General features: G+C 36.5%; 1 protein-coding gene and 1 pseudogene across 4 annotated transcripts; one reads left to right on the forward strand and one right to left on the reverse strand.

Moving 5' to 3' along the window:
* Window positions 1-2591: 2591 nt before the first annotated feature.
* On the reverse strand, window positions 2592-97590 carry MTMR2 (myotubularin related protein 2). Of its 4 annotated transcripts, XM_033121243.1 has the most exons (17): window positions 97219-97584; window positions 88877-88916; window positions 87870-87940; window positions 58178-58283; window positions 40501-40576; window positions 35786-35880; window positions 35518-35628; window positions 33407-33508; window positions 32337-32420; window positions 24514-24663; window positions 23568-23756; window positions 17608-17793; window positions 14736-14942; window positions 10363-10455; window positions 6821-6934; window positions 4849-5025; window positions 3242-3941 (listed from the first exon to the last, which is right to left on the reverse strand). In XM_033121243.1, the coding sequence occupies exons 5-17, from the start codon at window positions 40544-40546 to the stop codon at window positions 3780-3782; spliced, it is 1716 nt and encodes a 571-aa protein (XP_032977134.1). In that variant the 5' UTR covers window positions 40547-40576; window positions 58178-58283; window positions 87870-87940; window positions 88877-88916; window positions 97219-97584; the 3' UTR covers window positions 3242-3779. The 4 variants fall into 4 exon arrangements, with proteins under 4 accessions (XP_032977133.1, XP_032977132.1, XP_032977134.1 ...); XM_033121242.1 differs by lacking the exon at window positions 88877-88916 and having other exon boundaries at window positions 2592-3941; XM_033121241.1 differs by lacking the exons at window positions 87870-87940; window positions 88877-88916 and having other exon boundaries at window positions 2603-3941; window positions 97219-97590.
* On the forward strand, window positions 31037-31857 carry LOC117030971 (U2 small nuclear ribonucleoprotein B''-like; annotated as a pseudogene).
* Window positions 97591-108427: the final 10837 nt, after the last annotated feature.

Raw genomic sequence — 108427 nt, forward strand, 5'->3', positions numbered from 1 at the left:
TCTGCTCTAGAGTTTTGCTTTGTGCTTACCATAAGGTTTACATAAAATATTTCATACGTAAAATAGTCCATTTTATGCTGATAGCAATCTATCTTAATTTACCTATAAAGCTTTAATCCTCTTCTTCCCTTTTTATATTTTTGATGTCACAAATTAACTTGAGTCTGTGAATTTGTTAGCAAATAGTAGTGTAGTTATGTTTAATGCTCTTTACCTTTATGCCATAATTGTTTAGCATACTATTCTAAAATAGTTATAATTTTCACATTCTGTCAGCTTAGTAAGAGTTTTGTGTACTTCTGTCTTTGCATTTCAGCTTGAAGACCTTTCAGCATTTCTTATAAGTCACGTTTAATGGTGGTGAACGCTCGCACTCTTTGGGAAGACCTTTTTTTCTCCTCCATATCTGAAGGATAATTTTGCCAGAGAATATTCTTGACGCTAGCAATTTATATCTTTTAATACTTTGAATATGTCATTCCACTCTCCGAGTCTGTAGTTTCTGCTGAGAAATCTGCTGATAGCCTAATGGAAGTCCCTTTGTAGGTTACTGTCTTTTATTCCTTGCTGCCTTTAAAATTCTTTATCATTGACTTTTGACAATTTCATTATGTCTTGGGAAAGGTCTTTATGCATTGAGATAATCAACTGTTCCATTAGCTTCTTGGACTTTATGTCCAGTTCCTTCCCCAGGTTTGGGGAGTCCTCAGTTATTCTTTACTACTCTGCTGCTTTATTTCTTTCTGGTATACCCATAATCTTATATTGGCTTTTTTAATGGAGTCTGATGATTCTTGTAGGGTTTCACTTTTTAAAATTTTCAGTTCTGTGTCCTTTTTCACCCTAATAATTTCTAAATTCTTATTCTCCAGCTCCCTTATTCTGTTCTGTTCTATTTGCAATGCTTTCTAATGCATTCATCTCATTTATTGAGCTCATCACCTCCAGGTTTTTGTTTGGTTTTCTTTAGAATTTCAGTCTTTTTGTAAAGTACTCCTGTTCTTTAATTTCATTACTGAGTTCGTTGAATTGTCTGAGTTTTCTTGTAACTTGCTGAATTTCATCGTAAGAGCTATTTTGAATTCTTTATCAGTTGGACCACAATATTCTCTTTGGGTGTAGTTGCTGGAGAATTCTTTTCTTTGTGATACCATATTGCCATGATTTTTAACGTGCTTCTGCTGCCACCTTTGAGGTAGTGAACACCTTTTCTATTTAGGGAAGGCTTTTTTTACTTTGATTCTAAATTTCAACACATTGGCAATTAAAAGTATTTTGTTTTCCAGAAGGTGGAGCTATCGCATAAGTTTTTGGTGTCTCTTACTGGAGCTGACTCGCTGCTGAAGTTGGGAATGGGTGCATTAAAAAGTGGCTTTAGGACGTGGCCAGTTAGCTCAGTTGGTTAGAGCTTAGTGTTAATAACACCAAGTTTGCTGGCTGGATCCCCACATGGGCCATTGTGAGCTGTGCCCTCCTTAAAAAAAAAAAAAAAAAGCGTCTTTAATAAAAAGGCTGGCAGGAGAGTGGGAGGGGGTGTGTGCTCACAGCCCAGTAGGGGGCTCCTCCAGTGGCCAAGTCCTAGAGGCCCAGCGGCAGACTTTTTGCTGGAATCCTGGGGCAGACAGGAGGAAACATGTTCCTTCAGTTCTCTGTCTGCCTTCTCTTGCCTGTCCTTTCCCTCCCTCTAGTCACAGAGGTCTCGGAAATCTGTTGCTGTAGAGCAGTGGGACCCTCCAGCTACAGTGCACGCAGCTCGGTGGACTTGAACCCCTCTCACTTTGCATTTCCTCTGCCAGCAAGTTTGCTAGTTTGCTACATCGTCGCCACCACTGCAACTTGCTTGTCTCTGTAGCAGCCTCCTGGGTCAAATTCACCCACTTTTGGATGCACTGATGATCTTTTGGGGGTCATGGTGCGCAATGCAGAGGCACTTTTGTTTGGTTATGGATGTCCAATTAGTTAAGTCAGGGCTGAGAGAAAAGGAATAACTCATGGCGCCCAGATGCTGACATCGCCACCAATGAATTATCTTAAATGTCTCCACTTTGGGGACTTCTGCAGAGGTGAAAAGAAGCTACTGGAAAGTTTTAAAAAGAGATGTGATAGATTTGTGCTTAGATTGCTCTGGCTTTTGAATGGAATTTAAAATAGATGTGAAGGCGTTCAGAATGGAAATTTTAAATTATTTATCTTCTCAGTCACCTACATTCTTTTGAGTGGCATCAGACCAAGATGATAAAGGCTAAATAAGAAAAATGGTAGAATGGACAGCAGAAAATGGATTTATAAAATATTGGCTTTAATATTGGTAGACTGGCTACTTAAATACCGTTCTAAATTCTTAACAACAAATTTCACACAATTACCAAATCATTTTGGTACCAAGAGAAGCAGGACTAAGGTTCAGACTTTAAGTAAATTAATGAAAAAATACTGTATTTTTGAGTATTGTTGGATTTGTGTATTCGAGGGAAAATAAGGTCAAGCTGAACATTTCATGTTGGAGTAGATGCTAGCAGACACCTATTTCCTTAATAAAATTCCAAGTAACATTTCTGCAAAAGAAACTTAAAGCAAATAGGATAAGGACAAAGTTTCAAAGTCAGTGGAAATTTTAATTAAAGGCCCAAGGGGCAAGAAACTCCTTTGTTACAGTACATAACATATGGCTCTTGTGTACAATAAAACAGACACCGGGGACTGTGTTTATACCAGCACTGAATTCTTACTGCAGCAGGCAAACGGTGAGGCAGCGTTTCCTTTACTGGCAACGAGAGTGGAATACGTTTTTACATGCAGTAAGTTCTTTGGTAAATTATTCAGTGGAATTAACAGAATTTGCAAAGGAGAGCAGTAGTAAAATATTTCATGTAAAATCGGAGCATAGTGCTTACCATAAGCAGTTTACACAGACTTCAGAAAAAAAGGCAGTCCTAGTAAACTGTTTAAAATATTGCCTCAAAACTTACCAATTAACTTGTGTTCAGACACACCAACAAATCTAAAGTAAGGTAGATGAGTTTTTAAAATGTTTCATGTTTCTAGTAATTGGGAAAATGGAAATTAATCTGAAGGAGGTGGAAGTCTCTGAAATCCTGGGCAGCTACTCCTTTCTCCTCTATCCTCCCCACAAGCACATCTATCAGGTGTGATTTTGTACAGGTATCTAATAATACATCTTAAATACGTACATAAATAACAGCAGTAAATTTCAACTACTACATCATAATATACTCAAGACTTTGCCTTACCATATATGAAGAATGTAGGTGTTGTAATAAAAGTAAATCAAAAAAAAGAAACACCCATGATGGGAAAAGGAGTATCAAATGATTCTTCATCTGTCATGACACTGAGGCCACATACGTATAATGCCACAGAATTCAGTGTTGGTTTGACAACTGACGCACCCTCTGCAATGAGCTCTCTTCCATCAAGAGGTACATTTTTGAAGTGGTTTGTATTTTGATTTTACCAGACACCAAAATTTCTGAGACAGCATTTTGCTTTTGAAACTAGAAACTTACTCCCACTATGGATCCAGGATTGCAGCATTTTAATATTCTTTGGGTGACATGTTATAGTCATGTAATTACATATGGGGTTATTTCACTTAAGCCACCTGTACTGCTAGAGTTCTGCACTCATCCTAGAGAGACTTAAAATAAATAAGCAACTGAATATCTCTCACAGATGGGTTGTAAAATCAGAAGACTTTCTGTTAAGCTGCCATTGTAATCAAGAGTTCATGGCGACGATGGCCCCATCTAACAGTCCTTTCATACAACAGTTTGGACAGGAGTGACACACTGTGCAGGAGAACTGGCTCTCTCTGAGGATGAGGTTGACCGGTTGGAAATCTCTCTCTGTAGTTCCTCTACTTTTTTCTGAAGCTCTGCTCGTTTAGCAAGAAGTTCTTTGTATCTGCTGTGAATGGGCTCCTACAACAGCAAAACACCATAAAATTATTCCAATAGGCAATCCTAAATAAACCCAAAGTCAAATCATTCTGGTATACTCCGTGTTTCCCTGAAAAAAAGACCGGGTCTATATATATATATAATTTCTGCTCCAAAAGATGGCATTAGGGCTTACGTTCAGGGGATGTCATACTGAAAAATCATGCTATGGCTCATTTTCTGGTTAGGTCTTGTTTTCAGGGAAACACAGTAGTTCTTTACCTAAATGTCGCCAAGTGTGTTTTTTATTCAGCCATGGGGCCAAACCCACCTTTGTAGCACATCAGTGAAAATTAATTTCAAGGACTCTAGTGACACCACTGGTCTTTCACTGGCTTTCCTCGTGCCCCCAAGTATTTCCACAGGACATCCTGCAACTGGTACTTTTCCAAATACAACAAATATTTAAGTAACAAGACAATGTAAAGGCCAAGATTTCCTATCATTTAGTTGTAGATTTTCAGTCAGTTAAACAGTTCTAAGTAGTAAATATTCCTTATTTCAAAATGTACTAGAATTTTGTTAGGTTTTAAACTTTCCTAAAGCTATTTTGTCCAACCTATTAACATGAGACCTCTAGAAGTTACCCAGTCCAACACCCTCATTTTACAAAGGAGGGAAGAAAAGACAAAACAAGTGATTGTGCAAAGCCATCCAAGCAAAGTCAGCATAAGAACCAAGTATACTGATTATCGCCAGGTTCCCCCCGCCCTCCCACACCCTTGCCCCATGTGTTATACTTTTTCTACTACACAATTATAACTATTAACAGGAAAAATAAAAAATAATTAAATACGCAGATAATTTTTCTAGTTGCTTTAAAGGGGGCAAAGATATTTTATACAGTGGCATGGATGAAAACTCCCACCATGTATTGTCCAGCATATACCTGTGGTTTCATCCGTGGATTCCACCTTATGTAATATCCCACCCAGAGCTCTAGGTGGCGCATGCTGGCTACTGGATAAAGGACGTGATTGCAGTAGCTCCCATAGAGAGGATTAGTGAATTCTTCCAGCTGGCTATTGATGTAAGACCACAGTGACACAGTCCTTTTAGGAAGATTCTGTAAGAAGGAAAAATAGGTTGAGTCTCCATCACATAAGCTATTTATACTTTAGAAGAAAGTTGTAAAGAGATATATTGTGATCACTAAAGTCTCTTTAGAGAGAGACAACTGACACTTCAGTGAAGCCCCACTTACATTAAAATCAGAGGATACTGGAAAACAGTACAGTTCCTCAAAAAGTTAAGCCTAGTGTTACCATACCAGCAATTCCACTCTTAGGTGTATACCCAAGAGAACTGAAAACATGCCCACAAAAATCTATACACAGATGTTCAAAGCAGATGTTCAATTGCCAAAAAGTACAAACAACCCAACAGTCCACTAACTGACTGACAGGGACGTAAAATAAGTTATCTAGACAATGGGAATATTCACCCATAAAAAGGAATGCAGTATTAATTCATGTCACAAATTGAACCTTGAAAGCATTATGCCAAGGGAAAGAAGCGGACACTAAGGCCACATCTTGAATGAGTGCATTTATATGAAACGTCCAAAAGAGGCAAATCCGTAGAGACAGAACAGTGTTTGCCAGGGGCTGGCAGGAGAGAATGGGGAGTAACTACTAACAGATACAGGATTTCTTTTCGATTTTCTGAAAATAGTGGTGATGGTTGTACAACTTGTAGATATATCAAAAATCACTAAATTGCATACTTTAAAAGAGTCAGCTTTAAGGAATGCAAATTACACATTGGTTAAAAAAAACTGTTTAAATCAAGATATAGTAAATCCCATTCCAGGCACTCAAAAAAATGAAAGTATCTTTGGAACTTAGCTACTCTTAATTATCTAATTTTCAGTTATTCTTGAGTGCCTACTATGCGTGGAAATAATGTGTGCTAGACACTGAGGATATAACGGTGAATGAAGAAATTTACTATCTGCCTTCAAGGAACTTCCAGTCTAGGAAGCACTTACTGCATGGCAGTTATTGTAGTGTTTGTATGGTTTACCAAATCCTCACAACAGTAAGTGCTATTATCCCTGTTTTACAGAAGCAGAAATTAACTTGCCCAGGGTCACACAGTAAGTGACAGATCAGATCAAAGTTTGAACCCAGGCAGCCTGGCTCCACATCAAGCACTGCCACTATGCTCTATAGGAAAGCATGGATAAACTATTGTGTAGCCACATTTTTCAGAATGAAAGCGGATGCAGAGGGAGACACCAATCAAGGTGATTAATAACTTCACACATAAGAAAGCATTTTGAGGATAACAGAAGTAAAATTTGAATGAATGCAATCCTTACACGGTTTCTTGTAAATACCAACCGCTTAATAGTGATATCTCTCCAAGTTGGGGTAACAAACTTTAACTTTCTACATAGTATTTTTTCAGTGTTTGAATGTTTTATAGTATTTTACAATTAAAAAAATGGGTCATGTAGGCAGAATATATTTTGGGATTTAAGCTGTCAATTCACTCAGATGCGTATTTTTTACTAGTTACATTTTTCTGCACCTGCTTTGAAGGCTTTCCATCCTGCAAGGCGTAACAGGTCCCCTTGCCCCTCAGACACACTTAAGTTCCCTTCAGCAGATACTACTTCCCACCCATAAGCTCACCTGACAGCTAGCTGGCATCTTCAGCCTTGTGCCAGAGGTAGTTTAAAATAAATCAGGTTCAGACATGGAAGGAAGCAATCATATTACAGCGTATCAAATAAAATATGGCCAAATAAATTATGCAAAAGAACAACTGTTGAAATCCATCACAAAATGCACTCTAGTAGGGAAAGTACGTATTGGGAGTAGACTGGGCGGAGGGGCAGGGGGGGCATATTTTACCTCTTTTCCTCTCTGCTGTTCACTGTTACAGAGGAATGTTCCGAATAAACAGCTGTATAGGTGGTCCAAAATGGTAACGAGAAAATATTCATTGAATTCAAATGCTGTAGGAAACTGCAAATCGAACAGCACAAATTCAAAATTACAAGACTTTTCAACCACACTCATCCCTGTATATAGGCGGGTCCTTTATAACACTTCTTAAAATTAGGCTAAACAATATTCAAAACTACGTATTTCTAAGCCATTATGGCATCATCCGCTTGGTTTCTGTTGAAAAATCACTTTACCACTTTTCTGAGACAATTTCTTCCAAAACCTCCCTTTCTTACGAGCAAGACTTGGAATGGTCGGACCTGATGTTTCTGTCTCCCTGTCTCTGCTAGCCCTGAACTTGCAGGCTGATGGGTTTTTTGACCTGGGCAATTTTGGCAACTCTAGCCCTTCTTGGCAAAAATGAACATAAGCAACATAGTGAGACTTTTCTTTAAATTTTTTTTTTAAACACTGTTTTTAGGAATTATATACACACAAAAACCCAGCATCAATGTCTCCAGAAAATACCATCAGTGCACAAAAATAAATACCCCGGGCAGACGTGCATATCATTTAAAAGCCCACTTGCTTATCTCTTCAAGGAACATCAGTTAATCTAGAGTATCTTGCAATCAGTACTTGGGCAGCCTCTTTCTAACAAAAAATAAAATCCACCTTCTCCTTAACCAAGAGGATGCCTTCAGGGTGTCTTCATGTTACACAAACAATCAATGCAATTTGTGGGGAACTTTTCAAGGACGAATTACAGATCCCAGGAAGGCAAAGGATTAAACATCCTGTCAATGTAATATTTTAAAATTCCAAAGCTTCTATGTAAGGTTGTACCAATTATACAGCTGTAAAAAGGAATTCCATGAATATCTGGATTGCAGATTTGGGAAAGAAATATTGCTTCCAATGATCCCTACCCAATAGTGAAGGAAAACAGCATGACCTGCAAAAGGGATGGGGCTGAAAACAACTTTACCTTGACATTTCCTAAAATTTAGGAAGCCCTAAGCAAAGTAATGCGGCAAATTTCTCAAACAATGAAGGGTAACTACCATGCCTTGAATAATTTGTGGCTGTGAAGCTGCATGAAGCAGGTGATTGAGCACCTGCCAATAAAACGCCAATCAACTGTAAGAAACTCTGTTAAATCCCATGTATTACTTTACAGAGTCAGTCCCATCTTCTATGTTGTCATGTACCCTGAACAGCCTTATTTATTAGCCAGAATGAATGCACTGACTCCTTACACAGCAACCCAAAGGACCTGAGCCTGTGATTAGTTTTTCATCTTCTTGGCAAAACAGCTCAGTTATAAGAAGAGAGTTTAATCAGCGGGCATGTCCCCACAACAAAACTATAATAGCAGAGCATTAACCGCCGGAATTGCTTTTAAAATCTTAGGCACTGGAGGAATATTCTGTTCTCCTCACATGTTTAAACTCTGAAAGACCCTTCGTCGACTGATCCAGATCCCAGGAGTGAGAGGATGGGGATGAGGGCGAAGGTAGGAGGAGAGGGGAGTCTAGCAAATAGCAACATAATTGGTCCCATTTTGACAAATGTGCTATTTAAGTCTCTGCACAAACATTCAATTATTTATAAAACTGATGATTGCCAATAAACACTGTGACTAATCTATGTTCAGGAAGAAAATATACAGAAAAACATAACTAGATGTCTAAAAGACATCACTGTAATATATTTAAAGTTCTATCTGAGAAACACAAGATTAAACTGATTTTCTATTATTCAGTAACTTAAGCTCATAACTGGAGTTAAACTGCTTTTAGATATATAGCATATAAAAAGTTAACACAATTACTAAGGGAGAAGTGTATTTGTCATATACTCTGCTATGTAAACAACTGGTAAATGTGATTCGCTTCCTAACAAACATACCAGAACTAATACAGTCACACATGTTGCCCCTTCCAGGTGTTCCCGATGGAAAGCATTGCACGTAGCCATCCGTGGGGTCATGGTTTCAAACTACTTTCTAGGTCTTTGCTGTGGCATACTGGATTTCTGCCAACAGTGAAATGTTATTTAAAAATCGAATATGGTAATGGTCAAAAGTGTGTCCTATTGGTTTGGGTCAAATACCCAAAAAAGGCCTTGGTAAGGACTGGCATAGCTGATACACTGCCTCAAAGACAATTCCAAAGGAAAAATTGAACCCTACTACAAGTAGTAACAAACATGATGAAAATGAGAATATAACGTCTCCCCTCTCACGACACACCAAGGGCCTAATGGCCAGCATAAAACTGAACTGTATACATATTTGAAGTATGCGTGTGAAAACACCAGCCACCTCATCCTGCAGCCATATCTTCTACAATACTTCATTTAACCCAGCAGGTTTCAAATTAATCCACCCAAACTGAATACTTATGGGGGAAAAACAAATTATTCATTGTACAGTATAATTGAGGTATTTCACCTGAGGATCACCATTTGTTTTCTGTTAATGAATTAAATAGTATTTTCTTGAAGCTAAAATGTGATCCCAAAGTGAAGCAGAGCCAGCAATTGCCCTACCTCATGTTCTTGTGGCAGTCTGTGTAAAAACAAACCAAGCTCTTAGTCATTTGAGGTCTCATAAACCCTTGGATAAATAATTAACTGACATACCAATGAGTTGTATCCAACTTTTGAGTTTTAAGATGATTTTTCTTGAGTTAAGTATTTTTAAGATGCCAATCCCTTGCCTAATTAATGAAGTGATCCATAATAAGCCAGGTGTTTTTCATTCTCTGGTATCTTTCCAAAAGACTAAATCCATTTACACCAGGGGTGTCAAAACTGCGGCCCACGGGCCAACTGCGGTCTGCAATCCACTGTTAATTGGCCTGCAGCAAATTCCAAAAATATATTTAGTTTACTTAAATAAACCAGGTGAGGCAATACGTACTTCACCTCGAGTAAGTGGCCCAGCTGTTTTTACCGCACATGGCCCTTGGTAAAAAACGTTGAAAAAAATTTGGACACCCCTGATTTACACTAATATTTTATACCAGTTTGTTAGAAAGTTGGTAAGAAGTAAAAAAATAACGGAACCTATCATATACCTACCTTGCCATAATTTCATCTAAACCCATTTTTCCATTAAAATTATTTAAATTGGGATTTTATTTTGCTTGAGTAACCTAGCCTATTTCTTCATTTCTTTACCTCTTTAGCAATATATAGATGAGCTTCTGGGTAAATATACAGCCATTATTTAAATACCTGGCCACAACAAAGGAGGAAACCTTTCGAGGTATTATCAGGGCCACTTGTTGAAATCTTACGGAATCAAATTGTAAAGTGTTTCACATTACCTCCAAATAATATTTCTTAATTTAATTCATAAGGTGATAATTAGGCAATAGTTCTATTACTTAGAAACCTTATAAGAATTTCCATTTTATATGAAATGTAGAATAATCAGTGACCCAACTCTGGCAGAACAGCTTAAAGGAGATTGAAGAATAGATCCACACATAAGTTACCTGTCTTGTCATTTGCCAGACACAGTCGACAAACTGAAGAAAAACAGGTGATCTGTCTGCATCTGCATGGTTCTTATCTCCATGGCCAAGTCTCTGAAGCAAAGAGAGTTAAATAATAGATGAACTTTGTCAGAGTTTTCATTTTTTAATGGAAATAATTTTATCTTCCAATAAAAGTAATAGTTGCTCAAAATGTTTAAAACTTCAGAAAATTTTTTTAAAACAGCAAAGAAAATAGCAATCACCCATAACCCTACCTATGAATTTTCTAATAACATTTTGATGCACAAACCACCAAGATTACTTTTTAACGTGAGGTGCTTGTAATAGGAACTACAACTTTGTTTAATAAATGACACCCAGATCCTAGAAGGTTGATAACGGAAGAGAGGAGCGGTGAAGCGTCGAGAGCCCCGATCTGTCTCCTGGAGAACGCACTTTCCCCTGAATATTAAGTTACTTGTGCCTCAGGAAGTATCTTTCTCCTTGAACACCTCGGCCAGTGCCTGAAGGGGACCCCCGCTGTATCTTAGCTCCAATCTGTCCTTATCAAGAACAATCATATTAGCACAAACCTTTGTAGACCTTTTTTTAAAAAAAGCTTCACTTCGGCCCTCCAAGCATGCACTCAACCACTTTCTTAGTTTTGTTCTCCTCTGAGGACCTTCACCCCAGATGACCGAACAGACCCCTACTCCATGTATCCTGAAGCAGTGATTCTAAAAAAGTGTGGTCCATACACTAGGCAGGGAGCTCCGAGGTCAAAACTATTTTCCTAATAATATAATATTTTGCCTTTTTCAATGCATTGTTGTTTGCACTAATGGTGCAAAAGTGATGAAGGATAAAATTTTTGGTACCTTGGGAGGAACCAAGCTCAAGGCATTGGACTCAAACTGCATTAGTATTTATATTCTGTCTGGCCACATACTCGCAGTTAAGTAAAAGAAAGGGGAAAAAAGCCAATCTCTTTCAAGCCAATTTCCTTGAGGAAGCAATTAAAATGACTAACTTTATTAAATCTCTCCCCTTGAGTAAATTTTTTAATATTCTGTATAACAAAATGGGAAACACACAACACGTGCGTCTGTAAACTTAAGTAGGATGGTAGGAAAAGTCACTTTCGTGGAACATCATTTTGTCTTAAAAGAATAATTGATATGTAAACTATGATTATTAAGACTGAATATCTTGCAGGCAATTTTTTTGAAAATGAACACAGTGATTGTGTCACTTCAAGGAAAACAATGGATAGTATTTGTTGCCAATGATAAAGTTCAAGCTTTGGAGTAAAAATTAGATTTTTGGAAAACTTATCTTCCATATAAGCTTGATAATATTTAAAGACTTTTTTGATAAAAATCAGTGGTGATATTAACAAATGTGGTTTTAAGATATTATATAATGAAATGCATTAATGTTGGAAGAGGTGTATAACTCAGTAAAAGCCAGTATTTTCCAAATAACCAACACATGATGTTACAAAATCATGTATAGATAAGAGATCTATTCAAAGTGCAAGAGAAACCAATGTAATTTAATGGAACAAACAAAAAACTCACTGATTTAGTTTTGAATTCCACATTACATTTAACCTCTAAGCAACTACCATTTGTCAAGTTTTGGCATAATATCAAAGTTCCCTGAAAACGCTATTAAAATATTCTTTGCTTTTCAACTATATATCTGTATGTGGTCAAATTTTCCTCATATACTTCAACCAACAGTACATACTGCAACAGATTGAATGCAGAAGTGATATGAAATTCAGCTATCTTCTATTAAGCTGGCAAAAAAGAACTTTGTCCCCAAAATGTAAAACAATGCCAGTCTTCTCATGAAACCTTTTGTTTTGTTTTGGAAAATATGGTTGTTTTTCTTAAAAATGTTACTTATGTTTATAATAGTCCTATGGTCTGAATGTTTGTGTCCCCTCAAAATTCCTATGTTGAACTCCTAACGTGATGGCATGAGAAAGATGAGTCTATGGGAGCTACCAACGTCATGGGGGTTCCACCCATGAATGGGGTTAGTGCGCTTATCAAAAGAATAACCCCGCAGAGCTCCCTGGCCCCCTTCCACTGAGGAGGACACAGTGAGAAGTTAACAGTCAACCCAGAAGAGCCTTCGCCAGAACCTGCCTATGCTAGCTCCCTGATCAGGACTTCCAACCTTCAAAACTGTAAGAAATAAATTCCTGTTGTTTATAAGCCACCCAGTCTGTGGTAGTATTATAGCAGCCCAAACAGACTAAGACATAGATTTGTTATTTTTTAATAAATAAATATTTAAAAATTTTTAAGTTTAATTTCTAATATAGTAAATATTAACAGATATACACCACATAAACAAAGTTCTTTGGGGTCATCAATAATTGTCAAGAATGTAAAGAGGTCTTGAAATCAAAAAGTTTGAGAATCGTTACCCAATATTAACCATGTGAGCATACCTTCTTTACCAGATGTCCTTTAATTGTCAAATTCTGCTTTCATATAACAACTAGGGGTTTCAAAAATGGAGTAGATAACCAGAATTAGCAATTTAGGAATCCATAGCAACTTTAAAACAGCCTGAAATGTTTATGATTTTGGTCACATTCATATGAACACGTGCAGCTTTGGCTGACTAAAACTTTCTTCTTTGAAGTAAGTTTTTTTGGGTTTTTGTAATGTCTTTTCATGATAAATGCATTTTATAGTGAATTGAAAAATGTGAGTCATCTGACTAGATATTCCAGATGCCCAATTTTATTTAACAGTTCAAGTTCAAAAGAGCAGACTACCTTTAAATGTCGGTTTCTTTCAAGTTATTTATAAATACTACTCACATACCCTGGTAACTATTGGATACTAAAGGTTAAACTAGAGGCAGCATCTGGGCAAACATCTTTCAGAAAGCCTTTTGGCTAATCTAGGAAAATGCTGCCACGAACCATGCTCTCGGCAGCTTCAAAGCCTCGTGCACTCTAACTCCCTGCTCCAGCATTCTCTAAACCTGTCCCTCTCTCAACTCTATTCTTCCCACCCAATCCCATCTAGACATTTGCTCACCCTGCCCCGCCTTCCTGGGAAAATATTCCCCCTCTTCATTCTAACTCTATGATTACAACTAACACAGATGGGCAATACATGAAAACCAAGTTTTCTGATTCCAATGTAGTTTAGCAGAAACACAGCTAAAAGCTACTTGAATGTTTCTTTAATTAAAGGCTACACGAATCCAAAGTATGATGTAACAAAAAAGCAAATGTGAAAGAGTGGTTTTCTTTAAAAGGGACATAACAACCCCATTCCTCTATTTTAAGAATTATGACTAGATTTGTGTACCCACTCAGACAAGCCATGACCAAAGTCCAGAGGACAACTGGGATGCTCTGGGAGATTCGGGTGAGAAAAGACTGAAGAAAATGGATGATTAGCCAGAAAAACTGAAGATTATGAATGACCTGGGCCAACCGCTGCTTTCAAGTATTTGAAGGGCTATCTTATACGGATAACATTTGTTCTTCCTGTCTCCAAAGGGGAAATAGGAAAATGGGAAGCAAATTTTAGTTTACTATAAGGAAGAAGTTTCTAGTAGGTAGACTTTCTGAAGTGAGATAGCTCAGGAATAAATTTGCTGTTTATTGCTGGAGGTGTTAATGAAGAAATTAAATCATCATTCTGGGGACACCATAGAAGACATTCAGCAATGAATGCCTGGACTCTGATGTCCTTCAAACCAACATCAACATACATTCTGAAACACACAGAGGGCACAACAACTTGTCATTTCCATAAAATTAACTGTAACACTTTCCACATATATGGTCATTACAGTGTTAGTACTAAAGGATAACAGAAAAGTTTTATTCCCAACTCTCGGTTAAATTTTAATTTTTTCTGTTATTTCTGCTGGCCCCAGTCTGGTTTTTTTGTTGTTTGTTTGTTTTTTAAAGATCTTGATCCTGTATGAGAAATGCTACTTTGTAGGGCTTCTTTAAATTGAGAATAATAATTAAGCCATTCTCGTCTTTTTTTAAGTCTACAGGGAAAGCTAGCAGCCTTGTAATTCCAGAATCAGTCATGCTAATCTCAACTGTCACTTGTGGGTGGAGAAACCCGTGGAAATCATGGAATGGTATCTGATGTTTCCTGGTAGAAATCTCAGAAGAGACAGGGTTAGATGCCTGACAAATAGCCCCGGCTCCAGACTGCAGAGCCGTGAAAGGATATCCTAATGCTTTGCAAAACCAACAAAAAAGTTCTTTTGAGAAGTGTACTCGTCTAGAATAAATGATCAATTTTAGGTGAACACCTAGTAAATACAAGGCATTACCTTCACACGCCTCACGTGAGATGCATGGGCTACATCAAATCAAGGTCTTTACTCACAAGCTGAAATCGATGTCCGAAGCTCAGCCATTCTTTTTCCACCAGGACTTCAAATCCTTGGATGGTCCGGTAGTACCCATCCAGCATGAGCATGGCGAGGGAAGTGAGCTGAGCGGTGCGGTCCCAGCCGTCACTGCAATGCACCACCACAGATGTCTTTCCCGACTCCACTCTGTCAGCAATCCTGAGAGCCCCTGCGAGAATAAGCTACAAACCAGATTTTGTTTTAATGAAAGTTTTAAAAAATGAAATGCTTCCTTCTTCAAAATCTACTCATAGGGTTTATTAGGGATGACCGTCTCAATAACATGTAGAGAAAAAACATCGGTCCCTTCCTAAAAATAATTTTTTAAATGGTAGAAAGGATGTAAGTTTTGCTTCTAAAACTAGAAAAACCTCATACATGCAAACTCTTATTAAGCTGCACCATGAAATATCTCAATGAAAAGTGCCTTTGGGTTCTAAACAAATGAACAATATGAGTAAGATATAAAAAGGATTAAGTTCTAAAATGATCTGATTCTAAGAATCTGTATTCCAACATCATCCATTTAAATAAAAATAATGTCCCAACTGAAGTCTTATCTGTTATTTTAAAAATGCCTGCTTAACCCAATTAGAATATGTATGAAAACAATAAAATTGATCTCCTTTAAAATATTCTATAGCCTCTGCAGCATTTATTCTATTATTTTTATATACATCACATAGCATTCAGAAAGCACAGCATAAAACGTGGAGTGAGCTACTTTTCTGTATCAATATGAATGAAAAATTCTCATCAGATCAATATACTACCATGCCAATTTAACTGGTATCTAAGATAATTTCAGGGTTTTTTGAAATATGCAGACTTTTTGCAAAAATAATTTACCTTTTCTGAAGTTGATGTTGAGTTAAAACTAGACAGAATTAGATGTAACCAAAAAAGAAAATAAAACTATGATATCCTTTAAAATGGACAATATAGCCCTCTTCTCTGCAGTGACCAGATCACACTTAAAGAACAGTATGATTCCACAAACATAGATCAGAATGAAGGAATATAGATTTACTGGCTAGATTAGAGAATCTCATGACTAACTTTTGCTCATAATTTACTACAAGCATATTCTGGAAATGCAGTGCTCTGAAACAATCTCTATCTTGATTATGCCTCAGAGTCCTCTGTGAGCATTTTTTTTTCCTAAAGTGCCTGGATCCAATTCTCCACTAATCCTAACTCACTATTTTAAATAACTTCCACCCTAGTTCAAACACATATCCAGATTTACAAATCACTGACCCAAAGGATTAGAACAGTTGGAAAGCTAAGACTGACTAGAAAGAGTTATCTGAAGTGCTCATTTTAATTCGTTCATTTATAAAATACACATTGGTGGAGTCCCTCACTATGTGGCAGGCACTGCTCTAGGTGATGGAGACAGAGCAGTGAACAGAACAAAGTGGTAGCTTAATGAAGTTTACATTCTGGCTCGCAAAGCCAGCCAGGTACAGATAAATAAGGACACCCGTACCATGTCAGAGGGCAGTAAGGGAACAAGCACCACAAGGTGTAGGGGGTGCTGGGAGAACTGTTACCTTGTATGCAGTGGTTGGGGAAGGCCCCTCTGAGAAAGTCCCATTTGAGCAGAGATCGGAAGAAAGTCAGTGGGTACTGACTTTGCAGTCTGAGGACTAGAGCAGAAGGCAGTCCAGACACAACCATATCTCCTGTACCTTTAAGTAAACTTGTTTTTGTTACCGCCAGCTTTTTGGAGCGAATGCTGTACCTGCTAGTGAAATGACCTGGAATTTACAGAAGTGAATGCTACAATTTATGTTCACTCCAAATCAAATTTTATGGTTGTCCTATTTACACATCATGTAATAAAAAGGCCACATGAACATGCTCTCTGAGGACTGTTTACACTTCACTACGTTTAAATTTGTAAGCTTCTAGAAAAGAAACAATAATAAAAACAGTATATAATTCTCATTAGGTCAATTTGGTCTTCTCTTGAATTTTAGAGATTTTAATGTGAGTACAAGTCTGCTTCTTTTAACATGAAAAATCTCATTTCCCTTTATTTCGTAATAATATATATTAGGTTATAGAAGTCTATATTTTGGTAAGCTATGTTACTGAAATTCAGACCAGGTCTGAAAATATGTGTAACTATATTAACTGAAATAACATTTGGTGCTTCAAACATGTTAGGAAAAAAAAAAAAAAAAAAAAAGTTAGGCAAATTAGTGTTCACATGGTAGTCTCCAAATCATTTAGCATTCAAATAGTATCTTTCACTCAACTTTTCCCTGACTAGAATGGTTTTTACTTCACCAGTCATGCAACAAATATTTATTGGGTGTCTATTATTCACACAGATAGTGCTGCCCTAACTCCTGAGGGGACAAAAAAGAAATATGATTTATAATTTATGCAGTCCTCATTTCCATGAATTAGCAATATACGTTGGTTGACACACAAAAGTAATCAAATGAGATGCAAGGTAGTACATAATTAAATGGAAAAAGTGAAAACTTCAGAGAAAAATGGAAATGGATGCAATCTGGTAAGAATTCATGGAATGAATGAAATATGAACTGGGACCTATAGGATGGATAGAATTCAGACAGGATGGGAAAGAGAAGGAAAGAAAGGAGTACAACAGAACCAAATGCACAATATAGGAAACTAATTCAGTCAAGCCACAAAACTTAGAAGTAGTCCTAATTATCAAAGCAGTTATCAAACAATGTTTCCCTGTTCAGAAAACTACCTTCAGCTTGATTTCCATTGTAAGAGCCAATATAGACAAAGGGGCAGAGAAAGTTCTTGTTTGATGTTCTATACAAGTAATAGTATAAGGTAATAGCAACACATACCCACCTTAATATGTTCTAGCCAGTGAGTAGATTCCAAGTTAGACAACCAGTGGGCCTCCTCAATGTTGGGGTACACAATCTCCTTAAGTTTTCGTAATGACTCTCTCATAACATGAATATTGTGGATATCTAAAAAAACTAGTTCTGCATTTTGATAGGCATCTTCACTTTCATAACCTCCACCCTTTGCCTGAAAAAAAGCACAAATCACAGGAAATCATAAATGAATGCACATCCACTGTATGTGGACATCCATGAAAAAGTGCCATAAACTATCCAATAGCATGAAAGATGATACATATTACTGACGAACAAGATAATTCATGGGAAAATGTGGATGGCTCGGGGCAACTTAAAACCACCACTCTCTACCACATGTTTCTTTATAAAACAGGAACATATACTCTCACACCAACCTGCTTACGCAGCTGTTAAAAAAGTTAGATGTATGTAGTAACATATATTCGCATGAAGGTACTTACACATTTAAAGCACTACATTTCCCTACCCTTATTCAAGTCCTATCCAAACAACTTGTTACCGAAGGCTGAAATCACCAGACTGCTAAGACCCACGTGCATAACTACATCTGTCCAGTTTACCACTAGCCCATGCTGCTTCATCTCCCTTCCTCCTCACCTCGGTTTAATGTTAATATTTACAAAATACTTTGCAATCATAATGACTTGCTTTTAACCATACAATTATTTTTAAATAAAAAGAATATAAAAGCACAAAATACTATCATATATTACTGTCAACTATCCTCAAAGACAAATTTGCATCTAATGAACAGAATGAGAATTATTTGGTATTCAAAATAAGCTGTGGCTGGAAAGGAGAACTTAATATTTCTGGATTAATCTTTATTTTATGGTGCTTGCTTCGGCAGCACATATACTAAAATCTTTATCTTATGAATAAAATATTATTATGTCTTCTACCTACCGTCGGTATAAAATCATGCTTCTCGGAGCACTACTGGGAAAATTAGAAAAATATTGAACAGTCAACTGCAGTTATATAAAAGTAAGTGATCACATGATACACATCTTTGAAAACAACGAAACTCACCAACTTACAACCAACAACAAATTACCCAAGAACAGAAATCCAAGCTTCCTTTCTGACACTGATAATCTGAGAAATAGTTTGGATTCAAGACTGGCACAGGTACAAAATTAACAGTGTTTCAGTGGGTACCTGTTAACAAAGATTACTTCTGGAGAAACAGGACAACTACTAAGAACCATTATTAAAGAAAATGTTCATGAAATTAAAAAAAAAAAAGGAAATTATAAGTTGAAATAACACATGCATACCTGGGAATACAGACCCAGAATACACAACATAAAGACATATATTCTGGCAAAATAACGACTTCAAAGAAAAAGGAAAAAAAAATCCTTTGGACATCCAAGTAAAAAGAGTTACTTTGAAGGAAAATAAATCTAGTTTATCATCGGACTTTTAAATTTTATGCCAAAAGAAAATAAGCAACATATTTAAGATACTCAAGAAAATCAAATGTAAGCCAAGGGTTTTATGTCCAGCAAAACTGATTTTCAAATATAAAGAACATAAGTTGCTACCAGCTGCAAATACTCATGAATGTTGTTCTCATGAGCCCTTACTGAAATATTTACAAGAGAACCTTAGATCCCAAAAAAGTGCCTAAAAAGACATCCATAAACAGGGTCGAACAATTAAGTTTGCGAACTTGCTGCAATGATGTTGCTATCCTTTTCTGATACCAGAGGGATTCTTCATTATGAATTTGTACCAACTGACAAACAGTTAACCAACTTTACTGTTTGAAAGTATTAAAAAGGCTGCGTGAAAAAGTTAGACAACCTGAAATTTTCGCCAACAGTTCATGGCTCTTGCATCACAACAATGCACCAGCTCACACAGCACTGTCTGTGCAGGAGTTTTTAGCCAGTAAATAAATCACTGTATTGGAACACCCACCCTACTCACCTGATCTGGCCCCCAATGACTTCTTTCTTTACCCGAAGATGAAGGAAATATTGAAAGGAAGACATTTGGATGACATTCAGGACATCAAGGGTAATACGATGACAGCTCTGATGGCCAGTCCAGAAAAAGGCATCAGTGCATAGCTTCTCAAGGGGAGTACTTGGAAGGTGACCATAGTGATATTCAGCAATGAGGTATGTATTATAGCATTTTTTCCAGGATGAATTCGCAAACTTAATTGTCCGACCTCATAAGTATGAAACATATAGCTAGTTGTAGAAGTCAGAGGTAAAAGGGAGAGTATGTGTACAAAAGAGATATGTAAAGGGTATTATATGACTATGTGCTCTAATGATAATATAATAATTTAAATATATATAATGTAAATATATAATGTAAATATAATAAATGTATTTTTAAAATGGGGAGAATGGAGGGGGAAATGCAAAAACAATTAACTTTTCAGGAACTGTACTGGTGCTGGCAGTATTGTTATTCTGAGACTGGGGTAGCACGAGTCATTATGGAACATACTAATGTTACCATCCTGTGTCCTCAGAACCAGGATTCCTGGTGTGGAAGAAAGGAGATATACGTGTAATTTAGATCAAGTTGTTAAACACTTCAGCACTGAATTTAAATTGAAAGCACCATTATGAACCACGAGGTACTGTACCTTTAAAAATATATAAATATTTCCTAGCTCTATCCCCTGAAAAGACCTAGAAGCAGGACCAACCCAGAGGCAATTAAGTATCCTTAGCACTCAGATTATGGTTTGAAATACCATTTCCTAACACAAACCAGAACTTTTTGGAGAAATGGCTATTTCAAGTCTAGGACAGGAAATGTACAAGATTTCCTGACAAGTATATCCTGTCATACCCAACAGCAAAGATTACTGTGGTTATGTCAAAAGAACTCAGGATATAACTTGCAAAGCCTCCCCAAGAAGGAAAATTATAACTCTGAAAAAATGTTTTCTGCAGTGGATTAAAAAATGATGACTAAGTTTAAATAATGTATTCATAATGACACTTAGAAAAATTAGTCACCTTCGTGGGATGATAGAAGTAAATTCACTATTGAAAAACCTGGTAAATAAGAAGAATCAAGAATTTATTCTAGCTTGTATTAATATGAACTGAACTGCTGGTTAACCGATAGATAATAGAAAGTGTTTCTTTGCAGTGTTTCAGCTAATAGCTGAAAACAAAATCATGAGATTAGAATACCACCATTTTGCACTCCCAGTGAATTCATGTATTTAGGCACTAAGTATCAACAGCTGCTAATATCCCAAAAAGGAGAATCAGCCAGAAATTATTTGCCTCCTGATACATCCCTATAGCCTTGCTAAAATACTGAACCTGAATCTCAATAAATCTCTGAATTCATGTGAAGAAAACAGAGGACAGAAGAAAGTTGAACCACAGCATAGTTTAATCAGCAAAATCTGGACTATGGGATAACCTACAGATAAAACATACATAAAAGAAAGAGCTAGGCAAGAGGAAGACTACAGATTAAGAGAGACTGAAGAGACATATCAAACACGGTATTTAAAAAGGCAAGACCAAACTACAGCATCTAAGGATGTATGCTTCAGTAATGAAAGTATAAAGCAATGCAAGATGATTACGATAAAAGTTAGGATACTGGTTACTTTCAGTAGAAAGTGGATGTGCTTGGGGTGGGGCACACACAGAAGACTTAGTGGCTGGCAAAGTGTTCATTCTTGACATGGGTCATGGTTGCAAGTGCAGCTGTCATATTCACATGAGTTAAGCTACAAAAATGTTCTCACTATGCAGGTAAAAAATATTTGTTGCAACAAGTATATATACTCTGCAAATTTAAAAAAGGGGGGTAAATGGGGGAATTGGGCAAAGATAGTGAAAAGGTACAAACTTCCAGTTATAAGATGAATAAGTTCTGGAGATCAAATGTACAGCATGGTGAATAGAGTAAATAACACTTTATTGTATATTTGAAAGTTGCTAAGACAGTGGACCTTAAAAGTTCTCATCACAAGGAAAAAAAAAAATTGGGAACTACGTGAGGTGATGGATGTTAAAGAGACTTATTGTGGTAATCATTTCTATACATACGTATATCAAATCATTATGTTGTATACCTTAAACTTATACAATATTAAATGTCAATTATATCTCAAAAAATGGGAGAAAAGACATCAGGCTGTAAAATGAATTAAGCTTTCTGAAGACTATTCGCAATATGCAATAAAATTTTTAAAATATGCATATTTAAATTTTTGATATAGTAATTGTATATCTAGGAAACTATCTTAAGGAAATAATTGAAGATGTCAAAAAATTATTTATTTCAGTCATATTTAAAGTACTAAATATTTAAATGCCCAATATCAGAAGAATGATTAAATGAATAATGATAGAGCTATACGATGAGTACTATTTTTCAAGACTAATTCAGGAAAAGAAATAATTCTTATGATGTCAAGAGGAAAAACAATGAAACAAAATAACCAATATTTAAATGCACAGAAGAAATAGTGGAGGAAAATATATCAAAATATTAATGATTATGATTGATTCTTACTTTCTTTACTTTTTCTATGCCTTCCTAGCTTTTTATATTGTCTACTACATATTTTGTAACAAAAAAATTCCCAACAAATAAAATATTTTGGACTTTTTAAAAGAAGGGATTTCCATAATGAAATATATGCGAAAATGATTTTTAAAAGATGAAGAATATAACATTTTGCCCATTTTCTGCCTTATATTCTTCTCTCATCCTAGAAAATATCATCAATCTCATTCCTGTTAATTCATGGTATAAAATTTAGGGAGGGGAACAAGTAATTACTGGAAAAATATATGCCCGTACCTGGGCTACAGGCCTCACATCCACATTATCTCATTGCCCCGTTAAGAAGGGATATTTACAGTTTAATGGAGAAGAACTGGAACTCACAATATCCTCAAAATGTTAAACAGGATGGAAATAATCAAGTACATGCTCCACAATTTAATTAAAAGGAGGATCATCCCCAGCATTTTTAATAAAAGCAAGAAACCCAGAAATACACTAAATATCCAAAAACAGTTGGTGTTATTAGTTATTACTCTACCATTAAAATAATGTTATAGATGAATTTTTATTGGCATAGAAAGACACAGTGTCCCTTTTTTTTAAAAGTTATAATTATCCCATCTGTTTCAAATACATGTGCATACATATACACATAGGTATGGGAGTATAACCAAAGTTTAATGATGTTTCTGTCTTAGTTACAAGACTAAGAGTGTTTTTATAATATTTTCTTCTTTTTGGCTTCTCTGCATTAGCTAATTCTTCTATAATATATATACATGGTTTATTGGGAGTAAAAAAAAAAAACAGTTAATTTTTAAAAGCTAAGTTGTATCTCTTCTCTCTCCTTCTTCTACGGTAGATTTTGTCAACTGGACCAAAATTTCTATTTCCACAACACAAGTATTTTTTCTATAGCAGAAATGAGGACGACTGCTCCAGCTAACTGCTAGTCTTCAGTCTGAATACCTTGTACAGCTGGCAGGCTGCCAGAAGAGGGCAGCACTGGTCACTGAGAACACGGCTTCAGGCTTCCTTCCTCCAGCAGTGCTGCGCCGACTTGTTAGTCAGAAACCCAGTCGTCAAGTTTGGAGAGGGGAGAAACTAATAACTGCTGAACACCTACTCATTATGTAATCATAGAGTTATGCATTCTTTTTATTAGATGATTTTTTCCCCTTAAAACAGCCCTGTTAGCTATTATTATTCCCGTTTTACAAGTGAGCAAATTAAGGTCTAAAAAGATTAAATAACTAACTCAAAGTCATACCAGCAAGCAGGAGAGCCAGGATGAGAATCTACATCTTTATCACTGGAAAAACTGAACTTTTTCTACTATAGAGTGTGGCTTCTGCCAAACTGCTGATTCACGAAACTGTTATCTTAGTGACGGAAAGACAACCTCACCTTATTGGCAACAGCATTCACACTTGGCCGGGCATCGAATATAAAAATTTTATGAGATTGGGCATTGGAGTCCATGATAGCTTGAAGGTATTTTTCATCTTCTTTGCTTCGCTTCCCACTCACTCCTACCATGGGCTGGCTACATCGAGTGATTGTGGCTTGACTTTCAGGATGAATCCATGATAAAACCTGAATGGGGGAAAATGGTGACACACCCTTTATCTACTTCTGTTTATAATTCTTCTCAAAAACATTACTCCATACAACTCTGCTTTCTAACTGGATCCAAAGCCTAAGCTATGAAAGAACATATGAAGCTGCTATGAAATATCATCACCATTCTTTCTGGCCCACTCTGGCATATAGAAAACCTGGTTTAATTCTTTAATCAGATACTGATTTATAAAAGTCACTGATTACAGGAAAGTGTTGTCTCTAGAAAAACTACATGAACAGAGGGCTAGGTAAGCCCCACGCTGAAAGTTTTATTAATATATCCACAAAATTGCCCAACTATAAAGTCTTCAGAACCTATGAATTTTGGACCTAAAATTATTTGAGTTGATCTTTCTAGAACACAGGAATTCATGATTTTGTAGTTTTTCTCTTTCTAGGATTTAAAGGAAAAGAGCATGTGTCACCATGACTAAAGAATGTATATAGTAAGATAAAGAAATAGTGAATAATGTACAGAGCCAGCTTTATTTTCAAGTTAAGAATCATGCAATTCTGTGCACTTCTCCAATACCCATGTGAGACTCTCCTGAAATCTCTTTAAATCTTTCCCCCCAGTTTTAAGTGTATTAAATAACTCATTCTCTAACATCCCATAAAAGACCTGAGGCTGTAGTTATTTTTATCCTGCATCCATTCTCCCATTTGTTAACCTCAGCATTATGCAGAGTATAAAAGCATTTACTAAGTCTCATCAAAGCTTCATACTTACTGGGATACGGCCCCTTGATCTGAAGGATGCCACTCTCTTTAATTCTTCATCAGGAATATTTGCTGGCACAACCAAAAGGGCAGGGTATGTATCGCAAAGCTCATATCGTTCATTTATCTTTGTTATTCTCCAGCTTTCATTTGGAATTCCCTATATGTGAAATAAAACATAACACAAATTACTACCTAACTGAAATATTACAAGACATGAGAATAGAAGCCATCTTATTCAATCTCTCTCCTCTCCGCTATCCACCTCTTAAGTTGTTGGAATAGTTATTGCCTGCCTGTGGTGACCAGGCTACTAGGATGGCATTCTAATGTAGGGATCTGTGTTCTTTTTGGCATTTGGTTTTATGTTAATGATTTATTAAATCATTAAATACTGATCAAGTGCTGGGTCTGTGCTACATATCCAATAGGAAGGAAGGAAGGAAACAGCGAGACTGCAAATGTTCCCTGTCTTCAAAATGAACAGTTTCATTCAGTTTCATTCGCTGATTGAATTTGCTGCCATCCATCTATACAAAGAAATTCAGAGGACAGGCACCAAGTGTCCACCGGAATGCTATATACATATTTATCATTTACATGCCTAAAGTGAATTTTTCATTATAATACTACATTATAATACTAATGAAATATTGCTAATATAAAACATATTAGAAAAGCAAGGAAGTGATAGAAGGCAAAGCCAAAAAGAGGCAACAGAAATACTTAATACATCTTTTTAGTAACACATCGATTATTAAGCTCTCATTGGTCCTTCAATATTTGCTATATTTATAACTAGTGTACTACTTCATATATAGAATCACCTAATAAGACACTTAAATTTTTCCATCCGTTGTTCTCTAGAAAATAAAGCCATTATATTAAATGCTTCAAATTAAAATACGTATTTTTTAAATTTTATGACCCCTGACACTCATCACAGAAAAGGACAAAATCAAAAGAAATCAAATTATAGTAAAAACACACTTATAGTAAAAACACACTATGTGCAGGGCCTCTTTACACACACAGACACACACACACACACACACACACACACTAAATTAAAAAGGCACAAATAGTATGCATCGTATGCTATCATCCACTTTAAAAAATAATGTACATACATACACAAGCTTTGTAGGCATAAAATCTCTGAAAAGATATACAAGAAACCAGTAATAATATTTCCTAAAGGGAGAGGAACTGGGATGGCTGGGAGACAAGGACGGCTTAGAAGGGATACCTACCTTTCAATTTATCCTTTGTACCTTTTCAATTTTATACAGCGTGCAAGTAATACCACCCACAATTTTTTCAATAAAAAAAAGAATACGAGATTTGGCCATAGGCACGGGGGAGGGTTCAACACAGGAAGGATGGTGCCTGTCTGCCGGCTGCACGGGAGGACTCCACACGGGAAAAATAGCAACTGTCCCTCTAGTCCTTGTCCTGCAGTGACATGGTTCAGTCTTTCCCCATGTGTCACTGATGCCCCCCTCCCCCGTTGCTATACCTCCACCAGAGCCCAGGGAAGGCAGAGACCAATAAAATAAGGCCCAAAAACATGGCTTCCAGACCTATTTGCTAAGAAGCAGAAACTATGAAAATGAAGATCAAATGCAAAAACTATAATTTACCAAGAATCCTGCCATTGATTATTAGGAGAACATCACTGAGACTGAAATGGATTACGTACAATGTCCAGTTGCTTCTTTTATACTAGCATAAACACTTTAACTACTATAACTAATTTTACCTAGAACAAAATAATAATAAAAAGGAGGGATTTCCGGTCAAGATGGCAGAGTAGGTAAATGCTGTGTCTTGCCTCCTCTCACAAACACATCAAAATTACAAATAAACTACAGAACAACCATTATCGAGAATCACGTGAAGTCTCCCTGGACAGAAGTCCTACAAGAAAGGATATACAGAACAAACCAAGTCAAGACTGTTAGGAGGGGCAGAGGCACGGAATGGGCTGGCCCCACACAGACATGTGGCTGTCAAAAATCAGGAGGGACATCTCAGCTACGGAGCTACCCCGAGAGGAACGAGGGTCCCAGCCTTACACCAGGCCCAGGGTTCAAGTGCTGGGAAGAAAAGTCCCCATAACTTCTGTCTGTGAAAACCAGCAGAGATTATGGTTGAGTGAGACAAAGGGCAACTGGAGTTCCAGCCATTCCTCTTAAAGGATCTCTATGCGGACTTACTTGGTGACGGACTCACTCGCTCTGAGTTCTGGTGCTGGGGCAGTAGCTTGGGGGGCATTGGGGGACATGTGGGGAAGAACTGAATTGTCTGGCTTCAGGGCTAGGGCTGGAGGGGCAGTGTCCTCCCAGATAGAAGTACTGGCAGGAGCCATTGTTCTTTTGCTAGTCCAGCTTATAGACTCAGGCAGGCACCATACCTGAGTCTCCATCAACCTGGCTCACACAGTTCACCCTGCCTTGGTGACTCCCTGAGACTGAGCCCCACCCTACTTGCACGCCTACCCAAGTCCTTTTTAGTGGCTTTTCCATACAAATGGCCTATCTTGGCTCATGCTATTGTCTTTCTTAAAATCTCTCAAAGGTTCACAAACCCGAAACAAGCAGCATCTGGTCTTGGCATAGCCTGTACCTCTTGCTAAGCAGCTCCAAACCTGGCACTAGCAACAGCTGGCCTCGGTTAACAGCTTAGCATCTCCCAGGTACCTCCAATCTCAGCACAAGTGACAACCATCTGCAAAACAGTTGGTAACTCATACTAAGTGGTCTCAGCAGAGCAAAGGTAATGACTGAACCTGGCCTGCACCAGAGCCCCTCCCAAGAGGCCCCAGAACCAACACACCCAGTGGCCAACTTCAGATAACACCAAAGCACCACCCAAACACCTCCACAAATGACACATCCAAAGGGCACACTGCGCAGGCACCAGGGCCCTGCTAAAGCAAATCCTACTCCATGAAGTCAGCCACTGTACAACAGCTCCTCCCCTATAGTCAAGGCCAGTCCTTGTAACCAATCAGCCTGAGGATTAATCCCTCCTATTGATGTGCAAACAGCAACTAAGACTCAACTACAACAGGATGGCACACATAACCCACACAGGGGACAGTCCTAGAGCACTCAGCTCAGGTGACAAGGGAGACTGTACCCCTGGGCTCCACAGGACACCTACTACATAAGGCCACTCTACCAAGACTGGGAGATGCAGCAGCTCTACCTAACACATAGCGACAAACACAGGGAGGCAGCCAAAATGAGGAGATAAAGAAACATGTACCAAATGAAAGAAGAGAACAAAGCTTGAAAAAAGAACTAAACAACATGGAGACAAGCAATCTACTAGATACAGAGTTCAAAATTCTGGTTATAAGGATATTCAATGATCTCAGTGAGAACTTCAACAAAGAGATAGTTAACATAAAAGTGGAGATAGAAAACAAAAAAGAACCAGTCAGAAATAAAGAATACAATAGCTAAAATAAAGACTACATTAAGGAAAATCAACAATAGATGAAGCAGGGGATCAAATCAGCAATTTAGAAGATAAGGTAGCAGAAAACACCCAATCAGAACAGCAAAAAGAAAAGAGAATGAAAAAAAAAATGAGGATAGTTTAACAGGCTTCCAGTACAACAGCAAGTATACCAACATTTGCACCTACGGGTACCAGAAGGAGGAGAGAGCGAGCAAGGAATTGAAAACCTATTTGAAAAAATAATGATGGAAAATTTCCCTAACCTGGAAAAGAAAATAGAATACAAACCCAGGAAGCACAGAGAGTCCCAAACAAGATGAACCCAAAGTGGCCAACAGCAAGACACATTATAATTAAAATGCCAAAGGTTAAAGACAAAGACAGAATCTTAAAGGCAGCAAGAGAAAAGCAGTTAGTTACCTACAAGGGAGTTGCCATAAACTGTCAGCTGAGTTCTCAACAGAAATTTTGCAGGCCAGAAGGGATTGGCACGCAATGTTCAAAGTGATGAAAAGCAAGGACCTACAACCAAGATTACTCTACCCAGCAAAGCTATCATTTAGAATCGAAGGACAAAGAGCTTCCCTGACAAGAAAAAGCTAAAGGAGTTCATCTCCACCAAACCAGTACTACAATAAATATTAAAGGGACTTCTTTAACAGGAAGATGAAAAATATGAATAATAAAATGGCAACCACTATATATCTATCAACAAATACTTTCAATGTAAATGGATTAAATGCTCCAATCAAAAGACAGGGTGCTGAATGGATAAGAAAACAAGACCCTTACATATGCTGCCTATAAGAGACTTCAGATCGAAAGACAGACACAGACTGAAAGTACAGGGATGGAAAAGATAGTTCATGAAAATGAAGACAAACAAACCAAAAAAGCTGGGGTAGCAATACTGATACCAGACAAAACAAATTTTAAAGCACAGGCTATAACAGGAGACAAAGAAGGATCCAGTAATCCCACCTCAGGGTATTTATCTGAAGAAATCCAACGCACTACTTCGAGGGGACGTGTGCATCCTATGTTCAGTGCAGCGTTATTTACAATAGCCAAGATTTGGAGGCAGCTTGGGTGTCCACCAATGGGTGAATGAATAAAGAAGAGTTGGTACATGTATATAATGGAATATTACTCAGCCATAAAAAGAATGCAATCTTAGCATGCGCCTCATGAATGGACCTAGAGAGTATTATATTGAGTGGAGTAAGTCAGACAGAGAAAGACAAATACCATACCATTTCACTTATGTGTGGAATCTAAAGAACAATATAAACAAAAAGGAACTCACAGATACAGAGAACATTTTAAAAGTTGCCAGATGGGAGGGAGGTTGAGGGGGTGGATGAAAAAAGGGAAGGAATTAAGAAGTATAAATTGGTTGTTACAAAATAGTCATGGGGATGTAAAGTATAGCATGAGGAATATAGTCAATAATATTACATTAACTATGTAGGATGTCAAATGGTTACTAGATTTATCAGGGTGATCATTTCATAATTTATATAAATGTGTAATCACTATGTTGTACCCTGAAATTAATATAATATTGTATATCCACTGTAATTTAAAAATAAAAAATTATTTAAAGAAGAAAAAAGAATATTCTAATGCTTTTTTAGTCTTAAGGTTTACATTAAGAGATGATCTTCACTTTCTTCTATAATGAACTTAAAAGGTATTTTAATAAATTGAGGCTTCTAACTACAAAAAACTGTGTCCTCTCCACTAGACTTTGCTTGGTTGACTCAAGAGTCGGAAAAAATGTCTAACTCTTCAGAAAAAAGTCAACAAATTGCTCTAATAAGTCAAAGCCCATAAGGCATCTATATCATTTAAGGTGAAATTCAATGCTCTTTTCTGACTGCCGCATTTCCTAATCTCATAATTCTCTTTCTGTATGGGTACAGCTGCTCACTTACTCTTTCAGTTTTTTTTTCTTTTAAATGATAATTTATTTCTTTTCTCAGGGCACAGGTATCTCATCTGCTTTTCAAAGTTCTATGTTAAATGCTACTAAAACACATAGCAATTTTTGCCCAGATACCCCCAAAATAGTCCTCATTGTTACAATTCTAAAGACATTTGTTAGATTTTATCATTGCTTCCCCATCTAATTTTGACATTGGATTTTGGGTTAGCAAAAATCTTGCAATGTCACTTACTTATAGACTCAGTTTTTAGTTGATCAATTTATTTTATATTCTTCTTCATATTTTGCCAACTGATGGCTTGCCAACTGAAAGAGGAATTTATAATTTTACTTCACACGTGACTGTGTAGAAATTCACTTTCAAACCATTTAGATACTATTAGTTCTCTAGTGGTATTTTTTTTTTTTTTTTACTTTTCCTGGCTTTGTGAAACAAAGCTAAGTAAATTAGAAGCTATAATTTAAATGCAGTATTTGAAATCTAAATATAAAAATCAGCTTAATGATTTCATAACTGAATTCTAGAATAATTTGTATATCAATCTAATGATTACCAAAAAACAATCAATGTGTGAGAACTTAAATTCTCATGAAAGTACAGTGAACACGTACAAACTTAAAAATAAAGACTATTTTAGGTATAGTTTAAATATTGCAGTATAGGGACTGTGGGAAGTAATGTACTGAGAAAGAATAGGGAAATGATACGCTGTAACACAGATTTCCTTTAAGCTCTACTGTGGTGAATTAAATCACATTATTAGGTTTTCTAATATTAAACCAACCCATCTTAGTCATGATATATTACCTCTTTTACATATTATCAGGTTTGATTTGTTAACATTTTATGTAGAAGTGTGTCTTCTGTGAAGACAGAAAACTTTCAAAATTTTATGTGAAAATAAGTTATAAACAGAACTATCAGAAATTTTTTTCAGAATCAAATTATAGGCTACCCAAAAGAGAAAAATCTGAGTGAATAATGTTGAATGGCATATAAGAATACTAAAACATAAATGTATTTACCATTTATTTTTATTTTAAAATTAAATATTTTTTAGCTTTATGGGATACGGTGCCGGTCTGAGGCTATTTGAACGGTTTACCCCAAACCATGGATATCAGACTAAATCATATAATTTATACCAAAGATATGAATGACAAAATATAAAAGAAGAATTGCCCTGTTTTCTCAGGCTGGCCATGTGGTAGATACTGCGTGCTTTAAAGACAGTGAATATGAGGGGCCTTTGTTATATTTAAACTACTGGACTCATCCACAAATGCTTTGAGACAGCTACAGGGATTTCCATTTCATGGTAAACCAATGCGAACCCAGTATACAAAGCCAGATCCTGACAGAATATTTAAAACGCGTGGCACTTTTGCTGACAAAGAGAAGAAACAAGAAAAATGCCAAAACTGTGGAACAAACAGCAATGATGGCAAATAAAAAGCCTGGCCAGGGAACACCAAATTCAGCTAATACCCAAGGAAATGTAGCACCAAATCCTCAGGTCCCTGATTACCCACCAAACTATATTTTATTCCTTAATAATTGACCAGAAGAGACTAAAGAGATGAAGTTATCCATGCTGTTGAATCACTTCCCTGGTTTTATGGAAGTACGTTTGGTACCTGGGAGGCATGACATTGCATTGGTTGGATCTGAAAATAATGGACAGGCGAGAACTGCCAGGGTTGCTTTACAAGGATTTTTATTTTCTTTTTTCTCTCTTTTTTTTTAAACTTAAATTTATTGGGGTGACAATGGTTAGTAAAATCACATAGGCTTCAAGTGTACACTTCTATAAGACATCATCTATATATCACACTGTGTGCTCACCACCCAAAGTCTGTTCTCCTTCCATCACTATATATTTGAAGGATTTAAGATCACCCCATGCCATGAAGATCGCCTATGCCAAGAAATAACATTTGGGATAGTTGTTTTTAAAGGACTTGGTGTTCTTTACAATGTTTGTTTTGATAACATTTGGTCAGACCATTTTAATAGTTGGGGGTGAGGGGAAGTGAAAGTGAAATTTCTGTGCAGGTTTTAAAACATAACCTAGTCTTCCTTTTTAGCCTTAATGAACTATGAAATATGATGGCCTTAATTTTGTACAATAAACTTCTATTTATATTTTTGAAAAATTATTAAACATTTTTTAAATAAACTGATTTACTTGTAAACTCTTAGATAAGTAAAGATTCATAAAAGATCACTGGCACAGTCTGAGAAGCATTTTAAAGAAACTGAAAGGCAGCCAAGAAATTAGGCCTACCCTTTATTAAGAAAACAACAACAACAAAAACTACATAACTTACAAAGCTGTTTACTTCTACCCATGAAATTTTCATTAAAATAAAAAGAATACAGGATATTAAAATTGAAAGGAAAAAGTACATACCTGCCTCCTGTACTCTAAAAGAGGGTCATAGAGCTTCCACCCATTTTCAGGGAATACTTCTTTGTATTCAAAAGCAAACAGAGGCTATAAAAAAATAAACAGAGTTAATAGCTAAAAAGACTTTTAAGGAGGTAATGAATCAGAAAAGTATCCTTATCATACCCAAAGTTTTCACTTATTTATCTGACAGGATACTCTGTATTGGTGTTTTTTTCAAACATACAGGAAAGCACAGAGGCCCACCACCAAGATTTATCAAATGGTAACATCACCATACTGCTTTCAGATATACCTGGTAGCCGTTTTAGGTTTACTTCTAATGAAAAACATTACATAAAAATGATGTCTTCTGATATAATTAATTAGTTTGACATCACCAATATCGGGAGTTAAGCAGCTTTGAAGTTTATGCTGTATTTTCTAAAACACACTGAGTTAACTTTTTATTTTTTGGCATGCAATCTATGTACCAAAAAAAATTAATTTATATAGACAGAATGGTGGGAACTACTATGATGAAAAAACATTCAAACTAGAGTATTGATTCCACATTTTACTCCTTACTAGCTATGCCCTTGAATTAATTAGTTACCTGCTTCTGGTTTCAACTTGAAAGTAGGGATAAACAATATTCACCACCATATGGCTACTATGGAAGTCAGATTACAGAACATAAATGAGGGGCCTAATACTATTAATAACACAGTGTAGGAACTCAGTTAAGTACCTGCCCACCCTACCCTCTTAAAATTGCTAGACTTAAGTGTCAGTTCTCCAAATACTAATGAAGACCACATACAGTTTTCATCACAGAAACAACCTGGATAAAAAGATCATATAATTATGAATGTCAGTACACAGGAATGGGCCTCAGAAAACAGCTCGTCCTGTTCCCTCATTTTATATCTAAAAAAATTGGTTAGAGAGATTAGGTTAAAACCTAAATTACACATCTGGTTAAATGGGAAAGAAGAATTGTAAATGTAGATATTCTAGATATCCTAGATATGTTTCTTTACACTACATCAATAATTATAATACAGATTTTTCAAAGATAAGAACCACCTTACCAGGTTATTAGACACAGGAAATGCATATTTCATTAGATTCTCAAATATGGATCTTCTTGTTCGCCCCTCAGGTTTATGAGCAAATCGTAAATTTCGAATATCCTAGAAAAGATTTAGGATCAATTTGGCCATCTATCATTTTTTGTTCCCTTTTCATTTAAAAAACAAATAAGGTAACTTGAAACTATCTTTTAAAATGTTCAGATTTGTGAATGTGGGATACAAAAATAAATCAGACAACATCTCCTGAAGGAAGGGAAATTACAAATTCTTATTGAGAGAAATAAAAAGAAACACAAGGCACTCTAATACATAGCAGAATTCAGAGGACAGAAAATTTAACTCTGCTTATATACACAAGGTAAGTCAGTGCAAGAGGGCCATGGAGATTAGACATACTGTATCTGAAGCTTAATACCATGGCTGATACACACTATCAGTATATATCCTTTCCCGATGAAAGAAAGCACATTTCCTGTCATGAATTTCCCTATTAAAAACCTGATCAGCTGTTGTTATATTTCATAAGTGTCTTTGTTCCCATTAGACCTGGTGATTGTTTTCCTTCTTACGATCCCTTCCCAAGACTCAATTCCATTGGACCTTCTCTTTGTAAGTCTCTGGCTAAACCAAACTCTGCCTAAAGGTTTTCCTCCACTCCATGTCAAAGTTCTTCAAGCATCTATCAGCACATAAGCTCTGAATAGTTTGGTCGGTATCATCTAGGCTCTATACTCAAATCTAAAGAACAAGGTTGCCTCTATTATTTGTCCTCCAGCAATTTTCTATGCTCAGGTTAATTCTGGTTTACTGACATCTTAACAACACTACGAAAAAAATGGGAATTAAGAATAATTTCAAGACTTCATTTAAGTGTTTTAACCTAGACAAAATTCAAAATAACTATCATATACCCCATTCTGCAAATCCAAACACAGAGACACACTACTACAATGTACCTACAGTACACGAATAAATACATTTTACTACAAATTCTATCCAGAATTATGCTAGCTCTACCATCCCTTAAAACAAACATGTGGGAAATTTAGCTGATGCCTTGTGTTTCCTCCGTAAATATCTTTATAACTAGTAGAGATACTCATTAAGCACTCTGTTAACAACAGAGTTCTTTAAAACTATCACAGCAGAAGCCCCTACAAATGTCTGTTTGTTAATGGTCTTGTTCCATGAAAAAAATTACACTTAAAATGATCAAGATTTCAAAGTCACCCTCTTTCATTTTCTCTTATATTGTATGCTCTATTTACTATTACACTATAGAAAAGTGATCAGAAGACAAAGTACTTGACACATGGCTGGCAGTTATTACACTCCTAGAGACCTTCTGACTACAATAGAAAGGCAAAACAGTAATTACTAAGTCATTAGCTTTAACAGATTCACAAAACCTCTAAGATTAACAAAGTATCTTGAAAGTTATGCATGTACTATTGCTTTTACTTTCGGTACCAACAGAAGACCACAAAAAAGGAAAAGGTGATCTAGAATTGAGATGTGCACAGGTATTAATTAGGCCATAACCGGGAGAACAGTGCCCTGTAGAGTGACACATGGTATTAAACAACTGTGACTGAATGTTAAAATTGTAAAAATCTAAATGTCATTCAAGTTTCAATGTAGTTAAAGAATGCGAGTTAGATAAGAAAACAGGGAAGGTCTATAATATCAAATTTTCCCCACGATTGTTTCAGAAGCAGAAAATTTATGAGAACTAAAGAGGAAAGATAGGTGATGATGAATGTCATAACAAGTCTTCCACTACAAAGTGCCATGCTTTAACTGCTTACACAGATCCTTGTTTCTAATTTGTAAATTAAAGGGAATAATGTCTATAATGCCTATTTCAGGATTTTTATGAGGCTCACCATGAAATGAATGTGAAAGTACTTTTTATTCGGTCCAAAAGAATTCAAGTCTAATTCATGATAGATTACCGTTCTATTACTCCTAAATGTTTTCCTTTACTAGAATGACATTTCTAGTATGAAATCCATTTGATACTTTGAGAACCAGTGTCTAAACACAGGCTCTAATTAACAGGAAACTTTGCAAACCAAATATAACAGCACAAATATTATGACATTTACCTTGCACACAGTTTCTAGTCCATAAGAATTTTCACCTCGACTAGAAGCACCACCAATTTTTTCTACTCTGCTTATCACACCAAGAGAAGCATCTAAAACAAATGGGGGATCCTAAAGAAAGGAAAGAAAAAAACAAAACTTGAGCAACGGATACTGTACAATTATAGCTGAGAAAAATCTTAACTAGAAATGCTTTAATAAAAATGAACAAAACTGCCTTCAAACAACACAGATGGTACATATAAAAATCGAATCCAACAAGTCTTACCCGTTCCATGCTTTTGAAATATAACCTGTAATTCGTAACAGTCAGAGTTCCTCGTACAGCACCAGTGAATGGACATATATAAGTTACATCTTTGGCTGAAAAGGCAAAGAATCCACAATTTACAATGTATTGTGCACTATTAAAAACTGCACTCTCATCTTTTCACAAATAAAATTTAACAGAATTCTGATTGCTTCTCTAACTTATGCGCAAAACTAATGGAATTAGTGATACAAAGAGAAAAGAGAACTCAGAAGCCAAATCCCAACCTTCCAACCATGCAGTAATCTGGGGAAGGAATGTAGACTAAATGGAGAGGACTGAAGAAGCGGGGGCTCGCCCTGCACCCTGAGACAGACCAGGAGACAAAGACGGCCGCCATCCCTGTTGGATAAAATTGGTGTGGTAGTTGGAGTCGTGGGTGGAGGGGTCGTGGTAATGGTGGTTAACAACAGGAAATGTCTCATGGCGTAGTCACCAGTCATCTTATCCTATTTTCTAGATCACCTCACCAATCTGCTGGTCTTCTCTGGCCATGTCTAGTCTGTCAACATACTCCTAAAAATACAATACCCGAAACATGTAACACCAGAAACTTCTGATTGAATTACATTTATGGGGAAAATATTGTAGGGGAAATGAAGTGCATAGGAAATATAATTTCTTAGAAAAATAATAGTATAAGAGGATACAATATTCCGGACCCAACAACTGATGTCCAACTTTACAGAAATAATCACAAGCACTGTTTTATTAAATGACAAATGATGAATCTACACAGCATTCTGCTTTTTAAAACATGAGTTAATTAAGCAGGATAACTCAGCTACCATTAGTTCAAAATAATATTTAATATGGTAAAGTTCATAATAAATATCAATTTTTTTATCTTAAAAGATTCATAAATCCCTGCAATGTATTTATTATAGCAAACCAGCATATAAAGGAGTATCTTCATTGTACCAAGGAAGTAAAGCTCAATTAGGAGCAACAAATTTCTAAGAACCTCTCAAGGGGTTTCTGGGAAAAGTGAGGGACATGAAATATGTTTAATAGGGTATTACAACTTCCTGACTTTGCTTTTTATTCATCACTTTGAAGGACTGACTGCTTTGCATGGAATTTGAAATGAGACTGATCTTCTAATGCTCAAGTACGAGCTAGATTGTTTAAATCATTGTTTCCAATGCATGTTTCATTTAGAGGGGAGGTTTTAAATTAAATAAACCAATCATTATACGTACACAAACTTGCCTTGCATACATTTTCTTGCCCTTATGAATTTTTACTTCAACTAGCTTTATTCAATGTTCCTAAAATCATTTCTGGATTCCTTCCAGAGCCAGTTTTCTTACACAAGAAAATGAGCCTTATTATTCTATATTCCGTTACGGGTTATGTCCCTCTAAGGTGTTTTAAGTAACACCTTCCCCTTTACTCTAAAATCAAGAGCTAATACAATGAAAATGGTTGCAAAATTGCAAGTACTATACAAATATAATGGTTTATACCTATGTTACTATTATCATCATTAGGTTCTGCTTTGTTCTGTCCCCTTTACCTTTTCTCCTCAAGCTGGTGGCAGCTAAGTCACTCTGAAGAGAGAATTTACGCTTAGCAGGTTTTGTACCGAGTAAGAGGGCGACTGTGACCAGGCACCTTCCCAGAGCAAATAACAGTAGCTACAACCAGCACTGATGGCCTAGCACTTCTTCAGACTTTATAAACTACTTTCACCTCCTTTTACCTTTATGAAAACCCTTGAACATAAGACCTACAAGGACCTACAATTTTCAGATGAGACTACCAAGGCTCAGAGAAGTAAAACAAATTGCCTAATGTTTTCAGAACCAGTAACTGCTAAGATGAAGGCCTGAATGCAGTTCTTCTAACTACAAATTCAAATCTCTGCACCTCATCATGCCACTGACGTAGCAGTGTGTCTGCTGTGTCAAAGGCTGAAATACGCAGTGTGTGCTACCTTGACGGCTGATGTGCCCAGGCCGCAATACTCTGAGGCTGTTACTCCCCTGGTACATTCTGTTGCTGGTCCCAACATCAACTACTTTAACTTTTTAAAAACAGCTAAACCACAGATTTACATTAGGCCAACTAAAAATCAAACATCTTTTCTACATGAATTAATATATTCAAGGTTCCTCTAACCCTGTACTTTACACTAAATTTCATTTTTGCACAATAAGCAAGTCTATATAGATGATGTTGAATCAGAATATTTCATTTACTATATTTGTTATTCCTCTAAATTTTGCAATACCAATACTGCCTAGTGGTACCAAAAGAGCTTAGATTTACTAATCCTCTCAAATTTTCACTGAGTTCACAGAGGAAGAATCCCTAACAGTTTCTGTGAGGTAGACTAAAATGACCTTGACAATCAATACACGTACATATCTATAAGGATATAAAATAGACACAAATAAATGTAATATATGACAGCACGCAATCTGTGCAGAAAGAGAGACACAAAAGCATACTCTAAGTGAGACATAGAAGGGCAAGTCCATTCAGTTGTGGGATCAGAGAAGGTTCAAGAAACATAGGTATGGGAGTTGTGCCCCAACAGCTGGTGTTCTTTAGACGGGTGGAGATGGTGAGACAGCATTCCCTGCAGAGAAAGAACCTCATCCAATATACAGAAGTGGGAAAGTAAAGTGCCTCTTTGGACAAAGGTAAGTATATAGCACGGCTCTCTGTAATTTATATTGTACCACAATCTCCACTCCTCAATTTCCCTCCCTGGTTCCTCTTTTACCATGTAATTGTAAAATGTTTAACAAAGCTACATTCTTGGACCTCTTCTCACTCAACATGATATCTGGGTTGTTTTCCTCCTCTCATTTTTCAACTAATATCTATTTCTAGTGATTCCAAAATATGGACTTCCAACCCTGATCGCTCTCCTAAGCCTAAGATATCTTTCCTAGATATCTCCACTGGAAGTTTCTCATAAGTAACTGAAATTCAATGCACATAAATATGACACCTAGGGCTTCTGAAAATTGAAAGGAAAAGATAAATTCAAGAAATTCTTAGAGATTGACTCCTTCGAATCTAGTAACTGATTGAATGTCAGAGTTCAGAGAAAAGCAGTCTAGTATGACTCCCAGATTTCTTTCTTGACTGAATGGACAACTGTTTCTAATATTAACTGAGGGAGATAATAAAAGTAAAGGAGTAAATTTAGGGATGAAGGTGATGATTTCAGTTTGGAGGTGTTGGCTATAAGGGCTATCGATAAGATATCCACGGACATGTGTCTAAGATACAGGCATTTGTTTATACACATTAGGACAGAGGTTCACACTAGAAATAAATTTGGAGTCATTAGTAAATATACAGTAGGTAAAGCTACTAATTTAGATATGGTCAAACAAAAACAGCACATAGGAGGAAAAAGGGAAATGGGTCATGGTTGAAGTCATGCTATTCAAGTAAGAGGAGCCAACAAAAGAGACTAAGTGGTAAATGGAAAGTGGTTGATAAGGTCATTTATCATAGTGGACATAGCATGTGCGTTAGGTTCAGAAGAGGAAAACTGTCACAATGCTAGCTATAACTTGACTACCTAGGGAATCTCCCTATGCTTTAGTTTCCTCATCTACTAAACAGGATTAATAACTTTCTCAGAAGATTACTGTGAGGATGATAACATGAGACAGTAAGCATCAATAATGATAACTATTGCTATTGTATAATATTCAGTGCGATACTATATACCTAACTCAGTAAGCAGTTCAGCAGAACAAGAGCTTAGGGAGTACAACAGACGGTGGTGGTGGGAGGGAAGAAAATGTGAGGTATTCAATCAGGAGTCAAGAGCAAGAAGAGACAAATATGCTAAGTGTGAAAGGACTAAATGTACTGTAAGCAAGAACAGCCCACTTGGGGGCAGTTCCCCCTTTGGCTTGCATGGTTTTACACAAAGAAATGACACCTGGCAAGGGAAAATTAAGCATTTACTAAGTCCTTTTAAAATGTTGACTGATAATAAAATGAAAGGTAGTGTTTACTTTGGCTAAGAAACCAATTACTTTATTCTCCTAAAAAATCACTTATTTCTCCAAAGCTATGGATATTTTAAAGTAAAAGCATAAAGACAAAAAAGAGCTCGAATGCTTGTTTCTAGTTTCCAGTCTATACAATAAGTTAACACTTAGTCTTTAGGCTGGACAAAGAAAGACACCTACATTGCAAACAGCTTGCTTTGCAACGGAAATGAAATCTTTCCACCCAAAAACTGGCCTGTGTTTAGTCAGGGTAGGAAAAAAGAGAGAATGTGTTCGAAGAAAAATTACTTGTACAAAGTGAGAATTCAATGTTTTTTATTTAGGCAACCCAATATCTTACTGTGATAATTCAAAATAACAAAATTTTCTTTCCCAGAATTCAGCAACAGTTTAAAAAAAAAAAGAAAGAAAGAAAAAAAAAAGCTACCTGCTTTCAACGAAAGTAAAGCAAAGCAGAGAAGCAACAGGATATAATTTGATTTGCATGTTTCCCAGCAGTCCAAGTACAAACCAAACAGGTTGAAACCTCAGCTGAGAGAACACACTAACTGTTGGGAAGGCTGACCGTGGTGAGTGCTGCCAGACAGCAGCTGTCCGGGACAGTGAGCCTGTTCTCTGAGGGTACCGAATAGTCAGTGCAGTCAGGAAGAAGAAGGAAATTCAACAAAAAATATCATTACAGACCCATGTCTTTAATATTTTCTCCTGGAAGCAAGGGTGGTTCTTCCATTTCTGCTAATTTGTTAGACTCCCTCAGGACCTGGATTAGAAAAGGGAGGAGGGGGCAAGAAAAGAAACATTTTTTACTCAGACGTTAATTTTTCACTCAAATTTCAACTAAGTATGCTTGTTCTTACGTAAAGTTATATTATATTACACATGCTACTTTAAATCAAATTATAAAAACTACAGTCCTGGAATGTATAACATGCTGTTTCTTCTACAAAGCACTTACTGAGTGTCAACTTCGTACAACGTATTATATACGAAACACTTGACACATTTTCTCACCAAATCCTACAACAGTCCTATAATGGTAGGTGTTACTATCCTCTTTTCCTAGATGCGGAAAATGAGGTCAGAAGTGACAACTTGTTCAGGATCACATAGCTAAAAAGTGTCAGAATCCAGATTCGAATTACAGTTTTAGTGGATTACAAAGCCCATTTTCTTTCCACTAAGCCATGCCTAAGGCCCTTAGTGCATTTGAACTCGGATAAAATCAAGATTTTCTGTAGATTTAATGTTTAGAGAATTTGGATGTTGATAAAGAATCTTGTTGAAAAAGAGATTACATTAATTAAAATCATGATCAACAACTGTTATTGAGAAGTTATCTTATGAAGGATGCTACACTGGATTCCAAGAATGTAAACATCTAGATACCTGGTTTTCTAATGGATTGACACAACCCAGAGCACGTGCGCGCACGTGCACACACACACACACACACACACACACACAGTTGTTATATGCTAAATACATCCCCCTAGCTACCCAAAGCCTACCCACTCTACCCTTTTCGCTGCCAAACAATAAACTTCACTGTCTCTGATTCTTCACCTCCCATCCATTCCTCAACTTTCTGCAATCTGGCTTTGCCAGCTAACCAACCATTCCAGGGAATTCCACTTTCTCCCCAATAACCTCCACATTATTAAAGACAATGGATATTTCAGTCTTCATTTTTATCTCTTAGCTACATTTGACACTATCTGCATTTGCCTGCTAAACTCCCTTCTCTGACCATTCTTTTTCAATGACCTTTATATTCCCTTTCCCTAACCTTCCCTGTTCCTCAGAGGTTTGTCCATTTCTCACTTTATTTTCTTCCTGATGACCTCACTTCAATCTACATTGTCAGCAAAGATTATTCTTGGACTCTAGTTCCATACATCCAACTGAAAATGTTCCTTCCCCACCCCAACTACCTGTCAACCAAAAAATAAATAAAAAAAACATTTAATTCCACCATACCAACCTCTCTGAGTCTTAGTTTCATCATTTATATTAATATTAATATCCACCTTACAGGTTTGTGAGTATGAAATGAGATAGCTGAATCATAAAGGGATTTGCAAGGTACTATTAAAATGTAAGAAATAATTATTATTCACTTAACAGAAGCATCAACAGAAGTTTTCATTGTCTCTTCTCACAATGGCTTGTTCACATGGTGCTTTGTTCCTCTCCTCTAAAATACACAGGTTTTAATGACACCTTATAAATGTCTGAATGGTATTAATCTAATGGCAATAAACATAATATCTCTATAATGACATAAATATGAGGGACACTATAAAAAATACAGAGGGATTAATATTTGAGATAGCATGTCATAAAGAGAACCATAAATCTCTCTAAGACTTGAAATTTAACATCTATCCATGAATAAAAGTGCTCCTGTGGGAGCTCTGGAATCCAGCATCATATGCCAAGGGACCCAGGAGGAGTGTCACCCACTCTGCATCACAGGCAGACAGAACCTGGTACGGGCTGTGGAACCAGCAGGAGCCTGTGAACTGACTCCAACCCCTCTGGGCTATGGCACCTGGAAAACACTGACATGAGCAGATACTCCAGATGAGAAAGACTTAATAGAAATCCAGGTTTCTAAAGGAGATGTTCCAACACTCCACTGTAGCAAAATAAATACACAAATTTGGATGCATTAGAGTAGGTAAGAGAAACTTTGCCAGCATCACCTATCCCCCCAAGGCGGCACAACTTAGAGAAAGAGGAGGTTGGGGATCCCTGCTGTAGGGAAAAGGGAGCGCAGTGAGTGAGCACCCAGTTACCACCACTACGGTGGGGATGCTGCTAAAGAAACCCATCCCTCACCCACAGCACCCAGAGCATCAAAGCAAGGCTCCATGAGTGGGGGCATGAAGGTGTTGGGGAAAGAGGCAGGTAAGACGATCAGAGAGCATTAAAGGGATGCAGTTCTCTGTGTTCCAGAGCCCAGCAGGAAGACCACCCATAAGCTGTCGGGAAACCTCACCCAAAGATCCCCTCATCTAACCCATGAGAACCCCCAATTCCCCGAAAGCCAAACCCACAGCTTCCCCACTCTGTGGCTACCTCCTGGTATACGTTCCAGAAGACAATGGTGGAAGCAAGCCCAGGTAGATGGAGAGTGTGTGCAGAAAAGCCAGGGTCTGTGGACAAGAGACAAACCACAATCATGAGCTGTAGTGCCACCTTTGGGACAACGAAAGCGAGGTTACCAACAGCTGGTTTGGTCCATTGTAAGATGGAGAGAAGACACACAGCTTAAAAAAGAACAAAGAAGTGTGGAGCAGGTGTATCCATACGAGGTCAGAGAAAGCCCCAGAAAATAAGCAGAACCAACAAAAAGAATCTCTCACCTGAAGGCAGCTAATAAAGATTAGAGGAGATGACAGCTACTTCAAATGCCAAAAACAACAATGCAAAACTATAGGGAACATGAAGAATCAAGGAAACATGGTATTACCAAAGGATCGTAATAATCCCCTAATAACTGAACCCAAAAACACAGAGGTCTGTGATTTACCCAATAAAGCATTTAAAAAGTAGATGTTTTGAGGAAATTCAATGAGCTACAAGAAAACCAAGACAATTTAATGAAATCAGAAAAACAATACATGAACAAAATAATAAACAGAGATAGAAATCATAAAAAAGAACCAAACAGAAATTCAGGAGCTGAAGAATTCAATGAATGAAACGAAGAATGCAAGAGAGAGCATCAAGATCAGAATAGAATAGGCAGAAGACAGAAACACTGAGTTATAGGATAGGAATTCTGAAATAACCCAGTCATAGGAGAACAAAGAAAAAAGAATGAAAAAGAGTGGGAAACCAAGACAGCAAAGCCAGACTGATTCATTAGGTTTTTCTGCAGTCAGATGGAAATATCTTTAGTGGAGAAAAAAGTTATATAACTCTCAGATATGAGAGGAGGAGAGAAATCCCCTCCTGGAGAAATCCGCTGGAAAATATAAAATACTTTTCTCTTACTGGGCCAAAATAATGTTACTAAATGGTTATCCTATCTGTTTCCTATCAGATACATTAGATCTCTGCCACTTCGGAGCGCTGGCTATATCAACAGATAAGATTATCTGAGGTCTACCCTTTGATAGTATTTAATAAACATTTAATCCTTTTCTTATTATCAAGAAAAGTCTATTGACCACATTAAAATCTTACTGGTGGAAAAAGAAAAAAAAAAACACACATGCAAATTTATAATTATTTTTTCATTCCTAAAACATAATCAATTCAGTTTTGCTCTTTCCCCAACGATGTACTCCCCCATTGTCTTGCATGCCCTCTTTATCACACTATTTTCAAACTGCTCAGTAACTTTCCATGTGACTTTAACTTACCTCCCTTCTCTTCCTCTCTATCTGATCAGGAAATTACTATAAAGCAATTTCAGAAACCTTGTCTATAATGATGATCTGGAAGTTGGCAAGTTTACTGGTCAGTTTTCACATGGAATGTTAGATGACAGAAAAACAGGAAAGAATTTTTCTGAAATCTGCAAAACACTAAATTAAAATCACTTGAAAGGGAAAAACGAATCTGTGGAAGTTATGAACTATGCCCTACAATTTCTTTATGTACTAAAACTGTAAAGGAAAAAATAATGAACTTATTTTTCACTGAATAATTCTATTAAAGAGTACTGTTTACATCAATTTTACTTTTCTATTTTTTAAACAACTTGACTGTGTTGATGTCAAAAATGTCCAAACTTATAAAGAAGCTTTATAAGAGTTTGAGCCAAACTGACAACATATGCCCAGGAGCAAGATCTCAAATGCTCCAGAGAATAACAGTTTTGCAGCTTCTTTTATGCATTTAAAATTAAGGGGGGAGGGTAAGGAAGATTACACAAAGGTGGAAAAAGCAAAGCAGAAATCAGATTACAGGATAGTTAAGATTACGTGCATGCTCTCACGCTTTAGAAGGAGGGGTTAGAAAGGGGGAATTTGAAAGGTGTGTTAACCTAGACGTGCACAAACAACAGGGCTTGCTTAAGGCAAAGATAAGCCTTTTACTAAAGAAAGAAGTTATATGCCTGGTGCGTGACTACGCACCATGACAGTGCCCTGTTAGGAATTCATAATCAGATGGTCCTGCGAAGTTATTTTCCATAGAACCCCTTTTTCTTCCACAACTGAGAAGCCACAAAGTAGGCAAATGAACCATACAAACAAAAATCTGAACAGGGGAGAGCCAAAGACTGGCGTCTGGGATGGATCTTACGGGTTATACATTTGAAAAAAGTACTACATCTCAATTCGGGCACAAGGAAGCTTGTTCTTTTTATAACACAGCCAACGACAGGATCAGACCTTGTATGGATATGGTTTTCAGCTGAAATAACAATTAGCAAGAGATGGATAACATCACAAATTCGACAACGATAAAAAAGGATGAGTATCTAAAGAGGAATAATCTGGAAAGCATCACTTCATGCTGTGGGTTGAATTGTGCACCCCTCCCTGCCCCCGCCCCCGCCCCCTCACCCAATAAAGATAGGCTGAAGTCCTAACTGACAGTACCTCAGAATGCGACCTGATCTGGAAATAGGGTCATTGCAGACATAATTAGTTAAGGACCCCTAATCCAACATGACTGTCGTCCTTATAAGAAGACAGCCCTGTGAAGACACAGAGATACTGGGAGAATGCCATGTAAAGAGGTGGATCCACAAGCCAAGAAAAATCAAGGGCTGTTGACCTTCACTAGCAGTTAGGAGGGAGGTAAGGGAAGCAGAGTTTGCCACCCTGAAATATGCCCTTTGGGAGACTGCTTTACACTAGTTATTAACTAACAAAAGACTAAGAAAGAACCATTGACCCTCCCCCCTTACCTACCTAAAGGAATTTAGACAGAGACCTGTTCCAGGAAGGGAGATCTCATCACAGATAACTATAGTTTAATATGAGCTGATGTGTGACAGACAGAGAGGGCTCTAGCAAGGCCCTTCTGTTCAAAGTCCTCTCTGCGTCCCATTGTTAAAGATGGCCCAGCAAACATTTACTTACCAAACACTTGCTGTTTCATCTCCCTGTGAATCACCTTCCTGCCTTTTGAAGTCCACACTACAACCACCCCCACCATCCCTGGCCCCTTGGCTCCAGAACGCACATAAACTTCAACTGCCCAATGGCTCTTTGGGTCTCATTCTTAGGACACTCCGAGTGTACAGAGAGTGCCAAAAAAAAGGGGTTCACATTTTAAGAAAGGAAACAACTGTATTAAAATTGTAATACTCAATATATACCGATAATAAAAGATGAATACAAGTCATGTGTATACATTTTTTTGGCACCCTGATACATCCATAAAATAAACTTCAGATATTTTCTCCTGTTAATCTGTCTCTGTTAAATTTTATTATTAGCCCAGCTAGAAGAACTTTGAAGGTGGGAGGAAAGTTGTTTTTTACACCTCCACAGAGGTATGGCACAGATTCTCCCTCAGAGTCCTCAGAAGGTACAAACCTGCCAACACTTTGATTTTAGATTACCAGCCTCCTAAAAGAAAAAATACTGTTTTTCTACACTCTACTCTCAATACTTTTGATACCAGACGTGTGGGTTTTTCCACACCAAGCAATTCTCCAGTTCACGGCAGACACCAACTGGGTATCGTACAATAACACCCAGAATTTGTACAGACCCCACATACCATGTTTCCCCGAAAACAAGACCTAACCGGACCATTAGCTCTAATGCGTCTTTGGGAGCAAAAATTAATATGAGGCCCGGTCTTATAGTAAAATGAGGCCGGGCCTTATATTAATGTTTGCTCCAAAAGACACATTAGAGCTGATGGTCTGGCTAGGTCTTATTTTCGGGGAAACACGGTAGTTAAGGGCTCAGTTCCACAGGACTGCTCCCCACTTCAAATACTAATCTCAAGTCCAGACTGTCACCTGTACTTCTGCCCAACCATCCAACAATCAGGGGTTCCCACACCCCTCCTCAGATTCAATAAATTGCTAGTATGGCTCACAAAACTCAGAAACACTTTCCTACATTTACCAGTTTATCATCATAAATAACAACTCAGAAACAGCTAGATGGAAGAGCTGTATAGCGCAAGGTACGGGACAGGAGGGTGTATGGAAATTCCATGCCCTCTCTGGGGACATCACCCTCCCAGCACGTCAAAGTGTTCACCCATCCGGAAGCTCTCCAAAATTCTTCAGTTTGGGTGTTTTTATAAAGGCTTCATTACTTAGACGTGATTGAGTAAATCATTGGCCATTAGTGACCGACCTAACCTCCAGCACCCATCCCCTTCACGGGGATGGGAGGGTTGCTGAGAGTCCCAAACCTCTAATCTCAAGGGTGGTTCCCCTGACAACCAGCCCTGTCCTTAGGGGCTTTCCAAAAGTCACCTCATTAACACAAATTCACCGGTGGTTTAGAGGGTTGTGTTATAAATAACAAGAGATACTCCTTTCACTTTTATCACTCTGGAAGTGCTTCAGGAGCCACCGGCAAAAATCAAATATTATAACAAGATGCTCGTGGCTCTTATCACTTAAGAAATTACAAAGGTTTTAGGAAGGAGCTCTGGCCAGGAGCTAAGGATGAAGACCAAAATATGTGTTTCTTATTATATCACAATATCACACTCCAGAACTGTGAGAGAATAAATTTGTTGTTTTAAGCCATCCAGTTGGCAGTACTCTGTTACCGAAGCCCTAGGAAATGAATACACCTAATATCAAGAAAACTTTCAAATTTGAATCTTAAAATGCAAGCTGTTCATAACTGCCAAAACTTGGAAGTAACCAAAAGTCCTTCAGTAGGTGAATGAATAAACAAACTGGGGTAGGTACATACATACAAAGGAATATTATTCAGTGATAAAAAGAAATGAGCTATCAAGCAACAAAGAGATATGGAGAAATCTTAAAAGTGTATTGCTAAGTGAAAGAAGCCAATCTGGCTATGTATTAGATGATTCCAACTCTGATATTTCGGAAAAGGCAAAACTATGGAGACAGTAAAAAGATCAGTGGTTGCCAGGGGTTCAGAGAGAGGGAGGGAGACAAATCAGTGAAGCACAGAGGATTTTAGGGCAGCGAAACTATTCTGTATGACATGGTAACGGTGGAAACATGTCATTATACATTTGTCAAAACCCACAGAATGTACAAGACAAAAAGTAAACCCTAACGTAAAAACTATGGATTTTAATTAATAATCATGTATTATATTGGTTCAATTATAACAAATGTACCACACTAATACAAGATGTAAACAGAAGAAACTGGGGGGGTTTCTTCTGTGGAGGAGGAAATAACATAGCGCTGCAGCTTTTTAATTTTTTTTTAATAACTGAGAACATTAAAATAATCACAGTACGACTACCACCTATTAGCAACATCATTTCATAAAAGAAAGAAGATCTTTAAAACCCAAAATTAGAAAGATATAGTCTTGGGATAAAGAACAGTCCTTCCCAATAAAGGATGGCTCATAACAGAATATCTGCCAAAACCAAAAGAAGACAGGTAGATAGATAAAATATTCTCAATTACTTCCATTTCGCCTCAAACCAAGGAAAAGGTCATCATGAACTGGCCCAGTTAATACACTGTTTTCAAAAGACCATTATTCATTTAGTGCTCATAATACCCCTGGAAGAGAAGTAGTGTTCTTATTCCCATTTATAAGTGGCGTAATTGACCCTTGCAGAAATTAAGCGCTTTTCCAAGGCACCATATACCTTGATGAACTTGAACAGATGTATGACTGTAATGAGACTGATCATGACTTGACAGCATCCTCGTGCAACTGTTATCGCAGGCAACTGATATGATGGATCAGGGGCTGAGAAAGAGATCAGGACCAGCGATGAAGATGTGGGAACCATCCATAAAGAGATGATGGCTAAAGCCACGAGAAAGAAGGACCATAAGGAAAAAGGGACAAGGGGGATTAGGGGGTAACGGATGAAGGACACTTTAGCGTCACCTCATTTAGCTGAAGAACAGCAAAGTACACAAAGGAGGGGCCATCAGATAGAAAAGAAGTGAATCATAAATTGTATCCAGGTGTGAAACCTGTCGTCATCATCTTGGACTCATCTCCCCTCCTTATCTGCAACATTCAGGCAGCTTTAACACATTATATCCACATATATATTTTTTCAAATCTACCCTTTACATGTGTCATTACTCTGATACACAACCTTATAACTATAAAAGTTCTAAGTAGAAACTTTTAAGAAAGAGTTTCTGTATACCAAATACTAAGAGAGTAATAAAGTAGTAGAAGTACTGGTGATTTAATTTTTTCCTTACTCCTATTTCTATTTGCCATAAATTTTTTATTACTTTGAGAGTTTTGTAGTAAAAAAAAACACAAAAAAACAAAAAAACTCTCAATGTTATTATAAAAGACAAAATTTTACAAAGGAGAGTTAATGGTAACTTTGGAGAGAAAAGTTTTAGTAAAATGGAAATCCTGAGAGTTTAGACTGAAGTCATTTCCCGATTAAGAATGGAAATGAGGCAACTGTGAACATTTTCAAATGGATTTTGGTGGCCCTTTGATGAAGAAGATAAATTAGTGACTGCTTACTTTCTTCCAAATTTTCCTCATATACTTTCTTCTAAGTTTTTTTCAACATTGTTCCCTCTCTCAAGACTTTTATCTAAATATCTCACAACAGAATTTTATTTATTTTTTAATATCATAATAGGCTAGAAGGGTCAGAGATGGGGCTAAGTAGTCTATGATTAACAGGCTAGGCTAGCCATGCTTTGTTTCACTGAAGAGCAAAGGAAGTATATTCCAGATGTGTGAGTCAGCATGAGTGGAAGTGGGAATGAGCACATTATGTTTAAGGGACGATGAGAAGAAACCCTAACTACAGAGGGTTTGGGAACAGTTGCAGATACAGCGTGATAGTGCTGATGGGACCAAACATGAAAAACCCTAAACACAACGCTTAGAAGTCTGCACTTTCTACTATAAGAAACAGAGATCCCCTTGAAGAATTTTTAAACAGGGCCATCACATTATGAAAGTGATGTCAGAGGAAGGAAGAGAAGCCTGGTAAATGCATTAGCTGAATAAGAGAAAGGCACGACTATCAGACATAATAAATAGGGGACAATTAAGAATGGAAAGTAAAAGGGGAAACAGGTATTTTTCCAAAGATACGACATTTGATAAAAGGGAAAATAGCTTAGTATTTCTCATTCTCTTCCACTGATTCAGCCAACAAACTTTTCCTGGGCACCTTCAACATTCGAGAATAAGCTCTAAGGATACAATAGTAAACATGACAGATATGTCTGCCCTCAAGGGGCTTACAGTAATATTCTTTTTTTCTCAATAGTTTACTTTTCTTTAAACTCTTGTTTTTGTAAATGGCCTCCAAATATTTTCTTGTAAGTATTTTCAAAGGTAGTAGCACTTTACTTATAGCGTAGACTGCTTTAGAAGTCTCTCTGCTCCCAGGTATAGATACTTCTTCATCATAGTATCTATCATACAATATAACTGACTTGCTTACCTCTTTTCCCACTACTATACTCTAAGCTTCACGCTGGCAGAGACCAATCTTTCTAGACACATTTTTCCTAGAACACTCAGGAAATTTCAAGAAAGTGCAGGGAATTAGTGAATAAATGCACAGATTTAATCTAGAACTATGAATAAAACACAGAATTTCCCTCTTTAATTTCCCAAATGTAGCTGGCTAGTGGTTTCAAGTTTCAGTCAGTTAGGAGTGCTCCTCAAACTTTTGCACCAATTAAATACAGCAAATAGGAGGGCAAATGTTCCCAGTGCCCCAAGGAGCTTGAGGATATAACTGACTACAAGTACAAAATAGCTTTGACGTCACATTCGTTCAGGCACTATTCAATGCACTAGGAATATGACGAAGGTTCCTGGCCTTGTAGCGCTTAATTTGAGAGAGGGCAGATGAACAGTAATCAAATAAACAAGAGAAGGTCCTTACTCACCATGTTAACACAATAAAACTTTTTAAAATTTTTTTATAAAACCTTTTTATTTTTTAGTTCACAATAAAAATAATCTTTTCTTTTTATGGTTAATGTTTTGGGGTCTTATTTAAAAATTCCTTCCTGACACACGTAGTATTTTATTTTCTTCTAAAATTCAAAAATTTTGATTTTCAAAATTTTAGTTTTTAATCTAATGAATTCAATTTTTGTGTATGTGTGAATTAGGAACCAAACTTTTTTTTTGGTTTCAACGGGGCTAACACAACATTGATTACAAAATAGTTTATTCTTTCCCTACTGATTTGTTATATCATCTCTGTCATATACAAGTTCCAGCAAATATCATTCTGTTCCTAAACTGTCACTGATCTATTCCTGTTCTAATTACTTTAGCTTTATATCTGATTAAGTAAATCTCCCCTCTTCGTTTTCCCTCTTAGGTAATCTTGATCTTTTATCTTTCCATATAGCTTTTAGGATCAGCTTCCCAAGTTCTGCAAGACAAACTTTTAAATTTGGTTTGAAATTACACTGAATTAACAGATATACTAAAAATACGTGACATCTCCAGACTATTCTGTCTACTCATCTACTTAGATATTTTTATGTTCTTTAATAAAATGTATAACTTTCACCAAAAAGTTCTTGCATATCTTTTATTAGACTTATCCCAAATAATGTAAATTCATTGCTTTTATTACTGGAATCTTTCTAAAATCACACTGCTTAAACATTTTTGCTATGGTACAGAAATATGATTTATCTTTTTAAAGTTATCTTCTTTCCAGAAAGAGTTTGCATATAGATTTTTCTTAAATTTCCCATATAGACAATCGTTTGTAAATAATAAAAGTTTTGTTTCTTCCTTTCATTTCTTATCTATTATTTTCATATTTTACTGGCTAGGACTTCTAGCTAATGTTGAATAATAGTGGTGATAGTAATCATTATGTTTCTAAGTTTAAGGAAAATGCTTCTAACATTTCCATATTAAGTATGAGGCTTTACTGTAGAGTTTTTATAGATATCCTCTATCTGGCTAAAGCTGTATGCTTTTTCAGTTTCTAGGTTCTTAAGAGTTGAAGTTATGAGAGATGCTGGTGTTGACCATGAATAAGTGCCAACTTCAATCATTTTTCCTTTGGCCGTTGAAACAGTTATGTGTAACAGACACTGTTCACTGTCTACCTAATACCTGCTCTGTGAGCCTTAACTCATTCTGACTAGATCTGCATACTTTCAGAACATGTCAATATTACATTCATGGACATACTCTAGATAAGAAATAATCCTCTGGTCTTTGGTTCATAAAGAAAATATGAATAACGTAACATAAATTTTGAAGGGATAATCACATTTACTTGATTAAGCTTATTAAATATTTCAAAATAAGGGTAAATGGTTAAGAACAAAATCCAAAATATTGTGACTTTTATCTCATATACTATATATATATATCCATATATAAATTATAATATATATATTCTGAAATCAAACAGACCTTCTAAAATAAAAGGATAAAAGACATAAAATACAATTCCATTTTAATATTTGATTCTGAATTGCAGACAAATCTTGGTTTAAGTGCCATTTCGTAAGCATCACAATGGAAAGGAAACACTGCATAGTTTGACTTAATTTATCTTTTAGTCACCACCATTTAGGAAACATACTTTAATTAAAGCCCAATGTCATACAAATTACACTTTATAAATTAATAGAGCTATGCATTTGAATTCTAAAATTCTGTATTTCATGGAATTTATTCTTCGTCAGCAAATAAACCATCCAGACACAGGTTCTCAGTTCCACCAAACGTCAAACTTTAAAAATATGTTCTTATTAAAGAAAGCCTAATGTTTAAAATTGCCAATTAAAAAAATAACAATTTGCATCATTAAAAACTCTGTATGGCTATACACTTGAAACTAATATAAAATAATATTGAATGTCAACTATATATAATTAAATATATATATACAGTCACGGGATGTAAAGAACAGCATAGGGAATATAGTCAATGGTATTGAAAGAGCTGTGTAAGGTGTCAGATGCGTAGTGGGTAGACTCGTTAAGGCTATCACTTTGTGAGGTGTATAAATATCTAATCATTATGTTGTTTTGTACACCTGAAATAAAAAATCTTCCAACAATATAAACTCCCCCCAAAAAAACCTCTATATGAAAGGATTCTTTTTTTTTAAAGATTTTTATATGAAAGTAAAAAGGTTTCACTGCCAAGTGAAGAGCAAATGAAGCAAAGAAAAACACTCCACAATTATGTCACTGATGTAGCATGATCCAATTTACCAAGCTGTAATTTGTGCTCAATTTTTCAGAAAATATGTCTACTGGATTATATCTGTATATAACTTTTTCCACAACAAGGTGGAAATAAGGCTAACAAGGTGAAAAGTAATACAAATAGAATTCCATTTGGAAAAATACAAGTTTAAGATATCTAGAATAGCTCCCTACTCCCACTGATTTTCCTTTCTGCTTTACTGGTTGCAGAGACAACAAATTTTGTTTGCATAAGAAATCCTTAATAGAAGCTTTCACATTCAGCTGTTAATCTACTAAGACACTATCCTTTCTGGAAAGTGTCACTGCATGGCATCGGTAGCAGAAAATTTATACAATTTAACATTTTCAATGAAATTGGATTAGCTTTTCAATGTATTGAGTTTTCTGTTGTTACTTAAGGAACTTATAAAATGTTGAGGATTAGGGCAAAGATAAACATGAGCCTATATATAGAGAACTCAAAGCCTAGAGGTTAACCAAATCTGTGAAGGATGATTTTCAAAACGATGCCCCTCATCTCACACACACAGCCAAACCATGGTCAGTCAAAAAGCAACACATACCTGTCTGTGGTTAGTTCTATCTATAATTAACTAGAACAGTACAATTTTATGGCGGCTAAAGGTATAAATACTAAAAGCAAAATATCATCAATTAACAAAATTGAGGAGGGGAAGATAAAATTTTATTACAAAACCTCTCTTTTTCTGATTATTTAGCAAAAGCAATTCTCACTTATTAAAGAAGTTATATTAAAAACTGCTATTCCCACCTCAAAAACGTATTAAAGACATTGTTGTTAATTAAGAAAATCTCACTTCGCAATTGAAAAAACTTAACAGCAAAATCATGGAAAGACAGTCTTTGAGGGTAATGTGCTTGCTGTACAGGAATAGACCAATAAGGGCAACCCCTAGCTGTGTGCCTCTAGGCCCATGGGTGAATCAATCTCTTCTGAATATCAGGTCTGTCACTGGTTAAATGAGGTAATAAAATCTGTCTCCCAGGACTGTTGTGAAAGCTAAATGAGATGAGTTATGTATAAATGTTTATCACAGTAGCAGACTGGATATTTTTTCTGTTATTAGAAGCACATCCTTCCTCCTGAGAAGAGCGATTTATATATGAAATAGGCTGCATTTTATTTTTGTTAAGGAGGGCGCTGCTCACAGTGACCCATGCAGGGATCGAACTGGCAACCTTGGTGTTATTAGCACCACGCTCTAACCAACTTAGCTAACCAGTCACTCCTGCATTTTTTAAATGATACTAACATTTAAGGTAATGTTACTCATTCATCTCCCACCCACAAGAAGAAAAGACTAGGATTCAAGCAAAGATACATCTAACAATCAAAGATATCTTTAAAAATGAGAAAACAGGCAACAGGAAGTCTAATGTTAGTTTTCTTTTTTCCTGTGCCTCTTTAAGCACATTACTATGGAAAGTACAATTAACTTTTGTTGCCCCAAACTATCTTCTCGTTAATTTAACATTTAACAACTGTCTCCTCATTCATCTAATAAAAATTCTCTGAGGGCCTCATAAAGGTGTAAAAGATGCTAAATTAATATGGCACTACTGAGGATAATTCCTGCAGTCAGGGAGTTGATGTATAAATTCAACAGATTCCCTTGGAACCCTAGTGCTAAGACAGTCAATGATTTAGGATATTTTTATATCTAATAGTAAACCTGAAGGAACAGCAGGCATAAAATAAGTTTACTCTGGACAAACTTGCATGTATGATCACCCTACCCACAATATTATCTCCAAATAGAAAGGAAAATAAAGGTACTTTGTTACCTTTTCTTTTTTTGGTTTAAAAAAAGAAAAAAAAAAAAAAAGAAAGCAAGTACCCAGATCTCGGTTTCTAATACCATCCTCCAATATAAGAAACTTAGGCTACATGAGAAATGGATGAATGATTCTAGAACTGGTACGAGATGAGTCTGGAGCATCTTGTACTGCCAGAAAGTAAAGAAGAGTATTAAGAGAGGGAAGGAAAAAAAAAAAAACCCAAACCAAAACACCACAATGATGGCGGTATGTAGGAAGAACATAAGATCTGACTTAAAAAGTCCTAATTTGGAGATCGGGAGCTGGAACGGTATGAGCAACAAAGTAGTACTGGATTGTAATCCAAAATATAAAATAAATATCCAGGGGTCTAAACTGATATAAATAAGCAATTGCATAAATGAGAGAGAAGAGACAAATCTCCCATGCAGAAAAGTTACAAAAATGTATATAGATGCGGCCGGCCCGGTGGCTCAGGCGGTTAGAGCTCCATACTCCTAACTCCGAAGGCTGCCGGTTCGATTCCCACATGGGCCAGTGGGCTCTCAACCACAAGTTTGCCAGTTCAATTCCTGAAGTCCCACAAGGGATGGTGGGCTCCACCCCCTGCAACTAAGATTGAACACGGCACCTTGAGCTGAGCTGCCGCTGAGCTCCCGGATGGCTCAGTTGGTTGGAGTGCATCCTCTCAACCACAAGATTGCCGGTTCAACTCCCGCAAGGGATGGTGGGCTCTGCCCCCTGCAACTAGCAACAGCAACTGGACCTGGAGCTGAGCTATGACCTCCACAACTAAGACTGAAAGGACAACAACTTGAAGCTGAACGGCACCCTCCACAACTAAGATTGAAAGGACAACAACTTGACTTGGAAAACAGGCCTGGAAGTACACACTGTTCCCCAATAAAGTCCTGTTCCCCTTCCCCAATAAAATCTTTAAAAAAAAAAAAATGTATATAGATGCTCCACTCTCAATAAGGTAGACCATAAATCCCCACTCCTTAAGTGTGATCTATGCACAGCCACATCCCTCCACACAAGGAGGGAAAAAAGAGTATTTTACTGTGAAAAAAAGCACACTACTACCACCCTAACCAAGGGATTAGGGTTAACATCAACAATGACAAATCATGTTGATAATATGTACCCTTAATATGTTGTGATAAAAATGGCTCTTTACCTCTGTGGTCTTCTTTCCCAAAACACATAACCTCAATTTAGTAATAGGTAAAATATCAGACATTCTGCAAAACACCTGACAAGTGCTCTTCCAAACGTTAGGGTCATCCAATACAAAGTCTGAGAACCTGTCACAACCAAGAGGCGCCTAAGGAGACATGGATACCAAATGTAATGTGGTGTCCCGGATGGGACCCTGGAACAATAAGGACATTAGGTAAAAACTGAGGATATCTGAGAAAAGTATGGACTGCAGATAATAATACTGTATCAACACTGGTTCATTAATTGACAAATGTACCATACAAATATATTAATAATAGGAAAAATGGAAGTATACAGGAATTCTATACTCTATCAAACTTATCTAATAATAAATAAATTATAATAAATATACAGATTAACATTATGACTCTCATTCCGTCCCAGTGTAACCCGGTCACACTTATTTATGGTCCATATGGTGTCCTGAGGAAATGAAGGAGTCTGCACGCAGAGACGCTGACAGTGAAGGCTCCCTGTCATCACTGTGCTATATGCACGTGTGCAATTCACACTGTGCAATTCACGTGTGCCCAGTTGAGGAGTTTCACTAAACTAACCTTCACAAGCATACATAAATAGTTTAAAATATTTCAGGAAAGAAACAGAAGGTAGAATATATTAATAATGTCAGCATAGGCAAAAAGCAAAAGTGACATTTCTCCCATTCCTAGTATGAGTTCTTTATCAGTCACAATATAAGGTTAAAAACAATTTAACTAATCAGATTAGTTTTTAACTAATCAGATCTGACCAGAAGTAGGACAAAAAAATTTCAAAATTATCAAAAGGCCTATAGGCCCTTAGTGGGTTTTTATTAATGTAAAGAATAAAGCAAAAGTTAGATACATATACAAAATATGTATTTTTAAATAGTAATAAGGAGAGGCAACAATGGGTTTATATTCACTATTATTAACAATGAACCCTGACCTAAATGTATGCTTCAAGATAATACCTAATGATATTCTGAACCCTTCATAATTAGCAAAACACATATCCAGATAAATCTTTACCATTTTTAGTGATGCTTAAAGTCATGCTATACCCAATCTAGTATTTTATAATACTTCACAAAAGGTAATGACAAATACTAGAAGCCTTTACAGATGTTGCTAACCTGTCTACTTACATGTATTTGTTGGATTATGTTTTAAAAATGAAACACACAAAAAAGATATTCTCAGTATATGCTCAACCATAAATAACTTCATTAATGAAAACAATGCTTTAATTAAAATTGTAAAAGTGTAACCACTGAGAAAGCAGCCACTTGATCAGAATAAAAAGATTCTGAGGTAAGGTTTAAGGGTTAGCACCACACATGAAATTAATTTTCTCCATCTTTCATAGACAAGCAATTGTAGAAAAGCAAATGAATCCAAAAATGTACCAATAGGATATTGCTGACGTGGTTAATTTCATAGCAACAAGACCTTTAATAGAGTAATACTTACAAACTATAATGAAATGTGTAGCAACTACAGCACAGTATTTAAGTGACTTAGCTCAGAACTTTACTGCATGAGCCAGAATACTAGCAATAGAATGTATGAGCTATGAGATCTTGGGCATGTTACTAATTTATGAGTTACTATCATCTGTAGAATGGTGATGATAATAGTCTCTACTTCACAGAATTGGTAGAAATATTACAAGAGATATTTCATTACAGCACTTAAAACAATGCTTGACACATGGTAAATACTTGATAAATGTTAGCTATTATTGGCCATCATTATGGGAGTAATCACGAAAATCTTTTATACCACAATGAAATTCATTAATTATCTTTTGGCAAGGAACTTAAAAGTTATCAAACTTACAGATGAATTACACATGTTTCTCTTACAAATTAATAACAATCCCAAATTTGTTTGCTTGTTCTGGGATATTTTATAAAAACTAAGCGCAGTCTTTGAGAATATTCCATCAATAGCTCCTGCTTACTTAGTTAAAGGTTATATTGATAGTGTTGGCCACCAATAGCTAACAGAAAATACTTCATCAGAACTTAGGAAACAGTATACATACCCTCAAATCAGGAGAAAAGTTGTCTGCAGAAGTTGAAATGGAATCCGATGATACAACAGAAGCTGATTTTGTATGCACTGAATTCTCTGAATGAGAAGTAGATGCACTACAAAATACAAAAGCATAGTATGTTTGAAAAATGGGGGCTTTAAAAAACAAATTTCAGACACTTTAATTATAACTCCATTATTTATTAAAACTTCCATTGTCAACTAGTCCTATCCTATTCAATCTCATCTCCAAATACTGATAAATCATCAACTCTCTATTCCTGCAGGGTAACGTAGTTTTATTATCCATGCTCCCTCTGGACAGACATCCCCAGAACTCATGAATACATTCCCGGCTAATTGCTTTTATCTAACTCATCCATTCATTCATCCAATGAACATTCATTGAGTGGTCCAGGGTGAAAAACCATTACACCAGACACTATGATTTAAGATAAAAATGACATAATCCTCATGTTCGTGAAGCTCACAAGTGTGTGGCAGGGACAGCAAAGTAAATAAATGGTGCAATGTAATAATGACTCTGAAGGAGGGGGGAAGAGAGGGGGAGGGAGGGAGAGAGAGACAGAGAGACAGAGAGAGAGAAACATGCACTACGGGAGAAAAGCAAAGGAAGCACCTAACTCCCCACCCAGAAAATTCAGAGAAAACTTCACAGAGGAGACGTCTCAATTGAGTTTGTCAGACTGGCTGACAAACAAGTAAAAGAATTCCAAAATCAAACAAACACAAAGCAATGCAAAGGTACAGAATTATCAAAGAGCACAGAACATTTGAGAAATTACAAATAGTTCAACAGGGCTGGAAGAACACAAGAGCAGACGATAAAGATGGAAAGATGTCTTTATACCTTGTACTTTTCCACCAAATCAAATTCTATACTTTAAACAAGCCTATCTTAAACATCCACTTCTTCCACCTCACTCTCTATTTACTTTTATTCTCTTAAATTTCTGTAGAACTTTTGATACCTGATCACATACTGCCTTTTATTGTTTATTGATCTCAAGTATATATTTTGTCTCACCAACTAAATTTTAAGTACCCCAAGAGGGAAGATTACGTCTTTATGTTCCACAAAATCTACTTCAGTGCCTGTGTATATTGTTAATGTGTATTATGTTAAATTCAAACACAGTGACAAAAAACAAAAAACAAAAAAACCCCACAGTGTCAATATAACTATGTCACAAACTGAATGATTCACATCATTTTCTTTTATCAGTAAATGATAGTTAAAATTAGTTAAGTTAAATCAATGGTGGAAAAATCTCAGACACTTTGAATTAAAGATTAAAATATATATTTTTCTAAAGCTTCATTCCCAATATATCAAGTCTTTCTCACACCAAACATAAAATTTTTTTCATTGGATTTTGATGAAATAATCCATCTGGATGTTGTGATACGTAAGAACATCTTCATTTTAAAATTTGTCCACCATAAACCTGCCGATAACAAAAACTATTATTTATACAATGTGAAAATCATTTCCACCAAAAGGAATTGCCAGTTCATTTTTGTTATTATTCAGCTTATTAAAGTATGATTGATAAATAAAAATTATATATAAGGTATACAACATGATATTTTGATGTATGTATACATTGTGAAATAATTACCACAATCCAGCCAATGAAAACATCCAACACCTTGCAGACTGTGTTTCCCCGAAAATAAGACCTACTCCGAAAATAAGCCCCAGTTAAGATCGTCAGCCAGACGGACGCATTTAGTACATTATGACAATGTTCCAGAGGAAGATGATATGACTGTATTTGAATAAATATAGATTGTTGTACATGAAAAAATAAGACATCCCCTGAAAATACGCCCTAATGTGTCTTTTGGAGCAAAAATTAATATAAGGCCTGGTCTTATTTTCGGGGAAACATGGTAGTCATCATGTGAGTGTGAGTGTGTGTGTGTGTGTGTGTGTGTGTGTGTGTGTGTGTGTGTTGAGAGAATTTGAGATCCACTCTCCTGGCGATTTCAAGTGTAGGATACAGCATTACTAACTATGGTCACCATGCTTTACCATACATTAATTAGGTCCCCAAAACTTACTCACTTTATATCTGAAAACTTGTCCCTTTTGATCAATATCTCCTCTTTTCTCCCTTATCAGATATATAGTTTGAAAATATATCCTCCCATTCTGAAGGGCACTTTTTCATTTTGTTGATTGTTTCCTCTGTTGTGAAAAAACTTTTTAGTTTGCTGTAATCCTGCTAGTTTATTTTGCTTTCGTTACCTATGCTAGTGGTATCAAACCCAAAAAACCATTCTCAAGACCAATGCCAAGATTTCCTACAGGAGTTTCACAGATTCAGGTCTTACATTTAAATGTTTAATCCATTTTGAGTTGATTTTTGCGTATGGTGTAACATAATGGTCCAATTTCATTCTTTTGCATGCAGATATTCTTTTACAAACACCATTTATTGAAGATCTATCTTCTCCCCACTGTGTATTTGTGGCACCCTGTTCAAAGATAAGTTGACCATATACGTGTGGTTTTATTTCTGGGCTCTATATTCTATTCCACTGGTCTATGGGTCTGTTTTTTTTCTGCCAATACCATACTGCTTTGATAACTATAGCTTTGTGATACAGTTTGAAGTTAGGAAGTATGATACTTACAGTCTTGTTCTTTGTGCTCAAGATTGCTTCAGCTATTTGGGTTTTTTTGTGGTTCCATACTGATTTTAGGATTATTTTTCTATCTGTAAAAAATGCCATTGAAATTTTCATAAAGAATGCACTGTATCTGTAGATGACTTTGGGTAGCATGGACATTTCAACAAGATTAATTCTTCCAATCCATTAACATGGGATAACTTTCCATTGATTGAGTCTTCCTTCAATTTCTTCCATGATTGTTTTATAATTTTCCTTGTAAAGGTCTTTAACCTCCTTGGTTGAATTTATTCCTAAATATTTCACTCTATTTGATGTGACTGCAATGGAATTATTTTCTTAATGTCTATTTTGGACACTTTATTGTTAGCATATAGAAATGCATTTTCTTCATCATAATTTCTTCATGTTGATTTTGTATCCTTCAAATTTCCTGAATTTATTAGTTTTAACAGCTTTTTGTTAGTCTTGAGAGTTTTCCATATATGATATCATGCCATCTACAAATGTTTTTACATATTTATACAATATGAAAATCATCTCTCCCAAAAGAAGTTCACTTAAGTGGATGAAAATGGTATTCCAGCGGGAACAATTAATATTTTTTCAAACGTAAACATCTCTTTATTTTATTAACTATTTCAAAGTATGACTGTGGTTGTTCTATGTTTATATCCAATAACCTATATTATACAAAAGGGCAGTCATAAAAAAAAAAACCTATTGTCTAGTTTTAGAATGTAAGGAAAGAGAAATTAAGAGGTGTAGAATGTTGTATTTCTTTCCCTTTTATTGTTGTAATATAAGGCCTGGTCTTATATTATGACTTCTTCTTATATTACCAACTTCTAATTAATTAAATGCTATCTGCGTTAAAATAACAAGTAAAACAAACTTTAGGAACCATACTTTGAAAGATACTGTTTGCTGCCTACTCCATACACACACACACACACACACACACACACACCTACCTATATATCTATATCTACGGATAGATAGATAGATAGATAATTGGTACCTCTTTCTTCCATGACTTTGATCAGGATAGTCTGTGTACAGCCCACGATAACATGCTTGCTTTTGGCTCCTTTGTGGCCAGAGAACCATGTGACACAATTTTGGTCAATGGGATGTAAAAGGAAGTCTGTTGATGGTTATGGAATCGTTTCTTAATAAAGGGGAGCAGAAAGAGCTGGGTAGCCCTAAACCTTTCCCACTTTCTTTTGCCTGGAACAAGAATATAAAACTTAGAAATACTGCAGCCATCGTGTAAGCATGACCACCATGCTGGCTTGCTCAGGACAGGGAGCCAAACACTGGGCAGAACACAAAGTCCTCATATCACTGAACAGCCAAATCCACACCAACAACTGCACTAAGGAAATTTTTGTTACGTAAAAATAAATGGAGTTCAATTTTTAAAATCACTGTAATGGAGTTTTATATTCTGTGTAACCAGACACAATTCTAAGTGATATGGCAATTAATACCTCATAAAGTATATTTTGGGCAAGTTCAAATGAGTAATACTACTTTTTATGCATGTGACCTTCTGGGAAAACAGATAAAACTCTTAAAGGCAATAAAAGACAATTTGGAATTAAGAGAGAGTAGTATATTACTTAGAAAAAAAAAATATTGACAGAATATTACAGCAAGTACGACTAAACCAAGTAGTTCTTTAGAGCCAAAGTAAATAAATCTAAGAAAAATAAAATAAACAAAACCAAGTTCTGCAACTAATACTTTGCAATCTCAAATTCAAAGAATCAGTCTTACAAATAAAAGTGTGGCAAACCGCCTTTAATTACTGTCTTCTCTTTTCACTCATGCATAAACACGGGCAGATACGGTGATTCACAACGTTGTATTTGAAGAAGCACTAATGTGTACTTCAATATAACCAGTTTACAAAAGGTTTTAAACTCCAGGCAAGCAATGAGAGGCTAGAAGGAACAGGGTCAGGGTTATATCATAGTACTGTGCTTGTGATTATGGCAGGCAGACACACACACACACACACACACACACACACACACACACACACACATATCGAGAGCTCTCCTGGTATAAACATGAAGTGCTGCCCTTCGTGGCTACTCACACTGACGGTGGGCATGGACATCTAGAATGCAGAGCTCTATTTTCAGTAGTTATTTTTTCTTCTGTCATACGGGCTCTTTACATGTTTCTGATCGCCATGGGCTGCTGGTGCAATAAATCTAATTTCCAGTGCTCTTTTCCATTTCTCCCTTGCTCATCTTGAGATCAAGCTCTCTCTGTTTACCTTTCATGAAGTGTTCCACAAACAAGTTCTGTATTTCCGTGAATTCATACTTTTGTTCATGCCATTCCAAAACAGAATGCCCCTTTACCCCAATCTATTAATTAAAATCCTACCTACTCTTTAAGACCCAGTTAAAAAGAAGCCTTTCAGCTAGAAGTAAACTCAGCTTCCTCTGCACTTTCACCGACTTCTGTCTATACTCTGCAATTGCACTTTCCACTTTCCACATTAGACTAGAGCTTTTTAATTACATGGCCACCTCCTTTTTAAATTATAAACTGCCAGATAATAAGACTCTTGTGATCGGCAAGACATTTGAACTCGGAGCAGACTGCAGTCTGCTAACTTCATTAGGTAACCAATACCACTTCGGCCCTCAGTGTTCCTAGAACCATAAACTTCACCAAGTCAATGCGACCGTTCCTGTTATCCTTGTTTTCCTGAGCCATTCTCCAAAAATGCCAGACCTTCTAATCTGACTATGCGTTTCCTCCATCCATGTTCCCTGTCCAAGTCTTCCTCCAGCTATTAACTCCTCCTAACCTGTGTACTGGAATCTTCATTCCATGGTGAATAGACTCCCTCACGTCTTCAACAGGATTCTCCCCTCCACCTCTTCGCCTCAACTGACACTTTCTTCCAGGAATTCACTTCCCTAGAGAGAAGGAATTCACTCTTTCTATCAAAGCCCAAAGAGGACACCAGCATTTCCCCAGCTCCTCTCTAATGCTTGTACACTAGTATTACTTTTCCGTCTTCATATATGAAAGCCTTCTAGCTGAGATTCATGACATTTGGGTACACAGCCTCCCTGTTACTGTCTGTCATGCACTTACCTTTAATTACTCCTCCTCACTCACTAAGGACTTTTCCAACTGGCTCACTTTCTTCCCCAAAGCTTCTTTCTACTGCAACGCTGTCATCATCAAGGGAATTTATATGTCCATAACGATCAACATGCAGCAATCTACCTCAAAATTCCTCAATTCCTATATACCTCATCCATATTCCCACATTAGCAAGGTGCTTCTGTCGTCATACCCTGGATTTTATTGTTTCTGGGAACGACTCACCCTCTGTACTTTTAAACTCAAAGAAACCAATGTCTGACCACACGTTATCCTTTCCAAACATCTCACTTTCTTAATTTACCTTTCATCTAATCTTCAACCTAGCAGAGACAAGTCATCCTTCAACCCCTCACTTTACAGTCACACTTTGTTGCTCTCCTCTTCCGCCTTCACTTCCTTTCCTACCTAACCTGGAATATATAGTGTAATACTTTATACTTTCTTGGTAAAACTTCAGTGTACTTATATCCTTATCCACTGGCCACCACTACCCAGCGAGTCCTAAATTTGGATCAATATAACTATTCACCTTCTCCTCTGCTAAACCTTGGCTACTAATGAAGGAAATCTTCACACAGGGGCCACTTAAGACTCATGGTTAGAAACACCAGTGAAGCCCAAGGCAGTGCTCAGCAAGCCCATCACATCCCATCAAAAGTCCTGTAGAGTCTACTTCCCTCTAATCTCTTGAATGCATCGCTTTTTCTATCCTAATTTTTACTGTCTGAACACCTCTTCCCTGGACTACCGCAAATCACCTGTCTCCTTTCTCCTACTCATCCAAGTATCATCCCAAACCAACACCAAAGTGAGTGTTCAAAAACAGATCTGATCACATCATTCCCCTGCTTAAATCTGTAGGCAATGATTCCTCATTGCCTACAGAATCGAGCCAAAACACCTTAACATAACACTTGACGTCTTCCACGATCTGGCTCTTGTTCTACATAACTGGCTGTAGCTCTTACTCATCTGAAGCCATTGGAAGGCCTTGCAGATTCCCTCTAGCATTTCATGCCTCTGTCCTATGCTACCCCTGCTGATTCTGTCTGTAATATCTTCCATGCACTTCCATGCCCTCTGCCACTACCCATCTAATAGGTGTGACTCCTTCTTCCTTTACTGTACACTTTCTGTATTTCTGTCACAATACCTTAACACTTTATTGTATTTATTCATCTACAAGCTCCGCCTCTGTTTGTCTTATTGTATACTATTTCAAGATTATTTATCACAGATCATATTCCCACCTTGCTCTCAATAAAACATGTTGAGTGTCTAAAAAAGAATAGCAACTGAGTGTCAATTATTGCGCACATATTATCCTCCAAGTCAGATTAGCTGCACAAATAAAATTATAATGGCAAAGCTGCTATTTCACCTCTCATTAATACTACTTTCAGCTGTGACATACAACAAGTGGGAATACAAATGTCCCAAAGTGACTGTAACCAAAGATTTACTGAAAGGAAGAAAACATCAAGGACTACAATTAAAAACCTGTATTTACAAAATAAGAAATTATGTCTTGGACCGTATTATCTTAACCAAGTATTATAAAAATGAATATTAGTCCCAGTATAGAAGCATTTGTGTTGTCAGTGTGACACCATTTAAAATTTAAGTCTGCCATTGCTATGAATTAAATGGTGCCCCCCGCCTCCCAAAAAAATGTTACGTTGAAGCTCTAATCCCCAATGTGATAGTAACTGGAGACAGGGCTTTTAGGAGGTAACTATGGTTAAATGAGGTCAAAAGCGTGGGGGCCTAATCTGATAAGATTAGCGGCTTTGTAAGAAGAGGAAGAGACAGAGAAGGCCGGCATGCACTGAGGAAAGGCCCGTGAGGACATAGTGAGGACATAGTGAGACGGCGGCCACCTGCAAGCCCGCCAAAGACAGCCCTCAGCCGGCACCACATCAGCCGGCACCTTGATCCTGGACTTCCCAGCCTCCAGAACTGTGAGAAATAAACTTCTCTTGTCACCCATTCTATAGGAATTTGGAAGCAAACCTGAGCTGACTAATAGTCTTAGAAGATGAACATCATCAAAGGAGTTTCTCTTGGTTTAGAAGTGAAAGATTTCCAATTTGAAATTGACATTTTAAAATTATTTTCTTTCTATACAAAAAAGACTTGAAACTTCTAAAAAATATATTAAGAAGGACAGGAAAGTCCCACTGGAAGAGGAGACCTAATTATGTCATCAATAACAACCTTTCTCTGTTTCAACACGCAGTTAACATAAAAAGCTATTATTGAGAAATTTTATATTCTTTACACTGTCTGGTGTGGATTTTATACTCACAGCCTATCCCAGCTCCGACTAGCCACATTTCAGTGCTCAACAATCATACGTGTCTAATGGCTCATTATTAGACAGCACAAATACAGAAGAACAAGTGAAACCACAAAGAACCAATCCAGAATGCTGGATGGTCTATCGGAAAAGTCTGCAAACAGACGATGACATGAAAAGTAAAAGTGGAGGAAAGTGCTCTAAATTAAGAGGCTTAAGAGACATAACTATATATAATATATGACTTCGAATCCTGATTTTTTAAAAAAATCAACTGTACGGAGATTTTTTTTGGTTTTTTGAGAAGTGGGGGAATTTGATATGAATGAGAATTAAATAACAAAAAAGAACTGTACCTAATTTTATCAGATGTGATTATGTGAAGAAACATCCGTATTTTTTTGAAATGTGCAATGAAGTATGTAGGAATGAAAGGATATGATTTGCTTCAAAATAGTTCATCAAAAACAGGAAAAAAAGATAAAGAAAGTGTGACAAATTCTTGGTAACCGATGAATCTGGGTACTGGGTAATCAGAGGTTTATTGTACACTTCTTTCTTGGATGCACTTGAAAATTTGTTTAAAAAACTAAAAATATAATAATAGAATCTAGAAAGAAGAAAACAAATACTACTAGTAATTTTAAGAACCCTCCCTGCATTCATTTGAACTCAGCTACCAAGGTTTGACAAGCAGCAGTCTTAAAAGCAATGGCACAGGATGGAAATATCACTGGACTAAAATACAAGTGGCCTGGGTTATAGTTCTGACATCATCAAATAAATGTGTGGCCCTGAGTTTTTCTATCAATTTCTTGAGAACAGCTTTAAGAGATCTAGAAAGAGGGGGCAAACCGGACGGCTCAGTTGATTAGGAAACGAGCTCTGAACAACAGGGTTGCTGGTTCAATTCCCATATGGGCCAGTGAGCTGCACCTTCCACAAATAGATTGAAGACAGCGAACTGCCTCTGAGCTCCCAGAGGGGCGGCCGGATGGCTCAGCTGGTTAAAGCACGACCTCTGAACAACAAGGTTGCCGGTTCAATTCCCGCATGGGATGGTGGGCTGTGCGCCTGCAACTAAAGATTGAAAACGGCGACTGGACTTGGAGCTGAGCTGTGCCCTCCACAACTAGATTTAGATTGAAGGACAACGACTTCAGGGTGACGGGCCCTGGAGAAACATGCTGTTCCCCAATATTCCTCAATAAAAAAATTTAAAGAAAGAAATCTAGAAAGAGATATTGAGTAAACTTGCCCAAGGTCACGCAACCAGCAGTGACAGAGCCAGAGCCTGCATTATCCAGATCCAGTTTGTAAAAAAATAAATACTACATAAATAACCTTTCTCTAAGAAAACTGTGAGTAGAAACTAACATTCAGTCTATTTTTGTTTTCCTCAGAACTGCATTTCCCAAAACTGTTTACCCCAACTTGATAGACATTCTAATTGCACAAAGTAATTTCCATGAAAAAAATTTTAAATTTTCCTTTCTCCCTCCCTTTCTTTCTTTCATATTAAACATAATGTTTCTTTCCCATTTTCACTGGCTCCCCCCTGCTCCGACCTTAGCATAGCCTCAGTCACTGCATGCTCTGCTCCCTGCCTCCTTCTCCAACTTCCTCTTTGCATCTCTCTCTCCTCAGTCAAATCACACCGGTCTTCTAGGAGATCCTTAAATAAGCTGGCCCCTCTGCAGGGAGCCTGGCTCTGCCAAACTTCTTAAATTCTCAACTGAAACATCAGCTTTTTCAGGAAGTGTGACCGGATGCTCCAGACCAGTTTCTCTAGTAGTTGCTCTCACAGCACATTCCGCTTTTCATTCTTTCCACTTACTAAAGTCTGTTCTTACATCTCTTTGCAATCGTTTCATTAATGTCTATGTCCCTTAAGACTACAAACTTTAAGAAGGAAGAAACCATTGTCAATTGTGCTCACCATTCTATTCCCAGGGCCTAGCATGGAAATGTTTATTGAATTAATTAATGAGTGAAAGGATGAATGATCAAAAGATGGATTATTCTAATCAAATTCATCAGAGGCTACAACTAGAACATCCAAGACAAAATGAAAAAGAAACTCAGGAGAGGGGGAGTGGCAGAACGAGAGTAAGGGATGATATACAGAAAGTCTTACTTTCCTTCTTGAGTTACTGTGTATACATTATTTTACATACCATATATAGTATCCCATTTTCATTTAAAGAGTTCTTATCACACTGCTAAAAACATTTCTTTAAAGAGACTATGTCTTGAGTGAATGACAAATAATCCTTAAACGATTGGTTGGAATCTGTTATTTCCATTGGAATGGTTAAAGAAACAGTAGTTGGGAATCGAAAAACCAGGTTTTTAGTCCTGTCTAGTTACTAACAGCAGTATCCTGGGCCAAGTGACTTAATCCCCACGGGCCATTACAGCTTCATTACCTGGGAAAAGTAACAATTACACTATTTTAGTGGTTAAGTTTTTGGTGGTCATATACCTACTTGAGAATCTTAGGACCGCTATTCCCTGAATTGCCTTCAATGTCAGGGGCTTTAAGGTTAAGAGCCCTGCCCTTTTAGTTCTCATGCGGTCCAGGGCTTCTGCAACGAGTGTTCCACCGTCTGTGATACTCATACAGTACCTACATAAACAGTGAAAAATTAAATTAACTGTCCAAAAAGTATATGTGTATGTATTTGTGTTTATATACTTTCTAATTAGATAATCACAACTTTAGTCTTGAATATGAAGACTCAAAGACTAAATAGAAATATTCCAATATTGTGTTTCTTACAATAAAGTCTTTAAGAGAATATATGTGCACAATAGAGTCAAAGGGAAATTAAATCCAATAGCTACACTTATTTCAGGAGCTCTGGACTATCACTGTGAAAATACAACACCCCTGCTTATAGATAAATATAAACGACATCCTATCAAAAAATATAAGCCACAATTTCTTTAAATATTTTCACTGTTTTCATAGTAAGTGATTTTACCGGAAACTACATCCATCTTTTAAAATACATTTGAAAAATATTCTAATTTAGCTAAATAATGATTCTATTTCAAATGTCTTACATTTCAGAACATACCTCTAATAATTAAGGGGTGAGACCACTCCCCTAGAAAACTACACATGGCTGGCTCAGTAACTCTTCTCTCTAAATAATTTCATCAGATTGAACTGGAACATAGGAATATAAACCCAGCTGACTCGTGAACATGAATGACCCTTGCCCGTGCCCGACAGGGTTGTTTACAAGGCTTCGTAGTCTATGATTTGCACACTTACTCTAACCTTGTGACCTCAGTACACTGGAACTCATTATTAGCTTCAGTGGCCTGACTCATTTGGAGTACTTCTCCTCTGCCAAGGTGAAAAACGAAAACACATGACTTGGCGTAAACTTGGCACTTGCATTTCAGACAGCACACTCATTTTTCTTTCAAACACTACATGTGGTTTTCCTTCACAAGGCTCTTTCCAAATCTGCAGGCCATGTTCCATTTCTTAAGAGTTTAGCCATCTTCCACCTCACAGCAAATTGTCTATCCTCACTGGCTCCATTTCCTCAGTACCCACTCGCTGCTTCATCCCTCGCAATCTGGCTTCTGCTTCTATCAATCTCCTGAAATGGCTCTTTCTATAATTACTAACGACCTGATTGTAAAGAGAAATAACGGTCTTTTCTCAGCTGTAATACTATCAATTGCCATCTCCCTTCACTAGCATATTATTTCAGTTACCCCATGATCTCAGTTTAATTTAATTAATACTCTTGAAAACCTACTATATGCAAGTTCTAGGAACTCCTAGAGAAACAGGGATAAATAATTAACACAGGATTGCTGCCTCTAGTGAGCGTTCACTCTTACATACTTAACAGAATACATGAAAAACACAGCACAATGTAGAATATTAAAAATGAATGACAGAAAAATAAAGTTTTGAAAATTGAAAAGTTCATATACAGCTTTAATTTACAGGCTTAAGAAAGATTTTGAGAAAGAGATGATGATAGAGGTTCGCCAGAATATAGAAGAGGTTCAATACCTTCCCAACAATTTCGCTAAGCAAATGAACAGCATGGGGAAAAAAAAGTGGAAAATTCAGGGCATATTAAAGCTATTGCAACAGGTATACCATTTTGGTTGAAGTACAGGGTACTTTTAACAGACAATCAGAAGTACTCAAAGTTTCTGTGCTTTAGGAAGATTATTTTAACAATAGGTCAAAGAATGCAGGATAAAAGCAAGAAATCTGTTAAGAAACTATTAGATCACCTCCTCAAATCAGTAGTAGTAAGGGCTTAAACTTGCAGTAACAATGAAATAGGAGTGGATGCAAGGGACACTGGAGATTCAATCAATAGAAGTTGGCAACTGGCTTGATATGATAAGAAAGGGAAAGCAGGGACAAAGCATGATATGATCCCAAGTCTTGCTGCCTGAGAAACCTGTGTGCCAAATCAGAGAGCAACAAAGGAAAGTAGGTTCTATCTTGGAATTTTTAAGACTGAGGTGGCATCAAGGCATTCACAGGGAAACGTGCAGCACCCCATGCACTAGCAGGCCAAAGGATTTTAGATTTTACTTGATCATTCATTCGTTGGTTCGTTCATTCATTCATTCACTCAAGCAATGCTGATTCGCTGCTTACTCTGTGTCAGATGAGTGGTACTGTGAACATACATGTGATACAGCAACATTCAATCTGTTCCCAAATTACAGCCTCATGGGAGAGGCCGACTCCTATTTAACTGTCTACAAATCTGACTGTGATGGAACGCTATGCGTGGTTTAAAAACTACTATAGGAGGACAGAAGAGGAAAAGATTGGATGTGACTGGGAAAGATTGGATTCATACTTATCCAAATTATGCTGCTGGATTCAGACTTGAAAGAGGTGTTATTTTTGATGGACAAGGGCCTATTAGTAGGAGTTCAAGGTACAGTGGAAGAGCGAAAACATTCCAGACAGAGAAGAGCGTAAGTAGACTATTTGGGGAAACCAGTATGACTGGGCTTTGTGGATCACAGCAGGGGTGGAGGAAAGAAAGGCTGATCTATGTTCTATGAAGAAACCTGGGTACCATGATAAGAGTTTAGATTATATTCTGTAGGCAACAGGAAGCCATCAAACATTTCTGAGCAGAAGTGTCATATATTCTGCTGGAGTTACAGAGAATCGATTGGGGGAAAAATTCCAGAGGAATTTAGATTAGTTAATAGGTTATTGCATTAGGTCACTTAACCGACAATTGAAATAGGCCACATAATGACAAAGATAGGAAATACAGAAGAAAACAAGTTTGAACGGGCCTGTTGAAATAGGCAATAGATTTTACTATTGTTGAATTTGAGGTTCCTGCAAAATATCCAAGTGGATGGATGTGTTCATCAAGTAAGTAGATAGAAATACAAAACTTTACCAGTTTTGACATTCCCTGGAGAGCTTATAGCTGGGTGACAGCTAAATCTCTAAGACTGAATCATGCAGCCCCGGAACAGGATAAAGCAAGAAGAGAAGTGAGATTTACTGCATGGAACTATATTCATTTTCATAAAATAGAGACTGGAGGTAGACGTGTAGTAAAAAATGGTCAGAAGAAGGAAAAATCATGAGCAACATTTAGTGAAAGCCAAGAAAAACGTTTCAAAATAGGTAGCCAACAGTATGTAATGCTACAGAGCAGTCAAGGGAAATAAGAGAAAAATCTAATGGATTTATTGATAAGATGTTAAACCAATTATTATATCAACACAGTCTCTATCATGTTTTACAAACAGTGATCTGATGTGAATGAAAAAAACCTGAGGTAATGAGGCACAGACTGCATTAGCCTCTTGCTGCTCTCAGTATATTTATCTTCATCCAAACCCACTCTTTATTCCTGTCTTAGATAACAGCATGTCCTTCTCAGGTTCAAGGTCAGCCCTTCCTCTTGTGCTCTTCATCCTGTACCATCCAGTGTCCTCTGGGAGGGTGTGTGTGTGTGTGTACACTGGACATTTAGGAGGAATTCAGCGTGAGTTGCTGATCTATGTCAGAATCATTAATAACACATATTGAAATCTACCTTCAATTATAATTACTATATTGATACTGTTTTCTGGATGTCATTAATGACCTCAGGAACAAACCCAGGGTTCTTTTCTCTCAGTTCTTGCCCTCCTTAGCCTCTCTGCAATGTTTGATACTACTCTCACTGCCTCCTTCTTGGGATTCTTTTCTCTCTAAACTTCCACTGTCATTAAAATTGACTGGTTTTCTTTATACTTTCTCCTTCTCTAGTTTTCTTCCAGTTGCCCTCTAAATATAGATTCTCTTAAAAGCTCTGTTCTCTGTACTCAGTCTCTCTCCCTGAAACTCAGTCTCTCTGTACTTAGTATTTAGTCTCTCTCCCACAGCTTCAGCTATCACTTCTGGGCAAATGATTTTCAAACATATCTTTAATCTTCTCAGTCCCAAGTAGTCACAAATACTTGCCAGTACGGTAGTACCATCTGGTCCCACCTTCTCTCTCCAGCCCTACTTCTCCCTCTGATCCTGCTTGACCATAGCCCACACCTTATAATGCCACTAAGCTGTATGGTAAGTAACTAGAATTACACCAAGTAATATTTCTAAATTGTTCCTTTCAAATGCAAGTATAGGCATTAGTTATCCAACTACCGTGAGAGCCAGCCAGTGAATTATAGATTACATAATTCACTTAGAAGTCAAAGACTTCTGAGATCATTCTAGTGAAGCTCCCTCATTTACAAATAAAGTACAGCCCAGAGAAATGAAGTGAATGGTGTGAAACAGAATATCAAATTAGTGGTAGAGCCAGCTAGAGAAGCAGGTCCCTTCTGACTAAATCACACTGCTGCTGACAGGGAGTAAAGAACCAAAAGGAGAAATACCCTCAGGCTGCTTATCGTCTAAGTGGGGAGTTGAATCGCACGCATGTGCGCGCCTGTACCTACACACACACCAGTATTTCTATCGCATAAACTCACTGAATGCGTATCAAGCTCAGTTGAGAACAATTAGGGAACAGTCCCTGGAGAAGATGAAGCTGCACTGGATTTAGACGCGTGGTAAGGATAGGATTACCAGCAAGCAGTACATTTAGGCTTGTTTCCTATAATTTTAAAAAAGTTTCTGGACAACGAACACAAAGAATACATTCTATATGAGAAGACTGGATTGTTAATTAAATCCCCCACTTAGAATTCGGTATGAATCCACGTGACATTGTAGGATCTGTAAGTAAATGAAGATAAGGCTCTCATAACAATCTGATACTTCATAGAATGTTACTGTTCCTTGACTCCTCATCTATTTCACTGTTTAAACCTACTTCATTTTCTTTTACTCCACTCCTCATAGCCATGTGACCTTGGGTAGGATGCTCTACCTCTCTGAGTCTCAGTTTCTTTATGTATAAAACGGAGATGGTAAGAGCTACCTCATATAAATGGTCATTTATTCCACTCCTTGTTTTCCAGTCCAGACCACTCATTCCCTCCCAGCACCCAGCCTCCAACAGCAGAAGAAAGGACATCAGAATCCACGTGCTCTGGAGGAGTGTGACTGTCCCTCCATCTCTCCCCGACACCCCCCCGCCAACACCACTGGCAAAAGTGAAGAGGAAACCCCGAAACTGTGACCCCTAAACTCCCCTCACCTCCCCCTCAACGCTCACAGTCTCACCACACTCCAACTTAAAAACTGTAAGGACTAACTTCATTATACCCTTTCTCTCTCTTTTCAACAGTTCCCAGAAGAAGTCAGAACTACCAGATGCTAACCCCTCTTCTGATCCCATCTGATATCCACCATCCCCCACCCCCAAACTACTGTGCTTCTGGATTTCAAGGTCATCATCAGCAAAATTTCCTCTACTCTCTCGTCTCTTAAATGGTCTCTTTACCTTTTTCTCTAACTAAAGCTTGGTTTTTCCCCGAAGACACTGCTCTCCCTACAGGTCTTTCAAATGGAAAAATAAGCCCTCATTTTCTCTCATCTACCCCTCTCCAACCACTGAGTCTGGAAAGTGGACCTTGTTCCTCATTACAGCTCTTCAGATATTCTTGCTTTTTGGTTCTAAAAACTCCAAGCATTCAATCTCATGTCATCAAACTATACTACCTACTACCCCTCCTTAATCTCTAAGTCTCTCTCCCTCATTCTTTGAAGAATTTGCTTCAGGTTCGCCATCATCCTTTCTAATATTAATACAACTGCCAGAATGCTTAATGATTTCAATATCCATATAAATCAGCAGCCAACATCCTGGCCGCTCAGCTGCTCAGCTCCTTGACCTCCTCGGCTCCAATGACCTTGTCCTCTGCTCTACCTCAGATCATGACCATCTCCTAAACACTGGCATTACCAATGAACTGTAAGCTCTCCTTAATTTACATTTCAAACATTCTGCTGTCTGACTACCAACTCATTCTCGTTAGTACCAGCCAACATCTTTAATTGTTCAATCCCACCAAGATCTCCAAGGTTCTACTACCTTTCATTGTCTCTCACTATTTTACATCCTCACTTCTCTCTTTCCCCAACTTATTAAACCCCATGGCCTAGCATTACAATCAGTCCCTTGCCCTTGCTTGCCTCATCATACTTACCTGGCAACACCGAAATGCTAGTTAAAGCCAGCTCTGCCCGCTCCAGACCCACATCGGCATAGTTGAATAGTCTTGAGAAAAACACATCCATATGGCCTAGACTTATTTTGAATTCATGATCACTTACTTCAACTAGGCCCTTAACACTGCCAGCAATCACACCACATTTCCCTCGTTCATATACTTTTCCATTCTCCTAGAAATCCTCCTCACTCCCATTTAAAGCCAGCTCTTCCACTAAACTTCATCTCTTCTCATCTACACAAGAAAATCTCTCCAGCAGTTCTTCCCTACATCATAAAATTTTCCCTCTCTACTCTATCATTCCAACCAACATCGAAACATGCTATTATTTCTCTCAATTTAATCTCTCCAAATACCACCTCATTTCTCTGAGCTTATTTATATAACCAAACCCTTTGAAAGAGATGTCTGTGCTCACTGCTTCCAATTCTTCACCTCTCATTCTCTCTTGAACCCACTTCTATCAGACCAGCAAAAATGCTTTTATCAAGGTCATTAAGAACTTCCATTTTGCTAAACTTGATTGTCAACACTTAGTCCTCATCTGTGAGCAGCATTTGACATAGTTCCTCTCTGAAACACTTCTTACACCTGGCTTCCAGAACCCTATACTCTTAGGGGAACCTCACTAGGCACTAGCCACTCTTTCTCTCAGGTCTCCTGTAATGATTGCTTCTCATCTTCTTAACATCGTAACATTGGAGCACCCCTGAATTCTCTAGCCTTGAACCTCTTATCTTCATTATGTATACCTCCCCTCCTTAACAATCTCAGCTGGAACATCTTTAACTTGATGAACCCAAATTTACAGCACGATCCCAGACTTCTTTCTTGAATTCCAGATTCCAATAATTGATTTATTTAACACCCCCAGGTGGATGTCTAATATGCCTAAACCAAACTCCTGCTCTGCTTCCTGAAACCAGCTCTAACATCTTAGTAAATGGTAATGCTAGCCTTCTAAACTTTCTTGGGCCAAACACTTTGGAGTCATCTTTGAAGCTTCTATTACACAACACGTTTGATCAGTCAGAAACCCTGTTGGCTGCAACTATAAAACATGTCCCGTATCCAACCACTGCGCTCTACCTCTTCAGCCACAAATACAATCTCCCTCCTGGATGATTCCAATTGCTTATAAACCAATCTCTATGTGTCTGCATCCCAGTCTGTTCTTTACACAGCAGCCAGTCATCCTTTTCAAACATCTGATGTAGTCACTCGTCTGCAAAAAACCTTCCATTACCTTCCCATCTCACACAGAATAAAAGCCAACGTCCTTAAAATGGCCTAAAATGGCCTGCCTCCCTGATCTCACCTTCCATTCTCCCTTTTGCTCCCTTAAACCACACAGGACTCCTCCCGGTGCCTCAAACACACCAGACAAGTTTCCACTTCAAGAACTATTTTATACCGTTGGTTTTCTATATCTGTAACTCTCTTCTCACAAATATTTCCCTGTTTTCCCTTCACTTCCTCCAGCTTCTTTGCTCAAACTTTGCCTTCTGAGTGAGAATTTCCCTGGCCATTTTATTTAAAATTGCCAACCACTCCAAACCCATTCTCTAGTCACTCCCTCCCTTATTTTTCCTAGAGTATTTATTTCCATCTGACATACTTTTCGTTTTACTTGTTTATTTTCTGACTCCTCCATTTAGTGAATACTTACTGAGTGCTTACCATATGCCAGAAACAGTTCACATAGTTATAAAAAATTAAATAACAAAATCAGAGTTTAGCACATTCCCTGACAAACAGAAACACCAAAACAATGTAAACAACTCTAACAACTTGATCCTTAAAGAACCAAGGAGCTAAATCATCCATAATCAGATCATCTCTGCCAGAGAAAATTTATACAATTTATTTAAAACAAGACAAGCAAACAAAATAATCTGTAGAAAAAGAAATTTCGTATTTCCCCTCTAGCAACCAGTTCTAATTATTAAAGCATTGTTAGAAACACAGATCCTGTTTTCATGGTAAATGCTGTGTATTATTTTATTTCATGACCAAAAAAGGTTCTCTACATTTAAGCATTAAGAGTGGACTGTTATATACAACCATACTAAAAGCATCTTGACAAAACAATGCAATGGACACTCTGGCAAATGCTAACACGTAGATAAACTACTCTCCCACTCCAACCAGGACATGTAAGTTTAAGCTACGAGAAGAGAAAGAAAAATTAGGTCTCATAAATCATGGAAAGTCATTTAGCATCAATTTTATATTACAAAGTGAGGATAAAAACACTTGCTCTTATTATCTCACTGGGCAGTTATAAAGACCAAGTGAAAACAATATGAAAATGCTGTCTAAAGTGTAAGATTCTTTTATCTATAAACACTTACATAACAGTGGGGGGAAGGGCCAGTATCCTGCAACTGATATGTGATAAATGTGGAAAATGATTTAAGTTTAAAGCAAAAACAAATATGGACGGGGCTATCTAAGGAATAAGACATCTTCTCAGAAAGACCTTATAAGGTGACACCACTCCCTCCTAGATGAGTTCCTGGATATATGTCCCCCTCAGCACTTTCATAGCAAAAAATTACTAATGATTTCAAGCAAGTTTATGTTTTCTAGCTTGGTAAAATGCATTAACTCAATAAATGCTTATTTACCAAGAAAAGTTCCCAAATAAAAATCAGAACTCTTTAGAAATTAGTATTTACAACATGTTCATAATATTAACAGAAATAAAATAGTAGATCAGATCTATTTACACTAAAATAATTTAGAGGAATAACTAATTTATAGGGAAAACATCAAAGAAATATTTGACATTATCAAATTAAAAAAAGACGTGGAAAAGTCACAAAATGTCAAAAAAAAAAAATCACATCATCTTGTTTCTGACAAGAGCCAAATTGGATAAAATTTGGACACACAAATGAAAAGATGACATACAAAGATTCACAGTTCATGGTCCAAACACACTTTTTTAAATGGCTCTTAGTTTCATAAGTTGCACCAAGAAATTTCAAACAGTAAAGATTTCTTAAATTGTGATATTACTATTCAAATTAAATTATAGCCTTTCCATAGTATCTGGTTTAATCATTAAAGGCCACCTCCTCCCAAGTCCTGCCCCGCCGCCACCAAAAATAATGTTTTTCCCAACACATGTTTAGTTTAAAAACACAGCTATGATTCCAAACCAAGTAATCCTTCTCCGTTATCCATATTCCATTTAATTACAGGCTACAAAATGGGTCACCTCCTACGTCCAAGACCTTTTATCATGAGAGTGGTCTCTAAAATGGAGCAGGAAGTGAAGAGGAAATGAGGGCTTTGTGAATGATGACATTCAATGACATTCAAAGAATTCAATTCAACGATGACATTAAAGTCATAAGGAAGACTTGAGGGGTGGACATGCTATAAAGGACGGTCTTCAAGTTCAAAGTTAAGATTGTATAATTCAGAGTGCAGACATAAAATTCTAGGCTCACAAATGAATTGAAGTGTTACAGTTCTAAATATAGGAAGTATTTGCTAAACTGGCATTTACTATTTTTAATATCATTTTCATCTCTTGATAGTCAAAATGCACCCAACTTTTCGCCACACACACTCACACACTGCGATACACAAAAATAAACTACTGTCCCATTTGAAAATGTAATTCAAAGACTTGTCCTTCAATATTTCTTAGCTATACTACATAAACTTTCCCCAAAAAAAGGGCTTCGCACAGCTACAATATTATGAAATTTTGTTCTCCTTTTTACTTGGTATGGGTACTTTTCTGCCCAAATTTTTAATCAGAGTTGTTACTAAGAAATCAAATTAAATTATAATTCCCTTCTGTTCCTATAAATCCTTTAATGGACGTACAAAAAACCTACTAAAGTTCAAATATCTAAGCCATAAATACACAAAAAATTCCCAGGCCTTGGATAACCTTCCAGTAATTGATAAGATTCAGAATGGATAGTTAAGTGTACTTTGAAACAAAAACAATCATAATACCTCAAGGGTAGGTAAAACATAATTCCTGCCTTCTCTTTATTCATTTTAGTTAAGTGTGTTATGTCAAAATAAAATTATAAATAAACACATATTTGAAATTAATGAAATTGTTATAAAAATATTTTCTCAAAAGCAACAAAACTGATCAAAATCTAACGGTGGAATACTCTTTTTAATAACATCAATTATTCTTTATACTTATTCAGTTATAGACTCCTTTTCCCCAGAGGCTCAAAATAACCTCTTAGAGGGTGGCAGATGGCTCAGTTGGTTAGAGCACGAGCTCTCGACAAGGTTGCTGGTTCAATTCCCCCATGGGATGGTGGGCTGCGCCCCCTGCAACTAGAGATTGAAAATGGCAACTGGACTTGGAGCTGAGCTGTGCCCTCCACAACTAGATTGAAGTCCAACAACTTGGAGCTGATGGGCCCTGGAGAAACACACTGTTCCCCAATATCCCCCAATAAAATTAAAAAAAAAGAACAAGCAAATGTTACATAAATATATATTTTTAAATACTTCTCAGAGTAAAACTGCAATTCTATTCTAATGTACTAACTTTTGATTATCAATCCTTATGAAGAGCTGTTAAAGATTATATGAGAATATAAACAATTTACATTCACAATTGCATTTATTTATAACTTTGCAGAGCCATGGCCCCTGTAAATGGGAAGTCACTCTCACTAGAATTCCCCTCTTTAACTGACTCCTGATTCTACCCTAAACTGCATCATTCTCTTTATTCCTAATTAAAAAGGATCAAGTCGATATCACTTAAATGTTAACTTCTGGTTCCACAAAATAACCAAATGAACCTACACCGACACACACATGAAAGAACAGAACTTAGGTTTATAGTAAGAAAGGCATAATATAGGACAGCACTAGCCAAACTTTGTTTTTTAATAGCCCTGCCCCTATCTCAGCCAGTGACAGTTTTCTTTCCACAAGATTGAAACAGAAATCCCATCATCTCTTAGTCATTCCCACACACTTACTGGCCCGCTGTTATTGTAACAGAATGTCTTTTTCCTATGCTACACTATTCCTAAGAGCAATGTTCCACCCTTTTGGTCTCAAAAGTTCTATTTCAAAGTGTAGTATTTTAGGTGAACAGGTACACAAACAAATTACTGGTAGGGGGTAGGAATTACCTCTATATGCTCTTCAAGATAGTATCATTAAATAAAATAAAGTCTGTCCACTTTTCTATTATTTTTTGTTTCAGTTAGATTTTTTTAGTTATACTTATTCCTGAGAATTAATCAAGCTAAAAACTTGCAAATTAGAAAAATTATGTCTAAACAAAGGAACGCTGGTACCTATTACAGAAGTACTTCTTGCCTCAATATTATTGAGCTTACAAACATTCCTGTTAATGCTGTAAAGGCAGAAAAATCTGTTTCCATATAGCAGGGGTTCACTTATCACCTTCAAATACTCCCAGGCCTTAAAGCCTTAAAGCGCCCCTCAGTTGCCTTGGAAGGATGGAGACTAAGAATCTCTTATCTCCAACTGAAAATCCTCCTAGTCACATTCCCTTCTGCTCTTCTCACACTTCCCCTCTATTTGGGGAGTAGGTACTTCCTAAATCTTTTTCATACCCTGCCCTCTCTTCCACAGACATTTACTAATATTATCAATGTATTACATACTAGCGATAGAACTGAAAAAAGATCCACTTTCTTCCAGGGACTTACAGTCGAATCAAGGTGCTGACTATGTCTAAGTACCTCATAATAATGCAGTGTGGGAATGAGATGTAAACGATGCAACGGAAACTCAGAAGAAAACACAAAAAACAGAAGTGCACAGTGGCAGAAACATGAGCTCTAGGGTCACACAGACTTGGATTCACCATTCAGCAAATAGTAACTCAAGCAAGTTACTTCATCTCTCTAAATTCTTCCCTATACAATAATGACACCTTATTAGACTGTAATAAGGATCAAAAAGCATAATCTATAGAAAGTAATTAGTGCTAAACACTTAGCTGGTAGAAAGTGTTCCACAAATAAAATAGCACTGTGGAAATACAAGAGTACCCTCTTCAGAAGGGAAAACAGGATGATTAGCAGAAATAAAGGTCTCCTTTTTAGAAGAAATCCACTAGTTAAATTAAAATGAAGCAAAGCCCTAAAAGTACTTCTCACTTAAATCTGTACATAAAATGTCCTCATCTGACAACGGAACATACAAACTTTTAAACTTAAAAAAAGTTAATGGATGAATCACGTAATACAAAGTATAAAAATCAGGGACAAAAGGTTTAAAAATATACGTATTACACACGTACACACACACCCTCACACACGTACATGCACACATCTTATGTAACTTTTTTTTATTCCCTATGCTATACTTTACATCCTCATGCCTATTTGTAACTACCAATTTGTACTTCCTAATCCCTTTACGTTTTTCATCCAGCCCCACAACTCCTCTTCCATCTGGCAACCATCAGTTTGTTCTCTGTAGTTATAAGTCTGTTTCAGATTTATTTTGTTCTTTAGATTCTTGTCTTTTTAGGTAATTGTCTTTCTCAGTCTGACTTATTTCACTTAGCATAATACCCTCTAAGTCCATCCATGTTGTTGCAAATAGTAAGATTTCACTTTCTATGGCAGAGTAATATTCCACTCTGTGTGTGTGTGTGTGTGTGTGTGTGTAATACATGTAATACCTTCTTTATCCAATCATCTACTGATGGGCACTTAGGTTGTTTCCATACCTTTGCTATTGTAAATAGTGCTGCAGTGAACACAGGAGTGCCTATATCTTAGAACTTCTGATATATTCAAGCAGAAGACCCTCCCAAAGCTTCAATCACAAAACCAATTTCATCACCAGTATGTTTCAATGTAACCATTAGCAAAGCATTGACCCCCTCTGGCTCTGCTCATTTGCTGGATGGTTAATGGAATTATCGTGACTTTATTATCAACCACACTAATACTTGGAGGTATTTCACAGTAATGAACAGAAAAATAAAATCCAAACACTAACAGATGTCATAAATATATTTACATTCCTCTTACTTCTCATATATTTCAAAATCCAATAAAAACATTTCTAGCAAAAGTGAAAAAGAATTTCTGAAAATTAGAGATACAGACAAACATACCAGCGTTAGATACTCTTATATCAAAACAGTCTGGAAAGAAGTGACCTGTCTTTTCATATCCTGGTGAACAAATGCCTCCAGAGGACTTGGCTGCATTTCTTTGATTTACAATCATTACTGACCACCATCATTACAATAAGATCTAAATCACTTGCCTTATGTAAACAGCTTCACTCCTACTGCCAACTTAATTTTTCTTCAGTATTCCACGGGAAAAAAAAAAAGGTTCTTTTTAAAAAGCACTCTCTTGTAAGTAACGTCCTGAGCACATACACAGCACGTTTGCCCAAGAACATTAAAATAATGGGCTCTATATTCTGACTGTGAAGAAGTGTTGTAGGAATGCAAATTTTGCTCTCAATACTTGCACAATGGACTAAGTGTCATAAGCACTGTGCACGCGCGATTAGTCATTCTGTTGAAAATTTTATTTAAAAAAGTAATAAAAAGCCTGTAGTGTGTATAAAGCATTTGGGACACAAAAGACTTATTGTCAAGACTATTCGCCGGATCACCAAAATAGAAAACTCCCAAAAACAAATTAATTTACAGCTTATAATTATTTTTAAAAATGCTACACCAGAAGAATGAATTTTTAAACATAACCAATCTAAAGTATAAAAGAGATGGCATAAATGATCTTATCATCATGGCATCTGATGGACAGCAAGGAGAGATTACATTTTGTATTCTTCAGACAAACAAAGGGGATTTGAGATCTGGGACAGCTGGATCATGTTGGCACTTAGTCTGGAAAACCCCAAGGTTCTACAGTACACGTGACCTTGGGTATAGTTTAATTTGTATTAGTTTAATATCAGGTCTATCAATTACATTTCCCAAACTAAACGCAGGGTATATTATCTGGTAATGCAACAGCAAGTATGAAAAAACAGGTTGTATAGGGAATGGTCCACACGTGTCTTTTTTTTTTTTTTTTTTTTTTTTTTTCTGCAGAGTATTGCTTCTTCAAAGATCTTATCTGGAAATATAAGTAGATAAAACAGGTAAAATCCAAAGTATCCTCGCCAAAATGAGTGTGTCCGTGAGGGACGCTGTAAGAACTAGAGAGTAGGAGGGAACTTGAGTCCCAGCAATCAATCACGACACCCTCAGTCAGCAATCTCTTAAGAGATTGTTTCCCAGAACTCCTTCAAAAAATCTCTGATTCAATTTCAGATAAAAGCTAAAATGAAACCTCATATGGATTCATAAGTAGCCTAGAGGGGAAAAGTTATTTATGTATCAGTTTAAATAAGAAAATGTGATACTAAATTGAAAATTGGTCAGATCATTCATTGGAGCTCAAAGCACACTACTCTGAAATTGCATTTTCTTTTAGAAATAAACACTTCCATCACAAATTGAAATGTGAGATCAGAGACAACACTAAAAGAGGGGAGTTGACCTATTCAGTAAGCACTTGCTCAACAAACACTTTTACCCAAACAAATACAGAAAACAGATGGGGAATTCATGCCTTCATAAATGACCTCACATTTCATTTTCTCATCCCATCATGCAAATCTGAATTCATTATGAAAATGAGAAAGTAAAATATCTATTCTTCAGGCTATCAAGATAGATACTTTTTTTTTTTTGCCGACAGAGCAAAACTAATTATTACTATTAATTGGTTACTCCCCCTTCAATGTAATGAGACATAACTTTTCTGCATAAACTTGAAATCATATAAATGAAGTTAACACAGTTATTTTGTTTTGTTTTGCAGTCACTAAGTTAAAACATTCAGTAGGAAAAAAGAACATTCAATATTTCTTTCTCCTTCTAGCTTCAAAAGGTTAAGTTAAAAATCTAAGTACTGGCATCATTCAGTTATTTATCCCTTCACAATTTTGAATACTATTTACTATTTACCAGATTAGTTGTTCAAAATCATAAATCATAAAAAAAAACACTATTTTCTTGCTTGTTTTTGTCTTCTTTCTGCATGTGTATAATAAGGATGAAGAAAACGTCTCTTTTAAAGTAATTTTTAAAGTACTAATACTTAACATTAGCGTGGTCCTTTACAAATGTCAGAAGTGTTCTCATACACATTATCTTCCATACATATTACCAACTCTGGGGCTAGATTGCCTGGTGGTAAATTCTGGTTCAGCCATCCTGTGAGACCTCGAGGAAGTTACTTTAAACACTCTGTGTCTAAGTTTCCTCATCTATAAAGTGGTGATAAAGATAACTCTAATACCTCACAGGTATAAGATTTATTCCTATGAGAATAACAGAATTTAAATTAATGTGTAAAATACATAAAACAGTGGCACATGGTCCACACTACATAGCTGTTAGCTGTTTTCTTCAATTATTGTCATCATCATCAATCATTATGTTTAGGTCTCACAACAATCTTGTAAAGATGGGACAGCAGACATCATTTTACCCTTTTTCTAGATAAGGGCATCGGGCTCAGAGAAAGCAAGTGACTAATCCAGACTCATAGTTAAGAAGTAGACTCAGAACAAAAGAACCTAGACTACCATGTTTCCCCGAAAATAAGATCTAGCCAGACCATGAGCTTTATGCATCTTTTGGAGCAAAAATTAATATAAGACCCAGTCTTATTTTAACATAAGACCAGGCATAATATAATATAATACCGGGTCTTATATTAATTTTTGCTCCAAAAGACGCATTAGAGCTGATGGGCCAATTAGGCCTTATTTTCTGGGGAACACGATAAGAAAGAATCAAGACTTTTCACTACACTGTGCTGTATCATATCACACAGTATTATATATTTTCTGAGTTTATATAGTTCTACAGACCATGTACTTCTAAAGACTATAATCACTACTCTTTTAAACATTTAAATACTCAAATAATTTTAGGCAGCACACACTTGTAGTCATGCTGAGAATGAGTCTTTTATCTAAAATATACCTGCATCTCTTTCTTGTAAGTATTTTTAGAGTAGCAAAAAGAGTCAGACTTCTAAAGAGAAGTATGCACTGAATAATTAGCCTGGCTGAACAAGATGAACCTGTCATCAATTTTCCAATATTTAGAATTCCTTTGAAATAGCAAAACATATACCCTATGAAGCTTCAAAACTTCCATGTTATAACTCATGTTGAGCAGTGGAAACAGCACGGCATTTAGTCCAAGTTCCAGTTCCATCCCCTCAAGCAGGGGACACTGGCCAATCATGTCACTTCTCTGAGCTTCAGTTACTCAACTGCCCACTGAGGACCTATCTCACAAGGCTGTTATGAGAAATAGTTGAGATGGTGTAGGTGAAACAGCTTTGTAACTACATAAAAACTACACCAAAATGTGTTTACTATTAGCGACTTTGATTACATTGACAAATAATACATTCATTTATTCATTCATTAATCATTTTTTTCTTAGAAAACTGCTGACAGAACTCTTCCAATATAGAAGTATCATCCTGAGTATTTTGTGTAATTTAGAGTATGTTAAGTGACAATCTGGATTGGATTAGCACAGTGAAAGAACTTTTGGCAACGTGCAAAGTATCTATTCTAGTACCATGTGCTTAAAGGAGACTCAGTAAAATCTCAGTCACTAGAAATAAGAGAACAAACCAAGTGACAAGCATATGCTTTTTCTTTCCGATTTTAAATTAAACAATAATAAACATGTTCAATTAAATCACAAACCCACAGCAGTAATCATAACACATTATATTTCTGTGACACTACAATTTTCAAAGCTTTCTATACTATCATTATAGAAATACAATAAATGTTATTGTTTGTTCACAAATATATTTTAACATTCATAAAGCTTCCACTCCTAGGCAAGCCCCTAACTTTAGTGCTCAACATAAAAACTGAAGGAATCAGACTACCTAATAGATAAGGTTCCTTTTTAGATCTATTATATTTAGGATTTTGAGTCTGTGGTCACGAAAATTATTTTAAAAAAAAATTAATGGATAGAAAATTTATAATTACAAAATATAATAAACTTATTAGAAATGATTTTTTAAATGTCACTTTTTAAAAATCTTACAATTAAGACATATCCCAAAATAGCTACAAAATTGGGTAATTGCATTTTATAGTTACACTCACTAGTAAATTTCAGAATTACAGAATATTTAAAAAAAATTGGATAACTACATTTACTAATGTAAAGTTACAATTCAGTAACTATCAATATGCTATACAAATACAATATAAAATATACACAATACCAAAATCAATTCACACCTTTTTTTGACCTTCCAAATGTAATTCAGACTCTTATAGTTCACAAAATACTTTAGACTATTTCAGTCCCTCAGAAATATTGTGAATATAAACCACAACAGTGTAGTATTAAAAATATACAATAACTTCAATGATTTAAGGTCTCTGGCTTGGTTTATAAAGCATCAGATTCTATACCAAGCAAATAAAATCACTCCTAATAGTATCTTATAGAATCCAAAGGAAAAAAAAGATTTTTCTTACTACCTATGTTTTCATACTACATACTGTTCATACTACAGTCTATCAAGCACCTATTTGCAAAGCACTATGCAGGCTACCATCATTCAAAAAATGTTATCAGATTCCCTCCTCAGAAACATAAAACATAAAGGCCAAGTACAGATAATGCCATGGGGAAAAGAAAAAGTGTTTGTCCTCTCCCTGGACTACCAGGTGTTTTTTTTTTTCCACCCAATGATTTCAAAATCAGAATCAATTACATATTTGACTAAAGATGAGAAACAGTCCATGTTTTTCATGCACATAACCAGTATGTGCTTTTAGTTACTTTTCTTTTGGGGGCGGGGGAGGAACAGTGATTGATTAGTTATGATTTTATATGTACACAGTGAAGCTGTCAGGCCCAACAAAAATGACTATGTGACTTAGTGAAGTCTAGAACTGGGTATGCGGGGATCGCTTCTAGCACTAAATAGCTCTGTGACTTTGGAAGAGACAATACCAACCTTTCCTGGCCTAACATTTATTGTGCCTTTGGGTAAGTTATAATATTAAACTTCTCTAGGTCTGTTCCCCCATCTACAAACTTACAGAGTTGGACTAGAATTCAAAAGTATCTGGATCAGTGGTTTTCACTTTAAGCAAAGGTTTTTGGACCCAAGCTCAGTGATTCAGAAATGTCTGGGCTGGAACCTAGGAAGGTGAATGTTCACAAAGCACCACAGGTGACTAAAATGTGCAGGTGATCCCCAGCCACATTTGAGGACAGTACAAGTCCTGTCACATTAAATGATCTCTAGTGCCCTTAACTATATAAAAAGATAACATGATTTGTTTCAGTGCCAAGGTCTTAGGAATTCTAGATCTAATGTGCAGACATAGTAGATGCTAAACAAATATTTACAGAGAGGAAGAAAGAGGGGGAAGGAAGGAAGGAAGGGATAATAAAAGAAGGGAAGGAAGGGAGGAGGCCAGGTAGCTAACTGGCCATATTTTTGGCTAAGAAACATACAAAAAAACAGTAATAAAATTAAAACTGGGTAAAACATACCTCAGCAGCTGGAAAGCAAGGACCGGTCTCTACACACATAATTTTTTTTTACACACATACAATTTTAAATACAGCATGAGCCCTTGTCTGCAAAGTAAACTGCAAAGTACTAAAGAGGAAAAGGAAAATAACAGTACACAAAAGCCTAAGAATTCTAATGGAAAAATTACCGATGACTAAAACTTAGTCACTGCTTCCCCAGGTAGAAAACAACACAGAATTTTAAGGACTGGGACTTAGAATTGGGACTAAAGTTTGAAGTTACTGGTTACTCATGGGCATAAATTTCATTTGGGGTAACATATGGATTCCAGAAATATTGTTGTCAATATTAACCTTTGTCCATTTTTTATTTCCATTTTCCCATTCACTTACATTATAATATTTGAGATGTTTTATCTTCACTTCTGATGATCTTCAAATGTCAATGGCTCTTAACACATTAACTGTAAACAAACACAAAGGAACTTAGGGGGATTCAGATATTTAAGGAACCCTATAATAAAGTATTCTAAATTACTCTGCAAATCCTGTAGGGAAGGGAGGGTAGGGGTGGCAGGAGACTTTGGCATCATGTTTACTTGCTGCTTTTGAATGAAAATGAAACTATCCTCTTAATCATCAAGCAAAGGAAAAAAATCAGCCTATTTTCTGTGAGAAGAAAAAAGCATTCAAAGTTACAGAAAATTCTCTCCAAATATGGCCACTATGAACTCACTAATGTTTTGGGTACCTTATTCTTCTCCCCCTCAGCAGTGCAGCGGTCAAGGAAACTCATTTCCTTGTCACTCCCAATCAACCTGCCCTGGGACTGCCCTCTACCAAGTCCTGGCCTGGACCTGGGGCACCAGATCTTCAGGTATGATCAGTTCTCTAAAGCACAGAGACCCTGGAGTTAAACAGACTTGGGTTCAAATGTTAAACCGCGCACCCTAATCTTCAGTTTTCTCATCTGTGAAATGGAAACAATAATACTGTTTATTTTATACAGTTATGAGGATCAGATAAGAAAATGCATATTAAGGGATTTAGCACTATGCCCAGCATATAGCAAGCACTCAATAAATATTAAGAGCTATTATTTATATTATTATTATGACTGTTAATATTAATACTATTAATTAATTACAACTGTGTACTACTTGAAAAGTAAAGCTTATCTCGGGTGTTTATATTTTTAGGTATTGCCTTTGGTCATAACTGAAGAATATTATCCAATACCAGTAACAGGACATTTGTATCATATAAAATCTTGTTTGTGAAGTATGCCAGGCACATCTTCGCTCAGCTCAAGAAAATTAAGGCTGGTGATCACTAGCCTATCATCAGCCAAAGTTACTACCCTTCTGCTAATAATGTACAACCGCCTGACAAAGTCTTACCTGAACAACTGCTCACTTGCAGTTATCAGGAAAGGCAATTCTGTGAAGAAAGGAGATGGAAATATTTGTGACTCGTGCCTATCAAACCCTCTGAGCCTGATGAATGATGCTGCACTGATCCAGAGACTTCTCTACCCTCTTCTACTCACTCCCAAATGATTAAACTCCTCAGGTTTGACACTACAGGCTTAAAATATTAATATTTCTGTTAGGTGACACAAAAATGCATAAAACACTGATTTCTGTGAATTTTCAATCAAATGTTTAGGTCAAAGATATAGAAACGAACACAAAATACTGGCAAAAGCTAATTAACACGGTCCAAAATGACCAGCTTTATTTCCCTTCTAAAGACCAAACCTTTATAATTAAAATGAGAGAAAATACTTAAGTAGAACCTGACACAATATCCTTGGGGAAATAAAACGCATGGATACATGGCCTGGAAATGAACAGCAAACCGCAGAGAAGTAAGCAATGTAAGCCATCATTCTCATCACCACCACTCTACCTGCCATGCCATTCCTTGATCTCTTAAAGTGAAATCAAAAAGGAAATAGCATGGTGCTCATTCTTCATTTGATTTCCTCTTGCCTTTCACTTAATTAATCTAGTAATTAATACATGTGTTCTAGGAATAGATCTAGTAATTAACTTTTAATTTGTATTCCTTTTAATTTATGGATCCAAGATTAGGATCAGAAAAACTTGGTCCAAGATAATAATAAAAAAAAAAAGGTAAAAAGTTAAAATACTCAGAGTTTGGAGTGTACCAAAATACGATTCTTTTTTGGTCTGCTATAATATAGCATTTCTCTCTTTCAATGTATTTTCTATTTTGGTTATTGCATTTGCAAGTCTAAGAATGTCTCTGGCATTAAGTGAAGTATTGTAGACTTCAACTGGAAAATGTCTTCCTTGCTTCAAAATGATTCATTTGTATGCCATGGGAGAAGTTGCTGATTATCTCCAATACCCAATCTCTCCTATTTCTTAGACACAGAACCTCCAACTCTTAGCTCAGCACATGGCATTCCAGAAGACACTACATGTCCTATAGGGCCTCCCTTGTGGCTCGGTATGGCCATGGGACCATGTTCTGGCCAAAGACTACACCGGACTTCAACAAAATATCCTTTAAAGAGAGAGAACATGACTTTCTTCTTCCCTTCCTCCTTCCTTTTGACTAGAAAGAAGATGCAATGGTTGGAGCTCCAACAGCAATTTTGGTCCATGAGGTAACATTGGAAAGTAAGGTAAGATACATTGTTAGAAAGAGTCTGTGTCCTTGATACTTCAGATCCACTATATCAAATCTATATTGACTATTTGGGAGATTTTATGCATGAAAAATAAAATAAAATGATCTCTATTTTAAGCCACCGTTAACTTGGATTTTCTGTTACCATGTTTCCCCGAAAATAAGACCTTCCCCAAAAATAAGTCCCAGTTATAATGGTCAGCCAGATGGAAGCATTTAGTACGTAATGACTATGTTCCAGAAGAAGATGACGACTCTACTTGAATAAATGTAGATTGTTGTACATGAAAAAACAAGACACTCCTGAAAAATATGCCCTAATGTGGAGCAAAAATTAATAGAAGACCGGGTCTTGTTTTCAGGGAAACACGGTATGCTCTGCTAAACCTAAACTCTAACTTAAAAAAATAAAAAAGAAGAAAGAAGAGCTCTCCAAGTATCAGTATTTAGGTTTTTGGAAGTCTGTAGATTAAAACATATTTTAAAAGTTAATTTTTATTGTATTGAAAACACAGCATCAGCCCTTATTTAATATAGACTAAAAAGTATTTAATGAACCCAAGAGTTAATCACATCCAGTATGAGTTTTCAAAAGAATGAAAATTCCTCAGCCTGCCGTGGGTAGGTTGTACTTCAGCAGGGGAAGAATTATGAAGCTTGCTCATTAGAGGTCTATAGCGATGACGATGTTGGTACATATATAGAAACACATTAAGAAGGATAAGCACAATTAGTTCTGTGTCATAAAGTTACAGGAAAGGGAATTGAAGTTATTCTTTTCATTAAGAGGGCATCTTCTCTAGTTCCTTTAATAGCCTTGCACCAATCTTTTCTTTTTTATATAGTTCCATTTTTAACCTGACTCCCTGTGGAAAGTAGGCTTTTAAAATCTCTGCCAATCCTTGACTATCATCCCTCAATAGTTTTTAATCCTATCCAGTGATTTCACTAAAGAATACAGCAGGCACAAAGACAGCAAATGCTTTATCTACTCAAAACTAATTTCCTTAAAAGGAGAAAACATCCTATACTAAAATCTAGAGAATTCCCACTGACCAGCTCCTGCCTCACAAGCAACCTTGGCCCTGTTGCTTGTGAATTCTGAATACAATAGCACTAACCTGGCAGGTTGCCAAAACAAACTTAGTACTTTCTGGACATCTGTATCTGGGTTATTTCCTTCCCTTGGGCATAATCCAGGCTTTATAGCCTGAATTACTTCTTTATAACACTTTTTAAAAATGCATGTTACCACTAACGTATCCCACCCAATGATTTTTTTTTTTTTTAAATAGCCTAAAACATACATTCTTGATTTGTGTTACTCAGGCTGAAAAGAACAGACCTCAGGAAATTTCCCAAAAATCAGACAGAATAAATCCACAAGAGGTGACGTTTACCTTCCACTACTTCAGTCAGTACTTTAACAAAAATGCTCTCAAGGAATAGGCTTATACTAATAGCAGCTCTAACACAGACCTTAGCTTAGTCCATTTCAACTAACATTGATGGAGTTTACTAGGCAACAACTAGTAAAAGACCTAAGGCAGTGGTTCTCAAACTGTAGCATGGATCAGGATCACCTGGAGGGCCTGCTAAAACACAAACTGGGGGCTCCACTCCCAAACGTTTTGATTCAGTTAGATCTGAGGTCGGACCAGGGAGTCTTTATTTCGAACAAATTCCCAAGGGATGCTGATGCTACTGGTCTGGGAACTACTGATCCACGTTAACAGAAGACTACTGATGACAGCATAAGGAGAGAAGAAGAAACTGTATCTGAAACCCAATCTCAGCTTCAATATCAACTTGTATACTTCTGATTAGTAATTAATCTCTTTAAATGTTCTTTCAAATAATCTACACCACAATTACTTATTAGTTCAAAGTAATATTGGATCTTATCTTACAAAACTTTGAAGTTCTTTTAGAGCCCTGGAATAATGAAATCCAAAGTAAGTAATTGTTAGGCTACCGATATGTTCAGTGTCTGACATGAGGTGCTTATTAATAAGGCCAAGGTTGGAGGCTCAACCTGTTAGCTTCATTTTGTTCTATAGCTATAGTTTCTACCACTAATCTCAGTCAGCTGCCTCAGAAGACATGCCAAGAGTCACAAGGGAAATGTAAGAATGTGTGATTGGACACAAATCCATCACCGCTACTGGAAAAACAACCCAAAAGCACATTTCCTACCGACAGATCTCTAAGTGACCTTGAAGCTGAAACTACAGATGAGACCTTGCAACCAAATGTTTTAGACATCTTGAAATCTATTCTACCTCTTCAGGCTATAAGTAACACCAAAATTCATGGAGACAGCAAATCCTGGATTTCATGGAAACAGAAATCCAGGATTTGCTGTTTTCAAATGATAAGAAAGACATTCCATTTAAAAATGTCCTTTTTAGGATATTATGTGTATCTCCCCTTTGGTATTTCTTATCTAAGTTAAATGTAAATATGTAAATAATATGTAAATGTAAATAAATGTTAATGAATTTATAAACTAGAAATCAACTGATAAACCAAAATAATCTGAGACAAACAAGTGGTGCAAGGATAACTATAGCAAAAGGATATATAAAGGATGAAAGAAATACATCAAATAAAAATGACTGACAAATTAGAGAGAAAGAGAACAAAATAATCAAGAGTAGCAGATGAAAAAGCAGGTAGGCTAAGGAAACATAGTATCATGAAGATATATAGGACTAGATACATGCAGCCAATAAAATCAGCTCAGGGTATCAAGAGGCTTTATGCAACAATAAATTCAGCTTGAACCTGAAGTTTACAGGACAAATTCAACAGAAGGAAACCCTTTTCAATCTTTTGAGTGGAAACAAATAAGAAAAGTAGTGAACATTTAGTCAACGTTTCTTTATTCAAATGTTCACTGAGCAGCTATTTGGCACTAGATAAACAGTTGACCCTTAAAAAATGCGGATGTTGGAGCACCAACACTCATGCAACCAAAAATCTGCAAATAACCTTTGACTCCCCAAAAACTGAGTTGTCCGTCAGTATCTGTGGAAGATTGGTTCCAGGAACCCCGGTGGATATCAAAATCCACGGATGCTCAAGTCCCCTATATAAAATGGTATAGATCAATGCATACAGTCGGTTCTCCACATCCGCGGACTCTCAACTACAGATCAAAAACAGTCAAGGTATTTATAGAAAAAATTCCACATATAAGTGGATCCACACAGTTGTTCAAGAATCAGCTGTATTAGCATTTGATTATGCATAGCAAAAAGTAATCAAAGAAATCCACTCAAGCAGTACATTTTATAAGTGTACAAACTGAAAAATGTACCAGATTAAGAAGGCAGAATAATACCAATATATAGTGCCCAATTCTGCTATGTAACAAACAATTCTGAGGCTCAGGCCTACCACAGCTATCATATATAGCCTATAGTATTATAATATCTATATCCTGTGTAAGTCATACTTGATATGTCAAGAATCAGAGACAGACCAACAGGAATAAAATTATGGAATACAGCCAGGTTACCATTGTGCTGAAGTGAATTTTTTCACAACTCTCTCTCGGTGGGGCTGGACATGTTGAAAAATGGACAATAAATAGCAGGACATACAAGAGCTGCAGAACAGCTCACTGAAGCAGGGCAATACCAAGCAGGACTCACCAAAGAAAATTACTTTTTTTTTACGGATGCAAAGATAACATAACTATAGCTGATTAGGAAACTGCTATCTGGATATCACATAAAGGATGAAATTGTTCTTTTGTGACCAAAGGCAACAGGCCTGTGATGACCTAGAAAGCAAAGCTAGAGGCAAAAGCAAGTCTGAGATGACTATATACATCAAGATTCAACATAATGTTTAGTGTGAACTACAGAGCCCATAACAGCCAGTCATCCAACTTCAATGAAGTGTGTCATTTAAAAGAACAAAAACATAAAAAACAATGGGCAACCAGATGAGTTACTGTATTATTTTTCAGATTTATATACATCCCAGAAGAGTGTAAAACATCTAACAAATTAACACATTTAAACATAATATAGTATTTAAACTGAATTAATCTAATAGAAGTACTTGAAGAAATTAAAGTATATGACCAACTTCAGTTACAAATCTGACTGAAGTCTTTTTGCTACACTGAAGGAAAGATGCAGGTACACAGTTTCCATTTTCAAACAAATAGGAAACATCCATAATTTTTTGCATAAACAATTTTCCTTGGAGCTAAACTCAGCAGAAATTTATGTCAATCTAGTGTGTAAAAGATAATCTGGGGTGGTGAACACACAAAGTGATTTATAGATGATGTGATACAGAATTGTACATCTGAAATCTATGTAACTTTACTAACAATTATCACCCCAATAAACTTTAATTTTAAAAAAAGATAATCTGTAACACATTGAACAATATCATTAACTATTATTTTGCAGGAGATATCAAAAGAAATTCAAAAGGCAATTTCTTAACTGAAAATTTGAAATTAAAAATTTTCTAACTGAATAAAACAGAAAGCATAAACTACAACGTAAGGCAATAATTCTGCAAAAAGTTGAGATAATATAGTTCAAATATCAATATTTTGCTTAATCACAGGCTAACAGAAGTAAAAAACAATCTGGATAGCTACTTAATACAGCTATTACCATATAACCATGGTTGTCCACCCTGCTTGTGTATTAGAATCACCTGTGATTGTTAACCTAGATTCAGTTTAAATACAAGCTTCCTGACAAGTATCTACTACAATGCAGCTATTCTATACCGTTGATTAAACAGCGTGCCACAGGGGTGAATTCTACACAGTAAACATTCAATAAACGTTATTTTTCTACCTTCCTAGAGGAGAGGAATGAAAACTGGCATTCTTCTGTGGAAAGTAAAGTCATACTTATATTTTTGTCCAGAAAGGATGAGGCTAACATACTATAGTCAAAATTTTTTCAAGGAGTTCTTAATTTTCTCAAGTTCTTATGTCAGTAATATAATTTTTTATTAAGAAGTTAAAAGAGATACATAAACTTTAACTACAACTGCTGGGCTTTTTGTTATCTTTAGGAAATAAATGTGCTTCAATGGCATAATTAGGTACAATAATTTACAATAACAAACATTTATTTAGTGTAATTTTAAAAATCTGTAAAAAAAACTTATTTGTAAAGGGAATATTTGATAAGAATGCATTCGTAATTGATAAGAATGGTAAGAATAATTGATAAGAACGCATTCATCTTGGTATTATCATTAAAATAAAGAATGATAGAATTTTAGAATTCCAAAGGACTTCACAGGTTTGCTAGACCAACCACCTTATTTTAACTGCAGACTAGAAAGGTTACATGATAACAGGACAAACACTGTGTTTCCCGGAAAATAAGACTGGAAAGCAAGCCCTAGCAAGATTTTTCAGGATGACATCCCTGAACATAAGCCCTAATGCGTCTTTTGAAGCAAAAGTTAATATAAGACCCGGTCTTATTTTGGGGGAAACACGGCAGCTACCTGAGCCCCAGACTTTCCAGACTTCCAGTTCTTTCCTCTTTCTAACAGACTATGCTGCCTCCTGTGGTTCTAAATCTTCTGGTTTGAATGAGATTACTAATCAGTTGCCTCACTGGTTGTCTTTACATCCTATTCCGAACCATAGTTGTCATTTGTAACTTTCCCATAAAATTATAATTTTCCAATCTGTTTTCTGAATGATTTTATAGCTGAGTATGTAAATCCTCACCTTTCTAAATTTCACAAAATACCTGAAACAAAAGCACAATAATCGAACAATGAAAAATTCTTCTCTCTTGGACAATTCAATATACAAATTCAAAAAAAAAAACATTTTTTAAGCACCTCTGACATGAAGGGTTAACTGTTGGGAACTGTGAAGCTGAGTAAGGTATGGTCCCTGTCTTTAAGTAGCTTATAGCCTAGTAGAGAAGACAATTAAACCAACAATTATACTGTGCTTGTTAAGGACTCCGAAAAAGGGATGGGCAGGTGTATACAGGAATGGAATCTAATTTAGAATAATGGGATCAGCTAATGATTTCCGTATGAGGTCCTGAACAGCAATAGAAAAAAAAATGGTAGTACCACTCATATTTAGCAGAGTCCAAAATGAATCAAAGGAGGCATCGCAACTTCAATTTATTCAGGGGAAAAATGAAAATTGTGCGTGCTTTCACACAGCAGTTTAATAACTCTCTAATAACAATTAGACTACTTCTCAATGGGATAAAACCTGATTTCATTGTGGCATTATATAACAAATACAGGTCTCCTATTATTCAACAAAATTTTAAATCAGTATTTTAAAACCAAAGAAAAAAACTGCATCTAAAACATGTCCAGTTAATACTCACAACAACTCTCTGCAAAGCTGCATACTAAGTCCTCAAAATTACAGGGGAAAAAAAATCATCAGGTAGAAGAGAAATAACCTGGAGAACCGGTAAGCCAAGAAGGAAGAAAACTATTCACTCAGGGATAAGGACTACTCAGATTCCTAGATAATGACTTTCAGCTGGAAGATTTAGCAACGAGAAGCACAGTGGGCATTTTTGTTTACATTTTTAAGCAAAGTTGGGGGGTTAGAGCGTAGGGGAAATCGTGAAAGAGATAAGGATGTGAAGTGATGAAAGAGAGGAAAAGGGTTGGGCAAGAATCCAAAAACCAAAGACATTAGGACGAACGGAAGAAAGATTGGAGGATAGTTTGGGAAGGAGTAGTATAGAGAGAAAGGGAGGGAGGAAATGGGAGAGGGGGTAGGGCTGTCTAAAAAAATGATTTTAGAGGAAATGAGCGATCAGAGACAGTAATGAACTGGGGCTACATCAACCGGGCATAAAAGTAGATCGCAGTACAAAAGGTAGAAGAGGCGATGAAGCAGCAGTAAGTTTTAACCTCCTTTTCCCCAGCCTCTCAGCCCCAGAAAGGGAAGGAGAAGTGGATCTCAAGTCCCAGGGAAGGAATTCCGGCGCAGCCTCAGAGAACCCGAGTCCGCGAGTTTGGGGCAGCATCCCGCGGGTCCCGGCCCCTCGCATCCCCTCCGGACGCTGGGCGGGGCCCTGGGTGTCCAGGTTACCTGGACAGGGAATCCACGCTGGGCGGCCGTGCTGCCGCCGGCTGGGAGTCGAGGCTCTCGCAGCTCGAGCTCTTCTCCATGGCGCGGCGGGGCAGCAGGAGGAAAAGGCCGAAGCGACCTCCGCGGCTGCCGGGCGGGAGGAGCGGAGGGCGGAGTACGCCGGGCAGGGGCCGCAGTCAGGCCAGCGCCGGCCCGAGAGCGACACCGGAAGCGGCCATGTTCCCCCAGACTGCACCGCGCCCGGGGGCTGCCGGGGAACGGAGGACCCCGCGGCGCCCCTCCGACGCCGACCCCCGCGCGCGGCGCTGGCGGGTGTCCCCGCGCGGCCTCTGGGCACCGGGCTGGGCGGGTCGGCGAGACGGAAGGGACGCAGAGCCCGTGGAAGGAGGGGGAATGGTAGAAATAAGGAGTCAGGGAATACTCGCTACGAGGGTCTCACAAAACGAGAAGGATCTGAAGTCCGGGGATAATTGAGACAGGAATGGGAAGGTCAAGGAAAGCGAGAGGACATCCTAATAAAGAAACGTGGGCGAACGGCAGATGAAGGGCAGAAAGGACGTGGGAGGGTAGAAAGGGAGGAAGACAAGTAAAAGCAGGTAAAGGATGAGGATAGGAGCCGTGAGATGGCAAAATGTTCACCAGATTGGTGGCTGGAAATAATAAGTAATTAATTAAATAATAATTAAAGGCTGCTTTAGAGCCAGTCAGGAAGGAATTCAAATCCTGCCTCTGCCAGTTACTTGCATTGTAACCCATGGCATTGAACATCAGCTTCTTGTTCTATAAAATAAAAAGAATAACAATAGCTTCACAGATGACGTGGGTTAGTACATGTAAAATGCTTAAAACAATGCTTGGCACATAGTAAGCACTAAAATGTTAGCTGTTAGGATTACCACCCACTTCACAAGGGTTGCTAGAATGGAATAGACTATAAAGTATAGAAACAATTTCTAACCCCACTTCAACAGTAGTACCTGTAGGAGGGGACGATAGAGGAAGGGTGGCACCGAAGTAAGAAGACATTGGTATGGGAAAGGTAATGGGGAAAGCATAGGACAAACAGGAAAAAATAAATAATGTTCATCATTCTATTTCCGTTCCACCCATGGCTCAGCATTGTAGAAAGGGCACTAGAAAAGAAGCTGAAATGTTCAGTGCTGTCACTGGGATTGAAGTTTGCACAGCCTGAAAGTGTCTATAGGAGGAAAGCACTTTGGCATTAACCCATTGTACACACAGAGGTATGGGAGAGGAAACTGGGAGGGAACTGATAAACATGCAAAAGGATTAGACACATACACTATTAGATGTGGTAGTGTTGGATAGAGGGCAAACTTTTAGCAATTTATCCCTGCCTTCTCAAATTCCCCTGCAGAGCAGGAAGGGAGGGGAAAGGATAGATTTGTGATAAGAGAACAGGAACTGGGTGAAGGGGAAATGCTTCTGCTGGTAATTTTCTGTTACAGAGGACACAGGAAGGATATAGAAAGGATACCATAAAGGAATTTTTCTGATGGAGACTAAATTCAAATCACCTCATGTATGGTTTATAAATGTACAGAAATTATTTCTGTAAAAAATGAGTCATTTAAAAAAATAAAACCCTTACTAGGATAAATAGAATTATGTTGATTTGAACTAGATTTAATTTATACTGACAACTGATGTGTTTAAGAAAATCTTATAAAGTATTTAGCCAATGAAATGCTAACTTGAAAGTCTATTCCCCAAAAGAACGACCTAGTCTAGTTGTGTTCAAGATAAGCTAGAGAACCTATTAAAATGACTTAATATGTATTTAAGCACAGAAGGCTTAGCCTTTCTGTTCTATTCTTACGCTTGGCAAGAACAGGATGGCAACCAATGTTTTTTATTTCTACAATTTTTAAAGAGACCTTAACTGTACTCCTCTCCTCTAATAGGCAAAGACAGCAAGTAGATGATCAGAAACACTTAACCAGCACAAACATCTACAGTGATTCATAAAAGAATTTGCTTATTGCTTCCCCATCCCTACCTGCCTTCCAAAATGCTGACTCACTGTCCTTTGATACTTTGACAGATTTTTGAAACTAACTTGGTGAAGACTGATAAATCCCTTGAATGGGAGACCCGCGTACTCCCTACTAACCAGTTCATTTCTAGCACTGTATTAATAGAGCATTTGAAACCATCTGCCTAATGATGTAGTAATTTGTGTATATGCCTATCTTGAAATTAATAAAAGAACAATAACATTGAGTGTAGAGACTTTTGAATCAGACAAATCTGAATTGGAATCCTGCTTCGGTTACTTACTTGTCTATGATTTTTGAATAAGTTGCTTCTCCAGACTCAGTTTTCTCATCTCTAAAATGGAAATAAAAATACTCACATAGTGGGTTGTTTTTCACTATACAGACTTGGTTGCACAGTAGGCTTTCAGTAAATGGGTTTGTTACTATTATTATTTGTTCTTCTCTGAACTTACTACTTCTAAACTAAATGGTAAGAAAGCAACTTCTTAGATTGAACAAGCAAAGAATACTTAAATCTCAGCTGAAAGTTCAAGTCGTGCTGAATTTGTTTTCTGACATGCTGGCTGCTATGCAATATATATATATATCTGTCTCCAAGAGAAATCAACTTGATTAGGACTTTTTGTACCTCGGTTTTCTCATCTTTAAAAAGAACATTTTAGCCTATCCAGGTCATTCAGGAACTATGGCTGTAATCAAATTACAGTTCCTTACCTCACCTATTGAATGGTTAACTTGAGAACTTCCCAAAGTTATTTTTCTTACTTGAAATCTAGACCAGTGTTTCTCAAATTATGTATGGGAAGAACTAGTGTTTTGTTTTTAATTTCCAAACCATCACCTACCAATGTGTTTTTCTTAATATAAGAAAAATTAACTACTTGAAAAATGAAGTTTAAGAAAAACCAAGGCATGCAAAATAAAAGGCCAAATTTTTTTTCTTATATTTAACAGATAAAAACATTCTGTAAAAGTTGCATGAAAGTTTCAAATGTGTATTCTCTATTCTGTCCTCATCTCATCATGGACAAGGAAACAATTCATGTACAGGCACTGGTTGGGGGATCTCATTAGATGATCTGAATTAGAATATGGAAATAAACCTCTTTTGAGATGGTAAATGGTGGGTTATGAATAGACAAGTAGAAGGATACTTCTCCTTTTCTTAAAATGTGTATGCCGAAAACATAATCCGTGGCAAGATCAAGCTTCCATAATTCTTGTAATTAATTATTTCTATCCCCAAATTTAATTTTTTGATTAGTTTGGAGAGTTAGTATGAAGGAGTAAACTAACAGACTGACCTTTCCACAGATAACAACTGTAAACTCTAGACAAGATAAAAAAAATAAATAAATACCTACCTGAGGGGTAAAGAGAACAGAAGCAGGCAGAGTCAAAACATGAAGGAAGTGAGTAACACAAAGTGAGTTGCCCGTTTTGGTGGCTTTCTACCTATAGACAAAGTAAAATTGTGGTGCAGTGCAGGACAGCAAAAACTCACACAGAAAGCCTGCTATCTTTCTGGCCTGAGAAATTGAGAGAAGGGAGCCCAGAGAAGCTGGAGAATGAGCCTGGAATTCTGAAAAGGAAAACTGGAGAGAGGAACTCAAACTCTATATATAAACTCAGACAATCTCTGGCTACGTCCTAATTCTATTTGAATAGCATAAATGCATAATGCAAGTAGCTCAGATTTTAAAAAAAGGTAGAATATTCTTGCACTCTTCCAGATATAAGAACTAAAGTAAGATTTGAGCAGTTACCACACAAGACAAATTTTCAGTTTGTTTCAAGCCACTGCTAAACAAAAGTACCAACACTTTGCAGTGGAATAAAACAGAATCCAGAGATTACAAAACAATGTTCATAATGCCAAAGACAATTCAGAATTACTTGATAAAAAGTACCCAGGAAATGGGACTCATTCTCAAAGGGAAAAATAAAGAGGCTAAGTTCTAGATGATACAGATATGGGAATTATCAGACAATGACTTTAAAGCAGCTGACGTATTCATTGAAGTAAAGGAAATACACTGTAATCAATGAAAATGTTGTAAAACTCAGCAGAGGAATCAAACACATTAAAATGATTCAAATAGAAATTTTAGGAAAAATACAGTATTTGGAAATAAAAAGATTCACTGGCTGGGAAAAATGGTAGAATGAATTTAACAGAAAAATGTCAAAAACTTGAAGATAAATCAATGGAAATTTCTAACAGGAAAAAGAGAAAAAAAAGATGAAAAAAATAATAGCATGAGGGACATGTAAAACGATATCAAAAGCAATATACATATAATTGGAGTCCCAGAAGAAGAAGAAAAAAATTAGGCAGCAAACACTAATGAAACTATAGCCAAAAACACCAAATTGGGTCACAACATAAATTTACAGATGCAAGATGCTCAATAAGCACAAAACAGGATACAAAGTCATGCCTAGGCACATCATAATTAAAACCAAACATAAAGAGAAAATCTTAAAAAGCACCTAGAAAAAAATAACACATCATACATAGGGGAACCATAACTCTAAAGATTATAGGTTCCCCAGTAGATAGTATGGATGATAGAAAACACTAGAACCTAGAACATCTTTAAAAGTGCTTTAAAAAACAAGTCAAACTGTATATATATATGTATACTAGCGTGCCAAAAAACTGTATACAAGTGGACACTTTGATCAGCATTGCTCAAGCAGTAGTTTGCCGTGAACAGCAGTGTCTGGATGCTGATGGTAACCACTTTGAGCACCTCCTGTAATAACAGAAGTCAAACATGACTTGATTCATCTTTTTTTATTGGTATATATTGAGTATTACAATTTAATACAGTTTTTTCCTTTTTTAAAATGTGTAAACTTTTTTAGCACCCTCTGTATATAATAACATATATATATATATTTATATATATATGTCATATATATATATGTTATATATATACATAACAAAAACAAAAACATCCTTCAAAAATTATGGTGAAATAAAAACATTTTTAGATGGACAATTAAAAGAAAATCTTGCCAGCAGACACACACTACAAGATATGCTCAAGAAAATTCTTCAGGCTAAAGAGAAATGATACTAAAGGAAACGGCCATTCAAGGTGAAGATAAGAATAAGGACTATCTGGGTAATTATTAAAAACTATTTTACCCCTTAATTTCTTTCAAATACATATGACCATTTAAAGCAAAAACTACAACATTTTTATGGTGGAGTTTGTAATGCATATGTATAGTATAATATGTATATGAAATTAGAGCATAAAAGTTATCAAGGGTTCATTGTAAACGGGACTATATAATTCCTAATTTTCTCTTTGTTGTGAGAGATTCAACATGAATTCTAAGCAATCTTACTGTTAAGGTATTATTATTATCTATATTTTATAGATGAGAAAATTTCGGAAGCTTTGAAAGTTTAAATATCCCAAGGTTACATGAAGCAGAATAGAAAGTACAGTTTACATCTACTTAACTCTGATGCCTATCTCCTTAATCACTATGCTGTAATTCTTCATGAATAATTCATGAAATTCTCACAACAATAGTTAAATGTTCATTGAGGATTGACAATAAAATTCCCTTTGCTATTCTATAAGCTTCTTGGTTAAATTTCTCTGTACTCGATGAGTCCCCTAAAACTCACCATATAATTAATGACCCTCCTCCTCCAGCTTTCTAGGAAGCAAATAGGATTGGCAGATTATGCTAGTATGCTTAAGTAAATCACTTCAATCTGTATATTTTTTCCAAGAAAGCTACATTTCACAAATTTATTGCAATGATATAATATGCCTGCAAAATCTTATAAGAAGTATGAGGTCGGACAATTAAGTTTGAGAATTCATCTTAGAAAAAGTACTACACACCTCATTGCTGAATATCACTATGGTCACCTTCGAAGTACTCCCCTTGGGAAGCTATGCACTGACCCCAGCGCCCAGTCCACCCTTCAAAGCCATTTTGTAACTTTTTCTGGAATGGCCATCGGAGCTGTGGTTGTATTACCATTGATGCCCTGAATGTCATTAAAATGTCTTCCTTTTAATATTTCCTTTATCTTCGGGTAAAGAAAGAAGTCATTGGGGGTGAGTAGTGAGGGTGTTCCAATACAGTTATTTGTTTACTGGCTAAAAACTCCCTCACAGACAGTGCCGTTTGAGCTGATGCATTGTCTTGATGCAAGAGCCATGAATTGTAGGTGAAAGGTTCAGATTGACTAACTTTTTCATGCAGCCTTTTCAGCACTTCCAAATAGTATATTTGGTTAACTGTTTGTCTGGCTGATACAACTTTGTAATGAATAATCTCTCTGATATCAAAAAAGGTTAGCCACATTGTTGCAACACGTTCGCAAACTTAATTGTCAGACCACGAATCTCTAATCATTCTTAGTATTTAATATTGTAAAGAGCAGAGAGCGTATTGTACAAAGTCTGACAATTAAGTTCATGAACTTGTTGCAACGATGTTGCTAACCTTTTTTAATATCCAAGGGATTATTCATTATGAATTTGTACCAATTGGACAGTTAACCAAGTTTACTATTTGGAAGTGCTGAAGAGGCTGCGTCAAAGTTACACGAAAATGACCTGAACTTTTCACCAACAATTCATGGCTCTTGCATTCCAACAATGCACCAGCTCACAGGGCACTGTCTGTGCAGGAGTTTTTAGCCAGTAAACAAATCACTGTATTGGAACATCCTCCCAACTCACCTGATCTGGCCCCCAATGATTTCTTTCTTTACCCGAAGATACAGGAAATATTGAAAGGAAGACATTTTGATGACATTCAGGACATCAATGGTAATACTTACAATGACAGCTCTGATGGCCATTCTAGAAAAAGTTTCAAAATTGGTTTGAAGGGTGGACTAGATGCTGGCATCGGTGCATAGCTTCCCAAGGGGAGTACTTCAAAGGTGACCATAGTGACATTCAGCAATGAGGCATGTAGCACTTTTTCTAGGATGAGTTTGCGAACTTAATTGTCCAACCTCGTGTGTGTGTGTGTGTGTGTGTGTGTGTGTGTGTGTATAAAATGAAATATTATTTAAACTTTGAAAGAAAGGGAATTCTGTCGATGCTGCAACATATATGAACCCTGAGGATATTAAGCTAAATGAGCCAATCACAAAAAGACAAATACTGTATGATTCCACTTATATGAGGTACTTATATGAGGAACTATAGTAGCCAAACTCAGAAACTCAGTGCAGTCTCTTTCCTCATGAGATAGAGGCAAGTGTAATGAATTCATCATATCATATAAGTATAGTTTATGAAAGTTTATACACAAAAGATAGGCATGTGGCTTTAGTGTATTTTGCAGAGTTTGCAAAGTTATAATACCATAGACTGATAATTTTGAAGAAAATTAAGAAATTAGAATGATCTTAGGTCTTGATATAATCAAATGAAATATGAATGTACTTTTGTAAATAATAAAATGCAATATAAATAGTAATTATTATAGTGGCCTTTGTTGAGTAGCAGATGGCTTAATAGAGTTAGAAACCCTGCGTAGAATCTTCGCTGTAATACTTCCGCTGTACGTGAAGTTAGAGAGTCATCTCTGAGCTCCTGTAAAATGTAGCTAACGTTCCTTCTCTTCCCCCATCTTCCTATATTATATGCACATAACTACATACACAAACATATCAGAATGTGAGAAGTGAAATGATATCTGTAAAAACATCTAGTACGGTACCTGGCATGTTATACGTGTTCTACAAATGGTAGTTCTCTATGTAATTCATTAAAAGGATAAAGAGACATACAGTATAGTTCAGACCAAAGAAGGACTGAGAATTGCTGAAATTTTGGCTGTAACTAAAGACCACCCCCCCCCAGCATCTAGTTTTTTTCTAGTGATTTGGGGACATGTTAAACAAAATCAACAGATTAAAGTAGCTGACTAAATGAACAAACTAAACTAACATTTTTTAAAAATCTCTTTGAATCTATTGATCTCATATTTTCAGATAATATGATTTCTATGATTGTGATTTAATCTAGCAATTGTCACTTTTACATTGAGGAAGTTAAATTGTCTCAGTTTGATCATAGTTCCTAAACTATACATCTGTGGACATGTCTTCCTTCTTCAATTCATTAAAATTACTTTCACATTCATGACATTTTCATGACTGTCTGATATATTACCTTAGGCATTGGGAAGCAGATAAAAGATTTCTGGCATCTTGGGAAGGATGAATTTGTCCTGGAAGAGATTACATCTTGATATATTGTTATTGAATCTCCTGGAAAGTGTTGTATGAACTGTCAAGCTTTGGTACCTGTTTTCAGTGTCTAATGTTGGGTGTCTAATGTACATCACACTTATGTGGTGGGAGTTGCTTATACTTTCAAGGTCACCTACTGCATTTCTGCTCCAACTCATGATAACTGAAGTGTTATATGAGACAATTGCCTCTCCTTGACCTTAAATGAAGTTTGGGTTTTGGGCTGAAAACTAATAAAAAACCTACTTTTCTTTACCTAGGACTGCAATCACTTTGAAACATTCAGAATTGAAGATGAAATTGAGTCAAAAGAAGTTATTTTGCTATTTTCTCCCTTGTCACAGCCAGATGATCTTGACATATCTTTGCTAACAACTTTTCTATCCTAATATTAAAGTTCTAGCACCGCCTTCAAATTTTTGTTCAAATGTCTCCTTCTTGGGGCTTACCTTGAATATTTAAAATTTCACATATGCCCCCTGCACTCATATCTCCCTTATTCTCCTCTGATTTTTTTCATACCATTTATCACCTTCTGCTTGTCATATACTTTACATATTTATATATCTATTGCTATTATCTGTCACCTGCAGCTAAGATCCTTGTTGGTTTTGCCCACTGATGTGTTCCAAGCTTTTAGAAGAGTTCTTGGTACACAGGGGACATTCAATAAATATGTTTGAATGAATGAATATGTCTCATAGGTACTTCCAAGAAAATTCTTGATCTGATTTGCGAGTACTCATGAGAACAGCACCTAATCACAAGGGAAAGTGGTATCTACTGCCAACAATGTTTTGGGTGAGTGAGGACATCCCGAAGAATATGTTCTCTTGGCAGAATATATTTGTATTCTTTCCCTTTCCAGGCAATCTGTCCATCATTAGGTTAAGTTCTAAAAATGCATGTTCATTTATTGTAATGCTTTCACATTATTCATGATTTATAATATCCCTATAATTCAAGATATAGCATCTGTGCAGTACAACAAAGGTGAAAAACTAACAGCACTCTGTATTATCAAAATAGAGATCTTCAAATCTTTGTGTCTAAATTTCAAAGCTTGAGTCCTATCAGCACAATGCTACGTTTTTAACTGTTATTCATATACTTTGAAGGACTTAAATTAAATACTGATTTTTTTTTTTCAATTGTAAAGCAAAGTAACAAAAAACAGTGACATGCTTAGGAGTAATTTAATAGTGGAGAAGAAACACCAACAAAATATGCCTCCTGTCCTGGCATTTCAGGGCTAGAGTTTCAAAATGTGGAAAATTTATATATATATATATATATATATGTTCCCAGGTCAGCAAAATTTACATAAAGGAAACTTGCATAGGGAAATTGAGGGGCAAAAAGAGATGAGTGCAAACAACTTGGAAGGAGGTTAACTGTGAAGTGTTGCTTTCAGGACGAGATATACTGGGCTGAATCTGTGTAATTAAACCTTAGGAATACAATTTCAAGTTTAATCAATTCATCCCTTACTGAAACCAGATTCATTAGAAATATTCAAACAAGTCTAAACTGATGCAATTGACTTCAAAAACAAAAAACTAAAAAGCGATCAGGGATTTTGACTTAATAATTCATGTTTACTCTGGAATAAAGGAATTCACTGGATCGTTGCCTTCTTCATCTGCATTTTATTTTTATAAATATCTATCAAAGCCCTACCTTTTCCACAAAGGTTTTGAGGTAGCTTATTACAAAAGATACATGAAATTGAAACAAACAAAAAGATTTTTTAAAAAGGACTGAGAAAAAAAAGAATCTTAAAAGAACGTTAAAAGTTTCCCATGAAAGTACCTTAGATTTCACACTACGCCTCCTGGCAGCTATATCAAAAATTAAAACACATAATCAGTTATACTATTCTCATTATCAGAAAGGAAGAATCATATGAGTTTTTCACAAGAAACACAATCTTTTTATAGCATTGAATTATATAAGAAACATCTCACTGAAATTTTATATAAAGGATATAAAACAACATTCTCAATAGCATTTTTGTAATAAGTGCAGTAGCTTATTTTATATTACTGTTTCTTACAATAATTTTTAAAATAAAAATGGGTGACATGATCAGAAACAAGTACAAGGTCCTTTGGGAGCATTGAATAGGGATAATTAGCTCAACTTAAGATCTAGGGGGGCTTCTTGGAGAAGATGATACATGAACTTGAGATGTATGAGTTAGCCAGGTTAGGAAAGGAAAGAAGGGCATTGCAACAGAGTAAACAGTATGTCAATTCCTCACTCTTACAGTACTCTGATGTTCATATAGTTATGACCCAGTTAATGAGTGATTGATTTCTTGTTTATATGAATAAACAGCTTCCTCCCTTATATCAGTTGCTTGACATTTAATAAGTTTCAAGAGCAGGGAGAAGTAAGAAATAAAGTATAACACACTCAATAAAAACATGATGCAAGGTAAAATAATTTTAAAAACATTTACTAAACAATATAAAAGAAAAATGTAAAAGTAGAGACTATAAACAATACATTTAGATGATAAAATAAGATATACGAAATAAAATGGAAAGAAAAACAAAGAAAGATGAAGAATTATTGATATATAGACAGCAAAGTAATTGCAGAGGACTAAAAGATGAAATAGTGAAAAAAATAAAATAGGCTGAAATGGTATGAATGTACCACCAATGTATGATTTTAGGCAGAGCTGATCAAGAAATGAAGGACACATAAGTTTAAAAGGGGATAATAAATCAGCACTAACAGTTGAAAAGGTAATCAGAGGTTTCAAACAAAAGTAGATATAATGTCTAGAAAAATCTCACCTACTTTTGTCCTCCTAAGGTTTCCTCAACGATTCCTTAGACTAATACCCTCAGAACACAGACCAATATTCCCTGACCCTGTTTTATGCCTTGAGCCTCAAATGCAGTTTTTTAAACTACAGCTATCG

Source organism: Rhinolophus ferrumequinum, chromosome 11 (genome assembly GCF_004115265.2).
Source record: "Rhinolophus ferrumequinum isolate MPI-CBG mRhiFer1 chromosome 11, mRhiFer1_v1.p, whole genome shotgun sequence".
Taxonomy (NCBI): Eukaryota; Metazoa; Chordata; class Mammalia; order Chiroptera; family Rhinolophidae; genus Rhinolophus; species Rhinolophus ferrumequinum.

What these genes read in the sequence shown, in the direction of transcription:
- MTMR2 (XM_033121241.1), bottom strand. Translation starts at nt 97,298, where the DNA reads ATGGAGAAGAGCTCGAGCTGCGAGAGCCTCGACTCCCAGCCGGCGGCA. An exon ending in AACAGCAGAGAGGAAAAGAG is followed by an intron (nt 5,026 to 6,820) that starts GTAAAATATGCC and finishes TCCTTCTTACAG; the next exon opens with AATCTTCCTAAAAGGACTGT. An exon ending in ATCCACGGATGAAACCACAG is followed by an intron (nt 3,942 to 4,848) that starts GTATATGCTGGA and finishes TTGCTGTTGTAG; the next exon opens with GAGCCCATTCACAGCAGATA.